The sequence below is a fragment of the Ixodes scapularis genome, unplaced genomic scaffold (assembly GCF_016920785.2).
Source record: "Ixodes scapularis isolate PalLabHiFi unplaced genomic scaffold, ASM1692078v2 PGA_scaffold7__128_contigs__length_106722199, whole genome shotgun sequence".
NCBI classification, from domain to species: Eukaryota; Metazoa; Arthropoda; class Arachnida; order Ixodida; family Ixodidae; genus Ixodes; species Ixodes scapularis.
This window is the reverse complement of record NW_024609882.1, coordinates 92,685,038-92,829,216: the sequence shown is the minus strand read 5'-3', so window position 1 is coordinate 92,829,216 and position 144,179 is coordinate 92,685,038. Positions and strand designations below refer to the sequence as shown.

The window sequence follows — 144,179 nt, the reverse complement described above, 5'->3', positions numbered from 1 at the left end:
AGTTGCCTGACTGTTCGACTACGTGTTGTGTTGTTGTTGCCGTCGTGTAGCCTCAGTGTGACAGGGCCTTCATAATAACTAAGGATTGCGTGCAGATAAAATAATTTCATGTTTCTACTGCGTAATTACGGAAAGCAATTGTCAAAATGGTCACAGCTACAATCTTGAAAATTCAGACTAGTGTTGAAATTAGAATGGTCGCTAGACCAGCTCACATTACCGATAGTGAAATAAAATGGCAGGTCTATACTCACCCGCTCATAGAGTACAATAAAAATAATCTAGAAAAGCAAAGATTTAAAAAAAAATCGAATCAATACAACCAACGCTTTGATCATGATTGTTGATGCTTGGGGCATTGAAGCAACGTCTACCCAGACACCTCCATTGATTCAAAAATCCTCAGGGCGTTTGTTTGGGGAATGAAGCGATCAGATAGCAGGCGGTAGGCAAATAGACAGTGTTGAAACATATTTATTCCACCAATTGTCACGAAGGCCGATCGTTTCGGTGTCTCCGTTTTTAGGAACTGTCAGTTCAGCTCAACACCACGATTCAAAAGACTGCCGGTGCAAGCTCAATGTTAGAGTAGCCTACAGAAATTGCATGAAAAAAAGAACTGGACAAAAACACTTAAAAGGGAACCCCGCCGATTTTTTTTTATATATATATATACTCCGCTTTGGCTGGAAATTGCCAGATCGCATCATAACCCCAACTAGTAGCCAAAATGTACGCTATTACAAAGATAAACATTTTCCGTGAAGTTATTGAATTGGTAAGTTACGCCGGCTGCGAGGTTTCTAGGAGGCGACTCTCTACTGGAAAGAGTGAAAAATCTCTACTTTTCCCTGCCCGTATACGTCACCGGTGGGCTGGCGGACGAGCGACTCGGGCAGCCGCGCAGCGGCTTTCCGGGCGCCAGTGATCAAGATTATTTTTTCACAGCTTCAAGGTTGAAAGTTCCTTTGCAATGGATAGCAGTCTGTTCTCCGGGGTAGAGCGCCGCGAAACAATGCCGTAAAAGCTTCTTTCTTACTCATGTTTTCGTGGGGAAAAAAATGCGCTCCCCGGCAGCAGTGAATGCCGGTCACGTCAAGGTGCTTTTGCGCGAGTTGTTTGCCTAGATAGCCAGTGTCACATCAAACGTTCTCACTTATTCTCGGAATACTTTATAGCCGCGTATATCTTCAACTGAGACCTTCGGGTCTCAGGGTAAGGCATACATGTATATTGCCACAGACAAACAGCACGACGAACGCTTCGACGCGATCGACTAGATAGAGTCGTATTGACGCGCGCCCCAGCCGCCTATTCCTACAGCGTCTCCGCCGGCCAGACGGCGAAACTGAGGGAAAAAAGGGGCTCGTTGCCATGGCATCTTTGCAAGTGCGCTTTCCACTCGGTGCGTCTGCTTTGACCTCGACCGAAGTCACTGGATCCTCGGAAAGTGCCAAACTCCTCGTATGGTCACCATTTTTTTATAAGGAATGAGCAGTTTTTCCTCGGACCTCTCCATTCTTGGTGAGCCGAACCATATTCACAGTGACAGGTTGCATTATAGACAACGCTGGAAATACTGCCCTTTGTTGGCACATGTGGAATCCCTGCACAATGGCGGACTAACACCTCAACGTCACGGCATACTGGAAGAAACACACCCACATAAAAAGGTGATGAGCGCAGTGTCGTCGCACTTTCGACACTGTTTGATTGACTCGTAGGCTCGTAGTGTTGACCGCGCTCTGACGTTCTCTATCTTATGGAATGACTTGCAAGTTCCTCAATGTTGTTGTTCTGCCATTGTGCAGTGGTACTGACCTTCTAATAATCGGCACGTGAATTTCGAAATGGGTCTATGAAAACATATTGTGTATACCGAGATGTTACCTACACACGGGCGAAACAAGCTCACATCTTTGCATCGTCACCATATGTTGCATAGGCGTTTTGCGGCATTGAAAGAAATATTGACTGTCTTAAAATACTCAAAGTAAAAACAATATCGCTGTAAGACATCTCTGGAGATGACCATGAGTGATAAGTTGATTGCATACAGTGCCAAAATGATTAACAAGGAACGCGTTTACTACGATGCATCCTTGGAGACCTTGGCGCAGGTACTTCAGAACTACCCTTTCGAAGCTTCCAAGTTCTGAAAGGACCGAAATAACGATTGCCATGGCAACAGAAACCGATCAGTTGATCGCCTTGCGAAAGTTTTGTCATCTGTATGTTAGTACATATTTGTGTCATGCTCGCCGGCAGGAAAGCCAATGGCGCTATTTTCCCAAGATCCAGTGACTTTATCCTTGACAAACACTGACTCGGACACCGCACCGGAGATTCCTCCGCTTCAACACGCTCATAAAACTTTTCTTGCTGCCGTTAAGGCACGGAGGTCAATAAAGTACTTGTGTGCAAGCAACACGGCGGTGTCGAACACAACAAGCCATATACATGACGCAGCAAACCCAGAAAATTACTTTAAAAATGAACATAAGCATGGGAATTCGGGTTGCGCTGCAGGTAACCACTAGCCGTTCGTCAAAGAGTCATCTGGTGGCGCAAGTTGCAACCAAAGCTAGGAGAGAACTTTATCCGGCAGATGCGACACGCGCAGCGTCCGTGCACCTATATAGTATATATCTTATATCGTGCTTCCGTACATGTTGGACATGCTTGAGGTCTGTGTGAAGGTTATCTCTGTTTCTCGCTTTAGATGCTTTGCACACGCGCCAGATTACAGCCGCCATTGTTGACCTTCTGTTGCTTTACCGAGATACCGAGCCACAAAAATGGTCGTTGACGAGCCTCCGCAAAGGCCAATGTTGGGGAGAAAGACACATTATAATCTAAACTGGCTGGCTGGCTGGCTGGCTGCCTTGTTATGGTGATGATTGTTACAGGTTTACATGTACAGAAGTATACACACAAAATGACGGAGCAAACGCGGCCCGCAGCCGAGATCGACCTGCCAGCATTCCAACTGTCCCGTGCCCGCTGCACGCTGTCCCACGAGGCGGCCGCCCGGTACGTGGCGCTAGCTGCTGCCACAACACCCTTCCCCGACAAGTCCGTGGTTATGGCGAATAACACTGCGGCGCCTTTCGGACTCTCGTAGACTTTTGGAGTGCTGGAGACTGTTGAGCTACTGGAACCTCTGGGCGACAGTTGCCTGCTGGGCTGACAGACAGCCCTGGTTTTTCTGTGATGCCGGACCGGAAGTCGCTCGCCAGCTCCACCTGTCCATCTGGAGCTGCCCCATCTGCCTCCTCTAGTTGCTGCCCGATGGACTGCGGCAGATGCTCTCCCGATTCGTCATTCCAGCCTCCGTGACCCGATGCCGCAGGTGGTCTCCATGACGGTTCCAAACTGAACCATCTGTCAGCTGAACCTCGGCCGACGATGCGCTGGTGGTCGCCTTAGCAATCGCAGGTACCCAACGAGGTCCCGGCCTGAAATTCCTGGCCCAAACAGCATCTCCCGGCCGGGGGTACCGGCACAGCTCGTGCTGACCGGTCACTGTATAGTTTTTGCTGCAACTGTCGGAACTGCACTTTGCCCCGAAGATCCGGCCGCAATAAGTCCAGTGCTGTCTTCAAGCGCCGACCCATGAGCAGCTCTGCTGGGGTGCGTCCGGTAAGACCATGTGGTGTTGTCCGGTACGTGAACAGCACTCTTGCGATCTGACACTGAAAATCCCTAGGCGCGGACTTCTTGAGTTTTTCTTTCACAGTCTGTACCATCCTTTTTGCGGCGCCGTTCGAGACTGGATTATATGGAGGGATAAGTATTGGCCTGACCCCGTTACGGTCCAGAAACAACTTGTACTGTGCGCTTGTGAATGCGGGACCATTGTCACTCACTATCACATCTGGCAACCCATGACTTGCGAAGATGGACCTCAGGCATTTCACGGTAGTCTCTGCCGACGGTGACATCACGCGGACTACTTCCACCCACTTGGAGAGCGCGTCCACCAACACCAAGAAGTAGACACCTTGAAAAGGTCCCCCGAAATCCAGATGGAGACGTGACCACGGACGCTCCGGGAAGGGCCACGGTGTCTGCTGCACTGCCCGTGGAGCCTTTCGATGCACTTGGCAGACCGCACATCTGCCCACTCTGGCCGTGATGTCATTATTGATGCCCGGCCACCAAACGTGACTTCGTCCCACCAGCTTCATTTTCTCCACCCCCGGGTGACTCTCGTGTAACAGATTTAACACTGCCGCTCGCAGCGAAGCTGGAACCACCACACGGTTCTCTGTAGCACGCAGCCGTCCATCACCGAGAATTCTTCTATGCGGTTTACAAATGGCCGCCACTCAGCTCCGGATGGTGGAAGGCGGCCAGTCCACAACGCCGTACGTAACGACGGCAGCGCTGGGTCTCGGCCAGTCGCCGCCTCCACTACTGCGGCCGACAGAACCTTTGGGTATGTCCCCTCGAGCATGAATATATCTAGGACTCTTCACTCCTCCAACGTTTTGACTGGTAGTGGCAGTCGACTCAGGGCATCTGCATTACCCAAACTGGCACCTGGCCTGTAGGACAGCTTGTAATTGTAGCCACTCAATGTCAACGCCCACCGCAGTATCCGCGGTGAACTCTTGAGCGGAATGCGGCAGTCCGGCCCAATCAGACCTAACAATGGCTTGTGGTCTGTAAGCACTTCAAATAACCTTCCCCAGACGTATTGGTGGAATTTCATCACCCCGAACATCACTGCCAGAGCCTCCTTGTCCAACTGGCTATAGTTCTTCTCTGCTGCTGTTAACCTCCTTGAAGCAAACGCCACAGGTCGCTCTGCACCATTTGGCATTCGATGTGCCAACACTGCTCCAACGCCGTACGGCGACGCATCGCAACATAGTAGCAACGGCAACTCGGGATCCTAATAAATGAGCACATCAGCAGACGTCAGCAACTTCTCACTGGTTCCAAATGCTGCCGCTTGCTCAGGACTCCACTTCCAAGATGTTCCTTTCTTGAGTAACTGGTGCAGCGGATGCAGCACAGATGACAAGTTCGGCAAAAAACGTCGGTAGGAGTTAAGAAGACCCAAGTAACTTTGTAGTTCACGTACATCCGTTGGCTAGGGTGCTTGGACAATGACCTCGACCTGCTGGGGTGCCGGATGCAGGCCATCCTTGTCGATGACGTAGCCCAGGTACTCGACGCTCGACGCCCCGAAGGTGCACTTTTGCCGCTTCAGCTTCAATCCTGCAGTGCTTAGACGCCGCAATACCTCTTCTAGGTTCCGGCGATGTTCTTCCTCCGTCACGCCCGTCACTAGAATGTCATCAAAATAGACGACCACCTTGTGACAACCTTGCAACAGGTTTTCCATCTCCCGTTGAAACACCGCAGGCGCCGAAGCCACACCAAACGGAAGCCGGTTATATTGGAAAAGTCCTTGCTGGGTGTTAATAGTTACATACTTCTTTGATGCTCGGCCACCAAACGTGACTTCGTCCCACCAGCTTCATCTTCTCCACCCCCGGGTGACTCTCGTGTAACAGATGCTTTAGATGCTTTGCACACGCGCCAGATTACAGCCGCCATTGTTGACCTTCTGCTGCTTTAGCGAGATACCGAGCCACAAAAATGGTCGTTGACGAGCCTCCGCAAAGGCCAATGTTGGGGAGAAAGACACATTATAATCTAAACTGTCTGGCTGGCTGGCTGGCTGCCTTGTTATGGTGATGATAACGTGAAATGAAGGAAATAAGAGGAAACAACAACTGAAGGTTGCTTATGGCGGCGCCCATGCACAGCAGCTGCAGAGCGTCTATACACCAACAAGCAGCCTCGACGTCATGGCGTTGCGGATGCGCTGCCGTCTCGCGATTCAGATTTCTGCGCACGAGCAGTGCCCACACTCGGTAGACTTGTTTGTAAGCAGCGCGTTGTTCTATTGGCGACGTGCGCGATCGAAAGCGTCGCAGTAGTCGGCCTTCCACGATTGGCCGAATGCTGACTATGACATCAGCAAAGGAGTTCTCATTGACGGAAGTAAGAGGAACGTGAGGACTTCAATTTTGACGGTGTTGACAGTGTTGGTTCAAGAACGCTATAATTTAAAGCTTCCGCCATGCTAATTACACACACCGTTGTTCGCAAGGCAATGACGTCACGAGAGGGAACCATGCGAGGGCGCCACCGAAACATCTCGCCGCCAATACTAAGCGTCAACTAGCTTGTACTACGTTGTTACAGCTATTGGCAACTTTCAGCGATGCCGATATCGCAGTGTGAGAATCGCGCTCCCTAGCTCCTGGATGATCGGCTTCCAAATGAAGGCGCTTGCCTATTCCCTCGCCTTGCGTAGAGTAATCAGGTACGGCTTTTATTACCGACTGCGCTTCAACGCGGCTGTGTGTACAAGCTTCGCGCAAACGATCTCCGCAACGTTCTCCAGCCGCCTGCCGACACTGCACGCATCGCGCTCAGATACAAATGTGTGTATGGGCCTTTACAAACACAGCCACATTAATGCCAACAACATCAATTATCGAGAAAAACAAGAAGAGTGCGACTTACCGACGAGATGAGGGTCACGCTTTCGAGCCGGAAACGATCGAAGACGTTTTTCTTCTTTTACTTCACCCAGGAACGAAATTCAATCCCCACCCCTGCTTATTTCTATCTATACTTCGTTTCAGCTTCGGTCCAGACGCAGCCAAAGCTACAAGCGCGAGCTCCGGGCTTTCAGCATCCCTGCCAAGCACGCGTGCTCGTGCAGTGCAAGCACTGTTCTGGGCCACATGATCGCGCTTGTAGCATCGGCTGCGTCTGGATCAAAGCTGAAACGAACTATAGATGAGCACCGTGCCGGCGTGAGGTCGTCTATCACTACTGCATGATGCACGTTAAGAGCCCTTTTCTAGCAGTCGTATTTACCTGGCTAAATTTCTTATGCTTCGCTCGTCCATCAGTGCGCAAATTGCGCTACACAAACCTGAGTTTCAGAAATGCACGAGAGAATTCATTCTTTTGGGAGGTTAATTATGAAGACGTAATGAAGGTCCCACGGCCCTCAAATTTTTCTTTGAAAACACTGGAGATTTTAATAAAATCCAGAAATATGACCGTTTTAATTGTTTTGAGCGTGTTTTGAGAAATTTCTGAAAATATTTTTTTTAGAACACAAACGTGGCAAAACGTTTGGCCGTACATACTAGGTGAAGACTTAATAGTGTTGTATTTGCGTATTGACTTAAATAAACTCGCCCTGTTAATTTCATTTTTAACGTGTTAAACGAGATGGCGACACTAGTACTAAATGCCTCAAACCGGAGATTTTCTTTCTGTTCTTGTTTTTCTCTCGAACTTGAATAGACCGATCTCACCAAGCGTTTGACGCATGCGCGAGGCAGCCATAACTTTAGTTCACAGGAGGCAATCGGCAGTGCACGAGACTGTTCGTGGCCTGCACGCGCAGAGCTCCAGCGAGGTTGTCGCACCCGCAGAAAGACTAAAGTTCCCTCGATGCTTTGCGGCAGCGGTGGCGTAGTCAAACTGGCTCGTGAGATCGGTCTCTTCGACCGCGATCGCTGGTGGCTGGGGGATTGGCAGCACGTGTAGCGAAAGCTCACGCTTCAAATCCCACTTATCGTGGGTTATATCTCCCGGCCCTGCCCGTTTCAATCTGGATGAACATCGTACCGGCGTGCGGTCATGTATCATACTGCGTGATGCACGTTAAAGACGTTAGACTAGCAGCGATATACCGCATTGGCTTTCATCTCCAATGATTACACCAGACGTCCTCGAAGCTGAATAACTGCCCGCTGTCTATTCATCTACACAACATAACATCAATTGATGGCTTCATTGGTCTCCACTTTTATTTAACGTTGCAAAAAAGAATAACTACCCTACTGAAAAAAAAATTATATGAATCTGTATAAGAACATATATAAAATATCTAAAAACTGATATGCGACATATGAAACTGATACGAATTATCGAAAAACCGATATGTGACATATAAAACAGATATGAAATACCCAAAAACTGATATGCGGCATACGAGAACTGATATGCAACTATGCCAACTGATATGCAGCATACAAGTTCATATGTGATTTAAATGATAACTTATATGACTTTATTATACGAATTTTCAATGTTTCCAATGAACATATCAGAAATACGCTTTACAGCAGCTGTGCATGGGCGCCGCCATAACTGACGTTCAGTTTTTGTTCCCTCTTATTCCGTTCGCTTCACTTCATCATTACCACAGCAGGACAGGTTATTGCCATTTTAGATGCTACTGGGTTCTTGTGCCCAGCATAGGCCCTTGTGAAGACCCGTCAACGCCCGCTTCAGTGGCTCGGCATCTCGGTAAGACAAAAGAAGGGCGGCTATGGCGGCTCAATCTGGCGCGTGTGTAAAGCGTCTATACTTTTTCTCAGTATACGACGTGCCGCGCGGGCAAGCAAACACGTGGCTTGGACCCGCAGTGGAGCGGCTTGGTTTACTGGTTTTCAAATAATTACTGCATGAGCGTTTACTTTTTACTAAGAGATTCATCCCCTGAGCCGTTCAGAATACTTTCAGAGGTATGACATTACTGAAAATGTGTGTGTGTGTGTGTGAAAACGTTTAATGAAAAAAAAAAAAAAAAACAAGTGGTCGGATTTGCGTGTGACTTCTTTCTCGGGACTTTCCCCTTAGAATGTCCTGACTTAGGTTGCTCGACATCGTATAATCGAGCAGTGTCCGTAAGATTCGGACTCGTCTTTCAGAGTCGCCAAACGGTCTGATCCACTCCTTGTAGGAGGTAGGAGTGTCTTGGCCCAGCTGGGGCCCAAGCATCGCTTCTGTGTGCGGCGAGGGCCTCACATTCCCAAATCAGGTGATAAGTTTTGGGAGTGTGCCGTCTCCTTTGCATAGTTGACATCTTTGGTCGGGGGGTTCGTAATCAGGGTTCAGCTTGCGTTTCTTGATGGTTTCGAATTTTTGAGTCATATATGGTGTTGTTGCGCCACCCGCACGAATTCGTCGTAATATCACCATTTCCTTGCGTTTGAAGTGGTTCGGTGGAATGGGATTTGGTTCAGGGTTCCAGGATTCTTTTAGTCGGTGCTTCCATTCTTTTTTGTGCATTCGCAGAGCTTCAACCGGGTCGTATGTTGTATCGGCAGTTTCACTGTTAGTCGATGAGGGGTCGGATTCTCCGTCGACACGCGAGGGGTGAGGACTGTTTAGCTCCCTCGCGGCCGCGTCATGCGCCGCCTCATTGCCGTAGACGGCCGTGTGTCCCGGGATCCATCGGATGCAGACCTTTGTTTGGTGTACAAGGAATAGGTGCATAGCCGTGTGGAAAATGCGTTTGATGGTTCTGCACGTTGTGGCTCCGTGTCCTTTGCATTCTCGGATGACGTGCTGCGGGTCCGTAAATATGCATACAGTAGTTGATTTGCGTCGTGCTGTCTTTGTGTCACCTCTAGGTGTCTTAAGTGGCTCTCTATCGCGAAGAGCACTGCCTTGGCTTCGGCGAGTTCGGGAGAGTAAGGATCGGTTCCTCGTGGTTGGATTGTGGTCGAGATCGATGTCCCCATTGGGTTGTGTGTAGAATAGAAGAAGGCGGCGGCTGTCGTGGCAGTCTCTGGGCCGGCGATTTTCATCGCCGCGTCAGTGTACGTGACAGTGATGGACGGGTCCGCCAATAACGTTCGAACTTCGACCGCGTGTTTTCGGGCGTAGTGTTCCCTTCGTGTAGCGTGTTTTTGCGCGTCCATGTTGCGCGGGATTGGCTGGGACTGTGTGAGGTCGATGAGTTCCGATGGGGGTGCAGGTGGTGGGATGTCTCCTGCGTCATTCTTGCCCTCTGGGTTGAGAATCTTGGCTATCTTTCTGCCGTGCTCTGTGTGTTTCAGTCGAGCGTTGTGTGTGGCGACTTGTTTCTCGAGGTCTAGTCTCCAATCGGTGAGCTGTACGCACTGCTTAGTTGCTTCAACGTTGGCAAATCTTGGCAGTCCAAGTATGGCTCTCCGTGCATCGTTGTATAACGAGTCAAGCTTTTTCTTGTGTCGGTGCGTGAGCTTGTAGAACCGAACACCGTGTATTATCTTGGATACGAGGACTGACTGTACGAGAGTCTTGGCGGTTTTCTCTCCCGCACCACCCATTCTGTGGGATATACGCCGGATAAGCTGCAAGCCTTGTTTCCACGTTCGTGTGATAGATTTTAGCCAATTGTTTGCCACGTGCGTGCCGTTTCCGAAGTGCACACCAAGCAGCTTGACTTCTGCTTCCTTGTCGATCCGTTGTCCGTCAAACGAAAGGTCTAGGTCAATTCTCTGATAGTCGTTCCCGAAAATTCTGTATTTCGTTTTTTCTGGTGATGGCGCCAGTCCGACCTTTTTCAGGTAGTCGCACACGGTGTCAAGTCCCTTCTGTATAGTTTGTTCTGTTCCTTGGATCCTCCTGTGTTTGTCCATACGGTGATGTCGTCCGCATATATTGTTGCCTTCAGCTGTGGTATATCGTGTAATTTCCACAGCAGTGGGGCCATTACGATGTTAAATAGCGTTGGCGATAATACCGCTCCTTGCGGGACGCCTATACCGCTGGGTTTTGTCTGGCTTTCCTCGTCGTTTATGCCAGCCTTAATTGTGAATCGCCGGTTCTGCAAAAAAGATTTCACATAATTTAGCGGTTTGCCGCATATGCCTTGGTTCCTCATCGCGTCGATCACTGCCCCGTGTTGAACAGTGTCGAAAGCCTTTCGTACGTCCACCGTCACGAGGACTCGCATTTGTTTGCGGCGCAGATGATAGTCGGTGACACCTTTGTGGATGAGCGCTAGACTGTCGTGTGTCCCCAGGGTTTTTCGGAAACCGGTTTGTGCTGGGTGAAAAATTCCTTTCGTCTCGGCAAGCCACTGAATGCGAGCTAGGACTACTCGTTCCATGAGCTTGCCCATTATAGACGTAAGTGATATAGGTCTTACGTTCTTCGGGTCTGTCGATGGCTTACCCGCTTTCGGGATCGGTGAGACACAAGAGATTTTCCATTCGTCCGGGATTTTACTCGTTACCCAGATATCGTTAAACCATTGCAGCATTGCCTCCTTTGCTTCTCTTGTGGGGAGTTTCTTAGCATGCTCGTAGTGACGCCGTCCTGCCCTGGAGCGCTCTTGATATTGCTTTGGGTCATGGCGGCGTCTAGCTCCCCGATTGTCAGGGGCATATCTTCGTCTGCCGGACCGTCCGATGGACGCGGTGAGTAAATAGTCTGGTTGCGTGGGTTCGAAGGATGCGGGAAGAATACTGAACCCAGTTCTTCTAAGATTTCCTTCATGCTCTTATCGGCCAGTAAGGCAAGGACGGGAACCGTGCGCCCCTGTTTTCTCTTGCCAAACATGGCGTTGAAGGTGTTCCATACTTAGTTGAGCTGCGTGCTCTTGTCAAATGATTCGCAGTGCTCGAACCAGCGTTTTACGTTGATATCCCGGGCGTGCTTGCTTGCTTGCTCTGTAACATTGTTTATTTCAATGAGCGTGCTACGTTGTTTGTCCTTTCGGTATTTGGTTAGAAGTGTGGTTCTTCGTTCCCATAGCGAGAGAAGGTGGGTATCTGGGGTTGGGGTGTCTCCGTTCACCTGTTGTTTCTCTGTGGCTGCTTCTGTTGCCTTCGTCAAGAGTTTCGATAGGTCCTGGTACTCCACTTGGTTGATGTTTTCCTTCACGTAGCGTCTAAAGTTGTCCCATATCACTGCACGGGTTGTGCGCTTGGTTCTTTTGTGGGAGTCAAGGGTTAGTGTCATCTCTACTGGGAAGTGGTCGCTACCCCAGGCAAATTCTCGGACGATCCATTCGAGTCGGTCGATCGTGTCCGGTGAGGCCCAAGCCAGGTCAAGTACTGTGTCCTGTCGTCTGGCGCTGATTCCGTACCGTGTCGGAATTTTCATGTCGTTGACGAGTGTCATGTGCGCTTGCTCTTGCGGCTCGTATAGATCGGTACCCCTCGTCGAGGTCTTGTTTGAGCCCCATGCCGCTTGCATCGCGTTAAAATCTCCGCAGAAGAGCGTGTAGTCTTCCGGGTATTTCTTTCTGAGGTCCCTTATCCAGTTAAAGTCATTCGAACTACGGTGTCCAGTTGCGGGTCTGTAGTATGCCGAGACGATCAGTAGTCTTTTATTGTCACTGCCTCCGAGATCGATGCGGACTGCGACCACTTCGTGAGTCGCGCTGCACCACTGTTTGGTGTCAATCTGCACATGTGGAATTTTTCTCTGGACGTAGACGCCAGCCTGCGCTTCTACTTGTGTTTGCTGTCCGCCAGGGTTGTCATCTTTGCGGTTTCTTCTCTTCTTGTGTTCGATGGTCTGTGTGAAATGCTTGACAAATCCACGTAGGTCGATCGTGTCGGTACGTGTCTCCTGCAGTAGAAGCACGTCGTGTGGCTCTAGCTAGGCGAAACGGATTGTGAGTTCGTCGCGCCTACTTCGAAGCCCCCGACAGTTCCACTGCAGGATCCGTATTCTCCGCTCATCGGATGATCCTTCCATCGTGGCTGTCCGAAGGGGTCGGTGGTGCGGGCGATGCTCCGTAGATGCTCGCGTTAATCAGCTCTCGCATTTGTTCACTGAGTTGCCTGTGAAGCTGTGGTATTTGCTGTTGAATAATTTCTTGCATGCTTTGTTGGAGTAGCATGATTTGTTGCTGCAAGATTTCCATGGTAATGCCCTGTGTTGAAGCAGGTTCGAATGTCATTGTTGCAATGGGATGGGTCGGCTTTGTTGTAACAATTGATTCTCTCGTTTTGTTCGTGTCTCCCATGATTGGATGGGGTCGGTGAGGGCCCTCCTTGTTGCTGGCGTCGGAGCTGGTAGTGCTCCTTCTGTACGGTTGCGACCCTTTCGTTGTGTGCCTTTATGCGTTGGCGCAAGTCGGCCTCTCTTGCGTGTCTAGTTCGATCGTCTTCTTCGTGTTGTTTTCTACGTGCCTGAATCTTGGCTTCAAGCCTTTTCAGGTCGTCCTCGTCTTGTCTGAGCCTTTCCCTTGCTTGTTTGCTTGCCTCGGCAATGGAGCGAAGTTCATCGCACCACGCTTTTGCTTCAGCATCGCGGTCCGGGAAGTAGTCAGTCTCCAGTCGCTCCATTATAACTTGTGCGTATGTGGGCTTCCGCATCTGCTTTTGGGACTTGCGACTGGAGTCACGTCTTTGGTTCTCCTGTCGTCGTATCGATCTGGATCTCGATCAACTTTTTGATGGTTTGGAGCGTTGGCTGTTGCATCCGTTTAGGCGGCTGGGAGTCCTGCTGTGGCTTCTGCTTCTGCTTCGCTTGTCTTTTTCTTCGGAGAGGAGGTCGTAGCGGTTTTTGGTCTCGAGGAGTACGGGAAATTCGTCTACCTTAACGCGGAATGGTGAGTGGTTTCGGAGAGTGTCTCTTTGTGTGGAGTGTCTCCTTCGGCTTCGTGAGCGATTTCCACGTAGTTTTCGTTCATTTTGACGTTGTTTAGGGCGGTTCCCACGTCTTAGGTTGTTGGCTCTTTCCTGTAGTTGCTGGTCTACTTCTAATTTCGCCGGGCAGCGTGGATTGGTTGCCAAGTGTCTGTTTGATCGGCAATTAACGCACATGATACGTGTACATACGTGCTCGTCTTCGAGAATGTATCCGCAATCGTTGCATCGTTCCGGATGAGTGCAGATGTTCTGTTTATGTCCCAGTCGGTGGCACCGTCGACGTACCATGGTTGTTGGTCGATATCGTGCGACGGGCATGACTCGTCCGTTATATACGAGGTGCCTGGGAGAGCGTGTGCCCTGGAAAGTGATGAGGATAGCTCCATTTTTTTCCCAATCGCCTAGCATCTAAGATCTCGTGGGTCCTGCATTCCAGGGTTTGCAGCAGGGTTGATTCGGATTCCTCCTGGTCGATACCTCGTAAAACTCCTCGCGTGGTGCCTTCGTATGGAGGGCTGTGGGATACTACCTCAACGAATTCTGGGTTTCCTCCTGTCTTCAGGCCCCTTGTCCCTAGGAGTCGTCTTGCGTGTTCCTCTTTCCATACTGTGACAGCCACTGTATTCGTTTTGGCGTTTAATCTGTTGTGAAAGTGATCCTTCATCTTAGCATGTGTTTCCGCGCCACAGATTCCGAGCAACTGTTCTCGAATGGCTTTGCTGCGCAGGGTCGTGATGTCGATTCTAGTCCTCGGGCAGAAGATCACGTTGTATCTCGGTCGTGTGTCCACTTGCAGTGGAAGCTTAATGTCCCGCTTTCGTTTCTGGACTTCGGTCCATGCGCCTTCGTTGGAACTGATTTCGGCGTTGTACCCCGATGTTCTTTCGAGGCCACGCTCCATAGCGGTGGACGTCGTGTAGACAGAGGACGCGTCGTCGTCATCGTCGGTTTTGGTTATGCGTCCCTCTGGACGTTTGGGTTTCTTGAGTTCCGAGTTTTCCGCTGCGTTGCGTGCGGTGGTTCTCTTTCGTCTTGGGACCTGCGCAGATCGCGGGGTGGCCGTTGGGGTTAGTTGTATTTGGGTGCAGTTGGCGGCGGTCGCTTGGCCGAGGTTTGCACCAGGCGTCGTGTTGGTTGTCATAGCGCTGCTGTGCGCGTCATTTCCTTTGGTAGCGCAGTTTGCCGTATTAGGGAGCGCCGCAGCGGCTAGGTATGCCGGGTTCGTGGGTGCCTTGGGGAGCTCGCTGACTTCTCCTGGCATGGTAATGGTGAACTAAGCCGAGTAGGCTTAGCTTCTCACAGTGTGCATCGAGTGGGCTGAAGCGCACACCCAGCTCGACGCGCGTGGAGCGAAAGCTGCAAAACCCAGGGATCCTGGGTTCGAGCCCCACCCCTGCCCGTTTCGATCTAGATGAGCATCGTACTGGCGTGCGGTCGTGTATCACTACTGCGTAGTGCACGTTAAAGACCCCAGGGGTGCTATGTTGCGCTTTTTGGACTCCCAGGAGACTTGGAAGAAGGAAGTGACGTCAACAACGCAGAAAATGCAGATTGGATGTTGATTTTGTTTTCTTCTGTCAACATGCAATCTGCGTTTGCTCTAGTCGTTGACGTCACTTCCTTCTTCCAAGTCTCCTGGGAGTCCAAAAAGCGCAACATAGCACCCCAGGCTAGCGGATACTGCACTGGCTAGATTGTTCATCTACAGCGTGTGACTCGTCTCAACTTTAATGGCAGACCAACTACACGCTGTATAAATATCCCCACAACCCAATTATTATTAATCCGCTCTATATCGCAAAAAGGAACTCACTTGTCGAAATAAAATTTGCATGTGCGAGGTCACTGGACCTTCCGATTAAGATGGCGATTGTCCGCTGAATCCGGCGGATTTCGGAAGTCGCAAAAAACTAAAATGTTTACCGGCAGCGGAGAATTCTGGGTCTCTCGGCCAGGTCACTTCGTCGTCCTCATTACTGAAAATAAATCAACATGTGAATATTATTTAATTATCGCTTAGTTTGTCACCGAGAAAATCCGTACCTTCAAAACGACCAGTATAAAAGGCGGAAACGCAGACCTAAGAAGTAGTTATCGGAGGTGCTGTTATATTCATGTTTCTTGTGCCGTGTATGTGTATTGCTCAATGTATGCGTTCAGCTGATGCTAGTGGTATGCGTAATGTATCTACATGGTAGCGTGAGCCAATAAAAATATTTCTGGGGATAAAGTTATTTCTCTCTTTCTCTCTGTAGCCCATGAATTGGGCGGTACCTAGCGCCACCTAGTCAAGCTCAAACTGATATGCGAAATATTAAACTGGGTTGAAATAGCAAGTTTCGATATGAAAAATATGTCCAATAAACATATCAGAAAAAAATTCATATATTTTTTTTCAGTAGGGTTAGTATGCTACTTTTATTCTGACACGATGCTACGTCACTGTCGAGCTATATAAACAGTTCATGGGAGGTACGCTACGCGATGCCGGTCCAACCTTTCTTTGCCGAGTGTCACATCGATATCGAGTGGCGATAGTAAAAGATCGGTCCCGATTCCGAAGCGCTTACTGCCCTCTCCCCTCTCCCAAGATTACCCTCTCCCAAAGTTCAACATGCAACAAAAGAGGACTTGGATTTTCCTTCACTGGACATCTGCGTCCTTTCCGTGATCGGGCTTAGTGTGTCAAGTTCCCGGTCCTAAAAAAAGTTCGGATGCGCTTCATGCACTTCAAAGGACATCGAGGAAAGCCCTTAATATCTTTTTTAACACCCTCTCTCGAACTTCCCTGTGGTTAAAAACATAACTACAATGGATTTTTTTTTTTTTTTTTTTTTTTTGTTTTGCCATTCCGCTGGTTCCGGTATCAGCGCCCCAGACGGTCATGTCGTCACAATGGGAAAAAAAAAGAAGCGCACTCAAGATTATGCCCGCGAATTCCGCGATTTTAAGGTGTGTCCTGACGGAAGTTGTAGCGAAGACGACCTAAAAAAGCGCTAGAAATACAAGGACGAGGAAGTAAACAGACAAAAGCACTTGAATGATCACAAATATCACAGCTACAAGGATTATCTGATTCAGGGTCCGAATGTGTTTCTTTCATATTCACCGACAAAAAACGGTAAAATGGTTTTGGAATAAATATACAAAAAAGAAACGAAAATTGAATTTTAAAATAAACACCGGAAAAAGTACGCGAATGGGCCTTTTCCGCAAATGTTGGGCGCCATCTATCGGCAAACAGGAGAGGCGTTTTTGATGGCCTGCCTTGCTTCCGGTTCTGCCCTCCCCAAGCTATGTTGGCTGTCTGAACGCGGTCGGGAAATGCGCACACTGCTCAGCGTTTTGTTTCCCTCCATCCAACACAATCGACGAGCAGATTTGTTTTCAATGAATGCGTTAACTACGGACGACTTTGTCCGTTTCTACTTTTTTTTTTTTTCGAGTGAATGGACAAGTGACATCGCCGTGGAGCCCGTTGTGACTGACGACACCATTGAAGTTCTTTTCGAGGTATGAGAGAGTACAAACGGTTACATTAAACTAGGATTCATGTCATATGCAGTACCGGCAGTGAATTCAGAAAATATTCGAGACCGAGTTACAGCTAAAGAAAGCCTTTTTCTTAATTGCAAGCTATTTGTTTAATTTGCTCGAAAATTTTAATTGGCAAGATGTATGCTCATAAATGTGAAAGCTTACTCTAAACCGTCCGAAAAACGCCGGCGCCTAAACGTACCAACGTAATTCTCATCAAAGGTTTATTTTAGTCGTGGATTTCAACTTGTGAAATTTCAACGCTTAGCTACATTTCCAATATAAAATGAGACAACAAACTTGGCCGGGACAACGGCGGACTTGTTCAGCGACTATACTAAATGTCTTTACGAGCGTCGCTGACCCTGGCGAGTTCGTTGGTCTCATTTTTTATTGGAAAAAAAAGTACATGTACATCTCTTAAAGTAAAAAAGTACATTAAAATACATGTTTAATAAATATTCAAGATTAATACGTCCAGCCACCGATTTCTGAGCAAGCCTCGTCATTGATGTCACCCCACTTCAGGCTACAGCTGTGCGTGACTGTAGGTCCTGAAGAAAAAACACAAAATCGGCCACACTTGTTTTTTATTTTTAGTTCCACGCCTGTAGACAATGTTGCAAACTTATTTTTTGTTTACTCGATACACACACGAGGACAATACATCAAGGCTATTGTTCCCGCTTTCTTATTTAACCACAAGACCAGCAGATGCGGTCGTGGTAGCGATAGATCTGCTCCCATTTCACTTTCTGTGTGTGCACTAGCAACAAACTGTGCAGCATAGCCCCTTTACCTCAATGATTTAGAAATACTTGAAAACTGTGGGTTATAACAATGTTTACAACAACCAAAAAGCAGACCGGCAGTTTGCGTAGCAACGCGAGACCGTCACATTGGTAAACAAAAAAGTGTGCCAGTAAAACGCACTATCCCAGAAACGCCAACTCCGAGGCGCTCGCTCTGCGTGGCACATAAGCGACACGACAGCATACCTAACCAATCTGCTGACTTGTATTCATACACAAATAAAAAATGAAGGCACAAAAACATTAACCTTCCTTGAAGTAGCAACTGCAAACGAGGGAGTGCTTTGAAGGCTGCCTTTACGAGCCGTCCGCATTGTAGTAGCGCTAGATCGCCCGTATCCAGAACTGCCGCTTCGTCGCGCGCAGGCTAGTAGAAGGAAACCCAAAAAAGCTCAAACCGCGACAACGCTTGCTGTCGTTGCTGCAGCCAACAACGAAACAGCGCTAGGGCCTGTCGGAGAGCTTCAAAACGCACGACCACCGCTGCCTCCTGCAGCCCCGAGCCGGACGTACCACGCCACGAAAAATGGCGGACTCCTGTTTGCTGCTGCCGCGCATGCGCCGTGGAAACCCCGGAAAAGGCCCATTTTGAAAAATAAAAACCGAAAACGTGGAATCCTATTTATATCACTCTAATCCGCCCCAAAATTGAATATGCTTCTGCCATATAGGATCCTGAGCAAGCCTACATTATAACATCGAATTCCTGCAGAGCCGTGCTGCGCGTTTCATTTGCTCTGACTACTCTACATTTTTTAGGGTCGCCACATTAAAAAATCCAAGCTTAGTTGCATGACTTATCACGCCGCCGTAAACATGCCCGTCTGTCATTATCTCACAAGCTCTATCACCATGCATCGCTTCACAACTATTTTTTTTTAAAACACCAGCCATTATTTTTTTACGTCGCGATTATTCATTCAAAGTGGGACGCATCACACGCCACTCATCTAGTCACGCACGATCATTCATACCACGGACCATAATTGACTGGAACAACCTACTGGCTCACATTGCAACTCAATTAAACATTTCTAACTTTCAAGAGCTCGCGCGTAGTTATACTAATACTTAAAGGGGCGGTGCAACGATTTTATGATTAAAAGAATTTGCATCTCGTCATTTTTACGTTATTTATCGTGTCCGGGAGGATAGAGAAAACACCACCTTCATTAAAAATGTCGCGATTCCGCTGCATAATCGCAAAAGGCGAGCTTTTTTCCCCACCTGCAGCCCCAAGTGGCAACCGAAGGAACTACGGCGAAAAGATTACGTGGCCTCGCTCGGCTCTAAGCTGCAGCCTAACGCCCGCTAATGTCAGCAGAGAGAGGGAGAGGAACCGTCCTCCGAGAGAGCACACGGGAACCTACATGGCACTTCGAATGACGTCACTAGGAGGGGGACCAGGTGTGACCCTGAAGGCTGGAAGTGAGTTGAGGGGTGCCCGAAATGCCAATATTGATCTTTTTTTTTACGCAACTAGGACACGCAGGGGAAATCGGTTTTCTGTTCTTTACTTCAGACGTGTCAGAGGGCAACTTTCAGAAATCTTTGACCGAAGTCTGGAAATCGTTGCATACCCCCTTTAAAGGAGTCATGAAACGCTTTTCCAACTTCTTCCTGTTTAGCATTCCTCCTCAACTCATAAATCGCGCATTGTACCAAACAGTTCAAGAAGACGGAAAGGGGAGTCCCCTCTTGCTGGGAATCTCGCTTGTGTAGCCGGACACAGCCATTGTACCCCTAGAAGATTAGCCCGTCGCTCAAAATTCAGACAAGTTGCTTTCCCCACCCTGTTCACCCCAAAGCTGGCAGTGCTGTGGAAGCTACGTGCTCTTTGGGCCTAGGGTGCCCACTGCCTACATGTTTCCGCCGGCCCGGCCACACTTTTGCCAAGGTGATCAAGCTCTCTCGCGCATACCGAACCGCAGAGAATGAGGTCAGGTGATGAAAGGAAAGCGGCTAATTGGTCCGGCAGCGCGTAGCTTCTACCACAATGTCAGCTTAGGGGTGAAGGGATTAAGTGAGGTCCGGCGCCGTGTCACGTGTGTTTGGGCCCGATGACGCGCTGCGGGTGCCCGGTGACGTGCTGCGGGGTCCGCGGATGTATCACAGTGAAAAGGCAGAGAGCTTACGAAGGGAATAGACCCTTTCCGAAATTCAGTGCCATCTGGTGGTTTGTAAAGCAGTTTAGGTTTTGTCATATCAATGGCGGGAATGAACTTGTATCGGCACCGTCACTTTCGCAAGTCAATGGCATGCGAGGAATTGTCCAGTGTGAGTCCTTTCTCAATCACTTTCAGTTCGATGGTGACCAAGAACCTGCATTCAGAACAAAGCTCCAACCCACTCAGATGCCTCGGGAAAATTCTATACACCAAAATGCTTTAAAGCCGATTGTGTTCCGCCCACAGATTGACTGAATCTGAGTCATTAGAAATAAACGCTTACGCAGCTCTTGTGATCCATTCCTACGTCGCGTCGTACTGACCCCCCGATTGTACAGGCCTCGCAAGATCCGCTTAGGAGCATCTTCAACGTCTTCCTTTATCAGTCACTAGAAGGCCGCCATTGGTATGGCACAGATGCCGTTCCACAAATGATGATAGTGATCAAAGTGGCCAGACTGAATTTCGGAAAGGGTCTATTGAGGTACCAAATAGTCCGCTTTGTCCTCAAAATTTTCGTACCAAAAGTCAGGCTTTCTACTTTTTAGCTTTGTTCTTTTGGTCCACTGAACGATGCGCTATTAGTAAAATCCCAATATGAATTGATTTATTCCAGTCCAAAATTCGTTTCATGGGCCCTTTAAGGCTGCGGTCCCATGGCAGCCATCTTGAACAAGGCGTTAGTTCAACCAATAGATGGCGACACGCACCCGTGGGGTGGCCGAAACATTGGTTCACAGTGGGATGGCTCGAGCACCATCACGTTCCCCTCGTGGCCTTGCTCGCGCCGCTGCCAGCTGTGCTCAGCTAGCTCAAGTAGCGTGGCCCAGCAAACGGATGTATGCGAGAATGTCAGGCTGGGTATAAATTGTTCTCTGATATAGGGAGATGCGGTTCGGCGGTTGTTACGGGCTTTCGCAATAAATCCTACCAAGAAGGAATCAAATGTTGATTGACGTGTCAATATCCTATCAATGAAAATTTATTCTGCAGGAATGCACGCTCAGTAGACTCAATCTTCCAAGACACCAGTTCGAGCGGACGTCAAGTAAACTGCTTCGCGATTTACGGTACTTACCTGACCATTTTAATGACGACTAAAATAAGGTCACGAAATATTGTGTTTTACAGGGTACGGAAGATGTTGTTAAGGTTGTTACATTATAGTTTTCAGAAACTTACTGGAAAAACTCGAAGTCTTCCTTCAGTCCAACGCCATCATGAGCAGTAACTGAAAACGATCCACTATTCAGTCGGTGGGTGGCGAAACGTATCCACATCTGCGGAGTCATGGTCGATGCGTACTCTAAGTGGCTGGAAGTTTACACGATGCCTGCCCTGCCACGACGTCCAAACACGTCATTGACGTTCTACGGTCTCTTTTACCTACTTTTGCCCTACCAAAAATACTTTTCTCGGATAACGCGCCAAATCTTGCTTCGAATAAAATAAGCTAGTTTTTGAAAAAAAAGAAAAAAAAAACCGGCATCAGGCATTACATTAGTGAACCATACATCCTGAAACTAACGGGCAAGCAGAACAGATGGTTTGCGAAACGAAAAAAAGCCCTTCTGATGTTTACGGAAGAAGCAGTTCAGTGAAAAATCGCCAGGTTCTTGTTCCAGGAGTACGCGACGGTCTCATATTACACGGCAAAAACACCCGCCGAAGAAATATTCGGCGGACGAAGAGCCACACCCCTCGATCTCATGATACTATGGCCTACGAACGAAGATTGAGAGATTCCCAGATTGGGAGTAATGGCAGTTAATTAGGTCGGACAACTCGTCTACGTGAGGAATTTCAGCGGAAGTCGGGCCTTCCATTTAAAACTTAAGTAGAAAAGGCTCTTTGTGGGTTGACCAGAAGGTGTCATCCCTCTGAATACGTTGGATATCAATGCCCTTGAGTGTAAATATAACTAAATAAAAAAAATCTCTTTGTGTATTGTGTAACTGCCCTTGTATTTGATAGTAGAAGCTATGGTGGTGATTTGGACCTTTCACACCAGGCTCCTTTTTCTTATTTTTCGCCTCATACTCCTTTGCGGTTAAGTATACTTCAAGAATCTTTTGGAACGGTGACACTTTACGTCAACGAGGCCATTTAGTCTATCAGGGGATGCTGCTAGAAATCCGTCCCTCATATTAACGAATAAGCCGCACTTTGCATAGCGCAGTTTTCCTGTTCCACGTACAGTTGTAAAGCAGCATCCTGATTGATTCTACCATATTCTGTTGTGGGTGAAGAAAGTCGTTGGGTACACGATACTTGAAACAAGTCTGGCACTGTACGTTGTGGTTCGACACCCACTAATGTCGTCGTCCTTATAGAGCCTCATCATTTGATCATTACCTCCTCACCTCATATTGCTCTTCATCAACAGTAAGTGCAATAGGCTACCGCCATATTACAATCCAAGAATTGAAAAATTAAGCCGTTCAGTCCTTCAACAAATTTATTATTTTTATAATGTTATTACGTTACATTATCTCGAGACGATCGACGTCCATCGTCGATCTTCAAATTATTATACTTGTATATAAATTAGACGCACAAGGGGGGGGGGGGGGGGGGGGGGGGGGGGGGTCGGTAGCCGAATGCATGGTCTAGCGCACACCAGCTCGGAGCACTTGGAGCGAAAGCTCGCGCTGCAGAACTCACCTGGCCCTGCCCGTTTCGATCTGGAAGAGCATCGTACCGGCGTGCGGTCGTGTGTCCGTACAGCGTGGTGCACGTTAAAAACCCCAGGTTTGCGGTTGTACCGCACTGGCTAAATTGCTCATCTACAGCTGAGACACCAGACGCCCACTAAGGCAGACTAACTTCCGGCTGTATAAACATACACACAACAATTTGCAATTAGACGCATAATAACTAAGAACACAGCGTGCCGCCTCTTTTCTTTGGATGCCCTTTTTAAACCAGCGAAAGCTCGCGCGTTCTCTCTTTTGAGACGGTTAGAACGGTCGCACATAAAACCCGCGTTTCTCCTACCCGGCCACTTCCTCCTCTCATTATGTGTAGTTAGTTGTAATTAAATAAGCTATAAGAATGGTGTATTATTCATATTTACTTTCAGTTTCAGTCAGGGAAAAGGAGTTTCGCGGGAACTAGAGCCAATAAATGAGCTGCGCTTAGAGTATCGGCACTCTCTTCCCCGACAGTGCTGTGAACGCCGCCATTTTTGTGCTTGTGCAGAGCAGGCGCAACTGCCGATCGTCATGATTCAAAAGTGCGACATCCTCAGCATAAGATTCGGTGTTAGGAAGCTCATCTAATGTTGCTTTCCTTTGTCGCAAACTGTTTAAGTGGAGGACGGAAAAGCGTTTCTTGTGATTTCAGATAAAGCTTCAAATAACTGGCAACCATGATTTTAAGCCACAATATGGCCAAGTCTTGCTACTCTGAAGCGTAGCTTATTTAATGACACTATTCATGCTCTTGTTCAAGAGGCTTGTAATACCTGGAGGGGCCATGACGTAAGCCCCGTGGATTCCAGAAGCCACTACCTTTTGACACCTGCCTCTTCCTCATTGTTCCCGCTTGTGCCAGTAAACTAGCTACGGTTCTGAGTAAAGACTTGGACATATTGTGGCTTAAAATCATGGTTGCCAGTTATCTGAAGCTTTATCTAAAATCACAGGAAACGCTTTTCCGTCCCTCACTAATGTTTAAACAACCCGCGACAGAGAATTGCAATATTGCATCAGCTTCCTATAGCACCGCATCTATTGAAGTCGTTCTTTTGGATCATGACGATCGGCAGTTGCGTTTGCTCTGAACAAGACCCAAAATGGCGGAGGCCACAACAATTCTGGGGAACGGAGTGCCGATAATTTAAGCTCATTTAGTGACTCTATACTTCGTTTCAGCTTCGGTCCAGACGCAGCCCATGCTACAAGCGCGAGCATGTTGTCCAGAACAGTGGTTGCACTGCACGAGCGCGCGTGCTTGGCAGGGATGCTGAAAGCCCGGAGCTCGCGCTTGTAGCTTTGGCTGCGTCTGGACCGAAGCTGAAACGATGTATAGGCATGAACTCGGGTGTATTCTTTTCCTCTTCGTCTTTATTGCTTATTGATTTCAATCATATCGAATAATGAAGACATTATATCACGCTACGCTTGTGTAATTATTTGTCTTAGATTTATTAACCTGACCCAGTACTTAAACCATTCATTTATCGATAGTAAATCTTCCAATATATTTTTTTTTAAATGTGGAGGCAAAAAGACACGGTGATTGATGATGATACAGACGCCAACGCCGCCCTCGGAAATTTTTTGAACATTAGGAATCAGCAGTTTGTCTGCCATCCACCAGGTAGCGCAACAAAACACCCAAACAGTTTTTAATTGTTTTAAAATTAGCTAAGCTCTACTCCTATTAAAAAACCAAAGCAAGATCATTGTGCAAATTTAATACATCGCAATGTTTATCTATTCAAAACAATAAATGTTATTAGATGCCAATAAATCTGTTTGAAGTCAAAAAAGATATACGTCAAAAACAGGTAAGTTTGAAGGGCTCCAGGAGCGTTATGACTTTGAAAATGAAAAAAAAGCCATCGTCCACCTCTTGGGCAACCATTGTAGCTTTAAATGTTATAAAAGATTTTATCATAGTTTAATTATTTCCTCAGTGGCATTTGAAGTACCATGACTCGAAGCACAAAAAAGTGCTACGTTTGATATAAAATATGTAAACAAAAAAAGTTTACACAACATTAAATTTTTTTCTGCATATTACCAATTATAAGCACTACATCTGTAGCTAATTTCATTGTCCTAGCACTTGTCATTAAAAACATATTTGTGCTAAAAAATGTCAATTTTAGGGCAATATTTGGAGGGATGAAAAAAGCAAAGTATTGCAAATACCAAAAAAGTGTATCGTTACATTCTGCTCCGACATCATCTTAACAAAACTGCTATATTGGAACCGTGTTATCTTTAATGCATCGTTCATAAAACATGAACTAGGGGAGCAAGGGAGGGTCCGCGCCATCATATTCGCAACGCTACAAATGCGCATGAACAGTAAAAACCAACAAACACATAATATCAAATGAAAGAGGATTGCATTGCCTTTCGAATGACATCAATCCCACAAAACAGTATTTAAAACGAGATGAGTAATGACCTGCCAAAAAGTACCCAAACTGCCACATTCAGTGGGACCGTGGCCTTAAGGCGGTGGTCCCAAAGCGGCCATCTTGAACAAGCCATTAGTTCAACCACTAGATGGCGGCACTCATCCGTGTGGCTTAAAGCCCCTTGATAAAAGCGTTTTTTACAAGTACCGCCAACCATTGTTGTGGAAGCGCTCGAGACACGTGCGAGGAGCGGGTGCTCCGCCGCCATTCGCTTCCAAGGCCGGCTCATTTCAGTGCTGCGCCGCCATTTGCTTCCAAGGGCCGCTCGCGGCTCGAGACATGGGCCTCGTGCACTCGCGCATTTGACGCTACTTGCAAGACGAGCGCAAACATATCGAGGGGCTTTAGTGTGGCTAGAAAACTGCCCCGTGCACGTTCAGCGCTCAGCGCGTCCTCCCGCTGACACAAATGCCAGTAAACGTGCCAGTGATGCTAGCAGTGCCCAGTTCGCCCAGCAGCAGCGGAGCCCAGCTAGCTCATCTACTCGAGCGAGAGTGCCAAGTTGGGCAAATTTTGTTCTTTGATACTAGCTTTGTTGCGCGCTGCAGGGTTGGCAAAGGGATTTCGTTACAGGCTCACAAGCCAGTAGCTATCATTTTAATATATTCGTGAATTAAAAAAATGTTCAGTCAATCAGCGAAGAATGTTATCAAACAAAAAAGAATTTATACAAGACCTGCCTTGTCAGCATTTAGTGAACGAAGGAGCTTTTGCACGACATAAACATTTAAATTCCTTTTCGCTTTAAATCAGAGTGCAGTCGACATAACAGGTCAATGAGGCCAATCAAGCAGAGTAAAAAGTCACTACGTCACAGAGCTCGACGTCGTTTCGTGCGTTTGTTGTCACCGGTTCAATCAATCGAGCGCCAACCATGCACCGTGGCCATGCGCTTTTAGTATGCGTGTTTGTGCTTCTGTACCATGTAGTCCATGACTACATTTTAATTTATGATAAAACAAACAATAGCAGAATTTTTTTTCTTTTTTTTTCAAGACGGCTGTTCAGAGAAACGCTCTATAGAATTCATCATTTTGATGATACTTTGATTTTCATTTCATTTCATTTATTGTCCTCAAATCCATCTGGCAATGCATTAATGAGGGGGGATAGCAAAGAATGGAGAAAAGTCGCGATATACACATTACAGGAGTAAAGAATGATCTTGGACTAGTTTTCACATAGAAAACACAGCAAACGCCATACACACAGAATGTTAACCAACAGTTGAACATAAGCGAATTCCGTACTCTAAAATAAAATTAAAATAACAATGGGATAGGAGGCGATTATTATGAATACAAAAGGACATCGGAGCAACAAATTAGCAAAACAGTTCTTCACACCTCTGCTTAAATCGATTCGGGTCAGATAAAATTACAACATCGTTAGGAAGACTATTCCAGTCTTTTATAGATAATGCGAGTGGAGAAAACATGAACAAGTTGGTGCGTAACTTAATGGGTTCCACTTTGCACGAGTGATCAAGCCTAGCAGACGTGAACTGTGCAGGTGAACATAAGAATTTGCTAAATACTGTTTCGTCGTAATATATTTCATGAAAAAAACATAAACGAGCAATATTTCGCCGCGTTTCTAACGGGTATAAACCCAAATTTCTTTTTAGACCAGTGGCACTTGTTAGGGGCGAATACTCATGACTGATAAAGCGCGCAGCTTTATTCTGTAGACCTAATTGTAGCGTTAAGTAGTTTTGGTGAGGATTCCATATTACACTAGCATATTCTAGCTTCGGAAGGATAATAGTTTTGTAAGCAAGAAGTTTTGTCGGTTGTGGGGCGGAAGGAATGTGGCGTTTCAAGAAACCCAGTTTCCTTGATGCATTGGCGACTGTGCTTTCTATATGTGTTTTCCAAGACAAATTGTTAGTGAAATGGACACCTAAGTATTTATATAGTGGTACATTTTCAATATCCTGGTTCAAAATTTAATATTGGAAATGTGATATGTTTTTCTTATTTGTGACTGTTAATACGCGACATTTAGTGGAGTTTATTTTCATTTGCCAGGTAGTACACCACTCGCTAATTTTGTTTAGGTCGTTTTGAAGAATTGCATGATCAACTGGGGCGGAAATTTTTCGATAGACAGCACAATCGTCAGCAAAAAGTCTCATCGTCGACTCAATATTCGCAGGGAGTTCATTGATATAAACTAAGAAAGCAAAGGTCCGAAAACACTTCCTTGAGGTACTCCAGAAACCACGGACACCTGTGGAGAGACGCTATTGTTTACCATTACTGACGGAGTTCTGTCGATGAGAAAAGCCGATATCCAGTCAAGAATGTGGGGGTCGATTTGGAGATGACAAAGTTTTTGAATTAAACGATTGGGGGGTACTGTGTCAAACGCTTTCGCAAAGTCAATGAGTGTAATATCGGTTTGTGTTCCAGCGTGAGTATTTAAATGCAAATTATGTACGAATTCAATGAGCCGAGTGTTACATGAGCAGTTTTTCCTGAAACCGTGCTGATTAGGAAAGAAAAAGTCGATTTGATCCAAGTGTGCCATGATGTGCGTAAAAATAACATGTTCCATTAGTTTGCACGGGACACTTGTGAGGGAAATAGGACGATAATTCGAGGGGTTTGATGGGTCACCTGATTTGAAAATGCGTTTAACGATTGCAGAACGCCAATCGGGGGGAACATGTCCCGATACTAGGATCTGTTGAAATAATTGTGAAAAAATTGGAGATACGAGACCTTTTATCAACTTTAGAAACTTTCTTGATATGGAATCTTCACCTGGAGCACTGTTAGAGCGTAGTTTATCTATTATATCCCTTTATAATGCCTTCACTACAAAATTCAAGGGGAGGGGGGGGGGGGGGGGCATAGCGATAACATTATGCTCGGAAATGGGGGGGAAGAGGGAAGTTCTCTTCTGTAAATACGCTAGAGAAAAATAAGTTAAGTAGGTCTGCTGCTTCATCATCGTTCATGTGGCGATTGTCATATGTTAAAAACACGGGGTCTGAGTACGGCCATGACTCGGATTAATTGCCTTCCAGAACTTGCGACGGTCGGTTTGAAGTAAGTGCGATAACTTGGGGCCGAAGAAGTCTCTTTTTGGAGGCGCTGCGAGCGCTGCAAGAAAGAAGACGTGGTTTCTAAAAGCTCCGTAGGAATTGGTCGCCCACTGCGGAAATCGCGGTCAAATAGAGTCATAAAGTGGCCCGGAAGCATATCGAGACCTCCGGACCTCGGTGAGCTGTCTCGCCCAATGTTCCTTTCCACCCTTAATTTTTGGAAAGACCTGCAAGAGCATCGCCTGATAGTTAGGCCTAACGAGAATTCGCCGAGCCATGCTGGCACGCAGCCGATGGAGGCAGCTGTGGTAGGGCACGTCGCTCTCCCGACTGACCCCCAGCGCACTGCGTCGCCCACGCCAACAACCATGTCGCAACTATTCCTTACCACGCCCTTGACAACACAAGCCAACATTCAAGGTGAGAATCTACCCAGTGCTCTGAGTACTGGCCACCCAACATACACGACTACAGACGGTGGTGACCCCATGGAACTCCAGGCCCTCAGCGGCTCTGGGAACACAGTGAAAAGGATGCATCAAGAACCTATGTTCCAGAAAGACTTGGAGAAACTGGAGGAACCAACAAAAAAGGTAAGGGCCACCCCAGGAAATCCCTCCAGTCCCTATCCCACCCCTTCCCCCTCACAATCCTACCGTGTTCATATACGTCCCCTCACACGACATGACATCACTTCGGTGCCAACGAAACGAATTCAACAAGTTATTGACCGCTGCCTGGGCACTACTGGTTACAAAGGCTACGTCGTGTACAAGTCGACTAACTCAATCACCGTACACCTGGCCTCCCTAGCAGACGCACAAAAAATGTGCACATTGACAGTGATACCACTATCAGAAGACCGACAACTGCCAGTACAGTCGTACTTTGCATCGGGACCTAACATCCAGAAATGCGTTATATACGACATTGACCCGGAAGACACCCCTGAAACCATATGTCATGAATTGACATCCCATTCACACACCGTGCTCACTACCCGATTTATGGGAAAGAGTCGCACTTGCCTAGTGACGGTACAAGGCCCCGAGCGTCTTCCTGAGCGCTTCTTCTACTATGGCCGCGTCCTGCACCCGAAACCCTACCTCCCAAGGGCAATATTCTGCTATCGGTGCTATAAACAAGGACACATGCAAGCATTCTGCCCCCAGCGTAATATCGACCCAGAACGGACTACACCAGAGGGACAACCGCGATACAGATGCGGCCTCTGTAAATCAGATGACCACGACATGACGGCCCCAAACTGTCCGATGAAACAGAGGGCCACAGCCCGGTTGCGTCAGACCGTGCGTACGATAGGGCAGACGGTCCCCACTTACAATCGCTATCAGCTCCTTGATAACGCGTCGGAGGGACCACTGGAAGAAAATACATCCGGGTCACAGCAACCCCTATATTCGAGTGTACTCAAACGAAACAAACGTCCGCGAAGGCGGCCCCAACATGAAGCAGAAGCTCCACATCAGCCGGAGGATGACATCGACGCCCACATAGAGGCATTATCCAAAGAGCTCGAGCGCCTTCGGAGACACAAAGAGTTGGTAACCGCACGACGACAAAAAACAGGAGCAACGTTGCCTACATCGTCCGGCGAAACAAGTGCACAGACTACTGCACCACATCAATCACAAAAAGCCCCTCAAGTAGTCTAAACAGCCATCCTAGAACGCCTCACTGAGATGACACGACTCATTGAGGACTGTTTGCACCATGTCTAACCCCATGGTGCGTCCTTCACAAGACGGAATTATGCAATGGAACTGTAGGGGCCTTACCTCTAAAATTGGAGAAATCAAAACGAAACTCCTGTACAACAAGCTGCATGCATGGGCTTTTCTTCTCCAAGAGCACAATAAACTATGTAATTTATCCCAGTTTATTGGATACCATCATCCATCTATCCCTGATCAGCGCGTAACCTCAACTATGTCAGCACCGGGAAAAGCAGCAGTATATGTACCCGGTAGAATACCACAAACGTCCATTGATCTTGGAAAATGGTGTAACTGTAACCAAGAAGTTGTCGGTGTGCTCACATGTCCTGTCAAGACACCTGTCATTCTTAGATCATTCTACGCTAGACCACGGCGCACTAGAGTCAACCTGGGATGGATACGGCACCTCCGCTCAACGTATCCGGGGGTCCCTATCCTCGTGGGCGGAGACTTCAATGCTCCCCACAGGGAATGGGGATACCAGTACAACACCCGAAGAGGGGATCAAGTTAGGAATACCATGATAGACGCCGCATTCACGCTACTCAACCAGGGGGGGGGGGGGGGGGGGGGGGGGGTATCAACCTGCATTGCATCAACGACCGCTAGGACCCATGCCCCCGACCTCACTTTGTGGATTGGCCCTGGAGTGCCACAATGGCGCGCGGAACCAGACACATGGGGCAGTGACCACATGCCAATAAAGATCGACCTTCACAGTGCTTGCCTCAAAAAAATCCGACGTCGGGTGACGGTCACACACTGGGATAAGCTTCGGGAAGCATCGGCCACGATGATCCCTACTGATCCTACGGAGCTCCTTCCAGCTCTGCAACAGCTCCTTCGGGATTCGATCATCACTACGACGGTGGATGAAGACCAACCACAACCAGACCTTATTCTTCTACAGCTATGGGCAAAGCGCCGGCACGCAGACTTGACTGCGTCTAGGAACCCAACTACGCCGGGTGGTCGATCTGGTGTCAACCATCTTGCGGCTGAAGCGCGCCGGCACGAGAAACGGCTTTCCAGACAACGGTGGTATGAGTGGTGTGATAGTCTTGGGACCGGTACTGGAAACAAAGCTCTACGGCGCACATATCACTCCATGGAGCAAGGGGGAAAACAGCCCGACCCAGCTGCGTGTGTTCGTCTCGCACTGCAAACCACACCGAAAGATTTTGCAACTTATGCGGCTCGAACATTCTTCCCCAAATATGACCAGACTTCACCCATCCAATGCCCCGACATTGACGAGCCCGACTCCACCTCCCAGCCAGACATTTCTAGTCCTTTTAACATGGCTGAACTTATTGCGGCGATTGAAACTGCTAAGAAACGCACGACCCCCGGTCAGGATGGTGTCCCTACTGAGGTGTTCCAAAACCTAGAAGGTCCGGCTCTTGACACACTTGTGGGTCGCCTGTCAATTCCCGATCAGGCCTAGTTCTACTCGCTCCGAGGAAGTCACACAAAGAGCGCTATCATAGAAACACTTTATAAATACTCAAATTGTGCCGTCGATGCTGTGGAAGGCCACGGTTGCCCTGGGGTCGGGGTCTTGCCTGGGCTCGTTCAGCACCGCCTCTTTCGTTCGTCACGGCCCTTCGAACTCTGTCCACGCGCACCTCCCACGAGCGTCCCTTTCTCCTCTTCCTCGCCGCTCACGGGGCCGTCCATCCACGTTCAGCGTGGCTCGTTGTCTCCCACACTCCCCTCCCCTCAAGCCTCAAACTCCGGGGGGGTCCGGAGTATCCGGAGTCCCTGGACCGAGTCACTGGACTCCAAGATGAACTCCTGGTGGGGGAGCTTGATGAGCTCTCGCTCCCGCAACAGGTCCGGGGTCAGGTAGCTGTACGTCTGCTGGATGGCCAGGTAGGTGGTCTCGGCAAAGTTGCCCAGCGTGGCCGTCGAGACGCGGGCCGAGGTGTAGCAGACCTCGATGCCCGCCATGTGCAGCAGCTTCTTGGGCACTTGCAGGGCACGGTGTGGCGCTTTCCACTCTTGTTTCCCCAATAGCCGTTACGGACGGGGATGACGCACAGCTAGGCCAGGATGATGGCTTGAAGGATGGCCGTGGCCACCTCTTTGGAGCACTTGGCAGGACTGGCACCTCTTTGGAGCTCTTGGAGCACTGGCCGTTGAAGTCCCCAATGGCCGCAAAGGCCTTGAGGCGGGTGCGCTGGCCGGCACGCGTCTGCTTCTGCACCGTCATAATCTTCAGCACCTCGTCCTTCAGCGTGTCCCTGGGACTCTCCGGTCCTCCGCGTCTCCGCCGCCCTGCCTTCGTTGACGTGGTCGACGTCGGGATTGCTCACCCCGTCTCTGCCAACCAGGTTGACCACCCTGACGGTTGGTCCGTCTTGCTCCTTGCTAACCGGGTTGACCACCCTGTTGGTTGGTCTGGCCGTTCCCCCTTCCAACGGGGTTGACCACCCTGTCGGCTTGTCTGGCCATTCTCTTGCCGAACGGGTTGGCCACCCGGTGCGTTGGTCTGACTGGTCTTCTGCCGGAAGGGTTGACCACCCTGGGAGTTGGGCCAGCTGGCTCCGCCGGTATCCCGGGAAGTGGAAGGTCGCCTTCCCGGATGGCGCCGCCCATTCTGGTTCCTCCGGGGGGCATTTCTGGACAGAACAAGCTCTATTAACATCTTGCAAAGATTAGATCAAGTTCTAGGCCGCAGATTATAGCGCCGCGCAGAGCACCTGTCGGATCTCTCACCGACGGGTTCGCGCATTGTTCGGCTACCGCGCTTAGGCCGCGTTGCCGGTCGCGCGCGAGAGTCACGCGGAACGGAGGATTCCTCGTTTTGTTCTCGTTCATCGTCATCCCGATCACGAAGATGGTGCTTTTTTAGGTCTGTGATGTGGACCGGGCCAGACTCCTCGCTCGCATTTTCCTGAGCGAGCCTGTAGGTAAGACGTGACAGTCGTGCCTTTACCACGTAGGGCCCTTCCCACTTCGGAGCAAGTGAGGCTGCGAATCCGCTCGCTGCGTTGCTCAAAGGATGGGTTCTCCTGAGGACCAAGTCACCCACCTTGTACTCCAGGTGACGATGAGTCTTATCGTACTGGGTCGCCTGTTCGATCCTTGCTGCAACGAGGTTCTCTCTGGCGTCGTGCAACGCATTCGAAAGGCGAACTTTCAACTCCGCCGCGTATTTAGAGAGTGGGCGTTCTGTCGAACCTTGGTTATTTCGTAACCCGTTCTCCAGCGGAGACGATAGCTCCTTACCCAAGTTTAGAAGCGCAGGCGTTAACCCAGTAGATCTGTTCACGGTCGTCCGGATTGCAAAACCCATCTCGACAATGTGTTCGTCCCAGTCCCTGTGTCTCTCCGTTAGTGTGATCAGCATGCTCTTCAAGTTTCGGTTCACTCTCTCAGTGATATTAGCCTGAGGATGGTATGGTGTCGTCCTTTTGTGCTTTATGTTTAGCGCCAAGCAGGAGTCAGTGAACACTCTGCTGGTAAAATAGCTAGCATTATCGCTGATGAGACACGTGGGTGTACCGAAGCGCATGAAAGTTTCCAACAACTTCTCCCAGATGCGCTCCGAGACCAGCTTCCTCAGCGGGTGTAACTCCACCCATTTCGAGAAATGATCGGTTATTACCAATAAATACTGGTTCCCACGGGGACTTTTTGGAAGTGGGCCGATGATGTCGCAAGCAACCATCTCCCACGGGTAGTGACTCACTACAGGCTGCATCAGGCCTGGGGGCTTTCCCCCTCGCGGCTTCGCTTTCTGGCAGGCTGGGCAGCTACGGGCGTATCGGAGTGTGTCCTGTCTCATCCCCGGCCAGGTCGCGACGCGACATAACTTTTGAAAAGTCTTGCTGCCGCTGCCATGACCAGCCAAAGCCGAGTCGTGGAAGTATCCGATAAACCGCCTCCGTAGCCTCCTAGGAATCACCACCCTGAACGGAGAGTCGTTCCCCTCCTCGTCGTCGATTGTTGGAATGTAGCGGAGCAATAAGCCGTCTTGACCCAGCAAGTATGAATCAATATGTTCGTTAAATTGACCGCCAGCGTTCCCGGTGTTGCTTGCTATTTCCGCAATTTTCCCCAACACCCGCTGACAAAAACCATCTGCCTTTTGGGCCTCGACAAGCTCTTCCTTGCTCACCACTTCACCCCAAGCCACGATCCTCTGTTCCCTCGTGCGGCCTCCTAACACTGCGACGAGCTCCTGTTGCATCGATCCCTTCCCGCTGTCTCGCTTATGAGCGGCCGCGCAGGAAGCTCGTCTCTCGCAATCCCCCGGCTGCGTCTCCTCCTTCCAACCACTATCATGGGGCGCCCGAGAAAGTGCGTCTGCAACCTTGTTGGTGGAGCCCTTTCGGTACTCGACAGTATAGGAGTATCGCTGCAAAGTGAGTGCCCACCGAGCTAACCTCCCCGCCGGCTCTTTCAACCTTTGAATCCAGGTGAGAGCGGCGTGGTCTGTCTGAATGACGAAGGTGGTCCCGTCTAAATACAGGTCGAATTTCTTTAGAGCAAACATGACGGCCAGCCCCTCCTTCTCCGTCACGCTGTAATTGCGTTCTGGCGGTGTAAGGGTTCGGCTGGCGAATGCCACCGGGCGCAGCTGTCCGTCATGTTCTTGCAATAACACCGCACCGACCCCGTAGTCGCTCGCGTCGGTCTGTACCACGAACGGACGGTTAAGGTCTGGCAGGCACAGGCTGGCCGTGGCTGCTATCGCCTTCGTGAGGGAAGAGAAAGCTACCTCTTGTTCTCCGCCCCAGGCCCATCTTGAACCTTTGTGGAGCAGCAGGTTCAGTGGCCGTGTGAGTCCAGCGCACCCTGGAATGAACTGCCGATAAAAACCGACCATTCCAAGGAACCTTTGAAGGCTCTTCGCGTCGCGCGGTGGTGGGTAATCAAGAATGGCCCTCAACTTATCCTCGTTCGGCCTCAAGGTACCGTCATCTACGACGAAACCCAAGAGGTTGACCCTTGAGGCTGCGAGCTGGACCTTCTTTGGATTAATCGTTAATCCCGCTTTGCTCATTCTGCTTAAGATAATCTCAAGGTGTGCTAGGTGCTCCTCGAATGACCTTGAAAATACGACGACATCATCCATGTATGCCATGGCAAAGTTGAACTTCGCGTCCCCCAGCACGATGTCCATAAGCCGTTGGAAACTCGATGGCGAGTTAGACAATCCAAACGGAAGGCGGATAAACTCAAACAGACCCCTGTGACAGGTGAACGCCGTCTTCTGGACATCGTGTGGTGCTACCTGGATCTGCAAAAAACCTCTGCTACAATCCAAGGTAGTGAAAACCCTCGCGCTACCCAACGAACTAGTACATGATGGACTCAATAGATGGGAAGGGATATGAATCCCTTCGTGTCATCTCGTTAAGTCGGCGGTAGTCAACGCAGAGACGAGCGGTACCGTCTTTTTTTGGCGCTAAGACTACCGGAAAAGCCCAGGGGCTCTGTGACGGCCTCACGGCCCCTGTGTCTATCATCTCATCGAGAGCCTTATCTAGGAGAGCTCGCTTGTGCGCACTCAGCGGTCTGGGATTACAACCCCATGGTCTAGCATCTCCTGTGTCGATTCTGTGTTGTAAAATGTTTGTAAGTCCTGGCCTCTCGGTAAACATAGCTGCGTGTCGATGCAAGGCGTCTGCTAACCTACGCCGTTGTTCTGCCGGCCCGTTGTAAGAAGCGACAATCGCTTCAACGTTTCCCGATACGACTCGCGCAGCTAATGTTTGCTCCTCTCGTGATCCGACGAGTGAGCTTTCTGTGTCCTGACCGAAACTCGGTGGGACGGCAAAGGGGATAAGGGGAGTCAACGGATTATAGTGGTACCCGTTATTCTTCAAGTCTGTGATAATCCCCTCCCGGCAGACGAAGTCCTGTCCTAAGATCACAGGGATTTGCATGCCTGGCAGATAGAGAAAACGCTGCCTCCTTCGACTGCCGTCGAGGCTAAGGTGAAGGCGTATAGCGCTTTGTGCCCTAGCCGATCCTGCTGCTAAACGCAGCGTGGTGGAAACTTCCCGCACGTGAAGTGCTCGTCGGCGACAGTCTTCGTAGACTCTGTCGCCGATCAGGGAAAGAGTCGAACCGGTGTCAATTAGTGCGTAGTAACTGTTACCACCGATCTCGACGCGCACGTACGGCCCCTTCTCAGATGTCAAATCCTGAGTTCGACATGCCGACGGGGAAAACACCGACCTGTCGCTGACCGCAACTCCAGCCCCGTTGGCAGACTGATGAGGGGCCTCGGCAGCGGCCGGCAACCGCGAGTCGGGAAGTCCAATTAGTGGCGCCGGCCTCTCCCGTTTCCCTGAGAACCATGGGGGGGAGCTGCCGTCCATGTGCACTGACGCTTGATATGCCCAAGCTGATTGCATTTATAGCACCTGACCTGTCTCCTGCCATTGTGTGCTGAGCGTCCGCCGCTACCATCACGCGAAGCAGTGTCGCGCCGGGGGTCATTGTAGTTCCCGCGACCCTCGTAATGATTCGCGACTCCGCGGTGGTCGGCTGCGCCGCCTCCCCTAGGGGGATGCGCCCTGGAAGAGCCCGCGTTAGCTGCTCTGCGCCTCTGTTCAAAAGCGAAGGGATCTAAGGCGCGGGGCACAGCAGTTGCGCCACTCCTATGTCCTGTAACGGCCACGTACGGCGTACGTGAGTCGTCGCAAGCTCCCGCGCCTCGTCCTGTCCAGGCGCAACCCGGCTCCAGAGATTCCTCTGCGCGTGGAGGGGGGCGATACGTCAACTCGGCGAGCAAGCTCGCCTGAACGATGCGCGCCTCTCTGGCAAGTGCTTCCAGATCAGCGAAATCACGTCCGCGCAAGTAGGGTTTAAATCTAGGGTGACACTGGCGGATCGCCCTAGCTACCCTCTCCGCGTCTGACGCTGTAGGGTCGGCTCTGGAGTAGAGCTCCTGGAGAGCGCGGACGTATTCTACGAGGCTCTCGTCCGGATGCTGAGTACGGCTGGCTAGCTCATCTCTGATCCGCATCTCATAGTCGGGAGGCAGAAATTCCTCTCTGAATCGTGTCCGGAAATCTGCCATCGAAAGGAACGGCCTCTGCATTCGCCTCCAACGCGCTGCGTCATCCGTCAACGCGATTGGGACGATCTGTATCAGGGCCGTTTCATCCGACGCGCCCAACGCGGCAATGTACGCGTCTAGGTCCTGCAAGAAATCGTGAACCGATGCTGCGTCGGAGTAGTCCGAATAGGTCGGCGTCGGCACGCTCAACCGCGGGCGAGGCACGGGCGTAGGCGCGGGATTCACCACCCCTGGGGCCAAACCCATCTGTCTAGAAAACGTCGCGAACATCGCCGTCATGGCGTGCATTAGTTCGCTGACGTCTCCCGTGTTCACCGCCGGGATTGGGGGTTCTAGCGCTGCCGCAACGCTCGCTTCCCCACTCGTGCCTTCTCCCACGTCTGAGTCAATATCCGCCACTGACTGGGTTGAGGCCTCGGGATGGGCGGCCTTATTCCGTAACCTGGACATGGCGGCAGAACGTTAAACACTGATGTCCAGCGGAGTAACAAAAAAATTCAAATGGGGAAACAAAACAAACCTAAACTTAGAAATCGCGATTCGTGGGACTCCCCGGGAGCGAAAAAAAACAACGGCAGACTGATCGGGCCCCACGTTGGGCGCCAGTTATGTGGGTCGCCTGTCAATTCCCGATCAGGCCTAGTTCTACTCGCTCCGAGGAAGTCACACAAAGAGCGCTATCATAGAAACACTTTATAAATACTCAAATTGTGCCGTCGATGCTGTGGAAGGCCACGGTTGCCCTGGGGTCGGGGTCTTGCCTGGGCTCGTTCAGCACCGCCTCTTTCGTTCGTCACGGCCCTTCGAACTCTGTCCACGCGCACCTCCCACGAGCGTCCCTTTCTCCTCTTCCTCGCCGCTCACGGGGCCGTCCATCCACGTTCAGCGTGGCTCGTTGTCTCCCACACACTTCTAGAGGCAATCAACCAAGTATGGGAGACAGGAGATATCCCCTCTGACTGGAAACATTCCATTTTGTTGTCACTATCCCGAAGCCAGGAACGACACCCAACAATCTCCAAGCGTTACGACCGATTTCGCTTACACCAACGATTTGCAAGCTTGTAGAGAGGATGCTGGCCACACGAGTATCCTGGTGGCTCGAAAGATACGGAAAATATCACCCCGCACAAATCGGCTTCCGACCGTACTTGGGGACTGAGGAAGGCCTGTCGGTTCTAGCGGACGACATCATACAAGTGTAACCCCACAGTCAGGTTGTACGCACGGTGGTAGCTTCAGACATTGCCAAAGCGTACGACACTATTGATCACAGAGTCATTATGAGCAACCTCATAGAGCTGGGGCTTCCTCCGCGGGTCACACGATTTGTTTACTCCTTCCTTAGGAATCGAACATTTGCTATAAGGGTGGATGGACAACAAGAAGGATGCTTTACGTCCAATAGGGGGGTCCCCCAAGGCTCCGTCTTGGCTCCACTTCTTTTTAACATTGCACTCATACCTCTGGCATGGAAACTCCATCGGGTACTGGACGTCAAATTTCTCGTCTATGCTGACGACGTCACATTATGGACAACTCACAAGGACCTCTTTAGGCAAGCCAAGCAACTTCAAGAAGCCCTTGACATTCTTCTGAATTATTCACAACGAGCCGGGCTGGAAATTTCTTCGCAAAAATCTAGCTACGTTGTGGTAGCAAACAAGGCGGGACGTAAGAAATTTACCCAGGCCCCCTTTCAACTCAGGCTGGGTGCTATAACAATACCTGAGACTACGAATGTCCGGATATTGGGCCTGGATATACACCAGTCAGGAAGTGGAACTCAATGGCTCCGAAAGATTAAGCAAACATCTGCCACCACTCTCCATCTCATTCGACGCATAGCACCGAAAGCGGGTGGTGCCCGTACAGACATTGCTCGACGGCTGGTGCGTGCCATCTTGCAACAGCGAATAATTTACCAAGCGCAATTCCATCGATTCACGGCGGCACAGTGGTCACAATTGGAAACCATTAATCGTGACGCAATGCGCGCCATCACGGCGCCACCTCGCATTACTCCAATTCCAACCCTACAAGAACACGCGAGGCTGAACACAATCACGGAACTCATCTCTCAGCGAGAACAGGCAAGGGATATTAAAAAACAGTTTGTACCAGCGGTTGCTGCGCTACATGCGCATTTTCAACGTGGCCCCCCGCTGAACGTGCAGTCGGAGCCGATACCTCCATGGAAATTCACCCACATTACCACCAACAAACCGACCAAGTTACGACGTCGCGATCAGGGGGGCACACCCTCCCAACGTCCCTGCCCCGAAACCCAACATGACGACCACTGTCAAGTTTACACGGATGCAGCGATCTTCCCAGACGGTGGCCGAGCCTCATTCCTCAGCTCCACACATACATGCATCCAGGGGCATCAGCCATATACATCTCAGGAAGCCGACCCACTTGTCATGGAACTACAGGCCATTCACGACGCCATACAAGCAGTGACCACCAAGCTGCCGACAATCCGCCATCTTCACATTTTTACAGACTCCTTAGCGGCAATTCGAAAGCTCAAAAAGGTTTCCAAAGCAATGGAACTGTGTCAAAGGATACACACCCTTCACCGCAATACTTCGACCTGCATTAAGGTGTACTGGATTCAAGGTCATGCCACGAACCAATACAACCTTGCAGCTGATCAACAGGCACACTTTCCATCTGATCCCGATCTCCCTTCCCTCCCCCTCCCGTCTGAACCCCTTTCCCTCCTCCACGCCCGTAAACACTCTCTCCGGCAGGACACACGCGCTCTTATCCCCCCGTGTGTCTGCTCCCTCCCCAGCCATCTCACCAGGGTGGAGGAAGTTGTGCTTCGGAGACTGCGGGCTGGGGTGGCCCTTACACCGGCTGTAACCTGCGCATGGAGCTCTCCACCCGGCACACGAAGGGCGACATGCCCCAAGTGTCCCCTAGACGCGACGGAAGCGGATGTGCGTCACCTTATATGGACTTGTCCTGGCCTACAGACTGAGCGCACTCGCCTACTTATAGCTGCAGGTCTCCAACACAGTGCACCCACCAGCTACCATAAGTGACTGCATGACAACAACTATCACAAGACATTGCTTCAATTCATCCATACCACAGGTCTTGTAGCATACATATAAGACATTTATGCCTAAAGGCAACCCCCTACGTAATAATAAAAAAAAAAATAAGTCTCTTTTTGCTTTTTTTTACTTCGCCTTTGGTCTGGGTTGAAAACGACCGATAAGAAGACCAGTCAGAATCATTACCACTCTTTCTAGCTTTTGCAAACAATCGTTTCTTTTTGTTTAGTAAACGTTTTAGGGTGGTCGTAAACCAGGATGAGAGGGTATTTGATCCGATTTTGATTTTAGGGACGTAGGTTGAAAGCAGACGTTGCAGAGTGGTCCTAATCTGAGTCCAGTTCTCTTGTGCCGCACGATGCATGCAGGTCATTCTGTATTTCTCAAAAAACAATGCTAGTTCAGCGTTTAAAGCGTCCACATTAGCGTGAGCGTAAATGTGAATATACTTCCGGCAGTTAACGGAGCGTTCTAAGGTGAAAGATGTCTCAACATGTACAATGGCATGGTCACTAATAAGGTCGATAACGTTAGTGGAATTCACATATTCAGCACTGGACACCAAAAATAAATCTAGTATTGCGAGGTCCCGTGTTGGAACTCGAACCATCTGTGAAAGTTGAAACGTTTGTAACAGACAAAGAAACTCGTTTGAGTGACTAGAACCCACAGAATTCGGAAGTGGCTGGAGCGTTTCCCAATTTATTCCTGGGAAGTTAAAGTCTCCAGCAAGTATGAGAATGTCATTGGAGTAAGCACTTCGTATTCTACTGAGGCAGGAGTACAAGTTCTCGTTGAAATCACAAGGCTTAGTGTTTGGTGGACGGTAACAGGAACCAATCAAGGCGTGGCGAAAGTCTAGCTTTATTCGAATCCAAATTATTTCCAGGGGGGAATCGCATTTAACATAGGAACAATGTATACTATTTTTAATGGCAATGAGCACGCCTCCGCCTCTCGTGGAAACTCGATCTTTCCGGAAGATTTTGTAGTTACTATGCAAGTTTAATTCGGAATTTTCAACATTGGACGTCAACCAAGTTTCGGTACCGATAATAATGTCAGGCTTACACGACGAAGTGAGGCACTCGAGTTCGTCTTGCTTGGAAACTAAGCTGCGGAAGTTTGCTAAAAAAAAAGGATAACGCTGGTACATTTCTAACGTAAGGGGTCGCTCGAAATTGTTCGTTTTGAGCAAGTCACTTTGGGGGGCGCGCACTCTCGCGCTGTTGAAGTAGTACACTAAAGTCTGTTGAAATAGTACACTGAAGTAAAAAAATCCGCATGTTAAAGAAAAGAGTAGAAGCGTATTTTTTTAGCTCCAGTGACCTAAGCTTAAAAATTGCTCCGCAGATTTCGAAGTTCTTTTTTTTTTTTTTTATTGCTTTTGTTGTTTTTTTTATTAATTATTAATTCGATTGATAATTTGATGTTGAAAAAATATACCAATGTCTTTCGTGTATCTTTATATATATTTTCTGTTTGAATGGAACAGAAATGTATAATGTTACATTAGCGCTGATATTGTATGTTAATGAATGTTATCTCAATAAAGTCAATGTGATTGATTTCTATTTGAAACTTTTGATGTCGTTGATATTAATTATTGGGATCACGATGCGTAGCTAATGTAAATCTGATTTTTGTTTTATAATTGCTTTTTATGATCACACTGGTCCTGCACACGGTTCACTACTGTAAAAAGGGGATTATTTGCTCCATAAAGTCCGGCGTCGGCGGCTGGCGTGACCGAACGATAGTGCCAAGAATGGCCGAGGGCGCAAAGAGCAAGATACGTAAAAAAATGTTCGGATTGAGGTCAAATTTCTCAAGGAGGTTCCTGGAAACAAAATAAATTAATTGCTTTGGAAAGAAATTTCGGTACATTTCGGTCAGGGCGGGAATCGAGCCCGGGCCTCCGGGGTGCGAGACGGGCACGCTTCCCCGAAGCCACGGCGGCTCCACGGGTTTGGATTACTGAAGGTGTAGTGCGTGCGTAAGTGCACAGGTCACGTCGCAGCCATGTGGCTGACTAAAGGTGTTGCCTTGCGTGCGAGTCATTGGGTACGTGACGGCGCAGCCGATGGGGAGGAGGTGGCGCCACATCGTGAGTGTATGCAACGAGCGCGCTGCCTCCCGCGCGTCACACACCGAATCAGCAGAAAGAACTTTAATGCACGTCTAAAACATAGATCGAAAACATTTCACCAAAAAAACTGCAGTGCTTTTGCATTTCTACACGGCAGCAGTCTAATCTGCCTGTGCCAAAATTTATTTTGTGTTCTCTTGCCGCCTCCCCTCAGACACATGCATGTCTGGAAATAAAGATTAGGATGATTATTAACTCACGCACACTTGTTGTTGTAATATATATTTGTATTTTTACAGCACGTACACGGGAGAACTGCCAAGCGGTCCAGATCATCTAAACTTCAGTGTGTCTTCATGCTCCCATGGCCGTCTGCACGTTCACGTTTACATGTCAAAACACCGTAGACCGTCTTGTCTTTTCAAATGACAACGAACCATAGACCATATAAAGGTATGCGCACGCTGTCTTCACGATAATTGCATATATAAAATAATAATAAGCCTCTTACAATTGAAAACGAGCGTGTTGGTTAATAGATACAAAACTTGAAACTATAAAACAGAGAGGACGAGGACGGGAACAGGACATCTTTAAAAAAAAATGTCCTGTTTCCGTCCTCGTCCTCTTTGTTTTATAGTTTCAAGTTTTGTAGCTAATAATCCTCTAAAGACTTCTAAACTTAGTGGGTGATCAGGCTGAATTGACTCAGTGTAAACAGAACATACAAAGTGGTGTTGAACATTGTAACCGATAGAAAACGTCGACTAGTTATGTCTGATTTACATAAGCCGATTCTGCTTGAAATGATCAGTTTCGATGTCGAGCACCGCAGTTTCCGTCCACAATTATTTTGCAGCACGAGAGACGTCGCAACTGATAATAGAGAGCAGAGTCACCAATAGGAATCTTTAGGCCATTCCCAAAAGCTATGCGATGCTAGCGGGAACCAGTTGGAGCTCAAGCCATAACCCTTGCCATAACACTGAGTGCAGATTGAGCACACGTTCGCTAGGCCCCCATTCCGCAGTTTAGGATCTACGAGAAGTCCCCGCTAGGGCCTTTTCGTAAATCGCGCAGTGCAAATTGCGGGCAGACTTCTTCGTAAGGTGTTACAAGTTACTTGTAGTCAATTGCATTTTTTAGACATTTTTTAACGCTTCACTTACATTTCTTGAGCGGTAGCGATTCTGTAATTCAAACACTTTTTGAGTAACGAGTTACTAGTAATTCATTACTTTTTCGCTTCAAGTGAAGCTTCTAAACTCAAAGATATATTGTTCTAAAAGAGCCACTAAACCGGCATGCTTGTGAGGTTCAGTTTCAGAAAACGTTTATTGAATTAGTCAATTGAACTTTCGGGAGCGCCAAGCAGCGCTTGCAAGACCTAGAGGGTCAAGTTGCATGAAGAAATTTACTTTTACAGGCCAACACGCGGCCCTGACGTCACGCTGCTGCGGTGGCGCTGTCGACGGCACTGCGCATGCGCAGACGTTTCACTTCACGCGAATTTGGTTTCTGCTCACACGCAGTGCCCACACCTGGTGTGGACAAACGCCGGCTTGTTTTTAAATAGCGTGTCGGTCTAGTGACTTCATCACTAGTGACTTCATCACTAGTGACTTCATCACTAGTGACTTCATCAGTGACGATGACGATGCGGATGCCGATGACATCATCAGTGACGTCAGGCGTCCCATAATGCACCGCGCGGTTACGCCGACGGTGACGCCGACGCTGCTCAAGCCGAAAACGGACGCCTAAGAGCTGCGCTCTAAAAGTAGTTTAAAGAAAGACGACCTAGGGAGGGTTTCGCCCATGTGCAACGCTTTTGATGGCGCATTTCATGAGAAAGAGGTTTATTAGACCCTTTTTCCTGAGCCTGAGATTTGAGCCACGATGACCAGCTGTGTGTTGCCTTACCGTGAGGCCCAGTCACTGCGGTTTGGACAAAACACTCTTCGTAAGTTGTCTGCGAGTGGAGTAACGTTAAAACTGAAAATCTCAAATTCCTGCACTATTGCGAACAAAACAGAACCGGCGAGTTGGAAAGCTGGAACGCTAAAAAAATGTCTGTTTTATCTTCAAGTGAAGGGGGAAAAAAATCTCTTGCGTCGTCGCTATCGTACGTAGCTCAATATTTGCACCTTTCGTGGTGTTGGAACATGGCGGGCAGCATTGAATAGCTTACTTATAGACTCTAGATGTTTTCGAGAAGTTGCTCGTGACCCTTGTGCACGGTGTAGCCCTTGTGACGCTCTTCTCGTTTTTCTTGCAAGACTAAATTGTTTACTGCAAGAACAAGGAAGAAGCGCGAGAAAATATTTGAAACGAAAATCCTCTGCGTCAGGGACAGAATCAGCGCCAGTTTGTTTATTATGAGGTGTCGGGAAAGGGGCAACCAGGAGATGTGTAGGCCTCAATTAATGGGCAAGTCGCTACCTGGGTGTTGAGGAAAAAGGATAGGAAGAGGGAAGATGAAAATAATATACAAAAAAGAAGAGTTAAAATGTCAATCTTTAACAACTAATCTATAGTCGGTGACAGGTCCAGAACGAAGTGGAAGCTCCTCCCGCCCCTCTCCACATCAGCGGAGCGAGCGGTGGAGAGGAGGTCGCTACCTCTCCAGCGTTCGCTATGCCAAAGGGAAGAGAGGTGAGAGGAGCTTCCACTTGGTTCTTGGCCTGTCACCGACTATAGTTATAAATTGCCGCCCAGTTAGTTATCGACATAGTTCAGAGCCTTTGGTTAGGGAGCGAGGTGCAAGCAAATCACAGTCTATCCGCCAGCCCAATGTCACGAAGAAAGCGCAGAAGAGCGCGGAAGGTTTTCTCCGCTGTTCCTTTGGTTCCTATGGGGTTCAGAATCTCTGTAATAGTTTCATATGGCAGTCCAGATAGTGTGTAGTGATGGAAAGAAGTTCTTCTGGCCTCTTGACGTGTGAAACAAACCAAAAGGGCATGTTCTGTGTCCTCTGGGTCGCCGCAGGTGGGGCAGTTAGGATCCGCTTTGCAACGCATCATGTGGAGCCGCATGGCAGTGCATGGGCAATCAGTCCGAAGCGTGTGAAGAAGGCTTGTCTCGGCCTTAGGGAGCTTGCGGGGAACGACGGGGGGGTGACCTCCCCGTTGCGAACCCAGGATATGGATGCCGTTCTGTGAGGATCTCACGGATGAATCGATGAGTCTCGTTGAAGCAATCCAGTAGAAGGTTGGGACTGGATCGTCATGAGCCTCTGCAGTCAGCTGGTCAGCCCGTTTGTTGCCAGGAATCCCGACATGAGGCGGGATCCATTGCAAAGCAGGGCACCATCCCATGTCTTCAACTGCCGCTGCCTCAGACGCGACTCTCGCCAGCAATGGGGTTGCATTATGAGGTCTCTGAAGCTGCTGAAGAGCATCTCTTGAATCTGTGGGTACGACAGCTTTTGTTGGTGACGAGGTGTTCTTAATAGACTCAAGAGCAGCTAAGGACATTGAGGCACCCTAGAGCAGCCCAGATGGCAACGAGTTCTGCCGTGGTTGACGACGAAACAAAATTTAGCCTGCCCGATATATCATACTCATTTCTGGAATAGTAATCTCTACCGTGACAGTCCGCTTGGTAAGGTTAATTGAGGCGTCTGAATAAACATGAACCCAACCTTTGTACACTTCGTCTATGCGCTCAAGAGCGATTGAGCGAGCGACAAACGCTGGGACATTCGCCTTGCGCTGTGGGATTGGGAGCGTCTCATGTGTCTCCAGGGAAGGGCGCGTGGAATGTGGTAGTTGAGGAAGGATAAATTTATAGGCGCTCCAACCTCGAAGTTGAAATGTCTTGCTTGGCGCCCTATGTGAGAGTTCGGCGGGGCAAAAAGATGTTTACGAATTGTGTCCGCAGGGGGGAGACTGCTCATACGAGCGATGTTGAGCAGCGCTCTCCCTTCAAGTCTCAAAAACAGTGGCCACTTTTCCGCTGCAACAATTGTAGCCACGTTCTCTGCTGAAGGAGGGAGTCCCAAGCAGCTTCGTACTGCGAACCGGTGAAAAGTATTGATGTCTCGGATTTGTGCCCTTGCAACAGCCAGTAGTGGTAGTGAATAGAGCAGCCTGGACATGATGAGCCCTTTGTCAGTGTTGCGGAGTTGCCACTCCGGAGTTGGAATGATTCCGGAATCATTCCAATTTTTTGCGAGCCCGGAATGGAATGGGAATGGAATGGCGGCAGCGTTGAGGGGAATGGAATGGGAATGAAATTAGATGCCTTTTTTTGGAATGGAATGGGAATGAAATAAACCCGTTCTTTCCTTTTTTTTTTTTTTTTTTGTGTTTACGGTTAGCGAATTTGAGCCAGTCAGCGAGCCAGTTGCTCAGAAATAAAATGAGCGGGCGGGAAACAGCTAACCCACGTGGAGCTCTAACAGACTTATACGCAAAAAATGCAATACAAAAAAGAAGCTTCAAAGCAAAGAGCAGAGGGGGGAGGGAAGTGGGGGGGGGGGGGGGCGGTGGCGCCTTTCGCGCAGGCGACGGGCTTCACTGGCGTTACACGAGAGCGAGCGAAACAAGAAACCAAGCACCAAGCAAAAGAAACGAAGGCATGGAGAATACACGCACGCACAGACAGGTCTGAGAGCGGGGGACGACTCATAACCCGCAGAGCTCTGATAACTCGTTGACTCGCGCGCCGCCGAAAGATGATCAGTTCTTGTTTTCTTATAGTTCGAGGAGCGTTGTTTAGCAGGCGGCCAAACCTGCTGCCTTCCATGTTCATTCGCGCGCACTCCTTTGAAGTGCGAACTGTGGGTTCGCTTCGGCAATAAAACAAAGCAAGATTCACTTTTCTCTTTTCCTCTTGCGCTTTGCTCCGACACTTGTTTTTTGTTTGTTTGTTTTTTATTCTGCATTTTTACGTGTAAGTCCGCCTTTTACTTGGTCTTTGTTCCGATGCTTGTTTTCTGTGTTATATGGTTTACATTCAAGTAGATTACGGTTACAGGCAAGCTAGTGGATTCCCGCTCATTTCCTTTGAATTTAGACTCTGCCTACTTTGTTTCACCTTGTGAGGGACCGCTGCGGACGCTACGAGTCACCCCAGGCAATCCAGCACCGTGAGGGGGACAACACGCACGGCGCGTTGCTGCGCCCCAGGGTCAAGCGACACTCAGAAGGCACTGGGTTGGTTTCGATGGCTCTCGTGCTGTCTGTTTCGGTCCATCGTAAGGTGAAGTAGATTGTCGTCACCGCTCTTGTCGCGTGACCGAACTGACTAGACCTGCAGAAAGACTGTTTCGTGACATGGTCTCTCGTGCTGCGCCGTAGAGGTTGCACTTTGTCAGAGGATGTGTTCCTGCCACTGTGCGTGGAGTCGCTTCGAGCAGCGTACTAGCCGTATTGCTGTGCAGGTATTCTAAGAATACAGTACCTAATAAAGCTTATTTCTGCGCCACGCATGAACTGGATGTTTTCATGGTCTTATCAAACAAACACGCTGGTCGCGTATGTCCTAGACGACAAATGCAAAAAAAAAGTTTGCCAAAAAAAAATTAGTGGATTTACGTTTTGCTGTTTGTTGCGAGCCGTACGTGGTCGTAAGACTGATGTTTTAAACAAGCATCGACATATCAAGGGGCTTTCTCGATGTTTGCAGTACAATCTAAACAAACACTTTGTGCCACCAGTGCTCCACTTAGTAAAATCAGTGCTTTTTTAGGCATTTTGCATTTTGTTGCAATTGTTTATGCGTTTGATAATGCCAGCTCTAACAATTTTTACGTTTAGGAATTAGAGGAATGGAATGGAACGATTCAGCCATTCCAGGAGTGGGAATGGGCCCAGTGTCCCCATTCCTGGGAGTTGAAAGGAATTGAATTATCGCAAGCTCTAATTCCCCGGAATGGAATTGGAATGGAATGGGGGCGCCCATTCCGCAACACTGCCCTTTGTACATTTGAAGTGGTGCACGTTGGAATGCGCCCCAGGAAGAGCCTCCAAGCAGTCTAACGACACGTATCAGTTGACGGCAACGTTCAAATCTCTTGCGTACTTCAGGTGTCCATGGCACCCGATCATCGATAATAACGCCGAGATACGTGTGGATTTTTACTCTTTCAACTGGCGTTCCAGCAAGTTTTAGCCGTAGCACATTTGGTGGTGCTCGGCCTGTGGGTCGGTAGAGGAGTGAGGGAGTCTTTTCCACAGATAGAGTAAGGCCTATTTGCGCTATGGCTAGTGCAGTAGAGTCCAGTGCCACCTCGAGTCCATTACGGATCCCTATAGCGTTCCTTGAGGGCCCGACACACCACAACGCAACATCATCCGCGTAGATTGCCATGCCTATCCGAAAAGCTATGTTCTTTGCTGGAAGACATCGAGGAAGGACGCTCACGTCAAGATTGAAAAGAAGAGGGTTCAATACACTTTCTTGTGGTACCCCTTGAGCAATATGTCTAGATATGCTAGAAGCATCTGGAAATTTCACGCTCATGGACCGTCCAGAAAGAAAAGCCTCAATAAAAGATAATAGTCTGCCACAAACACCAAAGTACTTTAGTCGGTGGATGATGGTTGGATGTGGCAATGTATCAAATGAATGACTGATGTCGAGGAACACGCAGTGTATACCATTTTCCATCGGCTTCCCTTGTTTGAGTATGGGTATTACTATCGATTTTTTCCAAGCATCCGGAAATGCTCCTGTCCTCTATATGGAGTTGAGCTTTTCAAGTATGCCTGGGTGGTGTATAGGACCACGTTCCTGAGCGACTGGGCGGTTATGCCATCGGGGCACGGAGCGCTTTTCTTTCGACAGTGATGGAGTGCTTGAGTGAGCTCCTTTAGGGTGAAGTCTGAGTAAGCTGCCAACGATGTCTCTTTGTCTTCAGGTTGACTAACCTGGCTTTAAGGTAGATTTGTCAGTCTTTCTTGGTATTGATGTGGTGGAATTAGCCCCGAGAGCGAACACAAGCGTCGCTGCGGTCGCCGCGCCCTGAATGGGTGAGGTGTACCGTGGCGTCAGGGGGGGGACTCCGCTCCGCGATCTCGCATCGGCTCGCTGCAGCACCGGTTTCCTGGTTTGGCGTTGTGTCCCACAAGCTCTTCGAGGAGCTGGACTTCGTGTACCCGGTGTACAAGACGTTGCGCTAGGCCGATATTGACGTGCTTTCGTGCATTTTATAAGCCTGCTTGTTCCTTTTACCTTTAAAATCGGGTTACAAATTCCGAAAGCAATCGGCGGAGGCCATTCCGCCGATGAACCTCCCCGTCCGTCCACACGGCACAAGGCAATCTTACGAGGGGTCGGTGAAGCGGTGGCGCAAGTGTTTCAGACGCTGGAATTCTGTTACATCTCACTTTCAACACGTTTGAATTGGCATTAGCTCGCAACTCCAACTCTACGCTGCCACTCTGCATGCGCTGGTTCGCAGATATTTTAAAGGCCCTGCGCCTGATGATCTTTGAAGTGCTCGTGGAACAGGGTTGTTTTACATAAATGTAGCTTCTTCGTGAATTAATTATATAGTTTATACACGTATGCAGGAATATTTCGTAGAAGATGCACAATTACTGGGAATTAGTTTGTATGGTAGCAGCAAAAACGGCCGAATTGCCCCCAGTTGCCAGTATGATATGTATTGAACTGCCCAAAATATGCACAGCAATAGTGCCGTAATTTGGAATGTTTGTACTTTTTCCTGGCATTCCTCATTCCAGCCTGCATTCGGAAAATGCACCGTTTAGTTTGAATTGTCATTTGCAATTAAAAGAGACACTGCTGCAGGTCCCTTAAAGCTTCCTCAGCCTCCAAACTTTCTACAGCTGACTCTCTGACAACAGAGGAAAACAGGAGTAAAAGCAAGCATATGAACGTCTGTCCAGTAGTAGTAGCAGAAAATGTGGAACCTGTAAAGGGCGACAGTCTGCGTGAGAAAAGCTTAAGGTATTTTAGCTTCAGGACAATTTGATTTAAGTAAAATCTAAATTTTAGGGCTTAAGGGACTAATAACGAGCTAGACACCTTCGCATTACTTGACGGTTGATATAAACAAGTCCACAGATACCACCCGTGTAGTCCATTGAAATACTCTCCGAACCCAGCAAAGGTCGAATGCGAGCAATGTATATGTTATATGTTCCTTGTTTTTTCGCTTTGCCCCTGCACTTAGGCTGTCTTACTTGCGATTCTTTTCCCATGGCCCAGACTGTATTTAGCATGTTGTTCGAGCAGCATGCAGCTTTTCTGCTTCGGCGATCTTGTTTAAAAACAGACATACAAAAAAAATAGTATACATAACCTGCCAATTCATTCAGACCATCAGTAGCATTTATTGTGAGAGATGTAAATATATAGGGATGCTCTTGCAATTGTGGCCATATTTCTTTATTTTCGTATACCAGCTGTGATTCATGCGTTGCCTGCCCTGTCAACCATGCTTAAAATGTTGGTTGAAGTTTCGCCTGTAGCTAAAGGCCATACCTCAATAAAGGCACATATAAAAATTTACACTTCCTACAAAAAACACGGCAAAAAAAGAAAATTAAATAGAAACGAGCTCGCCGACAGCTAGCGTCGTCACAGCCTCCATAAGGCGAGCGGGGCAAGTCGGGGAAAAATTCTCTCCTCGCCGTGACGTCACCCCGGTTCGCCGTAAGGGGGCGCCACGCGAACTTCTCGGGGCTATCTTGAGGTTGACTAACCTGGCTTTGCGGTGGATTTGTCAGTCTTTCTTGGTATTGATGTGGTGGAATAGAGGAGCGGGAAAATTCATCCGCTAATAGCTCTGCCACTTTCGTCATGGACATACCAGATTTGATTGCAAGCCCTGCAATAGGGTGTCGTGGAACCTTCGCGCCGGAGAGGGCTCGAGCGATCTTCCAAGCGCGCTCCACCTAAACCACCAAGTGATGCGCAGTCCTGGCTCTTTTCGAACTGTCGTCCCCTGGTGTCCCTTCGAGTACCGCCCCAGGATTCATTGTGTGCGTTGGAATATCCACATAATAAGCTGTCCTCGGCTACGTTTGTGAATTTCTTCTAGCACCTTTGCGTCTCCTACGCCATACGGGTCAGATATGCAGAAATAACCGTTGTGACGTGCCGGCCAATTGTGATTATCATTGGCGCATAGGCGTAGACTACGGGTGGGCATCGAGGCTCGTGCCCCCCACCCCCGGTGAGATCCGGGGGAGGGGGGCGACGGTTATGATCCCTGCCGAGACGCTGTTTACGTGCCATGTAACGAGTTTCTAGTAGTGACATGTAAACAAAATAATGCCCACGTTGCCTTTATTGACAAAATACATGAAAAATGGAATCCCAGCGTGCTTCCGGGGAGGAGGGGGGGGGGGTGCTTTCCCGCTTGCAAAAGCTCCCCCTCCGCCCCCCGGAAAATGGAAAGTCTACGCCGCTGCCCCGGCGTATTCTGCAATCTCCGAAGACAAGTCCGAAAGATCAAAGGGGGCATGGTATACATCGTCACGGACCAATATTGCAACTCGCGATCTTCCATTGGTACTTAGAGTTGCACTGTGATGAAAGACATAGGGAGACAGACGGACCTCTCCTGGGATCACATGCGTTTCTTGTAGAGCCAGTACATCTCTTTGTTCGGTTGCAAGAGTTTGGCGGAGAACGGGCAAACGTGTGTGTAAACCATTTACATTCCACTGAAGGATAGGAGGAAACAATGGGCTACGTCTTTTTCTATGTGGAGTTTTCTGCTGTATTCTTTGTGCATTGTTTCCGGGGTTACTTATTTGTTGGCAGCGTCGGTCATTTGAGAGTCCTGCTAACATACCCCAAGAAGGGGAATCATATTTGGCAGAATCGTCGTGACTGTGCGGGCCCCTGATGCCTCGATGTTTCTCAATATAGCAAAGGCTATGTTCGCACCTGCTCTGATTATGGACGTCCATCCAGGGGCTTCGCCAGAAGGTGCACTTTTGTCCTCAGCGTCTCCCTCTTGTGTGGAAGAGCGCTGTCGTGTTTGTGGCGGTTGCTTTGGTGTTTTCTTCGGAGGTTCCGATGTAGCCGCTGCCAGCGCACCGTTCCCAACACTTCCGTGGGCTGCTTCTGTATTAGGAGGCAAAGAATGGGTGCCTCCAGTTACAGACGCGTAGGTAACAACTCTTAGCTTCGAAATGTGTTTTGCCTGTTGACTCAGTAAACAGGCAAAACATATTTCGAAGTCAAGAGCTGTTACCTACGCGTCTGTAACTGGAGGCACTCATTCTTTGCCTCCTAATACAGAAGCAGCCCACGGAAGTGCTGGGAACGGTGCGCTGTATCTCTGGCTGGCCATCCTCTTCGCCAGACCGAGATGCCTTCTGGCCCTCCAAGACTGACGTCGACCTGGCCCCACGAGATCCAATCGAACTGGTCTTGAAGTAAGTGAGTATCTTCCGCTCTTTGATTCACTTCGGGCAGGCATGTGACGTAGCCTCGTAATCTCCCTTGCAGTTGACGCATCTCAGTGTCTGACACATGGCATCGGTTGCTTCGTGGTGTTCTCCGTATCCTTTGCAAGCCATAGCGCGCATGCAGGAGACCTTCTTGTGACCAAATCCGCCGCAGTTGTGGCATTGGAGCGGTTTCTCATTATAAGGCAACACGCCGGGTGACGAACATACCCCAGCAGACATAGTTTGGCAGCTGACTGCCTTAAAATGTGAGTTTCACGACTCGAGACTTTCCAAGACGTCTGATGTCGGTGATCTTGCTCTCTGAGCGGAGATTATGTTCCAGCTGTTCTTATGTAGCGCCCATGTCAACGTCCCGGATGACGCCAACAGTCGTGGGCCCATACAAAGCTAAGTAAGGCCGAACTGGTATACGACATAAGTCAGTGGTTTTCAGTAGCGCCTGTGCAGATTGTTCTTTCAGAACTCCGACGGCGATCAGGTTGAGACGGTCGTTGTACCGGACCTGACAGGCAAATTCCTGACATATGCCTTTTGTACTAACTTGGCAGGACAGCCTTCCAACAGACAAGAAGCGCGGCTTTATTCAAGTGCGGCGCTTATATACAGATAATGGTATCGCACGGCACTCGCCGATTGGTCCGCGATACAGGACGCAGTAACTTACTACGTCACGTTATAACATTCCTTCCCCCGCACATCAGTTTCGAAAGTCCGCTGCTTGGTATCTGTCAGGTGGACGACTTGCACGCGCACTTCGTCGCACAACTGGCTCCTCCGAGGGTGGCGCCGGTGAAGGTGCTGACGTTCTTGAAGCCTCAGGCGATGGGATCGGCCGTTCCGGCGAACTAGTGGTAGGTGCCGTCGCTGGATCGGTTGGAACCGGCACTGAGGGCGCAGTGACTGGTAGGACAGGAGGTTGCAGCTCGGCGGTGGGCGGAGCAGGAGCCACCAGTGGAAGTCTGGTCCCTTGATTTGAGAAGCGAGGCCTGATGTGGTCGGCGTGTGTCAACCTCACGTGCTGCGCAACGTTCACTAAATAGGTCACATCAGTGACAACTTGGGTAACAACACCTTCTTCCCATGAAACTTCCTCACCTCGCACCGTCTTTACCAGCACTAGATCACCCACGACAAAAGTTCGGTCTGTACCTCGCGAAGTATCCCTTCGCTCTTTCACCCGATTCTGCTGATCTCGCATGGTTTCAACAAAACTTGGCTTAAGCAATGAGCGTTTCACTCGCGGTTTGCGTTTTAGAAACAGTTCGGCTGGAGTACGACCAGTGTCACTGTTGGGCGTGTTTCGATAGCTCATTAAGTAACTATCTAAACGCTCCAGCAAGGGATGTTTCACTCCCGTGAGCATCTTCATCTAGTACCTGTTTCAGTAACACCTTTTTAGTTGTTTGCACAAGACGCTCTGCAGCGCCATTAGAAGGAGCGTGATAGGGTGGTGTTTCACGTGCTTAATCTTGTTAGCATTTAAAAAATCGGAAAACTTTTCCGGAATGAACTGTGGGCCGTTATCACTAACCAGCTCTTGCGGAAACCCGTAGGCCGCAAACACACTTCAAAGTTTATCGATTGTTCTGGTACTGGTTGTGGAAGACATCGGCCACACTTCGATCAATTTCGAAAAAGCGTCCACCAGCACTAGAAAAGCATGGCCCCCTTTTGTTACAAAATCTACGTGTACACGCTGCCAAAACTTTGCCGGATAGCTCCATGGCCGCAGCGGTACAGGTGGGGCAGCGTTCTGGACTGCTTGGCAAGTGGGACACTCGCGTACGTAGGTTTCGACTGCGTGGTCTAATCCAAGCCACCATACAAAACTCGTGGCTAGCGTTTTCATCCGACTTGCCCCAGGGTGGTCCTCATGCAGTAAAGCTAAGACACTTGACCTTAGCTGTTCCTGTACGACAACCCGTGAGCCCCAGGTAACGCACCCTTGCTCGAAAGACAACTCGTCACGACGCACGTAATACGGCTTTAGTTCGTCTGGGAACTGCCGAAGGCCTACACTGTAAAAAATAACCGTCAAATTTACGGCGCTGTACGCTAATAAAAACTGCAAGAACGCCGTGAAGAGGAATTACCTAAAATGCACCGTAATGGTACGTTTACACTTGCGGATCCGCCAGCGAATCCGCCCAGCTTTTGCCGCTGGGGCGAAACGCTGGGCGGAAAACGCGGCGGCGAGCCGTTTAGGTCCGGGATCTATTTCTGCCGCCGAACGAGGCGTTTCGCTGACCGGATATGCCATTCTTGCGCGGCGCGACGCTGCCTACGTCACGAGTACGCGTTCTTCCGGGAGCAGCAACGCCGGGAGAGAGAGAGCCGAGGCGGGAGCTCTCGCGCCTTCTCGTCATATTTGACGAGACGTTACGGGAACCGCTGCCGCAGCCGGCGCTGCCGCCACTGCTCGAAGGAAACAGATGTAAACGCAACCCGCTCGTCGCCGCCGCCGCCGGGAGCGGATCCGCTCCCGCGGCAGCGGATTTCTTCTCAGGTGTAAACATACCATAAACGAGCAAAAAAGAGCGAGAGGAAAACGCAAAACTTCATGGAGCAAGAAAACAGAAAGAAAAGACGCACACCGCTAATTGGTCACCACGCTTGACCTTCGGAAGCTGCGGGAACCCAGAGAGCCTCCTCTCGCCCCTTCACCTCCTTTCTTTGTCCGCGCCAACGCAGAACGTAACTGCCTTAACTGTAAAAAAAAAAAAAAAAGACCTTAGAGCAAACAGTAGAGCAACAATGCGACGAGCTAGAAGCACTAGAAGCGTCGACAAAAGAAAGCAGCGTTGGTTGGGACAACGCGGGAAGAAGTGGAAGAAGCGAACGTTCGGTTCATTTTCCCGCCTTCCCGCCCGTCTCCGCGCCGTTTTGTCCTCGTTCGTTCGTGGGATTCCCGGATTTTTGTGCACCTGAAGATTTGGAGTGGAAGGCATGTGGATACTCGAGACAGGTGTTTCATTATCAATCTGCTGCTTGCTTGGCAAGGATAGTGTAACGGTGGCATAAATACAACACCCCAAGATATGTTTACTTGCAGAATTTGTAGTTTCTGTTCAAGCACGCTTGCTGGTTGCGCAATTCGATGAGCACGTTTTCAGCTCTCGAATTCTTCCGTGTGTGGACGAAGGATGCTGTCGCTAGTTTGCTACGTATGATGCTCTCAGGTGCCATATTTTGAGAAGACATAGGCATTTGAACGCCTAGGGTAAGTACGGTTTGCTTCGAAGAGTTTGGAAAGCTTTCAATGCACTTTGCCAGCATGCTTAGAGGAGTGCCACACAAGGGAGACTTTGCTAAAGCATCTAAAAGGCCACATCACCGACGGTATTTTGGTTTCGTGTTCGTGCTCCAACTGTCAGGAGGTGTGAAATCATAGTTCACGACATATTTGAACTGGGCGCATTTACGAGCGACGGGTTTCTTGGGCGACAGCGCATCGCCTGTAGACCCGCTTCAGGTTGAGGACTCTTCGACTCAGTCGACTAGTGCGGATTCTAATGAAGACGGTTCTGTTAACGTGATGCAATCCCCTGATGACAACTACGACGTGTTAATGTCTCTGTCTGCAGAAGAAAAAAGAACGGCCGTAAAATACGACCTTGTTTTTTTTTTTTTTGTGCCTGAAGTTCAACGGAAAGCTTCTTATGCCGGTATCAACAGTTCAAAAAACCATTTATGAATTTCAACGTCGGCATTTCTTGTACAAACAATACCTGTTCGGCAAACTTGCTGAAAGCTAGCCTTCAAAACGTGCTTGGTTCAGTCGAGGTTCGTAACATCATTGAGTTCATAACGTCATTATACAATGATGTTACGAACCTGAAATCTACCACCTTTCTTCCAGAACACATGAAATCTGCATATTTGAGAAAGCACTTTCCTTGTGTGGAAACGGTGAGTATGTACATAGGACGTAGTTGTGGTCAAAAGGACCGGTTTGCTCTGTATGTCCCCGTTAAAGAGACACTAAATTACCCCCTAGAAAACAAATCTATAGGCCAGGTATTTACCGAGCCTCGCAGCGAGTCCCACTTACCCGGTGTTTTGGAGGAATTTTGTGATGGTGCCTGTCAGTAAGGCCAGTCTGTAACTGAGATGATTCAAGATGCACCACCGATCTCCCCATGCGTTCTAGTTCATGGTGAGCATTCACTGATCACTTTCCGAACCCCAAGTAATCAATATTACCTATAATTTTATAATGATTTTGAACTACAATTATAGTTCTGCCATTTACTACAATTTATATCTGCCTTCACGCCCTTTATTTTATCCTTTCTTTTCTAGGGGAAAGCATCTACTCAGCCATCATGTACTCGATCTCAATTGATGGAATAACTGTGATGGACGAAATTCACATGTTCGACCACGCACTGGCTGTACTATTCAGCGCGTACTACGTTTTCAACATTGCGTACACAGAAGAGATTTGCATCACCTTGGAGTTTATTCAAAGGTACTGAGCTCATTTGTGCTTCTGGGCATCATTCGGTGTGTTTTTTTGTTTGTTCCTTTGTATACTTCATCTGATCCAACATGTTTCAGCAACGGCTCCAGACTGAGCTCCTTGTTTTAGAATGTCCATTGCTTGCATGAAAACTTGTGCAGCGAGAGTTCTTATCAATGCTAGAGGCATGCTATGGTGAGATATTGTAGAATAAAAAGCAAGTCTGATTATTTTATTTCGTGTTTCCTGTCCTTCGCTTACTCAAATATATTTTGTAGTGTGCGAATACATGCTACCAAACGATATTTTAATGAGTGGTACTTTTCGTTTAAAAAATTCAAATATAATTTTTTCTTCATAGCATTGTCTCTGTTATAACTTAGGATGAGCTATATACTCTAAGAAATGACTGTACCTACCTCACGACGCCACTGGCGACTAGTCTTCATTCAAAAAGACTTAAAATGTTTATTCAAAATAACGAGGCTTTTATTTCCACTTTTAATTTTTACAGAACAAAAATATAAATCAGTTCCAAGGGCTGCTGTTGCAGCTTTGGATCCAGTAGAGATATATATTCTGAACTTAAACATTTTCAATATCCCGAAGATGTAAAGGTCTTCTTAAAAGTGGCTCGATTGAACATTGTTGTTACATAATAATACCAGTGTGTATATTCCAAGATAGGCAAGTTGCTTAACATAAAGACAACTAATTTGAGAGTAATTTATTAGCGCAGAACGAGGAAAAAAAGCAATGATCTATTATACAGTTTTGAATGCGGTTCCCTATATAGCAACCTTAGTTAGTATTGTAAGAGGTTATAATGTGTTGCTTTATAAACGACTATAGTTGAGAACTGGCAGATATTCACTTTCGTTCTTTATTTGCATTTTACAAGTAAACAAAATATGTAATTCGGTGAATGGCTGTTCGGTCCTTAGCCTGGTATGAGTTTGGTAAAAAAGTGTCTATGTGAATTTAGAAGTTCATATGGGGGAGTTTTATTAACTTGCAAGATTAAGTGCCAGGCTACTTAGGCATATTCAAAAGATCTGTGTTTCAAAAGCTTTAGTCACTGGCCAATTTAGGTATTTATTGTCTCATTATTTTTTAACGCGTGTTATAAGCTGAGATTGTAGAAAAAAATACTTCGTATATCTGTTCTTACAGATGTCGTTGGGATCAACCCTGATCGAGGAACCCGAATAAAAAACAAGGAAACATACGTAAACAAAAAGGTTCTTGAGTTAATTGACATGTCGGAATATAAATGGAAATGCAAATAGATATAACATCTTTTTACTTTTCTTTGACAGCACGGTCACGAATAATAATGCATCGGGTGCTGCAAGAGCAGCCGATCTCGCCGCAGACAAAATTTTCTGTGCATAACTGCTTATTCACTTTAGATATGCGCGATTAAAGTCAGTTGAACAGTGCAACACAACAGCCCCAAAATACTCGGCCGACGTTTTTTTTTTTACGCTCTATGTTTTACTTTGTTCAAATGACTATAGTGGCGTGGTCCAGTATCATAGTTTTCAACACTTTACGGTCGCATAAAAATGGACCGTAAAATTTACGGTCAAATACCAGGCAGCTGATGCTGCCAAAATTGTGCAGTAAAAATAACGGTGCACTGTAAATCTGGTTTACGATAAATTTAAACGGTGACCGTAGAAATCTACGGTCGCCGTTTAAATTGCACCGTAAAAATAACGGCGCGCTGTAAATCTTTTTACCGTAAATTTGAAGGCCGACCGTAGATTTCTACGGTCCCCGTTTAAATTTATCGTAAACCAGATTTACAGTGCACCGTTATTTTTACTGTACAAGTTTGGCAGCATCAGCTGCCTGGTATTTGACCGTAAATTTTACGGTCCATTTTTTACAGTGTACCGTTTAAAACAAACTCTTTCACGCGACACAAAATCAAATCGCGCTTAGTCGCTTTTGCAATGTCCTCCGCGGTGCTGTCAAAAATCAAAAGGCACTCGGCAGGTTCTTCAGCCGTGGTTATTGGTCGCGGCAGTCTAGACAGAGCATCTGCCACTTCAACGTCTTTCCCTTTTCTATACTTAAGCTTGTACCTGTAGGCTGAAAGCAAAACCGCCCATCTCTGCAATCTGGCAGCGGCCAAGGTAGGTACTGGCTTGTCTTGACCCAGGATTCCGAGAGGTGGCTGATGGTCTGTGGAGAGGATGAATTCTCTCCCGTACAAGTAACGGTGGAATTTCTTAAAACCAAACACCAATGGCTTCTCGCTCACACTGGGCAGCATTTTTCTGCCGAGGTTAGCGTTCGCGACGCAAACGCCACCGGTCGCGCCTCTTCGTGTGGTGTAATATGACAAATGACAGCACCAAGCCCGTAGGATGACGCATCGCAAATCAATGCAATCGGCTTCTCTACGTCATAACAAGCGAACACTTTAATGTTGACAAGCAACTGCTTCGTAGCACCAAAGGCTTCGCTGCACTGCCGCGTCCACTCCCACTTTTGCCCCTTTTTTAGAGGCCGATAAAGAAGCTCTGCTACGCATGAAGCGTTCTTTAGGAACTTGGAATAAAAATTCAACATCCCCAGATACGCCCTTAGCTCCGTGACGCTGATGGGCTCGGGTGTTTCAGTGATAGCCCTTGTTTCGGCTTCAGTGGGATAAATCCCGTCGGCACTTACTTCGTGACCTAAATAAGTCACGTCGCTTTCAAAGAAGCTGCATTTTTCCAGTTTGAGGGTGACGTTGTGACCCCTCAGCCGACTTAAGACACGTTCTAGTGTCTTTTGACAGTCTGTGATGTCCTTTCCAGACACGACGACGTCATTGATGTAGCAACCAACATTTGGTATGCCTTTGAAAGCCTCGTCCATGAAGGACTGGAAGATGGCTGGCGCACTGGTCACACCAAACGGCAGGCGTTGACAATCAAACAACCTCATGTGTGTATTAATGGTCAAGAGTGGTCGTGACTCGGCAGTCAGCGGCACCTGCTGATACGCAGCAGACAGATCCAGCACACAAAAGACTGCCCCCCGCAATAACGGTAAACAAATCCTCGGGTCGAGGCAGTGGATAGTGATCCGTCTTTAGCACAGGATTTACGGTTACTTTGTAATCGCCACACAATCTTAGCGAACCGTCTTTCTTGTGCACTACGACCACCGGTGTAGCCCAATCACTTTGGGTCACTCGGCGCACGACCCCTCTTTTCTCAAGATCAGTTAACTGTTTTTCAACCTTGCTTGCTTTGCTTTGCAAAAAACTGGCGCGCAGTCTGGCTTTAGAACAACTTTCGCTTGATAGTTGCTTATCATGCTAGGCTGATTAGAAAACACTGTCAGGAATTTTGTTCGCAAAGCTTCCACCCGGTCTTCCGTCTTAAGATGCGACAATGACATGACACTCGTCCAGTCAAGTTTGAGCCTCTCCAGCCAATTGCGCCCCATGAGCGCGGGTATTTCCTTGCCTTGACTTTTCACCACGATCACGGGCAACGTCAACAATTGGTTCCCGTACGTTACCGTTGCCTCACATTGCCCCTTAAGTGGTATACGCTCTCCAGTACAAGTTTTCAGGGCTACCTGAGATGGCTCACACTTGACATGGGGAAACGCTTTTTCTAGAACACTCTCAGGGACTATCGTAACAGCGCCTCCGGTGTCAATTTGCGTGCAAACGTCCTGACCTTCTACGTTGACGTTCACTTCGTAACCCGAGTGCACCAGGTTAAAGCAGTGGTAGATGTCCAGTTAAGAGTCTGCATCTGAGCAGTCCACCACGTTGGCACTCTTGGGGGACGCCTTCTTTCCATTTGGGCACATTTTCTGTAAATGTCCCACCTTAGAACAGCTATGGCAAACGGCATTCTTGTACCAGCATTCGCTTGCCGAATGTGCTCTACCGCATCTTTCACACCTCTTGTTTTGGCCGATTTTCTTTGCTTTACTTGGTTTCTTGCCCTTATCTTTCGGCCTTGACTTTATCACATGCAGCGACGCGCCTTTGTCGCCGACTTGCAGTAACGCTGTCTGTCTAGCAGCGGTTTCTCGGTTCAACGCAATCCTGCATGCTTTCTCGAAAGTCAAGTTTTCTTCTGCGAACAACGCTCGCTGTGTTTCTTCACGCCTTAATCCTGCCACGAGTCTGTCACAAAGAGCCTCTTGCAAGAACGGTCCGTAATCATACTGCCTTGCCAGGTGCTTTAAGGCTACAATTCTTGCACCCGTCGGTTAAATTTGCATCTTTCTGCGATAACCGAGCTTTTCGGACTGTAGTGATTCTTGAGAAGCAACTTCACTTCCTCGAACGACTTATCTCCTGGCTCATCCGGTACAACCAGACTCTTGAGTACTTCGTACGCTTGAGCTCCGTCTGTCTATGCTAGATCGCAAACTCAACGATAAAGTTAACTCAATCGGTCGCTGATTGGCTGCCCTTTTGGTCACGTGATGTGACGTTGCAATTGAGTTTTTCCCAACGGATTCCGATGGAGTTCATGCTATGCTGCTGAAATAATGAAGTTAGCAGTGACGTCAAAATGTCGTCACGATTCAGTTTGGCGATTCAGATAACTTTGTAGTTGTCAGGCAGCCGGAGTTGCCAAACCGATTACTGTTAGAAACACGGCTAGCTTATTTTTGACCACGACATCGTTCGCGATTACAAAATGCTCAAATCGGCTTTAAGTATGATTCGAAGTTTTGCACCTTCTCATCGTACTCGTCAATCCTTCCTAACCGCGCCATTTGAAGCAGTAGGTGGCGGTGTACTTATCGCTCGCTGTCTTCAATCCGTGACTTGCGTGTCGGCGTTGGTTCCATCGATGCGGTAGCTTGCTGTCCGCTCGCCTGGCTCTCGCTGCTGTCCCCGCAGTACTCCGTGCATTCCGTGTGCCTGCGCGGCGCTGACAGCCTCGTCGCCAATGTACTAACTTGGCAGGACAGCCTTCCAACAGACAAGAAGCGTGGCTTTATTCAAGTGCGGCGCTTATATACGGATAATGGTATCGCACGGCACTCGCCCATTGGTCCGCGATACAGTACGCAGTAACTTACTACGTCACGCTATAACACCTTTCAGTGCTTCCGTAAGCTTTAGGCTACTGAGAGATGTTCATCTTGTTTCTTGATTAACTGGCACGAAGATAATGGTAAAATCATCGGTTTGTCACTTAATAATAATAATAATATAATAATAATAATAATATTCTTTATCCAGACAATTGTCTAGGAGGATGGGGCAAAATGCGATTTAAATCGCCTGACAGGGCTCCCTCCCCCTGTACAGTCAGCAGCACGACGTACAGAAACATAGGAACAAAAACAATCAAATACTAATAGTGGGATTACGCTAAGATACAGTGATATAACAAAAGAAATGCGGCCGGAAACTTTAATAAATCATGTTATACTTGAAAGGTACGTTTTCAGTGTTCGTTTAGATGTGTATATTGTGTTGGAATTATTTATCATGGACAGTATTTCAGGGTGGTTGTTTAATAGCTGTGCGATCTGATTAAAGGGACACTGACAGGGTGTTTATGCCCGCCGAGGTTTTTAGTTGTACGTGACATATGAGAGCTCAACTACCCAGAACAGAATTTGCGGCTCGAAATTCGGTTTCTTTCCGCCCGAAAACCGCCGATCAAGAACTGGCCGGTTCGAGTCTCGCTCACTCTCTTTTTCGCGGTCACGGGCCGTTTTCTAAGGTATCGATGCGACCACCAAATTTAATCAAAGTCGTGGGTCACTGAAGGCACACACTCAATATTAAATATAGAAAAAAATATGAAACCCATTTTTTGTGGCTTCTAAAAAGCTGTAAACACGTTGATTGAAAAAAAAAAAAGTTTCACAGACAACCGGAAGCATTCTGTGCGTTCGTCGTTTCGCGACTCGCGGGGACGGCGATGGCAGCGGACGACGGGCGTGGGACCTCTATTTCAGAACTGCCGTTCGCGGCACCGGCGAATTCTGTTTACCTTTAAAAGAGAAATTTGGGACTGATCAAAATTGGTATTCATTTCGTACGACACGCCCGGCCACCAAGCCGATTTGCACGAAGACGTCACCGAGCCGTCGCTCCCTTCTCGTGGCTGAAGACATCGCTCGCGCAAACGTCAAGCACGACGTGTCTACTTCGAGTTGAATATGCACGCGTACGATTTCTTTACTAGGTTCGAATGTCCCCAAAGCGTGGTGCTTCCCGACTTCGACCCGGGAGTGCTTTTGCTGGAGAAAAATCGACAGCAAACTTTCCAACTTAGTTTACCGGCTGAATTATTACTAAGGAAAGAGATCCATCAGAGCAGAGATGCTCCGGTAGCTCAGTGGGAAAGACGTCCGGTTCACACGCGGAGGGACCGGGGTCGATCCCCCGTGAAGCATTTTTTCATATTTTTTTTTTTTTTTTACAATCATCACTGACGAAACAAACAAAAAAATAACAAACAAATGTTGTGGACGATACCTCGCTGAATTAAATGGTATGGGATTTCCGTTTTGACACCTGCGAACTCGATGTAATCACTTTCCACAAAATGCAAGGAGCATATAAATCAGGTAGCGTCCGCTTTCCTAGGTGCCCGTAAATGTTCTACAGGAATTGCAGCCAGCCATTGGTCCCGATCCCGTTAATCTTTCGGAAACTCTGTCGCACAATGCCCCTTTTTTCGGACGCAGGACATGTGAGCCAGCTCTTCACGCAACATCTTGGGCGTATTCTTTTCGGAACCCATCATGAAATTCACCACGGGCACTCACTCCTCATCTCCAACTCCTCAATGTACAAAACAACTCATCTTGGAGTACAGAACAACGAGCGGAACAAACATAACTGCAAAAGAATCGCGCGGCGAGCAGTTCCCGCACGCCGCATGTCGTGTCGTCTGCTACGGAGAGAAGAAAAAAAAAAAAAAAAAAAACGCCTGGTCGGGTGTAGCCACGTGACTTCCGCCGCTCACTTTCTCCTTTCCACTTCTCCGACCTCCGTCGGGTTTCGGTTTCGGTTTCGAGCAGTTGCGTCTTTTGGCTTTATTAAAAAAATACGCTACTCTGTTGCAAAATATTAATTGGGTAGTCCTCCGACACCATAATAAAGCGCCTGGCAAAAAATGAAAAAAATTTTTGGGGGGCTGTCAGTGTCCCTTTAAGTGTTCTTTGTTTACCGTAGTTTATGCGTACTCTGGACTGAGTGTGGTGGGTATGGCGAAATGAGTATATTGATGCATTGTTGATGTAATTTTCATGTACAAACTGAGGGTGTGCTTTTATTTTGTAAAACATGTAAATTGACAGTTTTTGAATGAGTGATTGTTCTACCGTAGGAAGAGAATGCTTGATAAAATATGGGCTAGAGTGTTCCTTATATGAGATATTGGCAATTGACCGTACTGCTCTTTTCTGTAGAATGAGCAGCTTGGATATACAGGTCTGTGAGCACGTACCCCATACCAAACTGCAGTAATTTAAACGATAATGAACAAGAGTAAAGTATAACTGTCGTTTTAACCAAACCGGAATGATATATTTGAGCCTATTTATAATGCCTATTGACCGGGAGATGTTTGGCCGGATCTGATCAATGTGATAAGACGTTTTTTACTGGTCCAAAGGACCAGTAAAAACGTTTCCAACCCAAATTTCTGAAGAGGTAGAGATTCAGCGTCTCTAGCTTGGCTAACTTCGTTGTCCTCCCACTGCGCTCCAACAGTCTTGGGCCCAATAAAGTCTACCTCACCTCACCTCACCTCAGGATCAGAATCAGCGCCACTTTTCCTGAAATTCTCAACCTCGAATTTCAGCCACCTGTCAAGAGATGACGCAAGTGCGCACCGTCTGTTACAACATAAGTCCTTTTTAATGTATAAGACAATTAGTATGCTTTAAAAAATTACTATCATAGAAAGTAATTTTAAATAGAAAGAGAAAAGCTTAATTACAGAATTGTTGCTTAAATAGCTGTCCTCTTCTCTTAAACCAGTTTCTTGCGTACAAAGTGGAGCTTGAAAATAGTGCCACGATTTAAATTTTTTTAAACAAAACTGAATATAAATACAACAAAACCAGCCTTACAGAGAACCAGCCCAGTTCCTCTAGCATACAATTTAAAGAAATAAGATCAGATGCCAGAACGACATCTGAAAAAACCAAAAACACGTTAAGGGAATTCTTTGAAATTTTATCACCATCAAGTGGTGTTTACAAAAAAAACTGCTTGAGTTTCACTTCTAATATTTTTTTATGCTGAGTTCCCATGTTTACCAGGCGTAAAACTGAGTTACGACACTTCAAAATAGCATAAAAAAGTCTCTTCTAGAATAAATATTAAAAATTGTCAGTGCGCTAATCAGAAAAAACACGCATTCAGAGAACTAGACGAGACCTTCCTCTATTCAATAAAAATATAAAAGCGCGTCTTGGATGCATTACAAGTCTAAAAACGTGGAATACATAGAGGTATGTCTTTGAAAATATCAAGACTTGCACTTTTTGTTTTCTTATTGTACTTTAAGTTTTGAAAAATGCATATCACATTCTACACTAAAAAAGTGAGGATAAATTGGCAATTTATTTGCAAAAAGAACGAAATTGGTGGCACGCTCACAGACGCGACATTTGCGCCGCAAACAGGAGCGTTAGCACAGCTGCCACCGGTATTATATAATAATTGGGGGGTTGTGGGGATATTTATACAGCGTGTAGTTGGTCTGCCATTAAAGTTGCGACCAGTCACACGCTGTAGATGAGCAATTTAGCCAGTGCAGTACAACCGCTAGCCTGGGGGTCTTTAACGTGCAGCACGCAGTAGTGATACACGACCGCACGCCGGTACGATGCTCATCCAGATTGTTGGAACAGGAAACAGGGAACACCTCAACCATACAGATGGTTGGGGTGTTCCCTGTTTTCATATTGTCTTTGTTTATTTTTTGCGTTTGATTTGTGTACTAATATATTTGCTTGCCCTCCCCCCCCCCCCCCCCTATATAATACCCTCGTAAAGAGGGCCTTTAGGGGTATTTTGAATAAATAAAATAAATAAATAAATTATATCTTTCTATGCACACTTAGAAAAATCGCAGTTTGAGCAAACTCGCTCAGATGGCTGGAAGAAACTGAAGCAGACCACCATTCCAACAGTGTTTGCGCGTTCTAAATTGTATTTGATGTATAAAAAAGCCTTCAGATCGAGCTAAACTAGACAAGCGTTCTCTAACGCCCAGGCACGACAAGTTTGTGTTATAGCGTGCCACTCAAAACGTTGCATACAACAATATCTGTCATTAATTAAAGCCCCCGTTTGCAGCAAGAAAAACGCACGCATGACGAGATCATCCCATTTAAAAATATATCTCCAAGCTACACATGCCATTTGACGAATATCGCGAAGAAATCCTGCTCAGTAGCAGGGTTGCAAAACCCCATCTCGGGCGAATAGTTTTAGATCTCTTTAAAATTTTAGTTTACAATCGCTCATAGTTTCGGTGGAAGCGCGTTTCGTAGATTTCGTAGCAAACGCGGGCGCACCTCACATATCTCATGTCACTGACGCGCGATCGCACGTCGGCGCTCGCTGGCGCGAATATTCTGCCAAGAACTTGTCAACTGCGTCGGAAATTTAAATCGTCGTACCCCGACATCAAAACCAACAGATGTGAACGCTCTCAACTGAAGCTGTAAACAATGAGGGTTTTATTCCAGTGGAAATTTGCGACACACCGAGCGCGGAGTCTGACTGAGCGCAAGCAATTTTTATGAACGCGGCAGCGCCACTGCCCATATGGGCGGAGAATTAACAAGGTTACCTTGGAACTGATTAAACATGGCTCTCGCAGAAACACCGCAGAGATTAAATCCCGTTAAACACTGACAAAAGCAGAAGTCAAAACGACCTCACATTGGCAGACGCCGAGAGCAGCGACCTATAGGGGGCGCCACCACCAAACAAACATGGCGGCTGAGTCCAGGTCGCGTCCGCTCGGCCGGGCCGCCTGAACAGGTGGCACGCTCAGTTTAACAGATTTTATTTTGTTTAATACCCAATTTTATAGGTATTTGAACTCAGACGGTTGAGTGTAGCCGGTGCACATAAACTTGCAAAGCCTAGCTTTGTTTTCCCGGTGTTGTTTGTTCTTTTCATGTCAAACTTTCGTTTCGGAGATTTCGTTCAAAACCGAAACTATGGGCTCCGGAGAGACGTTAATAGGCTCTAATCAGTTTTGATCAACTAAGGAAAGCGGCGATGACTACAAAATTGTTGCACCGAGAGTAATTCTCAGCTAACCCGCATACCTCTACAATGCGACTTATCTGTCCCCAAAAACCGAGATTGTGTGCGTATCCGCGTTTAACAGTCGTCTGCTCGGTCAACAACACAGACTGCAGGAAAATTACGAAAATTAAACAAGCGCTTCTTGAGCCAAGGACCACGTTAATCCGCCGGCGCCCCACTAAGCAGCTGATACTCGTATTTCATTCAGGTTTTAGTAGCAATCGAGAAGTCACTTTGACGGGCGGGTTATGTATTATATTACGTACTATAGGGGGGGGGGGGGGTCCCACTAAAGCGATATTAGTATATTCTTCGGGTTGAAATATGAGCTTAGTTGACTAACTATTAGTTGAACTACTGAATAAAAGCATATTTGACCAGACAGCGATACTACTTAAACTTAGCCAAATGGTTCTATAGCCGGCAGCACGGAGACAAGCTGAAGAGAGTCTTCATCGGAGATTTACGCGGAACCTCCCTGCATTGAACTCTGCTTCGAATCCTGAACGGAGAAAATTAGCATTTTTTGTGGCCGGTCAACCTGACCAATCTAGACGTATATTGCTGCTGGCTTCGACGGGGGTATAATATAAATATTGGAGGCACGATAGATAAAAAAAATGCCGTGACAGCTTCTAACGTTGCGAGACTCGTCCCCCACCTTTTGAAAACAGATAATTTCCCTCATTCATCATTTGCAGCAAGCGGGTTTTCCTGAATCAAGTAATCAGCCGAACTCCTCCAGTGCGGTCCAGAGGCTTTTTCGGCGAAAAGCAGCCAAGATGAATAGCCAACGCACCGACCGGCGTGGGCGGCTCAAACTTGAAGCTAATTAACCGAACACAACCAAACCCAAGAAAAGCAGCTATCGAACCTTCCCATTCACTTGACTGCAACATTGATGTTCCCTCCAGTGAAATGCCTCGTCTGTCGTCCTCAGTCCATTGTTCTACATGCTTATAAGGAAATCACTTATCAGTTACAAAGTATTCGTCACTTTGAATGTGATTCGAGACACACAAGAAATCAAAACGTTTTTCCGTGATTCCTCCTCAATCAAGAAATCGAAAGCACGCGACCGTGTGCTGTGGAGTTAACGGGCTTTCAAACATGTGATAGAAGACAATCTACTGAGGCTTCACCACACTAATGATCGCTCGGGTAAACGTAAGAAATATTCGAACCTTCGTCAAATTACATTGTTCGCCACCGCGCCGACAACACGTGTCCTCGCAAGCCACCAGAGACGCGGAGGGGCGCGGAGCGACCTGGTCCGGCTGGTTCCCGGTTTTCCCGCTTGGTGGCGTCCGTTTTGCTGGAGTGCATGCGAGACTAGAAATAAAACAGCGCGGAGTAGGTAGACTGGCTTTGGGGGCACATTGCAAAACGCCAAACCAGGGAGTACAAGGAGACATGGGATGGGCATCATTTGAGAGCAGGGAAGCGGTGAGCAAGGTAGAATTTGAGGATAGGTTGAGGCAAATGTACGGGGAGCAATGGGTACGAAAGGTTTTCAGCTATTTATACATGAGGAGTGTAGACACAAAGTGGAGACAGCGCACTAGGAAATTAAGAGGAAAGTTTTTGGGCTATAGCGAAGATACGGAAGAGCAAGTCTCAGTTAAGAAGAAAGTTAAGGCCACAGAAAGAGATTGGTGGCTAGAGGGAATGCAGACAAAGACGGCTCTGGAAAGCTATAGATTAAACAAAAGAGTTATTGCCAAAGAAAGCATTTATGACAATTCTAGGGGAAGCTCATTGCTGTTTGAGGCAAGAACGGGTGTTCTGCGAACCAGAACATACAGAGTGAAGTACCAGGAAATTGATACAGTGTGCACTGCTTGTGGAGAGGAGGACGAGACGGCTGAACACTTGATACTCTACTGTAAAGGGCTTCACCCTATGCCTACCGAAGACAACATAGATTTAATAAAGTCATTGGGTTTTAGAGACAGCGAAGGGAGTGTGGATTTCAAGACTGTAGAGATTACCAAGCAAAGATTAAGTGAATGGTGGCAGAAATCGAGAGAAAACTAGGTATTTTCTTATCCACTGATGGCAAGGGGGTTTCATAGCCTCACTTTCTTTGCACTGCGGAGTGAATATAGATTTCACATTTAAATATTCTAAGCTTAAATGGTAAAACAAAATGGCTAGGTGGCGTAAGCTACCGCCCGATCCAAAGGGCTCAGCCGTATTCATCTATCCATCCATCCATCGTCCGTCTCGGGTGAGAACAAAAATGGCGGAGTGGGGCGTGCCCGCGACGCCAGTGTGACATGTCAGTGACGTGGCTGACAAGCTGTCAGGAGGGCCACGCCTCTTGGCCAAACTCTTCTGGACGTCAGCGCGCAGCTTTCGCAGCGGCGAGGACCCGAAACACAGTTGTTCGCACGGAAGAAATGTGTTCTGGCGTCTCGCCGCAGCGGGGCGCCAGTCACGTGGCTCTCCTCTTCCGATTATTTTATATTTTGTAGCTTAATATTCTTCGGGTGTGTGCCTACTCTTATGCGTTTATTATTCTCGCCTTCGTTTTTACTACCTTTACAAACACGTTCCCTTTCATTCTCTTGCTGTTGACGTTTAGTGTTTTCTGTGTTTCTCTTTTTTTATTTTTTTTTTTTTACTAGTACTATAAACGTCTACTTGTGCCCCGAACGCGGAGTTTTCGAACGCTCTCGGAAAGCTCCTCCGCTAAAGAAAAACGGTCTACTAAAACGTTTTTTTTTTAACCTCCGTTCTCCATTCCGGCGTAGCGGGCCGCGTATGCGCGGGTTGACACCCTCAGAGGGGAGCGGAAAATGGAAACGGTCAACCAACTCTCTATTAATGCAGCGGCCAGATTGGCCAACGTACACTATCCCACAAGTCCACGGAATTTCGTACACGATGTTGACGTTGCAGCCAGTAAGTAGCCAGGAATCATTTTTTTTTTTGGGGGGGGGGGGGGGGGGGGGGGGAGGGGGGGGGGCTGGAATGTCCATGATTGGGGTGCGGAGAGAGGGAGGGGGATAGGGTCGTTTAAATTTCGGGGAGGGGAGAAGGGCGGGAAGCCCTTCTCCCCTCCCCGAAATTTAAACAAAATGGCTAGGTGGCGTAAGCTACCGCCCGATCCATTTTAGTATTGTGTGTTTTTTTGTTTGTTATGTTGAACTTTGTTTTCGTTTCCTGGGGGTTGGGCCAACAGACGCACCAGCGTACGGGCTTCCGCCTTTCTGTTTCGCCTCGCACGCCCCCAGGAAAACACCTGTCTGTGCAAATAAAGATTATTATTATTATTATTATTATTATTATTCATTCATCCATCCATCTATCCAGCCGCATAGTAAGCCGCATACCCCCCCCCCCCCCCCCCCCCCCCCCCCCCCCCCCCGCCCTCTGGCTACGACCCTGGTTGCAGCATATTTATGTGCGTGCTGGAGTGAGCCTTGTTCTTGTCGTTAGTTTTTAAAGTTGATCTTTGGGCGCACTTTTGTTTTAAGTTTACCAGGTGCCGATAGTACTACCTGAAGGTCATATTTAGAGGCTTTCCGGTCCAAGTTGTGGAAGATGTTTGTTTAATTCAAAGTTGTAAGATTTTATACAGCTAACCCAACATTTTCTTTTAAAATCTGGTATGCATTGTTTTAGGGATAATCAGGGGTGCATTAGTTTTTTTTCGGAAATGACGGCGAATATTGGATATAGTCAAGTAGCTTCACAGTTAACAAAGCATAATTTTGTTATGCAATTTTAACAAGATCACATTTGAGTAATGTGCTTTGAAGTCGGGAGTTGTACTGTCTTGGAAACTACTACATGCTCAGAGAATGTACTTCAATTACAAGTATTCTAAACCTCCTTGAAATAGTGCTTCCAAGTGCAATGCAGTACTTTCCAACATTGCTCTTTCTGCGTCGGAAACCCAGCGTTTGAATCTCACGCCTCGCATCCAGGAGGCCGAACCCGCCGAACCGGCTCACAAATCGAAATGGCTAAACATTGCTCCAAAACACACGCCACGCAAAAAAAAAAAAAAAAAAAAAAAAAAAAAAAAAAAAAAAAAAAGTTTTGTTAAAATTTATAAGACAATGCATTGCAGTGAAGTCGTCGAGGGTTCCGCGAGGTACCGCCCCAAACATCCGGAGTTCACCCGTTTCGCTTCGCGCACATTCGCGAACCTGCAGAGCTCACGGCAAAATTCCGGTTCGCAAAAAAACGTTCGCCGAACACATTCGGCACTCCGACCTCTGGCATTTATGACGTAACGGACGGCTTGGCGGCCTACCTGGCCTACCCGGTTCGTCCGCCCGAACTCGTGGCCCGAACCCGAACGAGCCAGCTGTGTTGCCCAGCTACCGTTTCCTCGATTCATGCGTGTTCTAATTGCTCCCACAAAGATTAGTGGACTTAATAATTATAATAATAATAATAATAATAATTTTATTTGCACATACTGGAGTGGGCACATGTGGTGGTGTGCGGGGCTAGGCAGATAGGTGAAAAACGCTTACGCAGAGCGCCTGCCAGCCCGCCACCACATGTGAACTTCTTGGGTTCTGCGGATTTTCTGGCTGTAGTTACTCGTTTCATTGGTTCAATGTTTTTTTTTTTCTCTCGGATTTTGGGTACTTTTACGCATTTTAGAGTTTAAAAGATACGGCCCTAGGTGGCCCTAGTGCACTTCCGGCCCATTTAGCCGCCTACTTTGCCGCGTTTGCCGCCTATTGGTTGTCAACCACGACCGACGACATCGCCCCACACTGCCCACACGCCCCCGCGCAGAGGCGAGCCGTCAGCGCTATAGTTTCAAGCCGTCCGAGCATGGATGTCCGGTGATTTCCCCATGTTGGCCGACAGTTCCGACTTTAATTTTGGTCCCCACGTCGCCTTCCCCCCCCCTTTTTTTTTATCCACTCCCTGAGCTGAGCCAGCGTTTCCGCTAGCATTCCTTGATCGCGGGCAAACCCGACAGCTCCACCGCAGCACGAAGACGAGCGATTTTTATGCTGGCCCATGATCGCGAAAACCATGCAAGAGTCAGCAGGTAAGAAACCTTTTCGTTAATTCGCTCACCCCCGGCAATATCCGCGCTGTTGCTTGCGCGGTGGGAGCGCCGCAGCCCACGGCTCTGAACGAAGCACCAATTTGACGTTTCGCCGCCCGGCGTTATTTCGGAGACCGCGAGAGCGCCGTAATCGAGTTGTGCAACGTTTTTCTCGCATGATCCTGGGTGTTCCCCCACCGCGCTACCCTCTTGTTCGATCCCGGGGCTCGCTTCGGGCCCACTCGAAAGATCGGGGATCACCCTGCCTCTGGTCGGACGCTCGTGTGCGGAAAATACCAACGAAGACGTTGACCGTTTTTTTTTTTTTTTCGTGAACTTTTTTTTACGAACCGGCGAACGACTTCTCGCTCGGCATGCCAATGGCAGGCCCTCCGGCCTGTCACCGCCGGCGCTGACTTTTTATCCGCGGGAATGTCTGTTTTCAGCGAGGTTGGGTCAGTTAGCTGTGTGCGGACCTTTACAAGATGTTATCGGTTTCTTTCGAAGCCGAAGGACGAATTTGTTTGTCGTATACGCTTCCGTTTTTCTCTAATTAATTAAGCTGGCGCGCACGCCGGCCATGCCCGCGGATTTGTAGAAGCAGATGTATGTGACCCCTGCGCCGATCGCTGGTGACAGGAGAGATCGTGAACGCTCGTTGTGTGTGTCTGGATCGGCTGTTGTGAATTTCGTTCGTAGTACGAAGTTCACTTGCGTTCTTCGAGGAACGCCGCCCGCCCAGGGAGTCGTTGTACGGGATTAAACCGGTCCAAGTTTCAACGTCACCAAATTGGACCACCCGGCTGGCTTCATCTCGGCTTGGTTTGACGTTTGAGCTCGAGTATGCCCTGGCAAGTGTTGTCGGTCTTGGTCGTGTTCGCAGTTATTGTGTCTAGCAGTTTGAAATCAATAAGGGATCGGTAGGGTAAACATCCGAATCCGATTATGATGATTGCTATGGCCAGTTGCTCCGTGCAGTGATAACGGTTTATACGATCAACAAATTAGTGCAGACCTCAGGTTAGCATGAGCAGCAGCTGAGTACATTTATGATGGTTAATATCACCAACAGATGGGTGCACGTTAATGATCAGTATGGGTATGGCCTATGTCTCAGTCCACAATTGTGGCCATTAGTACTGCCAACAACAATCTTTTGTATCCAACAGTTGTATTCAAATGTAATGATTACTATGACTCCAAAAGCTGAGAGTAATGCCGTGATCCTTGTAACCCTTATCTGAGTACAATTATAATGATTAGTGGAATCATTATCTGAGTACAATTATGAACATTAATGGAATATTCATTATCTGAGTACTTATGATGATTTGTAGGATTTTTAACTTGTTACAGCTGTGATTATTAGTGTATGGTCTGTCTGAATACAGTTATGGTGGTTAGTATAATCTTTATCCGAGTATAAGCAGGGTTAGCACAATCTTTGTCTGAGTACAAACATGACGATTAGTATATTCCTTATCCAAGTACAGCATGATGATTAATAGAACCCTGCATATGAGCGGATTACCCACAAATCATCCAGAGTTGACTGGAGGATGAAGATAAGAATTAGTAAGATTTGTCTAATTGGGTCTGGATACCCGCGAGTTCAGATCTACATGTTTGCCGAGGCTGATCAGAAACTTGTTACCTCAGAGTGTGGAGTGATTAAAGGAGTGATACTATCAAGTGCATCATCGAATGTTTTGCGAGAGCAAATTACTTTTTTTAAAAAAAGGTGCCAATGGGGGAGAAAATTAATTTTTTCATCTAAGATCGCATTAGAGCAACCTGTCTCGACAAAATGGTGTTTATAGACCCCATTTTGAAGAGTGCAGGAGCATCAATCGTCCGGGAAAGCGTGCTCTTGTCTGGCAGTGAAAGGGCAGAAAATATTTCTCAAACAAAGAAAACCCAAAACATACAAGCCACAAGAAAGTAGAAGCCTCCTCTACAAGTGAAACGTGTGTGTATGTGTGTGTGTGCCTTTTTTTTATTTTCAAGAATTGGCAAGTTGCTGCTAAGTATGTGGTTCGGAGTATGCAGTTCTGGGTTTGTGCTTAAAACTGGAACCACTGAAAGGTGTTGTCATTATTGAATATGATACTTTCCCAGTGGCGTACTCGCATCTTGTCACATATATATGTAGGTACTTCGCTACTTTGAGTAACCGCTTTTCCTCTCCCACTTTTTTATTGTTTTACCTAAATAAAATTACACCTTGTTATGAGTCTGTCCTCTATTAATTTTCATGGTTAGAAAATATGAATCTGCTTAAAGTGAGTGTTACAAAGCAAAAAAAAAGATATATTAAAAGGCACTTTTTTTTTCAGTACATCCTTTGGGCGAAGTGTTGCAGGCTCCCAGAAAGATCCCATAACTGCGATCATCTTTCCAGCGACGCGGAGTGTCTCTGAAAGGATGATCGCTTATAATATGAACACAATAAAACATAATATAATCAAATGACTTTCATCATATTCTGCCTCAGATTTATTTGTGCAACGATAAGCAAACTTTTAAAATACCATCCAGGCACTTTTTTTTTTTCACTTAAACTTGTCTTTTTGTTGTTTCCTTTTAATATAAGATAGACGCATACAGGGTGTCACCAAAAAAAAATTTACAGGGTTTTTTTTTACCGCAAAAAATAAACTAGGCATCGCCGAACGCTCATTCTCTGCCCAAAGGTAGCGCCAGAGGTCATAACCAGATGCCAAAGTTTCAGCTCGGTCCAATACCTTAATCAAAAGTTAAGTGATTTTCTGAAAATTTCATTGAAAAAATGGTGGCCGATGGAGTTTTCAAATACATGGGACTCTATGGCACCAGAAACTGAAAATGGGGTCTATTTTCCCATTGAAATTTCGATAAAATGACTTATAACTTTTGAATGAGGTATCGGATCGGGCTGAAACTTTGGCATCTGGTTGGGACCTCTGGTGCTACCTTTGGGCAGAGAATGAGCGTTCGGCGATGCCTAGTTCATATTTGCAATGAAAAAACCCTGTAAATTTTTTTTTTTTTTGTGACACTCCGTAGATTGCAGGCCTAGTGTGGTTTTGAATTTCGCATATGCGGTTTCAATGCGGATACAAAGTACACAGATGCGGATGCAATAATTAAAGAACATTTTTAATACAATTTATGGTGTGGATACAAAGTCTGCGGATGCAAATCGGATGCTCATGATGAAATTGTTATCCATGCAGGGATCTAATGATTAGTGTGACCAACAGCTGAGTGCAAGTATGATTGCAAATCATTCACTCTGCTATAATAGGTATCTGACTGTAGCTAGGATTGGTGCTGTGATCAGCAGCTAAGTGCAGTTGGGAAGCAGCAGCAGGAGATGAAAAACCATCTGTGTGTATTAAATGGGGTCCAATTCCATCCAATGGGGCCACTCCTGGCACATCCTACAAAACCATAACACTTCCAATTTAGTTGCTACAAGTTTTCACCCCTGAAGCCCAGAATTATTTCCTCGGGAGGCGGGTGGACTAAAACGAATACTGCCATGTTTCTTTGATGACATATTGAGCTCTCTTCACAGCAAAACATTGAAATGAAAGTTGATGTTTTATTTTCAGCTTGCACTTGAGCACTTTTACTTTCAGCGTTGCTTTTGAACTAGCCCCAAGACCCATCGTCATCATCATCATCATTTATTATTCCTTGAAGGCCCAAGGGGCATTATACAAAGAAGTGAACACTTAAAAAAAAAAAAATAACAAAACAAATTATCTACAAAAACACGCTGTAATCTAGTTATGGGTTCGAAAAAATAAGCCAATGGCTGCAGAAAATTTCTTAGTGTCAGATAAAGAGGATAAGGCACTCAAGATTGAAGCTTTACTGCTTCAATCTTGAGCGAAAGCAGTGTCGCGTGAAATGACACACCTTAGTTTCTGGTTATATACACATTCAATGCCATGTTGTATGCAAGGTTGCAAGTGTGGCCTTACATACGACATGGCCTATGTGGCCTTACTCCTATGTGGCCTTACAAGGAGTAAGGCCAGATAAGAGGCCTTACTCCTTGTATTTCTAGAGCCATTCACCAGGCACCACCTATATGAAAAGTATCATATTTCCAGCCCTATCATTGTTGGGAAAGATATGAAAAGGCCAATTCAGATTTCTTATGACGAGGTAACACTGACATACTTTCGGTCTGTGTATATTTTCCAAACTAAACTGGAGTTTTTGCCATATTTACGAGGTCAAATCGACAAACTCTGAATGAGAAATAGTCGCCTCTAACATTGTCCAAATTATTTCAGGCCTGTCGTAAAAGAATGTGAAAAATTGGGATATACACGCAGACTAGAAGTGTGCGAGGGCAACCTAATAAACTGCGTCAGTTTCTTACGCCGTCGTAAGTTGTCGTAGTAACATAGCGTCACATTTAAACGCAGATGTCCGAACGAGCCTTGAGAATTGAAAAAGGAAATTGTGTCCTATGCCTAACATGTAAGCAGGTTGAATTAGCCCTCTTACTGCTCTACATTTTGAAGGAAACAACTTCTTTGAATGTACTGAGTTACACATACGCCTGGATAATATGCCACTTCATTCCAAACAAAAAGAGTCGTCGCTGCCTGTTATGTGGAAAGGAGGAGGGGGAACCCTCTAGAAAAATCTTTTGAACAGCCACTGAACCGCCAAAAGAAAGTGAAGCCAGACACACAGAATGTCACACTTGCACTTTTCCCTTGCACGGTGCAATGTCGGCCAGAGAAGCCTACCAGCGGCATTTGTCTTTCCTGGACACTCGGCGCCTCGGGCGGGTTTTTGGCCCAGTACTCAAGTGCCACGCTATCTGCCCTGACATCTTATCTTCCTGCTTTTTTTTTCTATTTCGTTTCGGGTTGGGAGGCACCGTCTTGAGAGCATTAGATGAGATTAGCATGGTGCGGTGCTTTCAGGCGAATATCCTGTCGGCCTGGAGCACTGCCAAGGCATCCGGACGACAGACGACCCTGTCTCTCAGTTAAAGAGGCAAGGGGGGCGTGAGCACGAGTGGAATATGCGGACCATGTCGAAATTCCAAGGCAGACGCGCGACAGCTTGCCTCTTTCCTAACTGCCTTTTCATCCATTGTGGCTTCAATGATTGGACTTCAAAAGATCAAGTTCTTTGTGCAAAATCTTTGTACGGCGTGTTCCCTAAAATGTATTTAGCGTTTCTTACTCAGCAAGAATAAACCGTGTGTCGCCGAGTGCCCATTCTCCTCCGATATATATTCATCTTGAAACAGTGCGACTTGGTACGGACGAAGAGAAAAACTGGAAAACACAGGCATTGACTAACAATTGGCTGGTTTTATTTATCAAAAACCAAGAAAAATATAGATACACGACCTTCTACTCATGATGGAATGATCCTACTCTTGTGTCATCGGTTCTACGCTCTCATTTTGTCCTCCCCCAATATAAATATTCCGCCTCCATATCTAATAATGTTAAAAGTGTGAGTTGGGCTTCTTTAGCAATATTAGATATTAGATACTATTAGACAAATACGCTGTTTATGCTTTGACTGAAAAGCTTTTCGCTATGGTTGTGAAAGTACATGTAATATCATGTCTTGCAACAAGGAAGTGTCCGATAATGTTGGAAGATAACGCAAAAGTCAAGGAGGTTGGAATTTGGATGCTATGTAATTGTAGGCCTTCCTTGACTCGTGTATTTAGAAGCCCCATGCACAATTTTTATTATTGGCTTCTACGTAACAAGTTCACGGCCATAAAAGTAGCAGCGGAAGCTTCCAACACTAATTGTTCTGTCCTTTTTGAGCTCGCAGGAAGTTGCAGTCTGTAATAACACACAACTGTCGCAAGTGCGGCCGGTTATAGACCTTCCATTTTAAATCAAATTACGCAATTTATTAATGAGTACAAAACACATTCTTTGACAAAAAAAGCAAAAATGTGTTAGCAGCATGTTGCAGTACCGTGTTGCCGTGTCGTGAGCTGTTTTAAACTTTCCTGTCGTGTATGAAACAATCTCGCAACCGATTTGTCTTTGAGCTTGTCACAGCTGTCGCAGTCGGTGGCAGCGGGCTGATTGACGACCCAGCAATCAAGACACTTTGTTGACTGCACAGTTGGAATCGGCTCATCGTGACTTGACTGCCATGGGCGTTTCAAAAGCGCAGATAGAGAGGAAGCCGTTTTCCCTGTTACTTCAGTCCCAGGAATCGCACTGCTTGCACTCGACGTCATTCTACCATACTCTCATGCTTCTTCTTTGCTCAGAAACTTAATCTGTGTTGCAGTAGTAGTAATACAGAAACAGCAAATTTTTTAGCGAGTAGGCTAGAAAATAGCATCTGTGATATTAGGTTTATGAGTCAGTGCAAGCTGCTGTTGGTGCAAAAAGAAGCCGAAATAGCCTTACATATAGATAAGTATTAATAAAAAAAAAAACAGCTACCCCCCCCCTTCCCCCAAGATGGAAGGAAGTGTGCCATTACTGATAAATGTGGCACATAAATGAATCCCTCATAGGCAGTTTTTCTGGCCTTCATTTGTTTTCATATCCAAAAATTGCAATAGGCTAAAATAAAACTGTTCAAAATGAAGCTTGGGCGTGTTGGTGAGGCATGACGGTTAAAACCTAAAGTGCACAAAGACAGAACAAAGAGGACACACAATCGCTGAACTTGCAATTGAAGTGTAATCCTCAAGGTGCAACCTTATATTTGACGACCAACCAAGAAAAAATGTACGCATCCAATTGCGTACCAGTAGATCCCAGCACCCTTATCATGGTCGCTGTCGTTGTGCGAAAAATCATAGCTCTTTACCAGATAACAAAACCGATGAGGTGCTTACATAATCTTTCTTTAGCTGTGCAATCGTCTCCGCTTCAGTGATTTCTCTGTTCGGGGCACTCCAAAATTGGCAGCGCACCCACAGTCACGACAGGGAATGCACAAGTGTCCTGATACCACCTTGTTTACATTATAATGGTGTTTCCTTTATCATTCAGCCATCTGCCTGTTTGACCTATGTACTGTTTACCGCAGGAAAGCGGAATGTAATATAACACTTTTTCTGTGCATTCAACGAACTGATTCTGATGTCCCTTAGTACAGCCTGGAGACCCTTCCCCCATGATTGACATTTTTACAAAATTTAGAGACAACTTGTTATGCCCGTGTCCCACTAGAGCGGCAAACAGAAACAAAAGAAAGCGACAGGCCTCAAACTCATGGAGCATGCTCGCGATGGTACCTTTGGCAGGCGTTTAGTCGTTCGGTGCTTGTGAAGTAAGCATGAGCGATTGCAAGTCTGCCAAAGATACCCTCGCGCACATGATGCTCGTGTTTGAGCCGTAGCCTCCTTTATTCTACAAAGCCTCTCAAATCGCGAAAGGCTCTGGTTTGAGGCTTGTCGCTGTCGTTTGTTTCTGTTTGCCGCTCTAGTGGGACACGGGCATTAAGGGCATAGAAGACAACAGTGACGTCTACCCTGCTTCCTATTTTCTTCAAGCCATGAGAAGATCTATGTAAATATGGAACCTTAGCAACTTTTTTTTTTTTTTTCTTGAATATGTTCACCGTATTTGCACCGCCTTCTATTTTAATTTTCTTTAATGAAGTGCGTGCAACTGAGGTCAGAAGGTGTTATGGATGCTCTGCCATCTGAAGGTGGGAAATTTGAGCGCCTGAGCTAGCCTATGCTAACTGGGAACAGGGATTTAAAGAGGAACTAAAACAGTTCTGTATTTGAGTAAAAACAATTAAATCATATTTATTTGGCTGCCAGGATCACGAATATCGAAATTATTTTTCAATTTGGTACACGAAGGCCGCAGAAAACTATTTTCAAAGTACTGCTGAAGCCCCTCCTTCCCGGAGAGTTACGTCATTAAAGGAGTTTTCTGAATCTCTGCTCTCGTGCGTCTTCAGCGTCTGTCAAAGCTATGCATGCGCACCCTTGCTATTTTCAAAAAGGTCAGAAAAGGATGTCACAGCTGCTGTCGGTGCAGGGAAATATGTTTGGCAAGCTTGCAGTGCGTGCACTGCCCACACAAGCGACATGCGTTTGACGGCCTAAAGATCCTTGCACAGCATCACAACTGGTCGGTAGTTCTCCGTGTTTTCTCATATTTAGTTACATCTTCGGTGAAAACATGATATTTAAATTCACGGAATAAAAATGCCCTAGAATTCACCTCTAACTCGTTTATTTTTTTTCAAGAACCATTTCAGCTTCCCTTTAAGCCATTCATGAAGCGCCAATTCACGGTAATAATTTGGAATAGGCAGATTTGGAAGCCAAAAGCAGATTTATTCCACGGGATTTATACAACCAACAAAACCTGTCTTCCGGAAAATTAAGGAGGAGGTCGAGGAAACGTTTGCACCCATTTGCAGCCAGCTCGTGTGTCAAGGCTAAAGGAGCCGGGCAGTTACCAAATACAGGCAGTGGATTTGACACCAAGTGGTTGGCAACATGTTTAGTACAATCTAAAATCACAGGAAAGTCGTCAACAAGGCTAAAGCTAAAGCATTTTACTACAGTTGAACCGCCTAAAAGGCTAAAATGGTCTGTGTCGTGATGTGTAAAATATATGTTGCTGAGAATGGGTGCAATGCAAGACCCTGTGCACACTCCCTTCCTTTGTACAAAGGTGCTCTGTTGAAATCTGCCAAAAGTTTATTTAAGATAAAGAGAGTAATTTGAGAAAACCATTGACTCAAATGCCTGTCATGTTCTGGGGGGCGACTCACTTAAAATTATTTGTGTGCTCTTCGACACAGTGCAGCAATTTCCTATGGGGTAAGAAATACAATAAATCTTCTATGTCTATGGAGCAGTCATTGCATGGCAACCGATTTTCACGAGGTCCCTTTTTGGGAAACTAATACCCACATAGAACAATCAACCTTATGGGTTTTTGCGGTAAAACTGACGTTTAAAGTGAAGTTTTTTCGTACTATCGACCGACCTGAGCAGGCGACTAATCCAGCGACCGACACAGCTTCTTAGCTTCCCTCTTGACTATTTCAAGTAAAGTCTCATGAACACATATGAATGTAGAACTTATTTTCCCATTCTTGAGAGCTAAAAAGTAAAACCCAGTTTTTGAGTGGTCCTCGAAATTTCTGTTCTTTTGCTGCACTCATTCCCCATTGGCAGATGTCAGTGTTGTGTTTCTAAGATCTTTATTTTATGCCGATTCGACCTTCGATATTTCATTGTAAGCACACCATCCGATAATGCATTTCCCACAAGTTTAATTTTGTCTGGCATGTGAGCTATTTAATTTTACAAGGATAGTGTTCCGAAACGTGGTGTTGAACAATAGCACTTATTGTTTCTTTGATAAAACCATAATGTTTTTTTTATTCGTCGGCTGAGTATTTATTTATTTTTACCCTTGGGGCACAACAGATGCATTACAAAAATAAAGTGAGAGATGAAAATGAAGTAGAAGCGGCATATACATACTGCAGTTTGTAATGACGTCATGCATGTAAGCCATTACTCGTGCAGTAGAGAACTGACAGCTGGCAATAGTTCTACAAAAAAGCGTAGTTAACACTTGATTCATAAAATTTCTAGAGTGTCAAATGGGAATTTGTGACTATGATTGAGGCGCACCAAAACAGGCTGTGGGTGGGTTATTTCTTCTTTGTTGTGCTTCGATATGGTGATCGATTTTGTGGAAAAGACAAACATGACAGAGGCCGACAATGTGCAAGACATGGAAGCCGTAAAGTATCTTTCCTTATTGTTATACTTGCGATGCGGTTATAAATGTCTAGTATGAAACACGCGGTTTTGTTCTGAGCAGTTTCAAGCGAGTCAACGAATTAGTCCCAGATGGATGCAGCATGCTCAAGCTTAGTCTCACTTCTGATTTATAAAGAAGTAACTTTAAGAATAAAGGGACCAAAAAAGTTACATTTAAGGCAGCCGAGCATTCGATTAGTGTTATTAATCCTGTAATTAGTATGCAGTTTTACCTGTTTCTTCCAGTTCATTCCTTTGGGAAAAACAAGTCACATGACTGCCGACTCAATGATGCACTTCCTCTGAGCGTGTCTTTATTTAAAAAAAAAAACTTCAAGTCAAGATCTTTGGGAAATCTTGAGATTTTCCTTTTTGTGTGTGTGTTTTTGTTTTTATTTAGTGAACATAGAGGATTTTTTTTTGGAAATTCGGATCCAAATACTAGATTTTTCTCCTTGAAACCTTTTTTTGAAGCAGGTTGGGGAGGGGGTGAATTTCATTGGCTCATTGAAGTGCTGTAGCACTTGGAAGTCCGCAGAAAAATCCCTTGCCGATATGCCCTGCTGATGTCTGTGAACAACATCACATCATAATAAATGGGAATTTATGCCCTGAGGGTTTCTTTTAGAGCAGTATAGCATAGAGCACTTTCCAAAGCCTTTAATGCGCAGGTGCATGCCACACGTACAAAGCTTCTACTTGGTGTGTTTCCCATTCACTTGTACAGACGCCTCAGCTATTAGTGTGGACTTGACCAACTAGATGGTGGGGCAAGGGTATAGCATTCTCTTTCTTTTCTTTGCCAACTCATCATTGGTGGAAAGGGGGTCACATGCACAAAAATTATCCAAAGTGCTTATGTGGAAGCGGCCTTGTGGAGTGCCGAGTTTTTTTTTGTGGAACATACATTTCGCTCGACGTTTGCAAGTTGTAGATTTTCCACTGAAGTAAGGTGAGCAGGAAGCTTCTTAAGGCTTTGAACGTTATGGGTGCCAGTAGGCAGTTTCGTAATCACTTCTTTTTTTTGTAACTTGAGCACTGCATTAAAATGGCCGTGGACGAGCAGACGACTGCGTTGTGGACAAGCATGCACTTTCGAGGGAGAGGGTCACAATCGCCGCACCATCATTGACCAAGGTCCCATGTTGCTGCGTCTCCCGCAGAGGCAACGGTCACTCGCCTATAAGTATCAGGATGACGTTGATTCGGATAAACTTTGTTATTGATTGTTGGAAACATGTTAGTGTGCAAATTGCAGTAATGCATCTAAAACAAAACCCAACAAATCCTTACCGCTTTGACACAGACTCTTTTAGCAACTCTTTTGTTGTGAAATGTATCAACAAATGGAACTGTCTGTCTAAGCTGTAAATAGAGCAAATGGGTCTCCTTTTCTCAGTGATGTTTTAAATACTTGAGGGTGATCTTGCTTTCAACGTGCCTACCAACTCATTTCGGCCTCACGGCTGGCACTATGCTGATAGAAACAATAAAGCGTGTCCTGATCATACCTCATAACCTCGGAGACACGCGAAATGGGTTGCAAATGACCTGGGCCCATGTTGCGTGTGTGACATTGAGTGGCTACAATGCCTCACGACACCCAAACTCGACGTCAAGTCACGGGATGTCACGTGTCAGTCAAGTGTGAGGCTTTTCTTGTGAAACCCAACCTATAACACATGCTTTCTTAATTGATGAATGAGTCGGTAAAGAGAGGAGGCCGGTCATGATACCGAAATGCAAGCGAAGCAAATACGGCTACTCCAGCGTGAACCTGCCGTTGTGCAGTGTGTCGGAAAACAATGCAAGACCTCCGCTTTTGTGTCCGCAGGAGTTTGTAGCCAGAGGGAGGAGGAGCTTGCAGTGCAGGAGTTCTACAGGGACAAGGCGGTGCTCATCACGGGGGTCACGGGCTTCCTGGGTAAGGTATGCACAGCCCTTTCCAGACTTCTCCTTTGCCCTAGGCCTCGCATTCAGGCTAGCTGGTGGTAGGACACCTTGGGTGACGAAAACACAAGGAAAAAAGGCGCATGGACGGAGCACCGGCTTACAGCCGACGTCCGTTTCCGGTACCCACCAGGCAAGGTTGGCAGAAGTATGGCGATGTACTATGGAGTACGAATGAAGTGCAAACAGTAAAACGCATGGCCATTGATACATGCTGTGCTTCCTAAGGGCGACTAGGAGCTGATAAAACTATGATATGGAATTCTGCCGTGCGCACTCTCTCCGCCCCGCAGTTCCTAGTTGCCTCTAGGTTGTGCAACATGTATCGAAGGTCATATGCTTCGCTGTTCGCGTTTCATTCGTACCTGATAGTACTCCGTTTCGTCTTAAGATGTGCCACCACGAAGGCTACGAGCCCGAGCTTGTAGTTTTCGCTATGGTACGTCTTTGAGTGAAACGGAGTTTGTGTGCTGACCACTGGATGGCTGTTACTCAGGAGTGGATCCACTTCTGCTCATGGATTTAAATATGTCCACATGAAGCGAGCCTTGCAACCTGTGTTCCTGAGGTCATGATGTAATTGATAAGTGGTCTGAGGCCCTGAAAGCTTAACTAAAAAGGTTTTTGACTCTCTTTTATAGGACTCTTAGCTTGGTCGGCATGCTTCGTAAATCTACATGTATTCCTCAGTTCCCTATGAAAAACCCAATAAAAGATTTATTGCTCAAGAATAAAAGAGAGCAAGGAAACAACTAGTGCCAGAGTTCAGTTAAACAATCAACAGTTATTCAGCATGAGGCTGCAGGCTACTAATGACAAAAGAAGGTGGTGTTGTCCCCTGCTTCGCAAATCTCATTACCTTTGACACTTTACTTTTATATAGTTTTATGTCAATTAAACATTTTTATACAGTTTCACATAGATAAAACACTTATACAGTGCAACTATCTTATAACGATACCACATATGACGGTGTACCGCTTATAACGATCAGTTTCTAAAGTTTCTAGGCTGGAAATGATCAGTTTCTAGTCCAGATTTAGTGATAATCGGTTATAAGGATTGAAATTTCGGGTTTTCTCATTATCATTATAAGTGGGTTGCACTGCATAGTCTTACATAAATTAAACATTTTTATGTACCGTAAAATACCGGGCAAGCGCCCACTAAAACTTTGGAGATAATCGCAAAAAAATGGGAGATGGGCACTTGTTCGGTCATCAATTTTACATATAAATGTACTGTGCATATTTTCTCAGATCTGACAAATTTGGTAATGGGCGCTTAATGTGAAATGGGGTGGATGCGCGGTATTCTATGGTACACTTTTACATTGAATAAACACCTTTATATACAGTTTAACATATATTTAACACTTTTATATACAGTTTTACATTGACCATACACCTTATATACACTTTCACTTTGGATGAAACACTTTTATATACAGTTTTACATTGACTAAAGACTTGTGTATACAGTTTTACATCGATTAAACACCTTAATATAGTTTCACATAGATTAATCACTTTTATATAGAGTTTTATGTACATTAATCACTTTTATGTACAGTTCAATATTTTTACATACGTGGAAGATGGATAGCCAAGTATACATTTATATGCAGTTCTGCATGTTATACAGTGGGTCTGCCCAGCTGAAACGCGGGCTATTGTGCAAAAAATGTTTTTGAAGGCATAGAGAAACAGCATTCGAATGACCGCACTAAGAAACATTCAGTAATATGAGCAGACTATATTGCTGCATAGTTGGACCACAGCTTCTCCTGGTGAACAGATTCTCTCCCTTGGCGGCGGCCAGCAAATCGCCTGGCAGGGAAGGAAAGAACGATTCGGCCAAGGTCATGCTCACTGTTGACGCAGGCGCTCCACCGCAATTGATTGATGGCTACTTGTTGTGGACCAACCGCATCGTTTTCCCTTCCTTCTCAACCCCTTTGTTGGATCAGACTCAAAGAAAGAGAGATTAGCTGGTAATCTTTTGAGGCAATTTTACTACTTATGAACTTTATTCTTTTTTTATGTTGTACCTACATTGCTTTTGTAGGCATTATAGTCGGGATCTGTGTATTTTGACAAGCAAGAAAATAAAGCATCATTGTCATTAATGTACAATATCTTTTCCGAAAGGTTGTCTCCCCTCTCTGGGACATCTTAACGAAGGATGAATTTTGAAAACAGTCTGTTTGATAACTGCATACAGAAACCTTTATTATTGCAACGAAAAGAGATGTAGGAGGGCTCTAAAAGATGTGCAGTTTTATCTATTCCAGTATTGTTGCAAAATATGAGGAAAAAACTCGAGTCGTTTTTTCTTCCTTCTGATTTCAAGTGTTTCCCTTCCCAGCATGGCCATCAGTGCTAGTTATTTAGAACGAGATATGCGGCCTGATTCAGAAGTTTTTTTTTGTTTATTGTTAGAATGGTCATGGTATGGATCCCATATGACACAAGCAGAGTACAATGCACTGTACATATTTCACAAGCAGAGCACCCAGTGCATAATCCCCACATAAAAAAAAAAATCATATGTTGCTTATTTTACAAACGCCTGCTTTATTAACTCACAGAGAAGCTTGTATCATACATAAATTATCATTAGCATACTATGTCATTTCCAGAATTTGCCACATCTCATCGTAATTAAAGATCTCGAAAGAACAAATCCTCGTACAGTCCGCACCACCTAACATTTCGATTCTTGAACCTGTATAGTCGGCAGAGGAAAACATGGTATAACTGAGAGGGGGGAACAGGTGAGCAGTTAGTGGGTATTTTCAATCCATGAAGCATGCAAATGTAGTTAAAATTCGAAAAGCGCAAAGTTGAGAAACTTTTTAATGCTCACTGATTCATTACAATTCAAAAAGAGTAGCACATGCCAGACACGGTAAAAGTTTGGCGAAAACCTGTTCGTGCTCGATGGGATCGTAAGATAGGATTTTACAATCTCATCAGGTTCCTGTATACAGCGGACAGTTGTATACAGATGTCTAATTTTGTATGCAAGTAACTAACTTGTATACAACTGTCCGTTGCATTGATTGCAAAAGGACTGGATGTTTTGTGAGCCTTTTCCGCACATGGCATGCTGCAGTGTACATTTTGTTATCTGTTATCTTTCCTGCTTTGATGGGCACTGAAAACTGATGTCAGTTAGTCAGTGCTCTGTGTGCACGTTTCATTATCTTTGGTCTCGTTTTGAACGCTGAGTCAAATACACGTACGCTGCACAGAGTAGGAGTACACTGCACAACATTGCTAGCACAAACACGTTGTCAACACTTTTTCACATTTTTTTTTTTCAAAGGGTGTCGGCAGGCGTCAAATTTTACCCTTTTAGTTAGTGCCCCAAATGTTAGTACTTTTGATCAATCCTTCAACAATACTAAATTAAAAACAGGAAAAAAAACTGGCACTGGTTTGTTTGTGCTAACAGCATCATGCAGTGTGCATCTGTGGGAGTGCGGGTTTGAAATGCAGTGGTCATCTAGATATCATAGCATGGGGTAAAAGCAAGCTGAAAATTGAACTTTGCTTACATTTTTCTCATAATATTTGTGTGATGTGTGCCACTTTTCTTTTTCCTAAGTAGCACTTCATGTGATAGCAGAGTACTGAATTTGGCAATAAGAATATAAATAAAAATAACGATGACTATTTACAGGTGAGCGAAAGAACCGTATGACAAAAGAAAGCATTCTAAAAACTGCTATGGCTTTTTTCTGTTTTTGGGGACTTCTAAGGTTTTCTCTCTGTGTGCTCTAGTTTGATTTATTTGCGATCGTGCGCAATTGCTTCCACTCATCGAACACTTGAGACTCTCTGCAACCTGTTACCATTCTTTTAAAGCAGGATGCTTTTATGGACCGGTTTCTAATTCAAAATCGGAACAGCTAATAACGGAAACATGATGACACGTGCCTGCAGTGATCACGTGGTTTGTGTCACTGCCACATAGGTGGTCAGATGGTTGATGCCAGTGTGGGTCATGCGGTCACGTTACATTATGGTGTCATCTGAACACGTCACTTTACGTCAGAGTATCGTGATCACATAACTGTCACATGACTACGTGACACCTTGATTAAGTGATACCATGTGACGGGATCACGGGGTTGTGTCATGGGATCATTGTCAGCTAATAGTAGCGAGAAAGTATATACCACACTACAGTGCAATCCGCTTGTAATGATACCTCGTATAACGATATACCGCTTATAATGATTAGTATGTAGAGTTTCTAGACTAGAAACAATTAGTTTCTAGTCCAGATACAACGATAATCGGTTATAACGATTGCATTTTCGGGTTTACTCATTATCGCTATAAGTGGATTGCACTGTATAACAACCCCCTCAGTCCACATTGTACGTAATTTGGGCTTTATGCGTAGCATTAAGGTGAATAATTGTGAGGCACAGCAGGCTTCGGTTTGGTTCCAGTGGGGCAGGTGCATGGGGGACTTGTTCTCTTCAGCCGCACTTCCATCTTGATGCAGATCCTCCTTGAGAAGCTCCTGCGTTCGTGCCCCGGAATCAGGCGGATCTTTCTGCTGATCCGGCCCCGAAAAGGGTGCAAGTCTAAAGAACGGCTTGCAGCACTGCTCAAGGCAGAGGTGAGGGTGCCTTTGCTGCAATCATGCTAAGGTGCCTTGGTCATGCGGGAGTTGTGCTGCGGGTGGCATCCGAGTCACACTACCTGAATCGCATTAGATTTAATCACTCATTGCTGCAGTTGTGCTAAAATTATACTGGAGTTATATGAGTGACTTGTTGGAACTATTTTTATCATACTTGTACTGGAGTTATGTCGGAGTATGTGCAAGTCATTCCCAAATCATACTGGAAGTCATGCTGGAGTGTGACTGGAGTTAGGCCAGTCATGCTGTTCATGCACTGATCATAGCGGACCCATGCTGGAGCCATATGAAAGCGATACTAGAGTTCTATCTGTCATGCATTAGTTATACTCATCGTACTGGAGCTATATTAATAGGGGTATGTTGGAGTTTACTAATAATATACTGGAGCTATATCGGTGTCATGTAGATTACACTGGAAGTTGTACGAGAGTGAGACTGGAGTTATGCCAGTCACTTTGGAGTTACTCATCATAGTGTTCTCATGCTGGAGTCATGGGAAAGTGGTACTAGACTTGTATCTGTCATTCTGGAGCTCTACTTAAATCATACCAGAGTTACTATTGCGCATGCTGGAGTTCTACTCTAATCGTACTGGGTTTATATTGGAGTATGTTTAAGTCATGCCCTAATTCTACTAAGCTATGCTAGACTGGGACTGGACTTATACCAGTCATGCTGCAGTTACATTCATCATAGTTATGGTATGTATTTTCCAGTGTTTATTCGCGACAAAAGTGGGCAGACGTTTTTCGGTGTTCATTTCTTTTTTTAAAGACCGGTGTGTTTCGGTTAGACGGCTCGTGGGAAGGCAAAAACTGTGATTATCAGTGAAAAAAACGAGTCTCTGCACCCTTAGTCAACTTCAATGTATGCGGACATGGCGACAGTAATTGAGGCTCCTTATTTTGAAGGAGCTCGATGGGCACGTCAAATGATGAAGATGTTTTTGTTTGTAGCCGCAGCACTAACTTCAGTCTCAGGATCACCAAAAAGACACGCAGCTTGATATTGTTTCTCAGTTTAGACTTCATTATCGAAACTTGGGAAAAGATGATCTGCGTTTTACCGTGGAGCGGCGGGATTTTTGGAGCACCTTCTACGACTGCGACGTGGACAGAGCGCATACACACTTCAACCCTCGTATCCAAAGAAGATGGAACAGTTCCAGCAAACCCAAGACAGGGTGACATCAAATTGAACCCAACGCCCCGGAAGCCCTTGGAAACTAAACAGATAACAAGGAACGCGTCTCCGTTCCCCAGGCCAACAGATGAATTCTCCAAGGTTAGTGACCCTGGGCCACTAACCTAACAGTGTTTTCCAAGAACAACAGCAGTGACGTGATTGCTGCGCCAAACTGCGCCAAGGGGCGAACCCTGCTACATCCTGCTACATTTGGCCAAAATATGGGTAAACTGCGCCAAGCCTGCGCCAAAAGATAAATTTTGGTCGTCTTTCAAAACCGAAACTAAACTGAGTACCGTAACTTAGCATGCATGAGCTAGGTAGCGCAAACGGCCGCCCAACAAAAACTACCCTGTATCATTCGTCCATCCGGTCTTGCATAGTTTTTCCCGCCACCTCTCGTTTCACGCTCTCATCGTTCATTTGTCTCGTCTACACCGTGGTCTCGTCTCGCGTCTTTTTAAAAACAATTTCAACGATAGACGTGGGCGTGTGTTGACGCTTCAGTGCTTCAGTCGTTGTACAAAGCGCTCCAAGTACATTTTTGACCCTGACTCGCGATATTGTTTTGACCTGACTCGCTCAGGTTCTTTTTCTCTGTGTGTTTAGCTTGTACCTCGCCTGCCGGCCTGGCAAGCACTTGCCGCTGGACTGTTTTTTGTCGTATGCTGGACAATTACATTTTGCGTACAATTTTGAGAATCGCTAGGCGACGGAGCGGAGTGGCATGGTGTCTGTTTCGATCGAACAGCCATCTCCACTCGCGCTACGAAGCACGTGCAAATGCAAGCCTGCCGAAGTTGCCCTCATGTGTATGAGAACATGACTGCACGACAGAGGCACCAGCCGGGACACTTGCAACCCATTGTTTTATGTTTGCTTACTTTTGACGAAAATCTGGCACGTCGGGAACCAGTTAAACGGTGGCAAGCGGTTTTTCGGAATCGCCCGGCATTGGCCACAGCACTGTTCACTTGTGGGATGTCTCGATGTCTCTTTGGAGATATTGAAAGTGGGAATTCATTACTAGTCAAAGGCAAAGCGAGGCTTGCAGCAGCCTTGTACTAAAAAGTTTCGAAAAGCAAAAATAAAAGCACCTTTGTCTTGTGTACAATTTCGCATTGCACTGCAGTAGTTGCGTGTTTCATCAGTCGGAGACTGCTTCCATTTATTATATTATATAACTACGGTAGTCAACCTACTAGATTATTTACTAATAGACCAGCTTATTTACTAATAACGCGGTCATTTTCAATTAAATTTTAATATGTGCAGTTTGGTTCTTATTTATCAATAACGGTACATATATATGTATAATTTAACTGAAGCATTGCAAAATGTGTCATGTCATTGGCATTTCAGTTACATGTTGAAAGACACCCAGGTAATTGAACTTGACCATAATTTGTTTATTGCGGCGAGTGAAGTGCCCTTTGTTCGTCCAGAACTTAAAACAAATATGTTTATTTTTCTAAGAATATCTGCTCCAAAAACCACTTTTGTTGCTCCAAAACACTGTTTTGGTGCTCCAAAAGGTGCTCCAAAACGGCTTAGGCCAATCACATCACTGCAACAGCGACCTCCGAATATACGGTGGGATGATGCAGGATCTGGGAGATAACGCGTTTGACATACCTCTATGAGAGAAGAGTTTGGAAGAAAATAGCCGTCGGTAGGGTGGAAACATTGAACGGCCATTAATTGTTTTTCAGTTTTACCCGATTTTGTATTTTCTTCACCGGCGTCTGTCTATCGGTGCTTTTTGGTTGAAACCAGAAAGTACACAACCTATTCATAGCAGACCTATACTGAAGTCATATATGTCATGCTAAGATTATACTTGAGCCAGTCCTACTTCTGGGCTTGTACCAGGATGAGTTTATGGTGAATTCCACTCGCAGATTTGGAGCGCACACCTTAGGCTGGCAGATCCGGCTCAAGTAGGTCATCTTCCGCTCACAGATGTGTGACAGCGCAAGCTCCGTTCAGCGCTTCGGACCGCGCCGCCACCTCTCCGTCAATTGACAGATCTCCCTTGAAGTCGTCGGCAGCGTGCCGCTGCGCATGCTCGATCCCGGGTTGTGCCCGTCCGCTCGGTCGCTTGTTTACTGCGGATAGCAACTGCCAGTTCATGCGATGCATGCATTGCGTCCCGTATGCCGCTACCTCATACTAAGTTACAAATAGCGCTAAGGCAAGGACAGACGAAGAAGTGGACGGGACGTGCACTAACTCACAACTGACAGTTTTATATACAACAAGAAAGAAGGTGAAGATAGTGGCTGGTGATGAAAAAAGGAGAAAAAATAATTCTATTTCTAGCCGGGGCGTTCTGATAAAGGAGCTTGTTACACTAATAGGACTAAAACAAAAAACTAAAACAAAATAATATTGTATATAAGGTCAAATTTTATACCTTTGTTTAATTTTTAATATTTGTGTGTTGGTGAACTGTGTTTTAGTCCTATTAGTCTAATGAGCTCCTTTATTAGAACGCCCCGGCTAGAAATAGAATTATTTCTTCTCCGTTTTTCATCACCAGCCACTATCTTCACCTTCTTTCTTGTTGTATATAAAACCGTCAGTTGTGAGTTAGCGCCTGTCCTGTCCACTTCTTCGTCTGTTCTTGTCTTAGCACTTTGTAATTTAGTATGTATAACCAACTAGATCACCAGAATATTTTGATACTGCTACCTCGCATGGTTCAGGGGGTGTAGAGGCAGGATTGGGGTGTGGCAAATCGCATGTGCTGACATCTGCAATCCCAAGAGGAAGAACAAGAAAGAGAACAACAGATGTTCTGAAGAAGGAAGCAGATGCAAGGTTAGGTGTGTTCAGTCTGCCGCAACTGATAGTTTGCCCTTGTGCACCGCATGCCATCGTGCAAGTCATTGTTTGCTACATCTGTTTGTTTATTAATGTTTTATCATCAATCTTAGCTCCACCGCTGTGGATTGCGTGTGTGCCCCGTCATTCTGGGGCAGCTGACTTGTATAAAAAGGTGGCAGACGCAGATCTATTTTTTTTTTCTCAGTTTGTGACATGGACTCTGTGGTTCGGAAAATGCACTCGACATGCGCCGGGTGTTTCTTCTGCTGGTGGACAGCGACAGTAGTAATTGGTCGTCGGAAATTGCACTCAGCTCGTCAAGTTCAAGCTCGGGCAAGTTCCATGCAGAGGCTATATTAAACGATGGACCGTCTCCGGCAGTTCGCTCCAAACATGCAACTCCATCTTCCGCGCATCGATTTGGAGTGGGTGCCTTGAATCGGTTTTTCTTCTCCCTCATGAATTTTGGAAACCAATCCAGATCTACCAGTGGAATTCACCACTAAAGATGTATTCAAGTTATACTTGAGGTTCTTTGCTTCCACCTCAAAATAAAAAAAAAAAAAAAGTTTAACTCAATATTTTTGTGTGTGTGAAAAATTACAAGTTTTTGGAGCCATATTTTTTTTTTTTTTAAATTATGAAGCTCTTTTCAGTTGACTTTGGCCATAAAATTTAATTAAAAAGGCATTCAGGCAAAAGGTAAAGCTGGCATGGAAATGTATATTTCTTGCTTTCGGTATGACATTTTTGAGGTCCTCAGCTGTACCAATCTAAAGATGTTCCTTCTGAATACAAAAACACATGTTAGACATCTGTAAGTTCTTTGCAAAACGTGCAGCTCTAGACTAGCCATTTCTAGAATTCTAGTAGCTGTCTCTGTGGCATTTACGAGGCATCTTTAAAGACATTTTGTAGCCAAAAAGTCATGCATTAGCTTAGTCACAAGGTAGCTACAAGACGTTTCAAGGTGTCAGGAGAATGTTGGATACACAAGGTTCTGCAGGTATTTCGATGATCTAGCAAGGATGCCTAGATGTCTCTTTCTGTGATCTAAAATTTTCAGTCCACTTCAGTATATTTTAGATACATTGTTTTATACATTGTCTTCTAAAGTTTCCAAGTATGGGACTCTTCTAGAACTCAGGTGAGGAAGTCTCCTAGATATATAGAAACATTGTAGATGACTTGCCTGTCTCCAAGATGTTTGTAGCTCATTTGAGCTGTTTCAAGACCTCCAAGACGTCTTACACTTGGGTTTTATACATTGTCTCCTAAGGTGCCCATGTAGGAAAGATAAAGGTATCCTCTAGATGTATAGAAACAATGTCTTGCAGATGACTTTTGTAGCCCTAGACATTTCAAGCTCATTCAAGTTGTCCAAAGACATCTACCGTAAAGTTCTGAGCAAAATGGCCACCCCCCAGAGATCGTCTATCCCGTTTTTCTGGCTAAATATCTGTAACATAAACATTCCGAAATATCGGCCACCTCTTGATTCCCGTGGGACGTCACACAATGTCCGACGGTAATACAGTCAAGCTCGCTATAACGGACCTTGATTTTGACCAAGATTTTGGTCTGTTCTAAGAGGAGTATGTTGTATGCAGATATGAAGTTTAAGTCAATGGTATGTAGAGGAAAACCAACCTATCCCGTTTTTCTGGCTAAATATCTGTAACATAAACATTCCGAAATATCGGCCACCTCTTGATTCCCGTGGGACGTCACACAATGTCCGACGGTAATACAGTCAAGCTCACTATAACGGACCTTGATTTTGACCAAGATTTTGGTCTGTTCTAAGAAGAGTATGTTGTATGCAGATATGAAGTTTAAGTCAATGGTATGTAGAGGAAAACCAACCGAATTTCACAAATCGGTGTATTATATCCAAATCTCTCTTGTAACCAGGTCTGTTGTAACGAGCTTAGATTGTAGCATTCGCCGCGCGATCTGCTGTACTGGTACGTCTGATGCACTGTTATAGCAGGTTCTTGCGTTTTTATCCGCGATCTGCGTGCGTGTTATCAGCTCCCGTAGCAGACGAGTTGTTCCCGCATGTATATTGCCTCATGAAACGCAAATCTGCTGTGTCTGCGATTTGCGGTATCCGTTCCTGTGACATGAGAGTTTGTAGCAAATTCCCGCATGTCTGCGACCTGCGCGTGTGATATTGATTCCTGTAACACACAAGTGGTTCCCACATGTATATTGCATTGTAAGATGCGAATCTGCTGCGTCCGCGATCTACAGTATTCGTTCTCGTGAAATACGAGTTTTTTATGGATTTCCACTTTATTGTCTGCGATCTGCGCGCTCAATATCAGTTCCCGTGACAGGCAAGTTAGTAGCGGGTTCCCGCGTGTTTATTGCACCATAAAGCTTGAATCTGCTGTGTCCACGGTTTGCGGTATTCGTTCCCGTGAGATGCGAGTTCTCGGCGGGTTTCCGCAGGTCCTTTACACGGTAAAACGCGAATCTGCTGCGTCCGCAACCTGTGGTATCCTTTCCCGTGACACAGGAGTTCATAGCGAATTACCATGTGTTTATCGCATCGTGAAACACGAATTTGCGGTGTCCGCGATCGAGAGTATCAGTTCCCGCGTCACGTGGTTTGTAGCGGGTGTCCTGGTGTTTATCATTAATTTTTTATAACGTTTTCCTCTGGCATCCCCAAAGATAGCCCACTCCATGTTTTCCATCATTTATCCTTTCATTTTGGGTGGGTGTTCTTTGGGAACTTTACGATATGAAATATCTTGTGGTCGGTGTTTTTTTTTACATTTTCCCGTCCATGCAGGGAAGTCTTTTAGATATCTAAACAGAGATGTCTTCTAGATGTCTAGAAACAATGTCTCGCAGATGACTTCCGTAGCCTTGGACGTCCGAAGCTCATTTGAGCCGTTTCAAGACATCTACAAAACATCTTGTGCTCTGTGGCTGTGTACATTGTTTCTTGAGGTTCCCAGGTAGAAACGTCTCCTCTGGACGTACCGATAAGAATGTCACGTAGATGACTCGCACATCCCACAACGTCTATCTCGTTCGGGCTGTTTCAAGACGTCTTCGAGGTGCCTCGTGCTCAGCGGAGCCGGGTTCTCCTCTCACGCAGTGCTTCGAGCACATCCATCGGGAGCACTCGGACGCGCTCGAGAAACTGACGGCCATCGATGGGGACCTGACGGAGCCGGGGCTGGGGCTGCAGCCGGACGACTACGAACTCCTGACGCGCGAGGTGTCGGTCGTCTTCCACTCCGCCGCCACCATCAAGTTCAACGAAACTCTCAGGTCCGCACCTTCTTGGGAAGGTGGCAGCTGCCTGGGTAGCTCCGAGGCAAGGTGCCGGTACCGTGCCCGGAACCAGTACCGCCTAGAGCACGACGTCATCGTTAGTGCATCCCCAACCCAACCCAAGCAGTAGATGTGTTCAATGTGCTTGCGGCGATGGTGACGCAAGCTAGGCTGCACCGCACAGATCCACTGTAGTGACGACGTTCGAGGGGGGTCAGGTGCAGGCCTCTTCTTATGGGTGCATGTTTGCCGCGTACCAAGAAGTGGTCCCTCGATTTCTGCCCGACAACATTGTACAGTCTACTCTCATTAATTCAAACTTGCGGATAATTCAAACTAACATGCTGGTCCCCATCCTATGCGTCTCTATGGGAGGAAGCTCCCGGTGATTCCAACTTTGCTTTATTGAAACAAATTTTCGGTTCCCCTCGAGTCTGAATCAACGAGATTCGAATGTAGAAGCATTGCGTCGTCGCCGGCCGTGCCCCTAGGGACGTTGCAGCAGCGGTGGTTGGATTTCGAGCTTTCAGTTGCGTGTCAAGATATCCCCGGGTGGTCGAAATTAATCCTCGGCCTTCCGCTGGAGTGTGCCAGATGGTATTCGTTGGTTTGGCATAAAAAAAAAAAACCCAAGTATGACTTTTTTTTTGGGGGGGGGGAAGGGGGGGGGGGGGGGGGGGGGGGGGGCAGAAGCAGGGGCAGGGGCAGGGGGCAGGGGGCAGGGGGCAGGGGCAGGGGGCAGGGAGGGAAGGGGGCGTTCGGGCTGCGTTCAGGCTGCATTCAGGCTGCGTTCACGCTGGTGTATTGTGCGGGAGTACGACGAACATTTCGGCATCCTGCACCGTAATGATCTCAAAAGATATTTTCTCGTAGATAGTGCATACATTTGACCTCGGGGTGTCTAGCGACCGGGAAAACCGGGAATTGTCAGGGAAAGTTTCATTACCGGGAAATTTCAGGAAATTGTCAGGGATATTGTCAAAAAGCGAGCCCAGTCGGAAAATGAGCCGGAAACGCCATTGAGTGGCCTGAGCAAAGACTTGAGGACTTGGGTGCAGAAAAATAGGCAATAAATTCTGCTTAGAGGGGAGCCCAGGCTCTGCTCACCCGATGTAGAGTGTGCTGCTCGATGCAAAGGGAACAGCCAACAAAGCCAGTCAAGCCTTGGATTGAGGGTGCAACACTAGGCTAAATCCAGTTAGAGCTACTAGATTTAGTAACTAATGGGAAAGCCGCAGACCCCAATCCAATCTAAGCCAAAACTATCCGAAAGTGTCCATTTGGCGGCCATGCTGCCATTCGGTTATTAACAAGGCGTGTGTGGTTGAGCGCCATGTTTTCGTGTTTCTGGAAGGGGCCTCTTCACTGATGATATCGGCGGCAAGAGAGGGCTCTTTTGATCCCGACTGGACGAACCCGACTATTTTGGAATATGAAAGTTGGATTAAGCCCGCGCAAAACGGTCCTCACATTGCTCAATGCCTTGTGTTGTAATTGTCTTATATACTTAAATGCCTCTACAGTGGTCAGGGAATTTCACCTGAATTTGTCAGGAAAAACCTGGAAAAGTTGGGGAATTTCAAGATAATAATTTCCTAGACTCTCTGGACCTTGCAAATACCGCAAAACTTTCTGCCTAGTTATATATACAGGGTGTCACAAATGAAAATTTACACGGTCTTTTTTACCGCAAAAATAAACTAGGCATCGCCGAACGCTCATTCTTTGCCCAAAGGTAGAGCTAGAAGTCACAACCAGATGCCAAAGTTTCAGCCCGATCCGATAACTTAATCAAAAGTTATAAGTGATTTTCTGAAAATTTCAATGGGAAAATGGAGCCCATTTTTGCCCGTTTTCGGTTTCTGGTGCCATAGAGCCCCATGTGTTTGAAAACTCCGTCGGCCGCCATTTTCCCATTGAAATTTTTAGAAAATCACTTATAACTTTTGATTAAGTTATCGGATCGGGCTGAAACTGGGGCATCTGGTTGTGACCTCTAGCTCTACCTTTGGGCGGATAATGAGCGTTCGGCGATGCCTAGTTTATTTTTGCGGTAAAAAAGACCGTGTAAATTTTCTTTTGTGACACCCTGTATATGCAGCTTGGAGACGTTCCAGGGCTCACCAGGGTGTTTTCTCGTTAGTGGTTACAACGCACTCTATCTTATAAAACGGAAATGTGTGCACTGGCCTCCAAAGACCCCGGGCGAGCAGTCGTACTGCACTGGCCGACTTTCCCATCTGCGGCAGAGAAACCAAACGCCTGTTGGGTCCAACTCCCCGCCGTCCAAACATTCATGCAGCAAATTATTCTTTACTGAGTCTGCCAATTAATGGGGAGAGGCAGATCCTAAAGCAGCAGCGTTTCGATCTAGGAAGCAGATTTTGTAAAATAGAACAGCGGAGTTTGCCGAAGTTTCCTGAAATTCTAGTTCTGCCTTCCCCGTGTGGCAGTTGGTGATGAAGTTAACGCATATTCCCCTTTCAATTTTATTTTATTTAAATTTGAGGAGGAAAGACCACAAGAAAATCGGCATATTGGTACTTGACGAGGCCCCTGTCTCCCCTTTACATCTGCAGAAGTGTACGAAACAGGTTGCATTTTCCAAAACACAAGACAGAACGAAACATTGAGCATTCAGTATAGTGAAATATTTCATTAGTTAATTTATTTTATTGCAAATAATACATGGAAGCATGTGCATTGATCAGAATCCATAACCAGGGACTAGTCATAGATCCTCTCAAAAGAAGTGGAACTTGAATAGACAATTCGGTGCATGCACCAATTATACAAACTAAATAAAACACTTAAATATTTTAAAGCTTGATATTTCTATATACCAAATATATTGTCTGCAAACATAATCCACGCACTTAATGATCTCAATCGTTAGTGTTATCTGATAACACAATCTGGTGCACCTTTAAGAAATGGCTGTTGTACAACCCAAACACGTAAGATGCCATTCTAGTTTAACACTTATACAAGTAATTATCCACTTTTCAAAAATTCAACTGCATATCCGATACATTTCCCCACTTTGAGTTTGCCGATGTTATAAAATAATTAATGGGGAACACTACTCCGAAAGGCTAACTTTTGAACCGTCAGTCTTATTTGCATGAAATTTGCAGGGTGTACTCATAGCACTGGACAAGGATGCTGTGGAAATTTTCAACCCTATAAATTTATCCCACGATGAGTTACATAAAAGTTCATAATAAAAAAGTGTATCTGCTGAGGAAAGCTGTCGTTTAGAAAGGGTAATGAAAATGGCCAGTTTTTTTGCTGGAACATACACGAGAATACTTGCTTCAGACGACTATGAAAAGAAATTTCAAAATTTATACAATTTTAATCACAAAAAAAAATGTGGAAGAAGATTTTTTTTGTGTGTACATTTGATTTAAAAGAAATATAAACTTTTCATAACAAAAGAGCATAAAAATGAAGAAAGTAAGTTCACAGTCGTGTTCTCCAGAAAATTTCAATATAGAGAAACCAAAATATATCTGCACGCATAATTTGAATATGAAATGATAGCTTCCCTGAACTGATATTTGACACTAAAAAGTGAAGTTGAGATAAATGCACTTGAAGTTTCATGATGAAGTTTTAAAAATTTATTTTTGTGTCTTAAATGTCAAAACTTCTTTCCAGCAGTGTGGGTGATGTCTTCCTCAAACTTCTTCTGATATACTGACATTGCTTTCAGCTATTTTCACTTGTGGTTGACAAGTGCTAGCAGTGCAGCACTCCTCACCAACATGTAAAGAATAATTATTTTTGACATTGTTTGTCAGTGCACATTAGGGTGACCACCTTCCTGTAGGCGAAATGCGGGACACCCTGACCTGGGGGGGAGGGGGAGGGGGAGGGGAGGAGGAGGAGAAGAAGAGGAGGACGGTATTTTCACGACTCACGAGTAGGTATTAAAAAAATTCACCATGCATCACGCACACCCTGATCTCCTATGCAGTCCGAAAGCATATTATACTCCTGAAGATTGTGCAGCGGTAGTTAAGCTAAAATAATTTTCACTGGCAGTGATATATTGTTTGTATAATTGTTATGGTAAATATTTTATTATGAGTGCCTAAGTTGAAAACATGTAAATTGACTGCAGCAGACCACAATGCATGAAAGGGAAATAAGAAACAGTAATTATTTTTCGACTTGTCGTTTCCTGTCGATACATACAAGCTAACATGCTCTTACACAAAATTAGAACCTTATGTTGCTGTTTTTATGTCCCCTTGTGAGTTGCAGGTTTTTTTCCTTGTGTGGCCGTCTTCACTAAAAAAAGCTTTCCATGACAAACCCTCTTGCATGACACAGCATGATTTACAAATAACTACAATAGTAGTTTATTTTTCAACTTTCGGCGAGCAATTGTCGCTTGCAATATATTGCTATCAAGGGTCAAGGCACAACAGCACATGCCCGTCATACTCCTGTAAGAACGACGGTCGCTGCACGCAGTGCTTGTGTAGAAAATGGCATAAAACAGAGATTCGCACGTTCATCAGCGACCTCCGCGCTACACCGTGGCCCGCTCTTCAGAAGCGCCAGAATTTGCGTAGTCGAATGCTACGACAATGTGAAATGCGGGATATTTTGAAGATTTTGGTATTTCTCGCGGGACGCGGGACACGAGCCCTCAATGCAGGACAGTCCCGCGAGTCGCGGGACGGGTGGTCACCCTAGTACACATTGACAAGACTTTGTGAGAATGTTCTTTGTTATCTATACATGCCAAAACTTTGCAGTTCTGAATATGCATTTTTTTTAAAAAAAAGGTGCAATTCAAGGTAGTGTCCCCCCTTAAGGGTGTTAACGTTATTATGAGAATGAAAAACTGGAAACGGGAACCTCGGTTTTCTGCAAGGAAGATAATCCTCTTGGCGTCCTCCTCTCCTAAACTGCCAGGGGCTGGGTGAAAAGCGGAGAGGATGTAGGAAAGGGGGAGGTGGGCAAAAGTGGAAAGCGCAAAGTGTATGTCGGTGTTCAAGCGTCGTTGGCCATACTCATTGTGAGATATTAGTATTCAGGTTAAGATATCCATATATCAAATGATAATGCGAACAGCTTTCAAAGAGTAGCAGAACTCAATCCAATTGTAATCTGGACACATTGCCCTATAAACATTTATTTGTCAGCAGATGCCGACGCAATTGCTGCAACCTTGCAAAAGTTACGCACGAGGACCCCATCACACTTTGTTGCAGAAACATCAGCCAAATGGTATCATTGCTTTCTTTCTAGGCATGCGGTGGAGATGAACATTGAAGGAACCAGGAAAGTGCTCAAGCTGTGTCATGAAATGAAAAATCTGAAGGTGGGCATTGTTTTCCAACCATCCTGATTATTAAATATTGATCATGATTATTGCTGGACTGGATCCTGGGATTTCACGAAGTGCTAGGCCGCCCTGTAAAGCTTCACCGCTTTGCATCGGCATGCTTGGTGAAATGGCCGATACAAAGGAGTGTCTCAATTAGCTCGGTGGGCTCCGCTTGGGTGGGGTGCTTCATATGTCCTTAGCTTATGTTTCAAATGTTTCTAGAGTAAGGGGCAAGTGCATATCATGCTTATTTCTTACGATAAGCGTCTTGGCGATGCATCTGCTGCCACTCGAGGCATCCAGGGGCTTCTTTGCGCTCTTCCCACCAGCTGCGAAAGTTTTCATGTTTTGTTTGTGTAAAAGACAGAGGCTTTAGGCATTTGCTTTTAAATACCATAAAATCCCGAGAGATAGCCCACTTAAAATCGATAGAAAATTGGGTGTAAATAAGGAGTGAGCTAACTTTCAATGTGCAATCAAGAAAAGTAGAAAAATTATAATTTTAGATCATGTGTTTCTGTCAAACTTGTTATCGCAGCAAGGGGTGATGAAGCAAAGGTGACTGTACTTCCCAGTCAGCAGCATTTGCTTATATCCCACCATAGCTAACTAGATGCATTTATGCCAAGGTCCTCATTGATTCATACACAACGATTACCAGGAGTGGGTCATCTTTCGGTTGTTTAAAGTGGAATAGCAAATCAAGGCAAAAACAGGGGTGGGTTACCTTTTGTATTCCTCGGGATTTTACGGTAATGACATCCTGCACTTGCTCATCCCTCGTGTAATGCCTCTATGGGCCTTCAAAGCTTCATAAATGATGATGATGATGATAATTTCTCCAGTCTGTGGTGCACGTGTCGACGGCTTACTGCAACTGCGACTGCAAGAAGCTGGACGAGCGGATATACCGGCCCCCGGTGCATCCGCAGAACATCATCGCGTGCACAAAGTGAGTCATCCTTCCTTAGCTCTTTCTCTTTTCTGTGCCATCTTGGCTCATTTCTGTTTTTGGTGTGCATGCACGACACTTCTGGAGCTAGGAAAGACCCCGGAAATATTGGATTGTTGGGGAATTCAGCGGAGCCTCGAGAAGCTCATGAATTTGATTTGTTAACATGTTTGAGACTAAAGCAAGTGTGCAGGCAAGCTGTTTCAATTTTGACATGGTAACCCAGGAGGGGGAGGGGGAAAAAACGGGACGGGCAACATAAAGCTCCAAACACAGCCCAGCTGTGTTAGCAGCTTTGTGTTGTTCATCCCGTTTTTCTCCCCGTTCCTGGGTAATCATGTTGGAACATATTTGATGCATTTTTCTGTAAACCATGAAGCAAACCTTTAATAAAAAAAAAAAAAATTAAAAATTCAACAACTAATAATTTTACTGGGCATTAGAAAATTACACGGGAAGTGACTTGCACAGTAGTTATTTCTACAGAGAAGTCCACAGGCTTTGATGACCCAGACTCACACGAAACTTGTGGTACCATAAATAAAAATAAAACAAACTCTATACTTCTTGTAGGAAAAAGAGGTGGTGGTGATAGCTGCACTTTGTAGTCACTGATCGGCACACAGGGGCTCCGGCAAAAGCGCCACCCCTTGGAGAGCTCGGGAATTAATATGAGGATGTGTTGTCATAATGTGCACAACCCTTACAATGCATGCGACTCGTGATTTGACAGACATCGTGATGTGACAGTTGTTGCGACGTGGCCCCCTCACCATAACGGGAGCAAGTGTCAAAACCCTCGTAGTGTGTGCAGCTGTCATACTATGACATCTCACAAGAATGTGCGAAGTATCAAAGCTGTACAACTCTCAAGGTGTATGCAACTATCCCAATTTGACGGCTCTCACTGAGCAACTGCTTTGATGTCATGTCTCGCAATAACAGGAGAAGTGCCATAATCTGCGCAACCCTCATAGTGAGAGTCACCGTCACAATATTGCACCTCTTAAGGATGTGAGCAGGTATCAATCTGTGCGACTCTCACAGTGTGTGCAACTATTGCAACATGAGAGCTCTCACTGGGCAACTTTTGCTATGTGATACCTTTCACGATAACAAGAGCAAGTTTCATACTGTGCGCACTCTCAATGTTTGCAACAGTCACAGTGTGATGTTCCTAACTAGAATGCAAGCAAGTAACAAAGGCTGGGCAACCCTCAGAGTGTATGCAACTATCACGATGTTGCAGCTCTTGCTCAGCGACTGTTTTAATGCGTGCTCACAGTAATAGCCGCGTCCCACTAGAGCGACAGACAGCAACAAACGACAGCGACACACGACAACGAGCGACAGACGACACCGACAGACAGCCTGTTTGTCGGAGTCCGCCGTCCCACCTGGCAGACACGACGCAGAACACAGGGGCAAAGAAACTTGTTTCCTAGTGGGACTGGGGTTGTCAACAAAACACTTCAAAATACACAGACAAACAGAGTCTGGCAACGCAATTTTCGTGTTTTGCTCTTTGGGCATAAAACGTGCCGACAAACACAGTGAAAGTGGAGACGATTACTTTATTTCTTGATTAAAGCTTCTCTTCATTTGCCGTTGGCGAGTTTCCGTAAACAGTCGTGACAATGGACACCAAACTTTTTCCGAACTAGAAATACCCGAATCGTTCCTTTTTTGTGCCGTTCGAGGCATTCTACGTGAGCGCCACAGAGTTTCACGCTGATTTTGAGGATGTTTATGACTTCATATTCAAATGATCGAGGGCAGGCGCTCTTTGGTGGACAATACGGCATCCCGATTATCACAGAACCTGATGACGAGTCCCTCGTCTGCCGGAATGGCTTGCCGTGGAACATCGTGTCCTACTTTGTGGTGAGCGGTCTTACCTTGGTCAGTCCTCGCACATGGGTGTATCCATCCTGATGCAGGGGCGTAGACTTCGGCGTCTTGAAGCACCACCTTGCGCACCAAATTATCGCGAGCAAAACCAGCCACAGCAAATTCCCTTTCGCAAGACAACTGCCCGGCGCCAGCCAGCAAATTGTGCCCATGACCACTACGTGCAATCGGGGACCGGAACCGCGGGGCCCCGAACGAGGAGTGGCCGCCAAGGGCTTCTCGTTTCGGGAGGAAGGGTAGAAGGGTGAGAAGGGAGGCAACAGAACGCATAAACGGGCGAGGAGGATAAGTTTGTCTCCGAGAGATGTTCCTCAGTGGGACTGCTTGCTGCGCTTCATGTCCAACGACAGACAAGAACTCGTTCATCGTCGATCGTTTGTCGGCGTTTGTTGACGGGTGTCGGTCGTTGCAGTGGGACAGCATCGGCGACACGGAACTTTGTGGTGTCGTCAAACAAAAATCGGTGTTTGTCGCTCTAGTGGGACGAGGCTATAACAAGGACAAGTGTCATAATGTATACAAACCTTCCTATGATTGCATCTGTTACCGTAGTACACACATCACTAAAATGCGAGCAAGTGTCACAAACTGTGCACTTATCACATTACAGCTCTCACTCCGCAGCTGTCACAACGTATACTTCTCACGATAACAAGAGCTAGTATTGCAATGTGTGAAACCCTCGCAGTGTGGGCAAATGTCGCAATATAACGCCTCTCTCTAGAATGTAAGAAACTCTCACAGTGTGTGTGTGACTATCACAATATGATAACTCTCAATGTGATGCCTGTTGCAATAACAAGAGCAAGTGTCGTGATATGTGCAACTGTCGCAACGTGCTCTGCAGGTGGATGGAGGAGAGCATGCTGGCGGCGCTCACTCCGCAGCTGCTCCGCTCCAAGCCCAACACGTACGTCCTGGCCAAGTTCCTGAGCGAATCCCTGGTGGCCGAAGAAGGCTGGGACCTGCCTGTGGCCATCATCCGGCCCTCCATTGTAGCCGCCTCCTGGAAGGAGCCCTTTCCCGTGAGTCGTGCCGCAACCTTTGCACAAACATTCCCCTCTGTGGGACTCCTACAGGCTGACTTCACACATAAAGCATCGCGTACAGGGTGTTTTTTTCTAGACTTTACAGACTACTCTTAAAAAAAGTTGAGAAGAGTACACTAATGTGGTTTGTGCATGCGAGTTACATGGCCAGGGGGCTTATCAGGAGAAGTCGAATAGTAAACTAATACTTGTTATGTAACTTTTTAATTAGTGAAGATAAACATATGGTTCCAATGAAAAACTTGCGGAGTGTCATCAAAATTCACTGATAAACCACACAGGCCTGCCTTTGAGGCAAGCACCTCAAAGCAGGCCTGAATGGTTTTTCCATCCCTTATCATCCATGTTTTTGTGCTGCCAGCCCTTTTGCCTGTTGCATCAGTAGCAAGTTTAGCACACTTCTGCACTTCCCATGTGCTTGAAGTCTTTCTGAAGTTTACTGATTTAGCGGCTTGATGATATAAAATAAGTTTTTTATTTGAACCATATATTTGTTTTCAATAACCAAAAAGTTGATAAAAGAATGCTCAGCTTTTTCACACTGGTGAAGAAGGAAGACCAGCGAAGCTGTATTATGGTCAGACGACATCAAGGGCGACGCCTAAAGACGACGTCTAGGACGACTTCAAGGACGATGTCTAGGGCAACCTCAAGGATGACTTCTAAGACAACCTCGAGGACCACGCCTAGAGGACGACCTCAGAGACGACATCTAGACAACCTCAAGGACGACGCCTAAGACAACCTCCGGGACGACGTCTAGGACGATTTTGAAGGCAATGTCTAGAATGACCTCAAAAACGACTTTTGGGATGACCTCAAGGATGACCTCAAGGACGACTCTAGGGTGACCCCAAGAATGACTTCTAGGACGACCTCGAGGACAGCCTCGTGGACGACATCAAGGACAACGTCTAGGATGACCTTAAGGACAACTTCTAGGACGACCTTGAGGACAACCTCAAGGACAATGTTTTGGACGACCTCAAGGACAACATCTAGGACGATGCCTAGGGAAATTCAGCCTTTCCATTCTGGTGAAAGAAAGACTGGAAAGGTTGTCGCCATCTATGAGCAAGGCTGGCAAGCTGATTGTCTGGTTGCCACCGTCGCTCATAGATGGTGGTAGCTGTCCAGAGTTTTGTGTCGACATTTCTTTGCGGGGGACACAATGCTGAGGAAACTAGCCCTTAACAGCTCTGCTGTAAAAAATTGGTTCGTTAGCTCAGTTATTGTGACGATTAGCCCCCCATATTATGTCCCCTTGGTCGTATAACACACCTGTACAGACCATGTTAGCTTAGCTTTCACGGCTTGTTCTATAACAAATCTATAAGGCCTAAAAAAAAAGCCACGTATACCGGCGGTTCTTAAACTTTTGGCTGTCACAGACTCCCTGACCCACACAGGCCGTTGGGGGTTCACCAATGCATTCTGCATCAGAGGTCTACAGTTATATCACACTCTGGTATTTCGAATTATTGTTTATATCAAACAGTCCAAACATCCCCTTGAAGATCACATGTAATAGTATAGGAGCGTTGTCTTTTTGTATCCAACTCCCATAATGGGGACGCTCGATATAGCGAACTAAGCCCCCGCCGCCCGTTGCTTTTCTCCTGATCCGATTGCGCCGATGGCGAGCACATAGCTTGCGTTACGTTGCGTGACTAGCAGACCACCAAGCCACCATACACGCGGGAAAATAGCAGCGAAAGAGCAGTTGTGGTAAAGGTGAGGCAATGAACCGTAAAAAAAAGAAACAGGGATGGCAAAAGCAACAAGGACACACACGCAAGCACGCATAGGGAGAGCAGGGAGTGCCCGCTGTTGTAACAGTAGCCTGTGCCCTTTCCCCGAACGCTGCTGATGCTGCGGACTCCTTAACCCCAAAATAAAATAAGCAAAAAAAAAAAAGTCTTGGGCAAGTCGAGTGTGTCGACAACAATGGTTGTGCAATTGCACTTTGAACGCCTTATCTTCGTTTACCGTTTTCTTTTGTCGTTGTTGCTTTGCCAGGCTTTCTTTTTTTTGCTGCCTGAATATATAGTAAGCATTCTTTTTTGTTGCTCAACTTTTTACTGTGGACCAAAAAAATTTTTTATGCAGCTCGCTTTTTTGTTTTTTATTATTATTTTCGTGTTTTGTCGTTTATGCTGTGTGAAGCCAGGTGCGTGTGTAAGTGCAGCGGTGTTTGCAGTCTCCGCCAACACTCTACTCTATTTAGTGGCTCTTGGATGTTCTATTTGGTAAGCTCTTGTTAATCGCAACCTTAGGTATTAGGAAAAACACCACGAAATTTCAACTCGAGCTTAATTTAGCATATTTTGTATATCAAATTATTGTTATATCACTCTATTTTACGATCCCCTTTGAATTCAATATATCCAGGTTTGACTGTATTGTGATGGCATAGGAGGGCTTTTCCTTGGGGTGGTTTATTTATTTGGTGCAGACCCCCGTGATCGCTCTTGAGGACCCCTGAAGGTCCGCGGACCACAGCTTGAGAACCGCCGCTGTATGCAGTTCACTCCTGTCACAACGAAATTGACGAAACATGTGAAGAAGTTTGTGGTCGCGGGGACTTTGTTGTTGTGAAGTTGGCAAACACTGGCAGCAATGGGATATTAGTTGTGGCAACACATGAACAAACGTTAATTCTAGTAATCAATCAATGTAAGCTGTTTGCAGTGTTGTTATTTTTTTGTGTTTTTCAGCAAGGCTGTTAAAAGCTAGTTTTCCCAGTATTGTGTCTGTTGACAAACAAATGTCGACAAAAAACTCCAGACAGCTACTGCCATCTATGAGCAACGACGGCAACCAGACAACCGGCTTGCCAGTTGTCTGGCTGCCTCCGTCGTTCATAGATTGCGGCAACCTTTCCAGCCTTTCCACTCTGGTTTTTACCAGAGTGGAAAGGCTGAATTTCTAGGCGTCGTCCTAGAAGTCGTTCTTCAGGTCGTCCTAGAAATCGTCCTTGAGGTCGTCCTCGAGGTCATCCAAGAAGTTGTCCTCGTGGTCGTCCTAGAAGTCATCCTTGAGGTTGTCCTAGACGACATACTCGAGGTCATCTTAGAAGTTGTCCTCGAGGTCGTCCTAGAAGTCCTTGAGGTCATCTGGACGTCGTCCTTGAGGTTGTGCCAGACATCGTCTCTGAGGTCGTCGTAGGCATCGTCCTCGATGTCGTCCTAGAAGTCGTCCTTCAGGTCGTCCTAGAAATCATCCTTGAGGTTGTCCTAGAAGTCGTTTGAGAGGTTGTCCTTGTGGTCGTCCTAGAAGTCATCCTTGAGGTCGTCCTAAACGTTGTCCTCGAGGTCGTCCTATTAGTCGTCCTTGAGGTCATCTACACGTCATCCTTGAGGTCGTCCCTGAGGTTGTCCTAGGCATCGTCCTCGATGTCGTCCTTGAGGTCGTCCTAGATGGCGTCCTCTAGGTGTTGTCCTTGAGGTCGTCCTAGATGTTGTCCTCTTTGCATCGACCTAGACATCGTAAAGATAAGAGCTTTGCTTGTTCTCCATCTTCACGTGAAGTGGAAGGGCTCAACAGTCAAACCTCGATGTAACAAACTTCTATGTAACGAAACCCCCCGATGTAACGAAGTACATACTTTTTCTAACCGCAAGTGTATGCACGCCATGTATTTTTTACCTCTATTTAACGAAGTCCCGTTCGCCGCAATGTCGATGTAACGAAGTTTCATGGACGATTCGTCACAAACGTTTGGATCTCAAATGATTTTGGGAAGCACATGCGCTGAAACGGGCCCCCGGTGAAGCGCAAGAGGCGAAACTGGCCGAATCTGGCATGTGTGGTGTACAGAACGGCCACTAGAGGACGCTATAGTCCGTTGCAACTCTAGAACGAAGGGCAAGGGTAGGGCGGGCCGGGGAGGAGGAAGCAGACGGAACGCTGGAGAAGAGAGGGGAACCTCCCTCCCTCTTTAGCGTTCCATCTGCTTCCTCCTCCCCGGCTTGTCTTACCCTCGCCCTTCGTTCTTGAGTTGCAACGGACTATAGAGCCGCCGCCGTTCCGTCCGTCGGCTTCATTCGTGCTGCATAGTTTGTTTCGAGGCTTAACCAAAAGCATGCGTTTCTCGTTGTCCTGGGTGATGGAGCTTTGAAGGCGATGGAGCTGCCCCCGACAACGTTAGCCTCGATAACTTTCTATAAGCCGACGCTGCTGTCATTGCAGCGGAGGAAATGACCAACGAGGCGATAGCTAGCGGTGTTCGTGGGATCTCTAAAGACGGAGACGACATCAAGCCTGATAAGCAAGACACCTGCGATGTGCTCATTAACCGTGAAGTGGTGGACGCAATCGATGTCTTGATCTGGTTCGCAAGCACACAGCAAGATGAAGACACGATGCAGGCCGTCTGGCTATGCAAACGTCGCGTGATGCCAATAATAATGCCAGTAGTGGCCCAGATAAAGGTGACGGGGTACGTTCAACCGAAATAAAGGCATCCTCAGTGAGTTTTGTGCACCCGAGAAACATTTTTGGAAACTTTCTTGAACGTTAGCCCCGAATTTCTATGTAGCGAAATTATGATGTAACAAAGTAAATACAGAATTTTACTGACTTCGTTACATAGAGGTTTGACTGTACATTTTTTTTTTAAGAAGCTTGCATTTTGCAATTTTTGCAGTTGGGCGGCAGTTGCATTACGATAACACAAACACTTCCATTGATTTGGATGTCGTTAATCTCTTTACGAACCATCACGTGTAAATCGGTGTCAATGCCGGCAAAGTTACTGCTTGGAATGGCCAGCCTTAAGGAGACACTGGAAACATTTCCAACTGTTCTAAACATTGTATTTTAACACAGAACGCAATAGGAGGCTGGATTCCAGCCCCTTCCTCTGTTGAGATAGCATCGGACGAGTGGTGACGACCGCTAACTAGAGACAAGTTGCATCCAACCACTGATGCAGCACTCGCACTCGGTCTGCGTCGCGCACTGACCTCCGATAATCGATCGAAAGGAAATTGAGAACTGTGGCCTCGTTATCTAGGAGCTGCTGAGCTAGCACACGTGCCCATATGGTGCAAGAGGAGGCAAGGGGAAGGGAACAAGCAAGTGCTTCGGAGAAAACCGGGAGGTGCAAAATAGCAAGGTGGGAGCTTCAGTGTGCAACCACAAGAGATGCAAGCTTTGTACTCCACTCTAGCCGAAACGCTGGCTTTGCCAGGGTTTCCTTTCGGACATGCTGCGCACAACAAGGTTTGTGCTGTCGAAGCGTAAAATGCGTACCGAGTTCATCTGTGCAAAATCACCACAAAGGAATGGTGAATTTGTTGTACAATACAATTTTACCATTATCTTTGCTACAATGCTCAGGCTAAGGGACGAATGATTTGATTGTGAGCTTTCAATGTTCGGAAACGCTATGAGCTGCCAGTAATTTTGTGTTCTTGTTTGTTTTTTTGTTTTTTTTTTTTTCTCTCTACATGTTGAGTGGTAGTTGTAGTAGCTGGTAAAGTAGTTGTGGCTGGTAGACCTGTGTTACAAATCAGAGGCTGCAAGCACTATGTTCCGATCTTTAGAAGCCGGAGTGTAGCCTCTAATAAGAAAATATGAAGTAAAATGCTTGGTCGTTTCATTTCCATTTTTATTTCAGGGCTGGGTGGACGCCCTGAACGGCTCAACGAGTCTGCTGGCTTCGGTAAGTCCAGCAAATTAACTTAAGGATATTTCTTTGTTTTTTGCTTGTTAAGAGAGCCGTGATTCAAACATTAGTCAGGTATTAGAGATGTAGAAATATTAAATGCAATTATGATAGAATACGAATGTCAAAATAGGACTGCGAGTCAAATTCTGTTTTCAAATAGGACTGTTTTACACGTAATGTAAATTGAGCATAGATACTTTGGGAAACAATGGCTGGAAACCTTTTCTAAAAAGCATACCTATGAAAGCGTTTTTTCTTATTTGGAGCATCTCATGCCTGTGCTCAAGTTGAAAGTATTACTGGCGCGTACCGTATAAAGGATGCGAATTTTCACGCGTTTTCTTCGCTGGAGAAAAGTGATTAGGGTTGGCAATCCTGAACGCTCGCAACGTCCGTCCGCAACCCGCGACGCCGTTAAAATGCTGCGCCAGGCAAAAGTCACTCATTTATTTCAAAATGTGTGACACACTTGAGAGAGAAGTGTATTAGTCTGATGAAATAAGGACGACTTTCCTCAAACTAAGCTTTATTTTTCATCTAACATAAAATAAATAATTTTACAAAGGTAAATTGTCTGATGGCATGTATTTTGGCCTGAAAAATTGATGTTTTGGTTATAGCGCGGTACCACTTATAGTGCAAATTTTCGCGACTCCCGCGACATACGTTATGTGCGGTCTATACTGTATCTGGCCAAAGACGCGCGGTTGGCGCGGAGCTGACAAAAGAGTTGTTTTTTCTCCCGATGTTAGCGCCGTGATGTTTGACAGACAATGTGAGAATCGCCTATTGGTCCTACCATTCCACAAAAATTTAACGCACAAGTTAGAAAAACGAAATGTAACGAACGCCACAAACTTTATATTTATAGCACGCAGATTTACTCATGATTGTGACACAATCTAATCTTGAATCACAACCGAAACATTCCGTTTGGCCGCTTCCAGAGGGGAATTGTTGGGAGGCCGGAATTCCGCGCCGTGCCTAATTCTTTTCACGAGCTAAACCCCTCGTTTCAAATTGAAGCACCGGTGTAGAATACGCTTGCCACACTTACAGAAACCGACAACTGCAAGATCACAAAAAAGAAAAAAAAACAACACTTTAACCACGCTAATTAAACCAGCCGAGTTGTCGTCGTCGTCCTTTCGGAACCGCAAGCTGCAAATTCTGATTCAGAACGAAATGGAACAGAAAAATAGTGTGCCTAGATTTGAGAGGGTTTCCAACTGTTCGATAGTCACATTTGAATTACGAACTGTGAGAAGGTGACGAAAAGACAAAAGCGTTGATCAGGGAGGCGTCGCCGCTCTTCTGTTTGCTTGCCTTCTTTCCAAGCGACAACATAACCAGAGTGCGCACTTACGACCCATCTGCGCAGGAACTGTCTCCATTGCTTTAGTTTCGCATGCTCCCTCTATTAAATCTAGGCTTTTTAAAACAGGATAGATGGACGGAGGAATGGATGCATAGCGGCTGTTGAACAGTGACTTGCGCCACCTAACCACGTCTTTTTTTTACTTCAGATTATATCGTTTAAGCCTGTTTACTCAGATTTAACCCCCTATCTGTTTATTTATATAAAATAAATTGAGACCAAATATAGCAAAAAGCCCCTCTTCTGATATATTTAAGTATTAAAAAAAGGACATGTCGTGGTGTTAGGTTGTGCTTTTAACGAGAAAAAAAGGCATGTGTGGTTGTAAATTGGGGTTTTTGTGACGCTTAGGGTAGATAGATTATGTTTGCTCTATAAAATTAAATCATTAGTGCCTAACGTCCATCAGCGGCTGTTTTTCTTTTCTTTATTTTTTTCTCCAAAACTTCTATACATTTGAGCTTGTGTTCCGTACAAGATTCATATTCTGCACCAAACGCATACTCTGCACATACAATAATCTCATTGACGGCACACTTTGTAAAATTCCTACAAATAAAATCACTATTCAATATTCGGCTTTGTTTTCTTAATTCGATTCGATAACTACTATTCGGTATTCATACCATCCCTAGCCGCAACCAATCAGCTAGGGGGGGATCGGTGGCCGAGTGGTCTAGCGCACACCAGCTCGGAGCACGTGGAGCGAAAGCTCGCGCTGCAGAACCCAGGGATCCTGGGTTCGAGCCCCACCCCTGCCCGTTTCGATCTGGATGAGCATCGTACCGGCGTGCGGTCGTGTATCACTACTGCGTGATGCACGTTAAAGACCCCAGGCTAGCGGCTGTACCGCACTGGCTAAATTTCTCATCTACAGCTGGGAGACTCGTCGCCCCTGTGAGGCAGACCAAGTTCTAGGCTGTATAAACACACACACAACCCAATTTTTTTCAATCAGCTAACTTTCTCACCATGGGGCAATGGCCTACATTCCCGCGCGAGACCCTGCGGGTCTGCGTATATTTCACAGCCAAAGGTCAGGCGGGTCCGGATGCAAGCACACTATATTATGCGAGTTAGACAGCCGACCCCGGTGTGGATAACGCCAACTAAGTGAGCCATCCCGTCATTGATTTTGCCAGACGCGGTCTGACGTTGCCGTTCCGTCGTGACCCCAACACACGGGCAAGAAAGACTACGCCGATGTAAATGGTGCATGCCAGAACAATCGCATTCTCCTAATTCGAAACGCACGCTCCGATTCTCTCGGCAGAAAACGCGTGTTCCGAACCTCGCATCATAAAGTATCCTCGCCTCTCGAGGTCGCCCATCACGGCAGGTGCTTACGTCAGTGCCTTCCTACCAGCCAAGTCGCTCTGGTGCTAACGACCCACCCGCGGAGCCCTCCGTGGGTCCTTACAGGGGTCAAACTATAATTACGACGAATGAAGGCTAACTTACAATAGGGGGCAAAATTGATGAGACCATTGAACAAACTGGTTTCCCTAACATGTTGGCTGTTTCTCCTAGCACGCCAGTGCAGAGCAGTGAAGCTTGACACGTGTGCCCCGGTGCAAAGCAGTGAAGCGTGTCGTGAGAAATCAAGGAAATCTATCAAAGAAACTAGAATGCTTCAAACGGTAAAAGTGGGCTGCGAATCGAATGATAAGCAGATGTGCTGATGGTTCAAAGTTTTGAATATTCACATTTCTGAGGTTTATTCAAGTAGGAATAGATGCAGAATATTCATACTTAGGTATGTACATTAGATTGCAAAAGCTCAGGAGTAAAAAAAAAAATAATGAAAACCCAACAGCCAGTTTACATTCCCACAAAATCACAACTTCACAATGTTGTCCCGATATTCCACTTTCCCATTGCCTCTGCCTCTTTTATGATGGATTTCTGCCCTAGAAAGATATTGCTCTCGAGCGTGGAATCTCAGAGCGTCTCCCACCGTGTGCAGTGCGCTTCCGGAGTGATGACGACGATTGTGACGGACGTGAAAGGTGTGGCGGACATTGTTCCCGTGGACGTGGTGGCCAACCTGATGATTGTGGTGGCCTGCCAGACAGCGGCCAAAAGGTAAGGGCACGTGGCCCGGCAACATCGAGCACCCTGAAGCTGCGCGTGTTAGTTAAGCGTAAATCTCCATTTGGGCGTTCAAAAAAAATTTGATAAGTAAGCCAGTGAAGAGCATGCTACAAGACTTTTTCACAAAGGCGTTTTCAAGTGGTGCGTCGATCGTTCTCAAACTTCGCAAGCGTGAACTTCCAGGAAAGTAATAAAAGAAAAACTCGCGAGCCATTCCACTCTCTGAAGGTGGATGACCAGTGAAGCTGTTTACCACATGACACAGAAACGCCCCGAGAAACCAAAGGAAACTAGACACGCGCGACGGGACCGCCACCTGGCGGAAAGTAGACACGTGTGACAAAACCGCCACCTCGGGAGAGTGGAACGAAAAGATACTAGGCATGCAAGCTCTTGGAACGACGACAAAGATGGCGGTGCGAGCGTAGACATGCTGATGCGGGTCGCACAGCGGCAAATCCTTGAGAAACCTTTATTATTTACCTGAGAGTCTACTGATTTTGAATATGGTGCCTACTGATAACTAATCTACATCTAGTGAATAGACCGATTGCTAAATTACCTAAGCATCAAGGAGGATGCAGGGAATGGCGTTCTAGGTGCCGGCGTCTGCAGCAGTAACTGTTCTAAAGCAAGAGCATAAACAAATGGCATCTTGTACGCACATTCGTCAGTGCTTTATTTTGGTTACTTCAAATCTTTTATACGGGGCGTGCATGTGGGTGCAGTGGTGTGAGCATAGAGTTTTTAGTCACTGCACACGAAAAATCCACGAGACCCTAGCCTTAAACAGCTTTGCTGTAAAACATTTTTCTCTAGGAACGGGAGTGAAAAAACGAAAGCAAACCATCGGGTGGACGCTGCTCCTTGCACGTCATACCCCATGCGCCCTCAGGGCTCCCGGATCTGCTTTAAGGTGTTGATCTCTAAGAGATTTTCCTCAAGTTTTTGTACCACGTGGCGCCATCTGTGAATAGTGGCGTCCACTTGATGGTTCGCTTCCGTTTTCCTTCAACACGCAGAAAAAAATGTTTTTTTTTTTCTTGCGTGTTTACAGCGGAGCTGTTAAGGGCTAGTTTCCCTACAATCGTGTCCCCCGCAAAGAAATGATGACAGAAAACTCTGGACACCTACTGCCATCTACGAGCAACAGCGGCAAGTCACGTATCTGGTTGCCGCCATCGCTCATAGATGGCGGCAGCCTTTCCACTCTGACTTGCTGACTTGTGGCCTGCCATTACTTTCTTCATTGTCCTCGTCTCTCCAAAATTCCCACCATTGTACAGCTCTGCTGATCTTCCTTCTTCACCAGAGTGGAAAGGCTGAAAGTTTTTTTTCTCATTATGCAGTGGAACCTCGTTCATGCGTTCAGGGTATTTCCATTTTTCCGACTTTTACATTCGCCGTTGAACTGCCGTAGGAACACGCATATTAATTTCCCGCTTAGTGCGTTTGCTTTTCTGGTTCTTGCGTTGAAAAAGCCGCCGATACGGCGCCGACGACGACGGCCGATTTGCACGACGAGCTGGTTCGCGGGCAGGTTGATCGTGTGAAGACACGTTCGCGGATGGTCTGCCTCCCGAGCACATTCACACGGAGGGGGAGACGAGGGATGGCAAGGATCAACCAAACCAATTGACGACTGCACAGTGGCGTTGTCGTCCAAGTACGGCGTTTGTCGCTACGGTCGCAGCGCCGTCGCTTTGACACGAAAAAGAAGTGTTGTGCACTGTCGTCACCCGCTGCGCGAGAAACAACACCGTGAGATGCTTAGCGCGAATCGCCACCGCTTTTATTTACCCAAGGCATAACACAAGTGTGGTCCTGCTCGAGGAGGGTCGGAGTGGAAGCGACAGAGTTCGATCTTGCGAAGGGGCGTTTGCTCACGTCCTTGTCGCCACGCACTCGCACGCAACACTTCGATACACCAGAGGCACAAAAAGGTCTTGCCCAACCTCATCGGGTCTCGGTCTTGCCGGACGAGAGGCTCGGTGGCTGTGCAGGACGGAGCACAACGTGCTAGACAAGTTCTGGGGGAGTACCGCAACCTGCACTGCGTTAGCCGGGAACAGTTCCTGCAGCTTTATTCACGTGTGGAACCAAAAATTGCTCGACAAAACAAACCAGCGACTGGACGGAACGGGCAAAAGGAAACAATGCTCCATCTGTTTTCCTTGTTAAAGAAAGAAAAAAAAAAAGGTGTGTCGTTGCCTGACAAATCGTTTTTCGAGTCAACCCTCATAAAAAATTTGTGAAAAGTGCAAACCGAAAAAAGCCAAGCACCTTTTCACTTGCTGATTTTATTTCAAAAACTAATCTAACAATTATTGTTTTTTTTTAACGAGCAACAGGAAGTTGGTGCATCATTGTGCTTTGTTTTGTCTTTGTTTAGAAAAGCTGCAAAAAGTTTGCCCGTCTGACGCGATGCAAGTTCTGGTACTCCTCCGGGTCCGTGCAAAGAAGCTGCTCTCAAAATTTGTCTAGCACGCCACAATTTCTCCCGCACATGTTCTACAGCACGTCATCCAGCGAAACCTCTTTTGGGGCTTTGATGTACTGGTTGTGTGGAGACAAACTGACGAGGACGTTGGCAAACGCTCCTCCACAAGCCCAGGACTCCGTTGTTCGCCCACGTTTTACTCACCCAAAGCACGAGGTGGAACTCACTAGCTTTTTTGAATGTATTAGAGTTCACGCCGACGAATGTTTACAAACTTCTTCTGAACCATTTTGAGCTCACACCTACGAATGCTCGCGTAATATAAATTGTTCCGTGGCAGTTGGCCATCTGCCTCATTTCTGGCCTCACCCCCAACATTCTTGTTTCTTACATTTTCCCAGATCATATGTTTTATTTCCCCAATCCCCCGAAAAACGTGTCAGTGAGGTTCGGCCATACTTTAGACTTGGAGGCCTATCTGGGACGAGAAAGTTTAAACCTTTAAAGGTGAGCAAAACGTATGAGCCGTCCTATCTAACACACGCACCCTTTTGCGTCGGCTGCTACTCTCAGCTCGCCACGTCGAGAGCGCCCCGGGCGGTGCACGGTTAAAACCTCATATGCACATGAAAAGCAACTAGAGGAATTGAGACGACAGAAGCACGCGTTCACATTGGAGCTAGAGATGGAAGAAATCGGCAGTCCTGCGTTATTCCACAGTGGAGTCGCAGCGACAGCCGTGACATGTCACTGTGAAGTCGTTGGGCTTCGACGTCGCGTTCACTCTCTGTGGGGTCTCGACGGCGAAGTCTCAATTGGCTCCATTCTCACGAGCACGCACCTTGCAGTTCTCCCCGCGGCGAACTCGGAGATGCTCCTCCGTTGCTGCCAGCGCGTCTTTCAGCATCTCGCAACAAACGCAAAGCTAGCAGACGACAATGCCGAGACGCCCATGTCTGCTAGTTTGTGCCGGTCTCATCAAGTTTCAACGCGTTTTCCACTCACGGCGGCTCGGGGCTCTATATACGATGACTCGATGTGCAGGCCCGTCTTCTATTTAGTATTGCATAGATGGATACGGCCGAACGCTTTTAATCGGGTGGCGGCTTGTGCCACCTAGCCAATGCTTTTAAGTTCAACACTTAAATCCGCAATGATTAAATTTGAAGGTAAGAATGATTATGAGTTTTTTTATTGCTACTTCGCAGTGATCTTGGCCATCCAGTGAGCACTACACGACCGAGGCGAGACAAAGCCTCGGCAGCTTAGCAGAAAACAGTTGCCACCAAGTGTGGTCTAAGGTTGTCCCCACGCCAGCAAGAAATTTTATTATCCAGCCCCGGGAATTTTCGCTAAGCACGAGTCACGGATGGAAAGTGGCAGACGAATGTAAAACTAAAAATTAGTGTTTGAGGGGGGAAACTTGCGACTACAAACTCAAGGAGAAAGGTACCGGCATCTTACGCCTAGGATGGAAGGGCGACTGGTCCAGAGCAGCCATTTACCGCTTTGGTTAGTTCTGGTTAGTTATGGAATGTTCCAAACCAGAACACACGATGACGACGGAGAATGAGCTGAAACGTTTCAAAGGAGTACATAATTATAAAAGAAAAAACCGGGTCGAGCGGTGTTCAAACCCTGTTCCCTCCGCGTGGCAGTCGCATGCGTCGCCAATTCCGCCACGCACGTGGCAGTATACATCCAATTCCATTTATGGCTTCCCTTCCCTATCCTGTAGCCATTGAAGTTTTTCTATTATTGGACAGCATGTTTCGTAGAATCCTGCTTGCTGAATATTGCTTTAAACCTACGAGGCAGGCGGTCGAAGATTAACAGTCCCTTTGAAGGCCCGCGTCGCCTTCACGCTGCCCGCACTTCCCCTCCTAGGGCGGAGCAACAGCAGCGGCAGCAGCAGACGGGCGAGGAGGCGTCCGAGCGGCTCCAGTCGGAACCCCCTTCTGAGCAGCAGCAGCCGGCGGTGTACAACTGCGTGACGGGGTCGCTCAACCGGCTGGTGGTGGGAGACATCCGGCGCTACCTGGCCAAGTTCCTGCCCCTGTACCCGCTGCAGGACACCTTCGGCTACCCCCGGGTGGACATGACCTCCAGCCAGGTCTACCAGAGCGTCATGGTCTTCTTCCGAAACTACCTGCCAGCCGTGGCCGTGGACTTCGTTAGGCGCTGCACCGGCCGCAGGCCCAGGTGGGTGTTGGGGGTCGAGACGGAACTTCTAACGTGAAGCGTTCTTTGGCCAGGTGTTCGGCATTTCATGAAATCCAAAAGTGAAGCTCGGTCAAAAGCGTGGCCGCGACGCTCAACACCGATTGGTTGACGGGTGGGAGAGTGAGGTGCTCGACGCTGATTGGTTAACGGAAAGGTCATGTGACCAGAGGGGTAGGTGAGGAGGAGCTCAGAACACCAGTGCGCACTGAGGGAGAGGAGCTTGTGAATGTGGAAGGCTCTGGAAGCCTGCCAGGTTTATCAGCTGTTTAGCGGTAGTATCACTTCATTCAAGAAAAGGGTTCGCAAAGTGTCCTGCGAAGCAATATTATACGGCCCCGGGCACGCCACCAAACCCCCCGCCCCCCTCCCCTGTACACAAGTACAAGAGGTATGTTTGGTTGCTAACCTGGTATTACCAGCCGGATTAACTCTGAACAAGAGATAGCAGTAAGACAGCAATAAGCTGAAAAATGCATTTGTAGCGAAAGACTTCATTAAGTTTTGCGCTGGCCTCCCTGAATAAAGTTTTCAAATCTATGAAATCTTGCAGCGGCCTTGATCGAAGTGTCCGCTACAGCCATATATATATATGCGAACATACTTTTACAGGATGAAGTCTGTGAAGTCAAACGTGGTCCTTGAGAGTGACAGATGAGCACCCCCCTAATGTTTTAGGACTCTTGGTTAAGAGTTTAGACGTGAATGTCTGCATCTTGACAAGCTATATTGAACACCCAACATCTTACTGAGAGGGGATTCCAGCAATTTTAATGTTATGTGTGCCTGAATCAAGATAACATCTTTGCATATCACTTTTAGTATGTGACAGTTTCTTTTTAATCTTCCATTTCAATAAGTTGCCTTTCCCTCCGGCTGGCCTTGCCTGCTGCAGCAAAATGTTGCTGACCACTGTTCTGGAAACAATTACCGTAGAGATCCGAGAGAATGCCTGCCCCTGAGAGATCGCCCATCCTGTTTTTTTGGGCTCCATAACATCAAAATTCTGAAACATTGCTTACCCCCCGATTCCCGCCATATATTAATCACACGATATCTGACTGAAATCACATCATCTGCAGGTATCGGTATGCGTGGCATGCACGTTGGCCACAGGTTTTCTTGCATTTATTGCACCATGAAACGCGAATCTGCTGCGTCCGCAATCTGCGGTATCTGTTCCCGTGACACGCGAGTTTGCAGTGGGCTCGTGCAATTTTTTCTGCGATCTGCGCACGTGGTATCGGTTCCCGCGACACCTGGGTTTGTAGCACGTTCTCGGGCGTTTATCGCGCTGTGAAGCGCAAACGTGCTGCGTCCACATTTCATAGTATCCGACCCCGTGACTACGGAGTTCGTAAGGAATTCCCACATACTTATCGCGCCATAAAACGCAAATTTGCTGTGTCTGCGATCTGTGGTATCAGTTCTCGTTTCACTTAGTAGTTTGTAGTTGCCCCTCCCCACCCATTTGTGCTTATCACCAATTTTTCTTTTTATAAAATATTGCCCTTTTTCATCATTTATCGCTTAATTTTGGGTAAGCATTCTTTCGGAACTTTTTGGTATCAAGAGCACACACGGTACGCGTTAAACTGTGCGATGAAGAGCACCGTGAAGGTAGGCGTCTGGAAACTCTGAGTATCGCGAAACGTTTGTGATGCAAGAACATTTCACATATGCAACACATGTGCCCAGCAATTAGCCACACATTTTTTTTAGTGCTGAGTGTGTTTTATGAGTTGTTTTTATGAGCACCAGGAATGAGCGCCATAAACAATTGACATGAACGAGCAACATGCTGAAAGCTTTACACGACAATAAGGTTTTATATATAAAGTTAATATATAAAGTTTGAGCCCGCTGTGGGGAGACAGAGAGAGGAAGTATAGATTTTGCCGACAGGCAAAATCTATACTGGGTGTCAACTATTCTGTACTACAATGTTGAGTCTAGAGTGGCTTTCACACTGCTGCAGCCCCGCTCTTCCGCATGAGCACGTGGCTTCGTCTTGCGTCTCATTTGCACGAGCTCGCACGGCTAGTTTCGACGAAGTAAGCCACACTCTGCTCGACAACGTGACACAGACTAGTTGACACCGAGCATAGAACCCCTTCGCTACAGCACGTCTCCCCGTAACTTGGCAAACGGCGAGAGCTACACTCTAAGCGAGCCAGGCAGCGCGTCGGGGCGAGGTACGCAACAATACTCTGCCAACCGCTAGTTGCACTCTCGCCCCCCTACCTTTGGCAAGGGACGTTACGTGCCTGCATTCCTTCGATTGGCTCAAGCGGGCTGTAGCGTTGGCACTTTTCCAAGTTACGGCGAAACACAGTATGGACGCTTGCGGACGACACTCTGGATGCTTCTGTGTACCAGGATGGTCCGCTTCCTGGAGCAGTCCAAAAGTGCCATGGAGGCGGTGCGCTTCTTCACCACTCAGACCTGGGAGTTCTCCTCCAACAACATGATCCTGCTTCACGACAGGCTCTCTCCCTTCGACCGACAGGTGAGCTGCAGAGTTTCCCAGTCTGCTTATTGGATCTCGGTTCTGGCATGCCTTGCATCACCGTTCAATGGCCCTCCATTTCATTTTTCGGTGGACTGCGGCGGATGCTACTCACCCTTCCGGCCGACAGACCCTCTCCAAAAGTGTGCGCCGTCTAGTGGCCGCTACGTCAACCGTCCGAGTCGGCCATTGTTTGAGCCCATACTTTGAGCATATATTGGACGTGAGAGCTGCTTTGGCGTTCAGCGAGCACTCTGATCTGATCGCAAGCTTTGTGCTCGAACAGTGACGACCACCAATGTTGCTTGATGGGCTTTTGAAAAGGGTCTATTCAATGCTGTAAATGTATCCCGTGACTATCTCTCCCGCACCTCATTGTGCCTCCCCCCACCCTCCGAACATCACATCAGGTTCGCGCGGCATTGAATCGGCCTCGGCGGCTCGTCACGTCTTTTGTAAGATGAAACGGAGTGTGGGAGCGTTTAATTTTTCAAATATAGCGATATGTTTTCCTGCATGTAAATGGCCGTCTGAACCCATGTGCAAGACGTGGCCCACGTAAAAAGCTCCTAGTGAAAAATAGGTTCATTATCCACAGGAGTATCAAAACGTGAAAAATGAGCAGAAACTGCGTACCATAAAATCCCATAAGGCCGCTCTCCCCCGGGAGATTGCTCGTCCCGTTTTTCTGGCTAAATATCCCTAACACAAACATTCTGATACGTCACCCACTCCCCATATTCACAAAACATTCACAGATTCCCGAAACATAGTGGGAGCTGCTGTCATTTCGGACACCACGCCCCGCAATGTCCGACGGAAGTCGCATCAGCTGCACGACCTGCAGTACTGGTACACGCATGATGAGCGAGTTTGCTGCGGGTTCTCACGTCTTTGCGATCCGCGCACGCAATACCAGTTTTCGTGTCGTCCCAGTTTGTAGCGAGTTTCCAAATTTTTTGTCAGCCATCTGCACGCGCAATATCGGTTCCCGTGGCATTTAAAGGCCGACGTACAACCTCGGTTTTCTTCAGGGAAGATAATCCTCTTGGCGCTCCCCTCCCCCTAAGCTGCGAGGGGAGCCAAGTAACGGCAAGGCATAAAGTGGAGAGGATATAGGAAAGGAGGAGGCGCACAAAAGTGGAAAGCGCGAAGTGTACGTCGGCCTTTAAGTTTGTAGTCGGTTTCCTCGTGTTTACCGAAACAGTAAAAAAAGAATCTGCTGCTTCCACAGTCCGCGGCATTCTTTCTTGTGACACGGGAGTTTGTAGTGAATTCCCCTCGCGTTTTTTGCGCTGTGAAATGCGAATTTGCCATGCCCGCAGTCTGCGGTATCAATTCCCGTGTCACATGGTTTGTAGCGGGTGCCTCAATGTTATTATTAATTTTTTGGCACATTGATACTTTAGACCCATGTTGTTGTAAAAAAACTATCTCCAAACTCCAGTTTCAGACATGCTTTCCGTGTAAAGCTCGTCAGATTATGAGGCACTGGAGAAAATGAGCCTTCTGCACTAATTCCTTATTTCTAACTCTTTTTGTTTGTGTTCAAAAGCATTGAAAAGCATGCGGGAAGGGCCTCGGCGCACACCGCGTATCGCTGCGCTGCAGTGTTCTTCCACAGCATAAAGGCAGTTTGCTTTCATCGCTATCACCATGGCAACAAACGCAGATTTTCCGAACGTAGTTTGCTAGCCAAAGTTTAATAGTTTTGTCATGAGCCGCCACGGACTGTCGCCTCAAAGCAGCGTGTTAACGCGCTCCCGAGTGATACACGCGCCGTCCGTAAAGGTCATTCGACGTTCGTTGCCATGGTGACGGCGATGAAAGCAGACGGTCTTTTTGCTGCACAAGAACACTGCGGCGCAGCGGTACGAAGTGCGTGCTGAGGTGCTTTCCGGACGCTTTTCGATGGGCGGAATGTGAACAAGGAGAGTTTGAAATAGGGACGCAGAAGGCTGGTTTTCTCCAGCACCTCGTAATTTGACGAGCCTTACATGAAAAGCATGCTTTTTTGGCCATCCCACACCCTGTATTTTTTATTCGTAGCATGGGTCTAAAATATCAAACTGCAAATTATTTTTATAAAGTTTTGCTGTCTCATCTGTTAAGATTGCCCACCCCATGTTGTTCTCTATTTCTTTCTTTATTTTGGGTGGGCGTCCTCACGTGATTTTATGGTACTTCTGGTATGGTACTTCTGGTATGGTACTTTATGGTACATCTTAAAGGTGCTCAAAGTGCCTCGGATTGTTCTAGGCGGTGTCACCCGACATCCCGGTGTCGTGTGACATTATGGTGTCAGGTGTCGGGCAACGTCGTATGACCAAGAGAAAGCATCTGGTCACATGACCCTATGTCACCTAACCACGTGACACAATGATGTCATTGAGGTTACATCCTAGACACAGATACGAAACCACTAAAAGTTTCTCTTATAAATGCAGCACATTAGAGAGAACCTCTGCAACCAATAGCTCCTTCGAGACCCTGAAACATCACCCGGGGGACACAGTGTTGTCCGGTTCCTGACTTTTGTCTGCCGTTTCATGTTCCCTCAAACGACATAACAATCCTGCCAGTGTATCTGCACATGGAAGGGATCAAGGAGTGCTAACTGGACGCGTAATAGCTTGATGTCCGAGCATTTAGTTTCCCTTTTACCCCTCGCAGACGTTTGACATTGACATCCGCAAGATAGACTGGGAGAGCTACTGGGAGAACTACCTGCTGGGGGTGCGGCGCTACCTCTTCAAGCAAGACCCTTCCACCCTGCCAGAGTCACGCAAACGACTCAAGAGGTAGGCACTTATCCAGGTCACAAACGTGCGTCATTCCAGGAGAGTCCTGGAGCACGTTGCTTGTCATGCTTGTGCATTTCGAACGAAAGTTTTCTGGCTCGTCGCAGTGGTGAATGTGTGCTGGTGGGACTGTGATCGGGTACTTGTGGACTACGATGTGTGGTTGGGTATGGGTCTAGGAATTTTTTTAATGACTCAATTTCTTTGTTACTTGTAATGACACATTGAATGCTGAACTTTAATATGTAGCTATTCGCAACTCCAACGCCCTATAGGTGGCGGGGCGGTAGTTCCAAGATGGCGGAAGAGACGGGGATAGATTCTCCAGGATGAGAGGCTTGACGACGGCGCATTTAGATATTAAACAGCCAAAGTATGCATCAAAGAGTACCGAAAAAAAAAAAAAAGAAACACCGAGGTTCTGCAGTAAGAAAAAAAAAAACAATTACTTTTTTTTTTGCAGTCATTTACACTTACTTAAGCTATTTTAATAAGTTGCACAACTCGGCTTTCAAGCCGCTCGTGAAAGTTGGTAGCGCCGGTTGAACGTCAGTGCGCTGTACGTCCAACTGAAGTTTAGGGGTGTCGTACACTAAGCGAATACTGCCTATTAACATAATCGGCGTGTTTAGGGGTTTTATTCATTGCTCTGTTACAAATAAATATTTTAATTTACCGTACATTTTTTGTACCGTGTTATTGGCAACATTGCAGTCCCTTTGGCCAAAACTGAGCGTCCTAAGCTCTCGTCACGAATGGCTGGTTAACACAGATGCACTTAAAATGCTTCGAGCATTTCTTTATTTGCTTTGTAGTTACCTGAAAGCAAGTACGAGTATTCTGCCTTTTTAAAGTGCTTGGAATAAATAGTCATGTTCCTTGTAACGGCCTTAAAACACAAACCCATTCCGGATTTGTGTTGCTCGACATACCGTTGCGCGACGAGTTTTCTCCTACTTATGGCAAACAATAGACTTTTCGTAGACCATACTATAGAGTTCTTCATCATTAGCGGGAGCGTCTTCCGTCACGTTGAGCACAGATTGAGCTGGCGGCCATGCACAAGACCAGAAATCCGCAGCGTATACGATACACGAAAAGTCCCTAAGGGAATTAGACATCCCAGTCCTTCGTGCAGCGCTGTTTCAAGGCGAAGCACAAGAATTCCTTTTTTAACGCGCTCACTTTTGTTCGTTAAAACGGCTTCACGCACGAAGGCCGACAGTCCCTGCCACCGTTTCTGCGCCGCCGCTGCCGTCCCCGGTCCTCTGGTTCTCCGTTCGTCCGCGGGAGGGCGAGCGGCGCGCTGGAGTTGCGAATAGCTAATACAACAGTCTTTCAACATTCAATACCTTATACCGTGCAGTGTCTAGCCAGGTGTTAAAAAATTAACTTCTTGCCGAATGGTCTTCTTCCTATGTCAGCACTAGGGGTGGTAGGCAATTGTGAGAACTAATTCATTAATATGAAGGGCAACTCCGCTTCATTTTTGATATTTAAAAAACTATGTAGCCCTCTTCAGTATCATATAGGATGACCCATGTCAAATATTACGATCTAATTCCGTCTATATGTTTAATAAACTGGCCAGCAAACTTTCAAATGAGCCAAGTCGCCGAAGTCTGCCAACTGTAGTGTGCGACGTGAGGCGCAATCGTCAGAGCAGTCAAGGCGACGGAGTTGGAGCGGTCAACGTTAAACCACTACGTCAGAGGCATGACAACATCATTCTCACGTTTTGTTTGTTTTTACTTCTCAGAGCAAAATTGAACAATGACGTCATAAGTTTCTCCTCCCGGTGTTGGCTGAACGGCGTCCATGTGATCACCGTAACGCGGATGCACTAGTTTGCGCTGCCCTGCGCGCTTATTGGTCTGTTTCTCCGCTCCCCCCTCCTCTTTCGTCTTCTTCCCTTCCCCCTCTCCCCCGGGCCATCACCGTCCACGCCATGCGAAGCGACCTGCTCGCATACCCGCGTCGCGTGTCCTATACGTCGCCCCCACGAACGTCACAAGACCACGTGGTTTGACGTGACATGGCCATGACTCTGACGACTCGAGACCAATGTTGCCTGACGCAACCGAAGTTTCGGTTTCGGTATCAGCTGATGTTTAAATTAAGATTACACAAATACTATTCCACATTTCGCGAATCCGAAGACTTAGAGCTGTTTAGTAGTGCTCTGTGAAATGGAATCCCATGTAAGCCTAAATTTTTTGGAATTGAGCGGAGTTGCCCTTTAAAAAATCTGTGTGCTTTATGACAACGAAGAAGCACACTGTGTGCTTCTTCCCCGTCGTCGCCTGTTTTTCGTGCTGCTTCCTACAATGAAGTTTCACCAACGCGCTGCAAAACTATCTATTCTTCTATGATAGCTGGAAAGGTGTGCGCCATCTACGAGCGACGGCGGAAACCATACTAGTTGTGTGCTTGCCGCCGTCGCTTATAGATGGCAGTAGCTGTCCAGGTAGGTTTGTGTCGACATACACGGACACGATCCTGGGGAACCTAGCCCTTAACAGCTCTGCTGTATAAAAATGACCATATACTCGAAATTAATGCAGAAAGCTGAACTTAGTTGTACAGCTTCGTTAGGTTCGGTCGTAAAACAAGAAGCGGAGCTCCGAGACCATAGGTTCCCCCTTAATACGAGCAATGAGTCTCCAGGGGGTAGGCACTAGAGCGACGAAATGAGCTTAGAGTATCGACACTTCATTCACCAATTCCCTGGCGGGTGCCGCCATTTTGCTGCCTAGTGCAGAGCAGACGCAATTGGTGATAGGTGAATGCAAAGTGTGACTTGCCGATCTTTAGATGCAGTGTAGGGAAGCACTAGCAATATTGTTTTGCTCCGCACTTGCGCCAACAAGCTTTCCGAACATCTAGTAGGCGCCTTGTTCCGTGCGTGGTCGACACGGAGGTAGGAAACTTCTGGAAGCGACATGACGCCACCAGAGTTGAAGCCAGAAGTCTGGAAAGACACACCCCAACGATGACCAAAACCAAGCAACGCCCCGAGGGTGACCAAAACGGTTGTTGGCGCCTAGTCATCTCTCTTTTTCGTCCAATAGCGTCTCTTGGTTTCTTCCATCGTTGGGGATGTGTCCCTCCACACTTCTGGCGTCACCTCTGGTGGCGTCATGTCGCCTCCTGAAGCTTCCCACCTCCATGGCGGTCGACCACTCCTCGTCGAATGCTTGCGTCGATCGGTGGACGGCCAACTCGCAGGCAGCAGGCGGTACGCGTGGCCCTGAAGACCCTGCTGTTTCTCGGCTTCCTGAGAATCCTGCTGGGGCGCTCCAAGCTGGCGCAGCAGCTCTGGAGGCTCGCCATGGGCCTCCTCTCTCGTCTGCTGCACCTCGTCCGGTTCACCTCCCACAACTGATTGCTTCCTCGCAAGAAGTTAGTGCCAACCGCAGAGCGACACTCCTCTCGGCCGTCTCGCCTCGAGAGGATTCGCGTCGAAAGCGCCTCGTAGAAGCAGTTCCGAGGCTCTTTCGGCAGAAGCGCGGGCCACCGGAAACGTGCGCAACCGGCCCACCACGTCCCTTCTGCGTCCTGTGAAGGAAGATACATCCAGGCCCTTTGTTCGATGGCTTTATCTCGGGAAGTTTACGCAATTCTGAGGTCTGACCGTTTGGCGAGGACGTGCAAGCTTACACGATTCTGAGGTCTCGCCGTCCGACGAGTATGTGCAAGTTTACGTGTCCCAAGGTCTCGCCGTTTGACCGGTATGTGCAAGTTAACATGATTTGAGGGGCTTTCACATGCTGGACGCATTTTGGCTAACATCACAATTTCAAGTTTTTAGAGCATTACGAACGATTTGTTGCAATGTGAAGAAGGCACTGGGGATAAGACAATGTGCAAAGGGTTGCATCGAGGTTTTCAACGATCAGATATCAATTTCAGTTCTCTTGCTTCCTGTTGTACTCTTGGCACGTGGAACTTCAGATTTGAATGTGAACGCCACTCTCAAGGAAAGCTTTGTTCAGTTTTTGAGTGCGAAACCCGCATACATATATACAGTGTTACTCCGAGCTGCAGACAAAACTGAAGTCGTATGTGGGGCAATTGTCCAACCCAAGATTTTTTTAAGTATTGATGTCAAGGCGCACAGGCACAGATTGCAACACAGTTAACAGAAACAAGCAATCTTGAGGGTTGCTATTTTATAATCAAATCATTTAAATCGTTTACTGCACATCTGCGTTCACAGATTTCCAAAGTGTGATCAAAGCTACCACCGTAGTGACTCAAAAACACCTTTTTTTCTTTATGAACGGAGCCCACAGATACACTTTTTTGCGACTTGCACGAGAGGCCAGTCATTGCAGTTTGCAGAGGAGCTCAGCAAATGACTAGGCACTTTCAGCATTTGGGCTAAGATGTGGGATTTGTAACGCCTTGCTCAGTCTCCTGGAGCAGATTCCTCCTTTTCTATTGTAAATTTAATCTGTCTCATTATTCACTGGTCCTCTTGCTTATATATGTCTGAATTTAAAGTTATGAATGGGGAATGGCGGGCTCCATACATAAAAGGCTCGAAATATTTCCAATTATAAGCAACTAGTGTAGTGGAGCATGCTTCTGTGAGACAACGACCTAAGTGGTAAAATTTGGTGTTAGACATTAACGCACCATTACCACACAACTGTCTTCTGAAAGCCCTGACAGCACGTTTGCTCTGTGTCACGCAGTTTTGACAAAGCAAAACATACATTTGTAGACCACCAATGAAATTTTGGTGAGGCAACCTTTATTTCACACTTGTGGCGGGTGTAAGATGCCTGACTGCAAGAGAGGAAAATACTATTGAATGTTTTGTTACAATGTGGGAGGTCTAAAGCAAGCGATGAAACGCATGCCTTCTTTTGCATATCTTGGGGAAGCACTTTCACTCTTTAAGGTGAATATTTCAAAGTGAATGTTGGTCAGCAAGCAGTTCGAATTTTGGGTGTATAAAGAAAGATCTCGTGTACAAGAGTTATATTTTTAATACTATGAGTTTTTTGTGAAAGCCGCATCCCCTTTACTCTGTTTCTACCTTGTGATTCCGGAAAGCCTTTTTTTGTGCTTGGCCCCTCCTGGCTTGAAACTTTGACCGCTTCCCTACTGATTGGTTTTCTAGGCTGTCGACCAACAAGTGTCACATACTGTGACAAAATGATAGCTAGTGTCTGAGAAATATTCAAAAACATGTTGCTTTATTGCACGTTTTCTTTTCTTTTTTTTGGCATATGTATTGACAGAGTTCATAGTCGGCTCTTGAGTAAATCAATCAGTGGCATAAGAACAGAAAAGGGGAGGGGGTGTTCCCCTTCCCTCCTTTCCTGGACACTTCACACGTTTCTAGTGGGGAAAAGGAAGTAAAATTCCCCTTCCCCTTCTATCAACCCCACTCCCTCCGTAATTATCCCTCAAACAATCCTGACGGCTTTGGAATCAGTAGTAGCGACGAGAAGTCAAGAATTATACAAATACTGACAAAGATGTAAATGCCAGTTTATTCAAACTCTCGCAAAAATGTTGTCATACCGAGAGAGTTTTAGGCCTTCTTGTATCGGATTTGTCTATTCAGAGCACTAAGGCTGAAGGTGCCATTAGAGCAAGTTGAGACAACATTAGACGTCCTGCAAAGTTGGGAGTTTGCTATATCCAAGTGTTGTAGCTGTGAGGAGGTTTCCTTTAGGTCCCAAGAACCTTGTCTCGTTGCTAAGAGAAGCCTCCAGGAAGATTGCCACAATAATAACTGGGCACAGAAAAATTAATTGCGATTGCCCGATTAACAGCAGAAGGAAATGCAAGGAGTATGCAGAAATGTCTTAAATTTACATATTTGAACCCTCGTTCCGTTCAAGCTTCATTGCACATCAGCAGGGTTGTTTTTCCTTATTCTTTTTCACAATGATGAACAAAGTTTTTTTTAATAAACATATAGATTTTCTCCCAAATTTTTAAAAAGAAAGATTGCCAGCCAACTGGAAGTCATTCAAAGTATGCCTAGCAGGTTAGCGGAACATAAAGAACCCAATACTTAGCTACCATCCACCAAGCCCTGTTGCCCAAGCCCAATCGAGGTGATGTTTGAACTCTTGGTGAGCTGCATTTCAAAATGCTAAGTGCTGCCCCTTGCTGCTAACGGTTGTAAGAGCATGCTTTTAAATTGTAATTACAGGCTATGAAAACAAATGTCGCATGGTTCTTGCGAAACACATTTAGTTTGTGAACATGCATGTTTTTTTGGCGCCACATTTCGTGGGCTTTCATTTCACTTCCACGAGGGTAAATAATTTCGCCGGATTCTGGGCAAGGAATTTACGTGGTGAATCCTCGCCAGAGTAAATTTCTGTTGGTGACAAGTTTAGAATGGTAAAATCTTCACTTTACAATCTTCTTCTTTTTTTTTTTTGCTACAATACTTTTTTAGGCTCCAGATTTCTCTCGGTTGGAAGAGGTTTTACAAAAGTGTCCTTTCATTCGGGACGTTCGACGACGCTGTAGTAACGAAACGACAACGTAAAATCCATATTTCTGTGTGTGACTGAAACTGGCGCGGTCGTTTACAACTTCTTGGGATGCTTCTCCATTTATAACTAGGGTTTCCATGTTTTCAGGGTTCGTTTTTCTTCGAATTCGAAGTGTTCTTGGGGGGCATTTTTTATATTCCCCATAAATTCCGTGTTTTTCTGTGTTTTTTTGTTTGTTTTTTTCGGCAAAACGCACTGATGTTTATCGGAGCTCATGCTGATGAAACGAAAAACAGACGTGCGATTTCCCCAACCTCCGGAGAACATGTGTGTGACGCAAATCGCTGAAGAAAGCTGCTGTTTCAATAAGACAATGAAATGGGACAATAGGCATGGTGCACGAAGGAAGAAGGGGCCTCGCAGACAATACGGTGCAGGCCGTATTCCCCTGATTAATACAAAATAAAGCTGTAGATAAAGATAGCTTCCTCGAAACTTGGGGTTTATTTTTTTTCTTTCATTCGAGGACGGCTCCGATTTGGGGGTTTTCGGATTTCACCCGACATCAATAAAACGGGCTCGAGGAGTTCGTTCTCGGGGTTTGTGGTACTTACCGAAAACGTGGAGCCCTATTTATAACCTTTCACCACGCAAAGAGTTCACCGACGTTCTGTTCAAAGTGTCAATGAAAGCTTCAAGCCTGAGTGAACTGGTAGTTATCAAACGAGACTCCACTGTGCTCAAGTGTAGGGGCACATTAGACTTTGTTCTAACAAAGGGACTGCATACTGCAGCAACGCCGATGCTACGAGCACGCGCTCGTAACCTCGCGTTGCAAGGCGAGGTGGTCGGGCTGTGCGGAGTGCAAGTTCGTCTGCTTCTTGCACGAGAGTTGTGATGATGTCAGAACGACGTCGATTGAAAAAAATGGTGGGTTGGTTTCTAGGTATCTAGCGTTTCGGTCTACCCACAATCCTTTTAATCAAAGCCAATGGGAGTGTGGCATCGTTCTGGCGTTACCACAACTCCTGCGCAAGAAGCAGACGACTTGCTTTTCGCAATGGCAGGGAAATAGATCTATAGGGGGCACTTTGTCTAGCTTGTTTTCTTACAGGGCTCGGTGTTTAACAGATGCAGGGCCCGTGTACTGGGTTCTTTTCGTCTGCCTTTCTCGGTTGAGCACAAGGCACAGATTTTGTGCGAGTGCTGCTTCTGCACTTGGCTGGGCCTTGTGTTCGGTCGGTGCTTGACTGATCGAACGCTGACCCCAGCTGAACGCCGACGCAGAGCTTGGCTAAGCCGAGTGCTGCATCAAGAACATGGACAGATATTTTTTGTTGTCCCAATGGGTTTAGTTCTCAACTTAGCCACTAGGAGCGCAACAGTTGGATATCCTCCCCAATAGCAAAAAGGTCTTGGATGTTGTGAATGTTTATACAATGCTGGTTCAGTGCTGAAGAGGGGAAGTTTAGTTAGTAGGTGCAATGAAGTATGGGAAACTGTGACCTTGCGCTTGCTGTTCTGAGAAACTTGTGTCTTTGTTGTCGAATGAGCTGGACTTCTTTTTGGCAGTGAAAGGGTTTGTCTTTAATCCAGAAGCTGGTATTCTGATGTGTGTTATAGTAGATCGTGTGAGACCTTTTGCATATGTATTTTCTACGTGATTTCGGACGTCCTAAACAATTTTGCAGACGAGCGAGTCTTTTTTTTTTTCCCCGAAGTTGCGAGGTTTGGTTTAAGGTCATTGGGAGCGTGTTCGCCGTCGTTGACAGTTTTGAAAGACTCATACCCTTTAAGAGGTGTCAATGCTACCACGGCTCTTCGGTATTAGTACCACTGTTCCGAACAGGGTGATTCTGTCCAGGGAGGAATTTGCAGTGTTGTGGAAAAGGAAAGAAATAGACATATCAAGTTAGCGTGGGTAAAGGCCTCAAGTTGAGGAATGCTAGATAGGTGTTGGCTCTGTCACACGTAACAGAATGTTTGTGCTAGCCGAGGCTAGATTTGGCATAGTGTTAATGCGATAGATAAACAACTGAAACCACCGCATTTGTGTGTTTCGCAAATGCACGGTGGCACGGACAAACTGCAAAGGTCACTTGTGTTACGGTGGGAGCTATGATTACAGGCCCAAGATGTATTTCGCTGGGGTTGATAACATATTCAAATCTGAAAACAATATCTGGAGCTTCGGAAAAATAAGTGCTACTTTATTTATATTCTTTTGCTAGGGGACACTACCCCACACCTTGCTTCACTGACTGGTTGACTAGTGCTACCGTAGATGGTTCCATTAGTTACCGACACTTTAGCCCGTCAAGTGGCCTACGAAAGCGTAGGAATTATTGACGTACGGTGCACAGCAGTTTTTAACCTTTGAAGGCAACATTATAACCAACGACCATAAAACTGAGCCTATGTAGTCATCTATTGTTAATGAGTTACAAATATTGATTCAAACAATATAGTCTATTCAATGATTACGGCGAATGCATAGTGACGTTGCGTGTCTGCTTTCTCGAATGTAAAAATGGGTAAAGTATGCTGTATACGAATAAAATGCCCACCCCCTTGCCCGACATAATTGTACTTTATTTTGGATAGAAAATTGCTCTTTTCAAGATGTGCGAGTAATGATGAGAGGTATTCTCTGGAACCATCTGTAAGCAACGGTAACCAACTTCCCAACACCATTATAACAGCTGTGTTGAGAGAAGGTGTTGCGGGTTTAACCTTTTGCTACACTTCAAGAACTTTGCTTATTTCGGTTAGTGAACACTGCACAATTCCGGGAGGCATTCCAAAGTATGAAAAGTGTGTTTTCTGTTCGGATTGTTTCTCCAATGCCAAACTGCTTCAAAGTGTGGGTGTGTGTGATTTGCCAGGGAAGAAAGAGGGCTCCCATTACCGAGCGTGCATTTTCTGTTTACCGTGGACCCGACCTTTGCAGTTCACCGAAAGCTTGGTAGTGAAAGCCAAGTCCCACAGCGTTCCGTTCCTAGCGTGCAACAGAGTGGACACTTATAGCAAGAAGCGTGCAACATATTGTGCAGCATTAGGCGAGAACTCTGACAAGCCTCTAGGGCTGCTTACTCTTTTTCAAATTTTTGTACCCCTCGGGGTGGACGCAAAATTTTGTGACGAGAAGGGCAACGTTGCGAGTTTTTGAAACATTATTCTTGTGGAAATGTATTTTTCTATTTCTCGACTGGACTCCAAGAACAAAAAGGCATTTTGGGTGGGTGCGACTCCATGTTTGCCACTGTGAAATGAAATTAGGCTGGCTTTTCTAATGGTGTCGATGTTGTCCTTTGCTGTTGTGCCTGAAGCTGATTTTTGATATTGTAATTGTTCGTTTTTTACACTTCAACCTTTGTAAAACAAAAAATCTTTCGGGTCGTGGACAATCTGGTCTGTGCGTTTTAAGGATAGCCGGAGTGGGGCATCGAACGTTGCACAAACTTTTTGGGGTGAAGTTAAAAAACTATGTCTTTCTTTTTTCTGCAGATTTGCAAGATATTATAGTATTTTGTTTTTTCTCTACCATGTTAGTATGCTTCACTGTAAACAGGACCTAGGCATGGTTGTTATATACTAGTCTTGCTACTTTTAGGCAAGAGGTTTAACATTGTTTTTGTAAAAATGTGGGCAGATGTCTTGAGGTGAAGGATGTCTATGTGTTGCTCTACAACTCTGGAGGGAGCGGCAGAGTTAAGCTGGCGCGGTTCCGAGTGCCTCTGGTAGCATGCCTGCGAGCTCCACATCTGTATTGGGGAAGGTGAATTAAAGTGCTTTCTTGGGTTATCTACGTTGGACTATGTCTCCCTTCATGCTTGAAAACAACTGCCTAGCTGCCCAGAGGCTTCAAAATGTTTTTAAGTAAAACATCGCCGATATGTTTTTCCAACCATTACGATCACGTTGCCACTCCCGTCAAACATTCATACGAGTATCTGTCAATTTTCAGTTTGTTGCTTTTGCCTTCCCCGTTATTTCCGAAAACTGCCACCCGACGTGGCCCATGCGCGGCACGTCGGCTTGTTTGAGCTTCACCACTTCGCACGAGCGTGCTAGGAGCAGCGTCTGTCACAAAGAAACATCCGGTTTTAGCATGCTGGGCCGAAAACCATTCCTTGGTTACAATCGTAAATCGGCTCCAAATCCCATAAAATATTAAAAAGAACCTTAGCCGGGAAGGTCCATGAAGAATAAATAGCTGCAAGAGTTTGTTTGTGTCTCATGTACCTGCCCCCAGAACCTTTCAGGGATTGTATGTCTTTATTTTTGTTCCTCGACAAACATACCAACGGGGTTCTAGGAACTTTTGCTCTGTTGATCGCATTCACTTGTCAAACAGAAGTTGCTGGGTTTGGGAAAGTGGTGTGAACAGGCCCTTGAACTCTCGATGAAGCCCATTGAGTCTGGCGACACCGACATGGCACTCAACGGGATATTTTAAAATCCGGGTGCCGGCATGCCCTGCATTTTTTTATGCCTGTTCCCGATTTTTACGCGTTTCAAAATCAGCTTCCCGCCTTCTTCGTGTCATTCAATGGTCGTCAGCAGAAGCTCTTGCGCAGCCTGCGAAGCATTTCGAGAGTAGGGGTAATGGCAAGTGGCAAGCCCTTTCGACAGAAGAAATTGGCGCCGCTTTGCGCCGCCGCATTCGGCGCCAATCGGAAAGTTGACAATGCAGCAAGCACCTTTGAAATTCTCAGTGATGGCACATAAAATAAACCGAGGTTGGCCTTGGATCAATATTACAATAACATCATGATCTGCGCAGAAGTGTGCGACCGATAACCTAATATTTTTGTGTGTCGTCGCAGCGTATTTGAAATGTGTGTGCCACATGGCCAACACGGCAAAGGTTCGGCAGTTAGAGCTTCATACCGTGGTAAATGGAAACAAATTGGTGCGAATTCTATATCTACTTGAAGGGCAGGCCACGTGGCACCGTTGCCACTCTTCCGCTAACAACCGTCGAGTGGTGTGGCAAGTGCGAAAACCTGTCGCTCCATCGTCTACATTTTTTTCGTCCGAGACTGTACATGGCAGTCTTTCCGATAGAGCAGACATTTTTAAACATACCAGCTCCAGTCACTAGTTGAGTGCCACAACATTGCTTGCTGGCTGCACCTGGCTAGAATGGCGACATCCTTTGGCAGGGCAAGTGACACCTTTTCCTGACTGCGGCCACTACAGTCGAACCCGGATATATCGAATTCAAAAGGGATTGTAAAATAGTTCGATATATCAATAATTTGATATACAAAAATATGTTAACTTAAGCTCTAGTTGAAATTTTTGGACGTCTCTGCTAATACCGAAGGCCGCGACAAACAGAACTTTACCAATAGATCTTCCTTGGTGAAAATCATAAACACCACCGCGTTTACGCGACAGTGTTTGCGATCGTTTACGCCTAGCCACGATTTCCACACAACGCGGGCAACAAAACACGAAAATAATTTTTAAAAAAAATGTAAGACCGGAGAAAGCGAGCCGCATAAAACAAAAAAAAACCGATCCATAAAATAAAGTTAAGCAACAAAAAAAAAAAACTCAAAATCCAAGCAGCAAAAAAAAAAAAAAAGGGCGCAAAAAAAAAACGGGCAAACAAAAACGACGAAAGAAAAAAGGTAAACAAAGATAAGGGGTTTAAAGTGCGATTGCTCAACCGTTGCTGTCGACACACTCAACTTAGCAAAAACAGTTTTTTTTTTCTTTCCCCGAACGCAGCGACAGCGGTGTTTGGGGAAAGCGCACGCTACCGGTCCACTTCCAACAGCGGGCACTCCCAGCGCTCCCTACGCGGGCGCGTACCCTTCCCCTTGCTTTTGCAATCCTCCACTTTTTTTCTTTTTAACTGCTCTTTTGCTGCGTATCCCCGTGCGCGTATGCTGGTTTGGCGGTTTGCCAGCCCCGCTACGCAAGCTATGTACTCGCCGCCGGCGCAATTGGACCGCAGGAGAAGCGACCGGCGCCCGTGCTTCGTTTGCTAGTTCGCTATATCGAGTGTCCCTGCCATGGGAGTTCGATACAGAAAAACAACGCTCCTATACTATTACATGCGATTTTCAAGGGGATGTTTGGACTGTTCGATATAAACAATAATTCGAAATACCCGGGTGTGATATAACCAGGCTCGACTGTATTCTGCCCCTGCTTCATGACCAGTACCGAAAACAAAAGCATACTTGGTGGAATGTGCAACGCTGCCCCTTTTTAAAGGTACCCTGCAAAATTTTGACAAGTGGTATTGCTCAGTAACAGCTGCACAGGGTGGGAGGCAAGATGGTGGCTCAGCTAGCAGGCAACCGGGTCGCCCCCTCTGGGAGGGCCACCAGCTTAGCAACACTGAAGCGCTCTGGTCACTAAAACGGAAACAAAGACAACCAGTTCCTTCGCAAATATTGGTCTTTATTTTGGAGTGACGAGACAGCTTTTTTTCGCACGCAGATGGTCTCCTCCAAAGCCACAGCCTGAGTCAGATGCCAGAGTGGTTACTAACAAGAGAATGCAATGCATGAGCCAAGGCTACAGGTGCGAAACTTCTTTAATCCCTTAGCAACATTGCATCTACCCTCAATGATTACCGAACTCGTACAATTTGGCACCGACATAAAAAAAGAAAAAAAAAAACATTTCGAGGGCTGAAACGATTTGTTACGAGACACTCGTAGAAATGACCTACAAGGACCGTGGGGTCGTTAGATAAAGCGTCGCAGCAGTGCTCGCCTGTTCAGCATGGCACAATCTCTTTTACAGCGCTCATGAGGCAAAGAATGGTTGATAGTATTTGACGAAGGACTGGAAATGGAGCAATCAATTATGCTACCCGCTATGTGGCACGCGGACTTCACTGGGCAGTATAAGAATGTACGACTCGAAATCGTTTCCAGTTGCCTCAGGGGGAAAAAAAACTCGAGTGTATGAGACAGGAACGCGAAAAAGACTACCCGTCCCCAAAGTTTGCAGCGCAACTACACTCGATACCGCTGCTCTTCGTATCCGAGATTATACATGAGCCGAGCAAAGCCTGGTGTAAAATCTAGCACGAAAAGTGGTTTGTCGGCACTTCCCTTTCCGACAAGAAGAGGGTGCCGCGGCATCCTGCTGCCCCTTACACCCCCCCCCCCCCTCTATACCCGAGAAAAACGGAAAGGCAAAAATGCCGTACCCCGCAATACACCAGACGTTTCCGGCTAAGCACTGATACGTAAAAATGATGAGAGGACACTTCTTCACACAAGTTAAGAACAAGGAAAAGGCCTCATTCACAGCTCCATCTGTGGCTTGGGTGCTCAATTGATAAGGAGACTTCCTTCTCTACACTTCGATGGAGTAAGACTGTCGCGCTGTGCATATGATGGCCGCAATTCTGTTCCCCACATGGGCGGGAAACAAACTGCGTTAACCTACATGCCGGTTAGATACATGCGCAAGCTTTCCTATTCTGCCAGCCTGGACTCGGGTCCAGAAGGTACCTCTATATCTAGAGGAGGGCTTGCTACGGTTACGGCTGTGCACCATTATGTCCGTGCACACTGTCGTCGGCGGATGTTTCACGATCCAAGTTTCGTCGAATGAAATGTCGTCGTCGGTTGCAGCGAAGTTGTATTGACGCTCGCGTTGTGGACAATCTGCCGGAATAATGATCCAGTGACACGACTGCCCCCAACCAATGGCTGCAGAAATTAACTGGGCATTGGGAAACCAGGAGGGTGCTTACTTCGCTCGAAGATGGCACGTTCCACTAAACCTACTGCACATTCTAAAAGTGCATGCACTCTCTGTCACCCAAACGTCTCAAACGGACGAAGCAATCTTGACGAAGTGTCGTTCGGCAAAACAGGCAACGAGCAAGTTCATTCATCCAACGAGCTGCCTGAATCGGAGTAACGGCGAAAAGTTTCCCTCCTGCAAGATTCTCGATTACACCGCCGGACATCAAAATCTAAAAAAAACTTACAAGCTGTGTTTTGCAGAACACAACTCGTTCCAAACTTGAGAAAGTTGCCAATATTTGCAGCAAAGTGCCTCCAATCGTAGATTTTTACAGTGGGAATGCCGAAGCAACAATCAACAAGCCAATACTTGGCGACTGGCACAAAGGTACAGACACCGAGTGACAAGGTATTGTGTCGCACCATATATTTGAGCTGCAGATCCTAAGCAAGATCATCTCAGAACTGGCACCACATTGGTAGTAGCAGGAGACGTCGGTGCACAAAAAACATAGCGTCCCTTGCTGTACACGTCAGCAATTGCGAGTCTTCAAATCTAGGGTAGTGTCTCAAATTACATCACCAGTAAACATTTTGTTTTTCTTATCAACCAACATATGGCAGCACTTTTTCCTCGCAGGATGAAGGGTGCACTTCTAGTCCCCGCTGTTCTTCTGCACGTGCCACGCGTTTGGCCTTTAACAGCGACGGCCGTCCCTTCACGCAAGCCACAATGGTCATACGATGCCACGGGTCACAATACGCACTGGCACATTCCTTGTTGAGCCTCGCCACGTCACACAGGCGCTCAATCTGAGCCCGACTGTGTTTAGAACACATTCAAAGTGCAAGAGAGGAACAAACTAAAAGAAAGATGTGTCCAAAGCAAACCCAAAACTGGCCACAACAGACCGTCGATACTTGCGCCTAGCGCCTGGTAACCGGCGTACACTTCAAGCGATGCATCTTTCTCAATGATCCAACTTTTTGAGATGGGAGTACGTGCCCGAGAAATTATGCAAATGAATTACCCCGTGTTGCTGCGTGTCGCATCCTTTCCCATTTGTCGGCCATTTTAACTTCCCTGGGAATACCACGAAAGAGGGCACTTTGAAATATTTGCAGGATATGAAAGCATGAGAAGGCAACCAACTAGCGTAATGGCTGGTGTTGGATTTTCAATATTTCAGAGCTTTGTCGCGGTTCCGAAACCAAACTTAGGACTTTTGGTGGTACCCTGAGAAAAGAGCCGTTGAATAAGCTGAACTTCAGAGTAATGCAATCCAGCCGTCTCGGTTGCTTAAAATCGTTGAAAGGCAACTGAGGCTTCATCTGAAATCACGCGGAATGCTTTTCTGTCCTCCAAAAATGTTAAAACAGTCCGCGACAAAGCAAGACGGCACCATACCTAGAGCTCAAAAAGTCGCATTCTTGAATCGTAACTACACTGTAGCTAAGTTAGTGGCTCTACTTGGGAACATTCAGTGGCTCTAGGAACGGCCACGAAAAGCCGGAGCACATGCCGCTTTTGCCGTGTTTGCCGAGCCCTTTTGGAACACAGCACAAGTTTAAAAGGCGAAGCACTCGGGTGAAACAATGCACAACGTAGGGCAAAGGTAGATGTTTCAATGAACGCCTCCTTGAGATCCAGTCGTTTTTTGCTTGCTTTTTCTCACTTTCTTTCTTCGAAAGGTTTTCAAGAACGGTTGAAAACCTTTCGAAGGTTTTCAACCGTCACTTGACCGAAAAATTTGCAGCGCAACTCGTGTACGGTTCGAGTGTAGGATGCGAGGACGAAGTGGGGTGCCGATGAATCTTGCTGCTTTGAGCTCGCACAACCTTTGACAGAAAGTTGATTTGTAGGTCAACTCGACAGCCCCTATGTGGACGCGGCCAAAAACGAGAACTAAAAAGTTGGAGAGAAGGTCAACAATCTATCGCGTAGGAGTAACAACACTGTCGAGTGAACTGTAGCGCTTAAAAGAGTAGAAGTTAACTTAGTCACGCAAGTGTCAAATGATAGGATACCTCCAACCAAGGAGTTAAGTTACATTTTTTGTTAAATGCTTGTCCAAATACCGGACTTCAAAGCGAATAGTGGGTTTGACTGAATATCTTCGAATTGAATATTGAATAGATTCTCCAAGTTTATCGCTCCTGTTGCTTTATGCTTAAATAAATATTCAGCTGAACTCACGAAGGTTGTTACCAAGCATCTGCTTGGTAAGAACCAGGGCTGGGCAGTATCGCGATACAAATGTGTCGCGATAGTATCTCAGAGATACTCTTGAGTATCTGTATCAAGATATATTTAAAAAATGTATTTGTATCTCAGTAGTAAAATACATTTACAATGTATCGCTTGTGTCGCGATATTTTGCTGGACTTTAATATCTCGTTACATTTGTTACCCTTTTTAAGATAATTTTAAAGGATAAAAACATGTTTGGAGCAAGTTGCTTCGAAATTTATATAAACCCGCCCTATAACACAATCCATCTCTATCAACAACAGAAAAAAAAAATGAAAGCCGTTTACAACTCCCTGCAACGCCGAATTAGAGCGCAGCTCTTGAGGAGGAGGGAAGGGTACTGAGGTTCATGTGTTTTCAAGGGGGTCAAGTGACCTTGAGGGGGTGGTGGTCACGTGACATTGGTGGGGTCACATGACCCCCTCCCCAAGGTCACGTGACCCCCAGAGAAATGTCTCCGCTAGATTTAGCGGGGAAATTTTTCCTCTAGATTTAGCGGGGAAATTTTTCCGCTAAATCTAGCAGGGAAATTTTTCTACTAAATTTAGCGGGGAAATTTTTTCCGCTAGATTTAGCGGGGAAATTTTTCCGCTAGATTTAGCGGGGAAATTTACCCATAATGCACCGTGCAGTTATGCCGACGGCGACGCCGCTCAAGCTGGAAACGGGCGCCTAAGAGCTGCGCTCTAAAAAAAAACTGAGGCTTAAAGAAGGTTACTTGCAAGAATAACAAAATCAGCTCCTCTCACAAAGCCATCCCCTTTTCCGAATTTAGCAGAGCAAACGCTATAAAGGAGTTAAGTGGAGAAAAAGTATGGCCCTATTGGTCCAATATGCCTACACTATGGGCGACTCGGAAGAATATAAGACAACAGTCTGAGATGCGCCCTCTCAGCAAAACGGGGTTCATTTTGGGCAGGCGCCGTTTGCCAAGTATGGTATGCAGTCTTTACCGTTCTGTAACTATATGGTCCAACGGGGGCGACATGTTTCTTTAGCGGCAATTATAATAAATAAAGAGTTTGACGTAAGGGGGAGTGCATAATATGGCACAAAAAGAGGAACACAAGCATAAATTGCCATTTGCCACAAACTACACCCTCTCCATGTACCCCCGTTCGGGAACAAATGTATTTCTACAAGTATCTTTATTCCGGAATACGTTTTTGCCGTTGCTACATAAGCATCTCAGGGATATCCCGTTGCATAAACGACAAATGTATCTCAGTATCTGTATTTAGGCCTTATAACGCATGTTTCTCAGTATTTGTATTCCCGAATACTTTTTGGAGTATCTCTGCCCAGCCCTGGTAACAAGTACTTCTTCTGCTTCTAAGCTCGATTAATTTCAATCAAACTACATTTATGAAGTGAGGCCTCAGAAAGTCAAACCTTACGTGGCAAGCAAATAACAAATTTAACATAAAGTTAAACCTACAGAGATGTCCAGCTATACCCATACAAGGGGATTTATAAATCTGCTTTTCGCATGCAAATATTCTTTCTTCATTCCTTAAAAAAAAAAAGCAGAAATGATTAATACAGGTTATCAGGGCATAAGTAGCCAGTTTCATTACGAAATTTTTACTGTAATGTAGATATCAACATTCACAAGTTTTCCATTTCGTTTTAAGTACATTATGCACATTCTTTAATAAGGGGGCCAAGGACCTGTCAAGCTGTATCAGCACACCTTTTTTCCGTGTTCTCCTCCACCGACATACGTTGATGGAAGTAAAACATTATTATTATGTGTGCACTATCCCTCTTTGAAGGCATGCTTTTTCCTCTGGAGTGCACTGGTGCTCAGGAAAAAGCATACTCAATGCGGCTAACCCATCACAATCAACACTTCGAAAAGTACGAATATTGCATAGGCCTATGCAAATAGTAGATTTTATGTTCAAAGCGAATAGCGGTTTTGGTCTAATATTTTTGAATCTAGTATCGAATAGTTTTTCCAAGCTTTTCACTACCAACACCATGCTTAAACAAAACTTAAGCTGAACTCGTGAACATTGTTCCCAACCTTTTAATTTCAATATAACTTTATTAACTGTGGCACGTAAACGAAAAATTTCTCGCAGCTACCCCAATCAAAAGGATTTATAAATCTTCTCACTATAAGCAAATCTTTTTCAAATCTGACCAAAAAAAAAGCATGAATAATGAAGGCCGGTTGTCAAAACATTGCTGCATAACATAGTTTTGCTGAATAGACCGATCTCAACTGTCAGTTTGACTACGCCACCGCTGCCGCAATGCATCGAGGAAACTTTAGTCTTTCTGCGGGTGCGACAACCCCGCTCGAGTTCTGCGCAAGTGGAGCACGAGACAGCACAATCCCTCGCATGCATGGCCGTTTGCCTCCCGTGAACAAAAGTTATGGTGGCGTCACGTATGCGCCGAACGCTTAGTGAGATTGGTCTATAGACCGACACGCTGTTTACAAACAAGCTCGCGTTTTGCCCACACCAGGTGTGGGCACTGCGCGTGCGTAGAAACCAGATTCGCGTGAAATGAAACTTTTGCGCATGCGCCGTGCCGTCAACAGCGCCACCGCAGCTGCGCGACGTCAGGGCCGCGTGTTGGTCTATTGGGGCGAGTTAGCCCGCTGAGTGCGCTTCTCAGCGAGCACCTGTGCACTACGGGGAAGCAATACCCACGGAGCATGCAAGCTCTGCGATTATTGCTTCCCCGCAGTGCACGAGTGCTCGGCGAGAAGCGCACTCGACGGGGCTCGCCCGCCCCAATCAATACTTCAAAAGGTATGAATAGCAAAGTTGATCTCTAAGCGAATATTGAATAGCAAATTATTTGAATATTCGCACAAGACTAATATCGCAGTTCATCTTATATCAAATGCCAAATAGTGTATTATTTGAATAATCGCACAACCCTAGGGTAACAACTGCTGTGGAATTTGGGTCTCTGCACCCGCGTAATACTTCGCAGAGGCGATAGCGGCGTGAAGGGTAAGAGCAGCATGCGCACCGAAATCCCCTCTCTCTTCGACCAACCGCTGTAATTAGCTTCGTAAGATGGCATTCCAAATGTCGCCACCTACAATCAAGTCCGGCTTAAAAACATCGATTTTCACCCATTTACAAATCGCAGTATATTAGTGGACCTAATATCTCACAAACCTGGCAGAGTGACATAGTTTGTAGTGCAATGCGAGAACAAAATATCAAATTCAGGGGCAAACTGGTCTATATAATTAGCACACGCGCTGGCAGCACCATCGCACAATACATTTTTTTGTGATTGTTTATCACCCGATTCTCGGAAATTAATTTTTGTAAAGGTTTACGGCATCACAACTTTATAACGAAGGTTCGACAGGGTGACTCCAAATGGAAAGGATGCAGTAGCCACATAACAAAAACTAAAATATTAGAGCCATCATTTCTGTAA

The 144,179-nt window shown here is 46.6% G+C and overlaps 2 protein-coding genes and 1 pseudogene across 2 annotated transcripts; 2 read left to right on the top strand and 1 right to left on the bottom strand.

Annotated features, from left to right (window-relative positions):
* Positions 1-31,523: 31,523 nt before the first annotated feature.
* LOC115330071 lies at positions 31,524-34,776 on the bottom strand. The gene is made up of 2 exons (XM_029991778.3): positions 34,623-34,776; positions 31,524-32,517 (listed from the first exon to the last, which is right to left on the bottom strand). Exons 1-2 carry the CDS (start codon positions 34,728-34,730, stop codon positions 31,939-31,941), a joined length of 687 nt encoding a protein of 228 aa, XP_029847638.2. The 5' UTR covers positions 34,731-34,776; the 3' UTR covers positions 31,524-31,938.
* A 37,180-nt stretch (positions 34,777-71,956) lies between these two features.
* On the top strand, positions 71,957-134,589 carry LOC8037883 (fatty acyl-CoA reductase 1). The gene is made up of 13 exons (XM_029991789.4): positions 71,957-72,259; positions 83,848-83,942; positions 88,485-88,601; positions 95,758-95,933; positions 101,205-101,277; positions 102,129-102,235; positions 104,994-105,171; positions 110,819-110,863; positions 114,214-114,332; positions 118,669-118,983; positions 121,381-121,510; positions 124,184-124,311; positions 127,540-134,589. The coding sequence occupies exons 1-13, from the start codon at positions 72,229-72,231 to the stop codon at positions 127,694-127,696; spliced, it is 1,671 nt and encodes a 556-aa protein (XP_029847649.3). The 5' UTR covers positions 71,957-72,228; the 3' UTR covers positions 127,697-134,589.
* LOC8037881 lies at positions 133,312-134,589 on the top strand (annotated as a pseudogene).
* Positions 134,590-144,179: the final 9,590 nt, after the last annotated feature.

What these genes read in the sequence shown, in the direction of transcription:
- LOC115330071 (XM_029991778.3), bottom strand. Translation starts at nt 34,730, where the DNA reads ATGGTCGGTTTTTATCGGCAGTTCATTCCAGGGTGCGCTGGACTCACA. An exon ending in CCTGGGGCGGAGAACAAGAG is followed by an intron (nt 32,518 to 34,622) that starts GTAGCTTTCTCT and finishes TGTTCTGTCCAG; the next exon opens with AAATGCCCCCCGGAGGAACC.
- LOC8037883 (XM_029991789.4), top strand. Translation starts at nt 72,229, where the DNA reads ATGATCGCGAAAACCATGCAAGAGTCAGCAG. An exon ending in ATGAAATGAAAAATCTGAAG is followed by an intron (nt 101,278 to 102,128) that starts GTGGGCATTGTT and finishes TAATTTCTCCAG; the next exon opens with TCTGTGGTGCACGTGTCGAC. An exon ending in TGCACCGGCCGCAGGCCCAG is followed by an intron (nt 118,984 to 121,380) that starts GTGGGTGTTGGG and finishes TCTGTGTACCAG; the next exon opens with GATGGTCCGCTTCCTGGAGC.